General features: G+C 39.0%; 1 protein-coding gene and 1 long non-coding RNA gene across 5 annotated transcripts; both read left to right on the forward strand.

Moving 5' to 3' along the window:
- The first annotated feature begins 4,288 nt into the window (after window positions 1–4,288).
- On the forward strand, window positions 4,289–64,278 carry IFT57 (intraflagellar transport 57). 3 transcript variants are annotated; one of them, XM_060150638.1, is made up of 12 exons: window positions 4,289–4,629; window positions 7,177–7,339; window positions 8,172–8,290; window positions 12,129–12,219; window positions 20,185–20,253; window positions 23,055–23,162; window positions 38,222–38,344; window positions 58,352–58,423; window positions 59,212–59,343; window positions 60,830–60,892; window positions 62,713–62,779; window positions 64,082–64,278. In XM_060150638.1, the coding sequence occupies exons 1-12, from the start codon at window positions 4,424–4,426 to the stop codon at window positions 64,258–64,260; spliced, it is 1,392 nt and encodes a 463-aa protein (XP_060006621.1). In that variant the 5' UTR covers window positions 4,289–4,423; the 3' UTR covers window positions 64,261–64,278. The 3 variants fall into 3 exon arrangements, with proteins under 3 accessions (XP_060006621.1, XP_060006622.1, XP_060006623.1); XM_060150639.1 differs by lacking the exon at window positions 60,830–60,892; XM_060150640.1 differs by lacking the exon at window positions 23,055–23,162 and having other exon boundaries at window positions 4,290–4,629.
- Window positions 64,279–75,942: 11,664 nt separating this feature from the next.
- Window positions 75,943–89,624, forward strand: LOC132520617 (uncharacterized). Of its 2 annotated transcripts, XR_009540583.1 has the most exons (5): window positions 75,943–76,068; window positions 76,167–76,236; window positions 83,278–83,636; window positions 87,032–87,073; window positions 87,645–89,624. It is a non-coding gene; the product is annotated as an uncharacterized LOC132520617 (long non-coding RNA). The 2 variants fall into 2 exon arrangements; XR_009540582.1 differs by lacking the exon at window positions 87,032–87,073.
- The last annotated feature ends 33,199 nt before the right edge of the window (window positions 89,625–122,823 follow it).

The following is a 122,823-nucleotide window of genomic DNA, read 5'->3' on the forward strand; positions in this document are numbered from 1 at the left end:
ATAAATCCAAGCTCAGATCCTTGCAAAATCATAAAACATCACAAAATTGAGCTGAATTCCTGCATGACAAAAATGTCCTCTCCTTGAGATGGTTCATGAGTTTTCTAGGTCACCACAGTCCCTCCCCATAACACACGCATCGCTCAGTCACTCATTTACCTTTACATTCCTGGTTTTTACATAGGCATTAGCTACTTCAACCCATGTCTCTAGAGCAGTGGTTCTCAACCAGAGGGGATATTGTCACCCAGGGGCCAGCTGGCAATGTCTAGAGACATTTTTGGCTGTTACAAGTATGGGTGGGTGCTACTGGCATCTAGTGGGTAGAGGCCAGGGATGCTGTTAAAATCCTACAGTACACAGCATAGCCCCCAACAACAAAGAATTATCTAGCCTAAAATGTCAATAGTGCTAAGGCCAAGAAATCCTGACCTAGAAGAATGCATCTAAAACCCTCCAACACGGCACAGAGGCCTTACAGTGATCTATCATCTTTGTGTATCCTGGAAACTAATCCATAACATTAAATAGGTCACAAGTATCTCCTTTCTTCATGGTTTATGGAGTCCTCATTTGTATTTAATTTCTTAAATTTTGATGAGTTTCTCTTTAAAATTTGTTCTTTATTTCCTTCAAGAAATCCTTTCTTACACTGAGATTAAAGATACTCTATTTTGCTTCCTTCTAACCATCCTACAAGTATTTCACATTTATGTCTTCAATCCATATGGAATTTATGTGCTGGAATTCAGAGATGTAATTTTGTTTCCATATGGATAACCCATAGCATCAACAGCATTTATTGAACAGTTCATCTTTCTCCACTAGTTGGTAACACCAACTTTGTCATATACTGAGTTTCCATGTAAACTCTCACCTGTTTCCAGGCTATTCTCTATTTATTTCTGTGATGCTATTATTTTAAGTTATACTTTTATTAGAGAACTTACTACCTGATATGATTCCTTTCTCTTGCTTCTTTAAATTTACTCTTACACGAATTTCAGTGTAGGCCCTCTTGGAATTATACTTGAAATTGTTTATGGATTAGGTAAAGATAACTGACTTTTCTCATTGATGAATATTGTATCCCTATTTGGATTTTCCATGACTTTAACAATTTCTCTGTAGCCATAATGATAGACTTATTCCTGGGTGCTATATATGGTTTGCTTTTGAGGTTTTTGGTTTTTACATATTTTTTCTTTAGTTTGGATCTTATATATGGCTAACTTGCTGAACTGTCTTAATAGCTTGTCTGTAGATTCTCTTGGATTTTTCACTTAATCATATTACCTGCAACAGTTTTTTCTTCTGCAATACTTACTAATTTTTTGTCTCATTGTACTGGCTCTGATCTCTAGCACAGTTTTGAAGAGTGGATGTCTTCACTTTGTTCTTGACTTTAAAAGGCTTTGCCTCTAATGCTTCACATTTAAACATTTTTTTCTTTCTAGATTTGTGGCCAATACTTTCTATCAGGTTAAGGAAATTTTATTCAGGTAGTGGTTTTCTAAGTTTTTAACACCCCAAATGGGTGGTACTAGACCATTCATAACACAAAGCAGCTTTGTTCTTTAAGTCTGCCCAGTCTTTCTGAAGGACTTCTTATATTAGGAGATGCAGCTGGAAAGCCTTCCTCCATCTTTGAACCTGCCTCCTTTTCACCCCTAGCCTTGCTCAGCATCCCCCAGGAAAATCTATTTAGCTTAAATCACTTTTGATTGGGATGCTCTTTAGTTTTCAGAGATTAATCCATTCACAGAAATATCCTAAGGGCCTTAAAAACTACCTCCTATCATTTCACAGATAGTTTGCAAGAGATAAAAGAGTTAGAAGCCCAGCTATCAATTGTGGTCAACACATAGAGCCAGGGATAAATCTTTAAGATTCTTGAAAGTATACACATGCCTCAACAGTCCATTCTCTTCAAGCTCTTATTTAACTCCTTAGTCAACCAGTGAGCAAGTCCTGCCAAAATACTAACACAACTGTACCCCAAAACTCCTGGGTGGCTGAGGAAGCTGGAAGAGGATTTGAGTGTGTACTCTCACACATGTGAAGGAAACTACCTCCATCAGGCAAAAGACCTCTTGAAGTGTTAAACTGTTATGGATAAACAAAACTTCAGCAAAAATAATCCCTAGGTCTTATAAAAATAAAATGACATTTCAGTGTTCTTTCCCATCTTTTCTTTCTGTGAGAAAATATGCAGTGTTGAACAGTTGGTTTTTCCTTTGTTTCTTTCATTTTTTTCTGTGCCAGTTACTGGGGGACAGTTTATATTTTAATTTCATCTTTTCTTCTTCACACAGTTAAAGGGGAAAATAATTATTCATACTCATACTCATTCATACTCAATTATTCATATTCATTATTCATCTTCATATTCATGCCAGGCTGCATCAGTATTGTACCTGGGAAGGAAATGGGTAGATTCTGGGAAAGGTTTTTTTCTCCCCCCAATCAAAATACATATGTTGTTGGAGGATTTCTCATCAGCCAAAAAACAATGTTTGACTATTTCATTTTGAGTGTTATATATAACTTTCTGAAAATGTCAGAATATCTTATGTAGGCAGCCTGATTTCAAGTGAACATCTCCTTGGTTACAATCAATTTACCTGTAAAGTCTGACACTGTTCTGAGAGTCATCTAAAAAGCCACAGGTTACTTGTGGATTAATCAAGGACCTCAAAGCATATAACTGAGCTTATACTTTTTTTTTTTTCAGTCCTAAAAAGCTATGCATCTATCTTGTTCTCTGAAAGTTATATAGACATACCACAGTACCCTTTACCCACAGGTATGGTGGTTGCTGTTGGTATGTATGGGGGAGAAACACTGTTCTACGGAGGCAAAAAAAAGCAACAGTTCGGCAGTGGTGCAGAATCAAATCCAAATTTTCCACTCGTTTTTATTAAAAGCAGCTGTTAATGACCTGCAGTAGGCAAACGATGTCATTTATCTAAAAAAATTTTCAGTGGTCTTCCCCTTTGGGTTATTTTCTACATAAATCAGTCATTTTACATATTCCTTTTCTTTGGTAAATAGAAAAAGGTATTTGCCTTTCTGGTTTTTCACTTTGATCCTTTATTGGTATCAAAAGCAAGTTAGGTCTAGACATATTAAAATGAGAAGTGTTCTTCTGCCCATTTTTCTAACAAAAAGATACTACAAATAAATTTTAAACTTCAGTTCTGTCAAAAAATGGGCCTCTTCTATGTTCTCTAGTAGCAGATACAGGAGATCAGAGATCAAAAATCACATAAATAAAAACATACATTCAACCTCTTGCCATACATTTTCTTCTCCCAGGAAACCTCCAGCATCCACCACTTACCTCATTTTTTATGTAGCTGGTAGGAAATCTGCTTGATACACAAACTCTTTTTGACAACTGTAAAGCTGTGGTCAATTATGCCCTTTCTTGTATTTTCCAGGTCAACAGCTGCACAGTACAGTAGTTAACACTCTGTCTTTAGCCACACTTAAGAGTTATAGCGCAGGGAAATTCCTTTCAAGATTATCTCCTTTATTTTGTTGATTTTTAACAAGGAACCCCCAAACTTTACACTACGTGTAATGGGCTTGCAACAGATTAAGCAGCAGGATGTGAGTTTAGAGTTCTTATTTCTGAGGTAGAACAAATCGTTGCTCATGCCTCCTTTCTGCTTATCCTCAGCCTTTCTTCTTCCCCACCCCCTCCCAACCAACAACTTTTCCCAGCCCTGGAGTAACAGCGGAGAATTATAATACTTCAAATCTTACAATATATTGTTAAACACAGCATTCCCGAATGAGAGAAAGATTAATGAAAACTCTCGTTGGAAAGCTCCTGAGGTAAGGGGAAACGTATGATATCGACTATCTTTACAACTGTTAAAAACTTTCAGTTTTGAAAAGAAAAGTAAAAAAGATACCAGCAGGTTAGCGTAGCCTTCAATACCGCAGCACGTCTTCCTTTACTCTTTTTAACTGCTACCAGCTGACTCACACTCCGACTCAGGGGCCCTTGGCAACCAACGGCCCAAGCCCCCTAAAGACTGCTAAGGACCACCAAGAGAGCACAGCGGAAACGCCCGCAGACCCTCCTCGGTGTTTAAATTTCAGCGGGAGGAAGCGTGGCCTAACGTGAGTAGGAGACCGCCACGCCCCCACGGGGCGGGGCTGTATCACAGCCACCGTCTCCCTAGAGGCGGGGAAGGGGCGGGGGCAACACTTGACGTCATCCATGGAGCCCTCCCTGGTTGGAGGGAATTTAGAAGAGACTAGGTGGGAAGGAGGCGGAGTCTAGTTTCCCTGGTGATGGGTTGCCCGGCGGTCGCCTGGTAACCGGCCGCGGAGGTCTTGGCTGAGCCAGCGCAGGCCGCGGAGGTCTGTGGGCCGGGGCTGACGCTGGACTCTTTCTGTCTGTTCCGCGATGGCAGCGGCAGTGGTCACGCCGTCGGGTTTGGAGGATGGGGTTTCTCGGTCCCGTGGCGAAGGGGCAGGGGAGGTGGTCGTGGAACGGGGCCCCGGCGCGGCCTACCACATGTTCGTGGTGATGGAGGACCTGGTGGAGAAGCTGAAGTTGCTCCGCTATGAGGAGGATCTCCTCCGGAAAAACAACCTGAAGCCCCCGTCCAGGTGGGTGCCCTAGTCCCCCGAGCGCCTGGATACGGGCTGGGCTCTGGGGAGATGCCTTCCTCCGGCCTTCGGGGGAACGCCAAGCGCGAGTTAGCGAACACTTGCCTCTGTCTTCCTACGCAGGAAAGGGCACTTCACCCCAAACTTGGCGACGGAGGGCCGGACTACTCACGGAGCTTAGACTTCGTATTTTTGTAGGAAGAGTAAAGTTTTGGAACTACAGATAGGATTGGAAGACAGCTTGCCTAGAGCACACACGCAGCTCCATAAAACACAATTTTTTTTTTCGGATTATAAACGTAATAAAACAACCTCATAGAAAACTCAGAAAACACAAGAAAATGTGTAAAAATAGTACTGCAGTCACTCATAATCTCATCCCGAAAGATGAATGCCATTATCAATTTAGATCTATCTCTGGTTTTTGTTTTCCTCTTTGAGAGCCTGTCCCTACAACTTGTAACTGTGGGTACCTGGACCTTGCTGAGCACTTTGTATGCAGTTAGTAAACTTGTTCACTAATTGCTTTGGTTTAAAAGACTTCCGCCTTTGCAGTAACAGTATTCTCGGAAACTGAGAAGTGAAAAAGACAAATGAAATGACAATTATTGGAATTGTCTCTCTCTCATAGAACCCAAAGGCCTGCCCTGTTCTGGTGGGGAATAAGTCCATCATCCTGAAGCCACTGGCATTAGTTACTGAGGGTAGTGGACAGCCAGCACTTTCTCTTCCAGTCAGTGTAGCTTAGTGATAGCCTCATAAATAAGTTTTATAGCTTTCCTTCACATTAGTACTTACTTAATTTTTTGTGTTTATTTTAGATCAAGAATTTGTAGTACTTTCTCTTAAAGGCTACAGCTAGTCTCAAATAATTTCCCTTGACAGTTTGGATCTCATTTCTTGCTCTCTTCCAGTAACTCACATTAGAAGATATGTAGGCTTCATGTAAACTGCCCATATTGCTAAGCCAGTCCATAATAGGAGAAAAGTTAGAGGAAGAATCATTGTTGCTTGATTCATGATAGAAATTGTAGGATTGGAAGTTTTTACTTAAATGAATAGGATAATATAAACAACCAACATCTTCTATGTTAATAAAAATGTGGTTTTTTTCTCCAAGTGTATTTTTCAAACTAAAAGAAAGGCCTTAAGGTTCTATAGATATAATCTGTACACTATTTCCTCAGCAGGTTAGCAGGGTACTTTGAGTCATGGATTTGCATGGAAATATCCTAGTTTAATGGTTCTCAAAGTGCAGTCAACAGACCAACAGAATCAGTATCACCTGGGAACTTATTAGAAGTGCAGTCCCGCAGGCCCTTTCCCGGGTCTAATGTATCAGAAATCCTAGGGGTGGGGCCGGGGCCCAGAAGTCTGTTTTAACAAGCCTTCCAGGTGATTCTGATGCCTGCTAAAGTTTGAGAGCCACTGTCCTAGGTCTACAGTATTTAACAGTATCCATTCCTCTGTCTTGGAGTTGTTAGCAGCTGATACGGAAAAGATGGGTTGTTAGTAGTGGGTGAACATATATTGATACCTACCTGGAAGGACTTCATGGCCTTTTTTTCTTCCCAGCTTTCTGTTATCTTTCAGAACATTTACACTTACCCTGCAGGAAAAAGTTTCGGAAACAGGAAGGAGTAGACTGCTGATTCTTATGAAAAATAGTTATAATATCTATAAATCCAAATGTAAACACAATAGTGATGGCTACACATAAAAGCAAAGTAAGATCTTTGATCAAACTGACGAATGCTGTTGCTAGCAGGTTTTATTCCTGATATGTTTAGGTACAAATCATGTTGACCCTCATAGGGCTATTTTTAGTAGTCCGGGGATTTAACCTAAAGTCAACAAATGTTTGTTAGACTGGGGATGTGATAAAACACAGTGGTTCTTACTCCTGGCTGCACCTTAGAACCACCTAGGAAGCTTTTGAAACATGCCCATACTGGAGCTTCGCTCCCAGAAGTTCTGATTTAATCTGCGAGGGAAGAAGCAATGTTTAGTAAGGTAGCAATAGTTTGACAAGATCCTCAAGTGATTCAATATGCAGCCAAGATGAGAACAACTGTTTAACCTAGAGGATAGGTTAGAATCAGTAAGCAAAGATAACAATGACATTGTAAAAAATGTAAAAATGCATAGTGAATAATCATTAAGGTCTTTTTTTAAACTCTGAGCATCTCTTAATTCCAAATGACCATTTTCTGGAAGTACTCTCTTATTAATTATTCCTGACACATAAATGATTTTGGCCAAAGTTCTACATGCTCGATTTTTTAACATGACCTGCACTTTCTGGATGTAAAGTCTTTGATCTAATATTTTGTGACCAGTAGTAATTGCCCTTATCCTGTTGATTAAAAACTTTAATGTGAGTGTTGTGGTTTACTAGAAACTTCAAAGAGTGAATTATCAATGTGTTTTGTTGTTAAAGCCATTTGGAAAAAAAATCCTTTGGCAATTTTGGATTTAGCTCCTTTAGCTACTATGGACTTGTTTGAAATAGTTCATATTCTACCCTCTCCCCTTCTTTTGAAACAGACACTATTTTGCACTGCCTACCAATCCTGGGGAACAGTTCTACATGTTTTTCACTCTTGCTGCTTGGTTGATTAATAAAGCAGGACACCCCTTTGAGCAGCCTCAAGAATATGATGACCCTAATGCAACAATCTCTAACATATTATCTGAACTTCGATCATTCGTAAGTGTAAACAACTCTCTTCTTTCTGCATGTTCTCAAGTTAGGACATTTTTAATATTGGTAATACAGCCACATAAATGCTAGCCTTTTAGAAGAATTCTCTTTGAATAACTATATACACATGCATATATATGTGTATATATGTATATATATAATTATATCTAGATTTATTTTTCAGGTAAAATCGTCTCAGAATGGTTGATATTATAACATTAATGCCACTTCTAAACATGTTTAGTGTGCACACATTATAGCCCAAAGTAATAATATTTTTCTTAATCTTGATATGTCTCTGAGATAAATTTATGGATACTTAGTTCTCCTTCTAAAAAATGACTAAAAACTAGGAAGCTGGAACACTGTATTTTGAAAGGGAACTTTGATTTAATAGACCATGATAACAGTTGTACTTTTCTGACTTTTCCTGGGGACAAGCAGTAAGAATTTTTGGCACACATGTTATTGATTTTTGACAAGTGAATCACTTCATCCTTCGCATGGTTGTTTAATGATATGATACCAACCTAGTGGTTATACTGAATTTTCACCCTAACAAGATCGATGATTTTTTCTGCTGTCATGAGGTTATTGCCTTTTAATTTGATACTTTTGACAGTAAAACATATTCATTTTCCTTTAGTATTTCTGTACCAATGGATTAAAAAAAAAAGACTAAAGAGATGGATTTCTAAGAAGCAATGTAATTAGTTATTTTAAATCATATTTGAAGAATAGAGAAGTGATACATTTATTCAGCAGTACTTTGCTTAAAATATTTTGACATTTGCAATATAAATAACAAGTTATACCCTGTTTATCTTTTGTATTTCAGGGGAGAACTGCAGATTTTGCTCCTTCAAAATTAAAATCGGGTTATGGAGCACATGTATGCTATGTTCTTGACTGTTTAGCCGAAGAAGCATTAAAATATATTGGTTTCACTTGGAAAAGGTAAAAATTACCCCACCTGGCAACAGTAATTTTATGTGCGGAGCTTTTTGTTCTAAGGGTTCAGAGCTGTTTAGTTGAACTGATAGGAAGTATTTCTTCTTGACTGTTCTAAACTGAAAATGCCACACTTAATTAGAAAACTTAGTATAGACAAAATTGGAATATCTGGTATCTTCAAAACCAGTTTTGATATTGTGCCCCTTCCCAGTTCAGATATATAATTATTAAGGATTTAACTGTAACTGTATATCCTGGTCAATTTAGGACATTTTTTAAAAGTTTCTTTGCATATATTTATTTATACAACCAAAGATAGTATATACATGGGGGTAAATGATAGCTACAGATTTAAGGGAAAAAATGGAAATTAATATAGTATTTTAAGTGGGATTTTCTCCTTTGTTTATAGTGACTGGGCAAGAATAATACTGAAGAAGCCACCTGACACTCTGTTAGACATTGTTCATTGCTTCTTTCTCTGACCTGTGATTTGTTTATATTTCTATTGTTGTATCTATACCATGGTATTAAAGTCATTTGTTTACAGGTCTGGCTTTCTTGCTAGAAATTATGAAATCTTTGTATGTACTCTATGGCAGTTAACATAGCATTTGATATATCATAGATGCTCAATAAATGCTGACCACATGGATAAGGGAATAAAATATTAAGAAACTATCAATTTGTATAGGTTATAATTAGAAAATATATAAATTTGGTCCTTTGGAGATTGGGATTATTGATAGGTTAGAGACTGTGGAAGGCATTATTCAGGTTAAAAACATGAGCAAGCAGTGAATTTGGATTAGAACTACCTTCTTGGAAAGGTGTATATATTGTTTGTATATTTTAATGTATATTCAGTTACATTCTCTCAGGAAAGTTATCTACTCTCTATTAATGAATACTTTTAAAAACGTACTTGGCTTAGGTTATCATCAGGTTGAACCATATGAAATTACCGATATTCATCTATTTTTGAACTAAAAAAAAGTGGTAATTTCATACGCTCCAACCCAAACAGTACCACTTAGTGCAGTGTGAAGAATGAGTACATAATCTACATTACTTCTTTATTAGAGTCCATGAAATGTTATGAGATATCCTGCATTTGGCATTTTTTAAAAATTATTAAATCTATTGCCTAATGAATTCTAAATTCACCAGAAATTATTGGTATCTTAACCACTAAGATAACCAATTGGTATCTTTCCCCCCATGTATATACGGTTCCTATAAATTATACAAATCACAATGCGTGACCAAGAATAAGATATGCTAAGAAACAAAGTACCAAATTAAATAGATAATTTGGTACTTCCTTTGTTTCTTAGCATATCTTATTCTTGGCCATGGATTGTGATTTGTATAATTTATAGGGACCGTATATACATGGGGGGAAAGCAGGCGGAAACATTGAAAATAGGGATTAGAGAATATATCAACTATGTGATATGTAAGTGACGTAGAAGTTACGTGTTTATAGATTCTTATTTTATATATCTAAATATGCTAAAACAAACTAGTAAAAAAAAAAGGAAATTATTCTTTAAGAAGATTGATTTGGTTTGTAGTACTTTACTTCCTTAATATTAAATGTCGATTTTTGTATTTTGTTAACCTGAGGTATGGATTTTTAAAATAACTTTCCAGAAATAAATGCAAATACTTTTTTTTTAAAGATTTATTTATTTTTTTAATTTTATTTATTTTTGCTTCATTGGGTCTTAGTTGCAGCACACGGGATCTTCATTGAGGCATGCAGGATCTTTCTTTGTGGCATGCAGGCTTCTCTTTAGTTGTGGTGTGCGGGTTTTTTCTCTTCACTAGTTGTGGCGCACAGGTTCCAGGGCGTGTGGGCTCTGTAGTTGTGGCACACAGGGTCCAGAGCGCGTGAGCTCTGTAGTTTCCAGCCCACGGGCTCTAGTTAAGGCACGCGAGCTCAGCAGTTGTGGCACACAGGCTTAGTTGCCCTGTGGCATTTGGGATCTTAGTTCCCTGACCAGGGATAGAACCCCCATCCCCTGCATTGGAAGGCAGATTCTTTAGCACTGGACCACCAGGGAAGTCCCCAAATACTTTTGAGTATTTTCAGTATGGGAAATGTGTGTCATTAATCTTGATGGAGAAAAGAGTGCTCAATACTTAGTGTTAGGACCACTGTTTAGATTTTGGAAATAAGAACAAAGCTGGAGTCCTTCTTATTACCTCTATCAAAATAAATTTCAGGACTTCCCTGGTGGCGCAGTGGTTAAGAATCTACCTGCCAGTGCAGGGGACACAGGTTTGAGCCCTGGTCCAGGAAGATCCCACATGCCACGGAACAACTAAGCCCGTGTGCCACAACTACTGAGCCTGCACTCTACAGCCCACAAGCCACAACTACTGAAGCCCACACGCCTAGAGCCTGTGCTCTGCAACAAGAGAAACCACTGCAATGAGAAGTCTGCGCACTGCAACAAAGAGTACCCCTGCTCACCACAACTAGAGAAAGCCTGCGCGCAACAACGAAGACCCAATGCAGCCAAAAATAAATGAATAAATAGATACATTAAAATTTTTTAAAATAAATTTCAGATTGATCAAAGACGTAAATGTGAAAAATGAAACTATAGGAGTGCTGAAAGACCAAAGGGATGTGGGATGTGTCATGTGATGGAAAAGCCTTATGTATATGATGTTAAAGCTAGGACCCATGCAAGAAAATGTTGCTAAGTCTATGTAATAAGAATTGTAACAGTCCTGAATAGCTAAGAGTATAAGAAATAAATAGGAAAAATATTCTTAACACAGTTAAGCAAAGCATTAATTTTCTTAATATACACACAAGGGCAGGGGGCATAAATATGCATTTCACTGAAAAACACACATAACCAATTGAAATATGAAGAGGTATTCAACCGCTCTCATGTGAAAGAAATGCAGTTAAAACAAGAGTGAGGTTTTTTCACTTAGATGATTGGAAAGGATTAAAGTTTGTTTACCATATTGGCAGATGTTTACCATATTGGCGAATGTATGGAAACAGAGTCCCTGTTGTGCGAGTGTAAATTAGGGTAACGTTTTGGAAGCTGGTTTTAACAATATCGAGCAAAACAATAAAATGTACAAAGTTGTCGACCCAGCCCTTATACTTGTACAAATTTATTTTAAATGATATACATAAACGATAAATGTATAAGGATGATCTTTTCAGTATTGTCTAGTAAAGAAACTAGAAACAATGTCAATTTTCAGCCAGAGATTGCTAGTCATATGACTTATGGTTCAGTGGAATACAGTGCAGGTATGTTGGGGGCGGTGAGGAGAAGTTGTACACTTGACCTTTGAACGATGCAGAGCTTAGGGCTGTGGAAAATCCATATATAACTTGTAGTAGGCCTTCCTTATAAGTCATCCCTCCAAATCCGCAGTTCTGCATCTGCAGATTCAATCTACCACAAAACGTGTAGCAGGGTAGTATTTACTATTGAAAAAAATCTCTGTGTAAATAGACCCATGCAATTCAAACCCATGTTGTTCAGGAGTCAACTGTATATATACTTAAGTGTGGTATATTAGTAAGTAAAGAAAGTAGGTTGGCTAACAGTATGCGTGGTATCATCCCATTTATGTACTTGATTCTTCAAATTTGGAGGTAAACATTTTTGCTTCTTTACATAGAAGGTTTCAGGAAGGATACGTGAAACATTTAACAGTGATTCTGGAAAAGGGGGCAGGTGAAAAAGGACCAGAACTGGTGTAGCGGGGGGATCCTTAATATTCACATTATGCCTTTTTGCTCTGCTGAAATGTTTTGTTTTTTACTCTCATCTCATGTTAAGCTTTATTATTTTAGACCAACATACCCAGTGGAAGAATTAGAAGAAGAAACTGTTGCAGAAGATGATGCAGAATTAACATTAAATAAAGTGGATGAAGAATTTGTGGTATGTGTGTTGCGGAACTTTTTGTTCATTTTCACCATTGGATTCATTTCCCTTAATCAGTATCAGTTGTTTAGACCTTTAGTTAAGTTAATACTCATGTTCTGTAATGATTGAGGTCTGAATTTTAGCAGAGGTTCTTCAAATGTAGACAGGAAGTAGTAGACCACTAGTTATATGGGTTAACATTTTATTAACAACCATTCATGATCTTAAATAGGCCATAAATAATAAAGAATTTAGAAGAGAGCAATAGAATTTAGGATTAATACATTCCGCTTCATAAGAACACCATTCATTTCTCAGGAACTCCTTTATGCTTCTAAAATTAGGATGAAGACCACCCTGCAGGAACTTAAAAAATACTTATACATACCAACATTATTTAAATTGTTTGGCAGCATCTGGGCCTATCCGCATACTTAACATTCTATCCATAGTGTGAAATTAAATGTTCACGTCTCTACAACAGACTAGACTAGGAAAATGGTGGAGAAAAAGAACTTTTCCTCAGAACCAGATATGGATTGACCCTGGTGTTTTAGGAAGTGTACATATGATTTGAGATTAAAATGGCAGGGAAAAAAACTTCGTAGTATATTTTACTGTCATAAACCAATTAAATTTTTCAGGTGATTTTTTTGAATCCACAGAAAGTATATTCTGTATTTCAGCTTAAAGTAATTTATTAAGGTACTATATGCTGCAAAGATATTAATCACTGCATTATTTTATAGTGAATGATGAAAATAACCATTAAATAAATTAGACTATATCAGATAGTAGAATATCATATAGCCATTAAAAATTGTTTACAAAGAAGGGCTTCCCTGGTGGCGCAGTGGTTGAGAGCCCACCTGCCGATGCAGGGGACACGGGTTCGTGCCCTGGTCCGGGAAGATCCCACATGCCGTGGAGCGGCTAAGCCCGTGAGCCATGGCCGCTGAGCCTGCGCATCCGGAGCCTGTGCTCCGCAACAGAAGAGGCCACAATAGTGAGAGGCCCGCATACCGCAAAAAAAAAAAAAAAAAAGAAATGTTAGTGACATGAGGATGACAACTTATACTATATGCATAAACTCAACTATATAAAATATGCAGAAAAAAATATTAATATATTAACATTAGTTATATATGGGTAGAGGGATTATGGATGATTATTTTCTATACATCTTTATATCTTCAAAGTTTTTAACATGTATTTTATTAGCAGTAGAAATATTTTAAACCATATGTATTAAAAAGATGACTGCTATTTATAGAAGGAAAAAGACCACTATAAAACAAATCAATTTAAAAGGTATCTTTCTTAATGTGATAAATTTTTAAAGTTAAGGTAAAAATGTAGTCATTCATGTGTTCATTGAGCATCTGTTATGTAGCAGGCACTGGGCAAGAACCTGATGGTGCTGGATGTACAAAAACTCTGAGGCAGGAAGGAGCTTAGCATGACCAAGGAACTGAGAGAAAACCACAGTGGCCGTATCTCCTAAGTGAGCGGGAGGGTGGCTTAAGATTAACTGGGAAGATAGACCAGGTCCAGATCATTTTGGGCGTTTTAAGTTTAGACTTTATACTTTGTGTAATAGATCTTTCCATTCAGTCTCAGAAAATTTTAAGTCCTCACATAGTCCCAGTTGTTCATCTCACTTATTTTACTCGGGTATCTTCCTCATCTTGTCTTCTTAGTTACTGTTTATTAGTTATTAGTTAATAGCTTATCTACAGATACCTGGTCCTAGTGCATCAATATTTAGCTTCAGGGCTTCCCTGGTGGCGCAGTTGTTGAGAGTCCGCCTGCCGATGCAGGGGACACGCGTTCATGCCCCAGTCTGGGAAGATCCCACATGCCGCGGAGCGGCTGGGCCCGTGAGCCATGGCTGCTGAGCCTGTGCGTCCGGACCCTGTGCTCCGCAATGGGAGAGGCCACAACAGTGAGAGGCCCGCGTACCGGGAAAAAAAAAAAAAAAAAAAAATTTAGCTTCAAAGACCTATAACTCAAAACTGCTAGTCAGGGGGAAAAAAGGAAGAAAACCTACTAATCAGAAGGAAAACTCTATGAGGGCAGAAAGCAATTTTGCACATTTTTTGTATCTCCAGTTTATTATGCAGTGCCTGGTGCATTAGTAAGTGTTCATTAAATATTTGACCAAAAATAACCTGTCAGCATATTGCTTGTAACTTTTAGAAATTATAGCTTTTTTTTTTTTTCTGAGCACCATTTAAAGTTCAAAGCAGCATTATTGTTTGTGTAAATTAGAGAAACAAACTAGAAAGCAGCCTCTTCACACATTTCTTGCCAACTGTGAAGTAGAGACCTTCTGCTGTCATAAGATCAAGCTGAAGGCCTTCCTCAGGGGGTTGCCTCTGAGGGTGTCATGTCTGTTGAATTTTTTTCTTTTCTTTCTTCCTTATTGTCATTATATTATCCTAAGGAACCCTCTCTTACCTCTCCCATTCCTCTTGCTAAGGAGAGCTGGATCAGTGCCAAAAAGCCTTTGGCTGGTGGGATAGTACTTCATTTTGTTGCCAGTTTGTGGGGTAGCTCAAGGATGGTAAAGATCATTTCTGACAGAGTAAAGTTAGTCTATAATCAACAAGGAACTCAAAACCTTCAGTTTTAGACTGGCCAAATAAAGATAGGACACATTGGAAAGAAAGAAAGTGAGGAGAGAGAGGGGAGGAGGGAGAGAGAGAGGCAGAGAGGAAGGGAGGGAGGATTGGGATCACGACACAGAATATTTTCAAAGAATATTCTCACAGAATGTTCTCACAGTATATAATCATATCCTTAGTAATTGGCAATAAAAGAATTAAGAGGATACATATTAGGCAAAGAAATGACAGGAAATTGTTGAGTGCCTTCTAAATTACTGAGATTAAAATCCTCTTAATTTATTTTAAAACTATTTTTGAGTCTGTTTATATTCAAATTCCTTTCGAATGCTTTCTTTATAATATTTAGTAACTTAAATCCTTTTTCTAGTACCTACTCCTAAAGCTTTTTGCCTATGAGTGTTCAGGCCACCACAATTCAACAAGTATTTATTGATCACCTATATTAATAGTACTGATTAGGTTATTATAAAAACATTATAAACTTGTCTCTTCTCCCATGGGCACTAAGTCACTGGCATTTCAGTCATTTGCTCTGGTTAAGTAGACCATCACTAGTGCAAACACAGGATAGACTGAGCTGTTTCTCAAAGGTGTGGCTCTGCATGTATGCTTAAGATTTAACATGTAAACAGATCAGTTTTGTCTACACCTCTATGCCCCACTGCCCCATCCCCAAAAATATGAACGTTAGTTGAGTGTATGGAATCTGCATTTATATTGTTTCATGTTTTACTAAAATCTTTCCAGTTCCCCAAAGATTAGCAGAGTTCCCCTATCTTATTTTAGTGGCCCTACTCCCAGAGATTCTACTTTCTGAGTAGCTCTGGGATGGAGCCTTACATTTTCACAGGCTCCCAGGTGATGCTGATGCTGATGCTGCCTGTCTAAGAACCACATTTTGAGAACCACTGTCTTACATACTTCTTTTTTTAAATTTCTTTTATTAATTTTTACTGGAGTATAGTTGCTTTACAACGTTGTGTTACTTTCTTGCTGTACAGCAAAGTGAATCAGTCATACATATACATATATCCACTCTTCTTTAGATTTCCTTCCCATTTAGGTCACCACAGAGCACTGAGTTCCCTGTGCTATACAGTAGGTTCTCATTAGTTATCCATTTTATATATAGCAGTGTATATATGTCAGTCCCAATCTCCCAATTCATCCCACCCCTCCTAACCCCCTTGGTAACCATACGTTTGTTCTCTACGTCTGTGACTCTATTTCTGCCTTGTAAATAAGTTCATCTCTACCATTTTTCTAGATTCCACATATAAGCGATATTATATGATATTTGTTTTTCTCTTTCTGACTCACTTCACTCTGTCTGCCACTCTCTAGGTCCATCCATGCCTCTACAAATGACCCAATTTTGTTCCTTTTTATGGCTGAGTAATGTTCCATTGTATATATGTACCACATCTTCTTTATCCATTCCTCTGATGACTGACATTTAGGTTGCTTCCATGTCTTGGCTATTGTAAATAATGCTGCAATGAACACTGGGGTGTGTGCACCCTTTCGAATTAAGGTTTTCTCCAGATAAATGCCTAGGAGTGGGATTCTGGGTCATACGGAAGCTCTAGTTTTAGCTTTTTAAGGAACCACCGTACTGTTCTCCATAGTAGCTGTACCAATTTACATTCCAGCCAACAGTATAGGAGGGTTCCCTTCTCTCCACACTCTCTCCAGAATTTATTGTTTGTAGATTTTTTGATGATGTCCATTCTGACTGGTGTGAGGTAATACCTCACTGTAGTTTTGATTTGCACTTCTCTAATAATTAGTGATGTTGAGCATCTTTTCATGTGTTTGTTGGCCATCTGTATGTCTTCTTTGGAGAAACATCTATTTAGGTCTTCTGCCCATTTTTTGATTGGGTTGTTTGTTTTTTGATATTGAGCTACATGAGCTGTTTGTATATTTTGGAGAGTAATCCCTTGTCAGTTGCTTCATTTGCAAATATTTTCTCCTATTCTGAGGGTTGTCTTTTCGTTTTGTTTATGGTTTCCTTTGCTGTGCAAAAGCTTGTAAGTTTCATTAGGTCCCATTTGTTTATTTTTGTTTTTATTTTCTTACTCTAGGAGGTAGGTCAAAAAAGATCTTGCTGTGATTTATGTCATAGAGTGTTCTGCCTATGTTTTCCTCTAAGAGTTTTACAGTATCCAGCCTTACATTTAGGTCTCTAATCCATTTTGAGTTTATTTTTGTGTATGGTGTTAAGAAGTGTTCTAATTTCATTTTTTACATGTAGCTGTCCAGTTCTCCCAGCACCATTTATTGAAGAGACTGTCTTTTCTCCACTGTATATTCTTGCCTCCTTTGTCATAGATAGGTGGCCATAGGTGTGTGGGTTTATCTCTAGACTTTCTATCCTGTTCCATTGATCTATATTCCTGTTTTTTGTGCCAGTACCATACTGTCTTGATTACTGTAGCTTTGTAGTATTGTCTGAAGTCACGGAGCCTGATTCCTCCAGCTCTATTTTTCTTTCTAAGATTGCTTTTGCTCTTCGGGGTCTTTTGTGTTTCCATACAAAGTGTAAAAATTTTTTTGTTCTAGTTCTGTGAAAAATGCCCTTGATAATTTGAAAGGGACTGCGTTGAATCTGTAGATTGCTTTGGGTAGTATAGTCATTTTCACAATACTGATTCTTCCAATCCAAGAACATGGTATATCTCTCCATATGTTTGTCTCGTCTTTGATTTCTTTCATCAGTTTTTATAGTTTTATGAGTACAGGTCTTTTGCCTCCTTAGGTAGGTTTATTCCTAGGTATTGTATTCTTTTTGATGCAATGGTAAATGGGATTGTTTCCTTAATCTCTCTTTCTGATCTTTTACCGTTAGTGTATAGGAATTCAAGAGATTTCTGTGTATTAATTTTGTATCCTGCAGCTTTACCCAATTCATTGATGAGCTCTAATAGTTTTATGGTAGCATCTTTAGGATTTTCTATGTATAGTATCGTGTCATCTGCAAACAGTGACAGTTTTACTTCTTCTTTTTCAATTTGGATTCCTTTTATTTCTTTTTCTTCTCTGATTGCCATGGCTAGGACTTTCAAAACTACGTTGAATAATAGTGGCGAGAGTGGGCATCCTTGTCTTGTTCCTGATCTTAGAGGAAATGCTTTCAGCTTTTTTCACCATTGAGTATGATGTTTGCTGTGGGTTTGTTGTATATGGCTTTTATTATGTTGAGGTAGGTTCCCTTTAAGCCCACTTTGTGGAGAGTTTTTATCATAAATGGGGTTGAACTTTGTCAAAAGCTTTTTCTGCATCTATTGAGATGATCATATGGTTTTTATTCTTCAGTTTCTTAATGTGATGTATCATGTTGATTGATTTGCATATGTTGAAGAATCCTTGCATCCCTGGAATAAACACCACTTGATCAGGGTGTATGATCCTTTTAATGTGTTATTGGATTTGGTTTGCTAGTGTTTTGTTGGGGATTTTTGTGTCTATGTTCATCAGTGATATTAGCCTGGAGTTTTCTCTTTTTGTGGTATCTTTGTCTGGTTTTGGTATTAGGGTGATGGTGGTCAAATGAGCTTGGGAGTGTTCTTCCCTCTGTAATTTTTTGGAAGAGTTTCAGAAAGGTGGGTGTTAACTTTTCTCTAAATGTTTGATAGAATTCGCCTGTGAAGCCATCTGGTTCTGGACTTTTGTTTGTTGGAAGATTTTTAATCACAGTTTCAATTTCAGTACTTGTGATTGGTCTGTTCATATTTTTTCCTGGTTCAGTCTTGGAAGGTTTTAGCTTTCTAAGAATTTGTCCATTTCTTCTGGGTTGTCCATTTTATTGGCGTATAGTTGCTTGTAGTCGTCTCCTATGATCCTTTGTATTTCTGTTGTTACTTCTCCTTGTTCATTTCTGATTTTGTTGATTTGAATCCTCTCCCTCTTTTCCTTGATGAGTCTGGCTAAAGGTTTACCAATTTTGTTTACCTTCTCAAAGAACCAGCTTTTAGTTTCATTGATCTTTGCTATTGTTTTCTTTGTCTCTATTTCATTTATTTCTGCTCTGATCTTTATGATTTCTTTCCTTCTACTAACTTTGGGTTTTGTTTTGTCTTCTTTCTCTAGTTGCTTTAGATGTAATGAGAGGTTATTTGAGATTTTTCTTATTTCTTAAGGTAGAATTGTATTGCTGTAAACTTTCCTCTTAGAATTGCTTTGGCTGCATCCCATAAGTTTTGGATTGTCGTGTTTTCATTGTCATTTGTCTCTAGGTATTTTTTGATTTCCTCATTGATTTCTTCAGTGATCCATTGATTATTTAGTAACATATTTTTTAGCCTCCATATGTTTGTGTTTTATACAGTTTTTTTCCTGTAATCGGTTTCTAATCTCATAGTGTTGTGGTCAGAAAAGAAGCTTGATACTTCTAAGTGCTTAAAGATAAGGGTTATCTTTGAAATCTGCCACTGCAGCTTTTGTACAACTCTACATGTGTAAGTGTCCACCAAACAACACCCACTTATTTTTTTTGTTTTTCTGTACAAGACTTCAGGGCCAAGTTCCATTTGCTTTATTACCATGTCTTTAAGCTTTGGATATTCTTGTTAAATTTGTTTCACCCACTATGTCACTTGTCACCACAAAGACATTTGAAGAGAAAGGGGAACTAAAGTTTTGTTGTATATGCTTAGAGAGCCTGCTCAGACTCTGTATTTACTGTATATTGGAGAGGGAATTGATTCTCAAAGGGTCTCTTCTGACCCCATTCCCCATATCAGTTGGGCTAGGAATCAGGACCAGCTTGGAATCTACCTGAACTTTTCTTTTAGATAGTTAATATCTAAGATACAAGTTTAGTATCTTACATGTATATATTTTACATCCTTATATACATTTAATATTTAATATCTTTAAACTTGAGCATATAAAAGATGAGATGTCAAAAATATACGTTAATGTGATTGGTCCCTGGAGTAGGTGAGAGTATTCTATACCTGTCAGCCTCTTATTTTTGTCCATTTTAGTTATGTTACTCAAAATTTCCATTAACTCCTTCCAGTGTCTCTTTATTTCAGATATGCCACTTGGGACTGTTTCTTGTTATGTTTTTATGTTTATTTATCCCCAGTTTCACAGCAGTGGCATCTTTCTCTCTTTTTTCTTTTCTTCAGTGACTCTAAAAGAGGTCCTATTTTTAAATGGCATCATCAAAAAACAGATAACATTATGCCCTACTTTATGCACACTACTAGGCTTTTAAATACCCTTTCCTGCATTAGTCTTTCTATAGAGCTTAGCATATTAAGTATGTGAAATCTGAAAATACCTTTTTTAATTACAACTTTTATAATTATTAACTTTTAAACTCTTTTATTTTTCTAAGGAAGAGGAGACAGACAATGAAGAAAACTTTATTGATCTCAGCGTTTTGAAGGCCCAGACCTATCGCTTGGTAAGTTACGTGGGATACACACAGGACCAACAAGCAGTCAGTACACATATTCTGCTAGAAATTGAAACAAGTAGAAATCATTCTTGGCCATTGCTTTGTGTGTCATTTGAAAAGCAGCTCTCGAAGCTGTTTTTCTATATATACAATATTATAATTATAGCAAATATACAAATCAGAGGGGCAAGTGGGAAAGCCTTCTGTCCATACCATGGAATATCAACTCAGGGCTTCTCATGTAAACTGGAAATAATTGATTTGCCTTATGTTATTTTTTTATTATGGAAAAACATATATATGTTATTTTTTATTATGGAAAAACATATATATATATATGTTATGTATATATAATTCAAGTTATTTTCCATTATAATGGGCAGTATTGAATGGTCTTGATTATAGGAAATACTCAAATGGTAATTCTTTGAAATAAAATGGTTTATATTAAGACTGGTATATGGATAGGTAGTCATATGTTGCTTCAAGTCAGTTTTTGCTCTGTTTTAATTAGGAAATAAATCCAGTCTATAAAAGAGAACCCACTCAATGAGATATTTCAAAAGCACATTTTGGGATTTTTCTGTTTTCCTATATGTATGTTATATTTCAATAAAGTGATATCTATTGCATGCTCAAAAAAGTACGTATGAAACACAGTCTTATTTGTTCCTTATTTAATTATTCTTATCTCAATTCTACCAACAAGTTTGGATCTAGTTTTGGGTTCCTGTCATGAAGACTTCCTTGGCCACCTCACCCCACGCTGATCTCTTCACTTATCATTCACTGCCTTAGTATTGTTAGTCAGCATTAGTCAGTATTATTAATGATATGTGTGCGTTTTCTGCCCAACTTGAGATGTAATATAACATAACACTGTGGCTAATTTGACTGAGTGTGTGAGTTGACTTTGAGACTTTCAGTACTTAACTAGCTGTCTGACCTTTGGCAGGTTTCCAACCTTCTTGTGCCTTATCTTCCTCATCTGTAAAATGAGGATAAAAATATTAGCTTTTATGTAGAGTTTTTAAAGATTAAAAGAGTTACTACATCTAAAGCATTTATAACGATGTCTGGCACATAGAAAGTACTTAAAAGGTGTTGGCAAAAACCAAAACCACACCTTTCCCCCACATTCCTTCTCTCAAATCTGACTTGTACAAGCTCCTTGCTAACACGGATAACTATCATTTTTTATATTCTCCATAGTATAACACAGAATATTCTGAATAAATGCTGCTTAAATGAAAGAATGTATTTTTTGTTGCTCAATTGAAAATTATTTCAGAATAATGTGTTAACATTTAAATCCAAACAGATAAACTCCAGTTGTAACAATACATTTGCACATCACTTTGTAGTTTTCAAAGTACTTTAAAACACGTTTTTTAGTGACCTTGTAAGGCATTTGAGAAGATGTTATTTTCATTTTACAGATACAAAAACTGAAATTTATCACCTTGGGACAGTTTGATCTTTTAAAAAGCTAATAAATTACAGTGGCTTAATTTGAACTCAGTTTCTCCAGACTCCCAATTCTATTGCTTTTTCTCCTTTACCTTAAAACAAGAGTTCAACAGGGTAGATTCCTATCTTAAGCAAGGACACTATGGTGCTTGGTGTTCCTGTATGTGTTGAAGATGTGATGACAGAGTTCTAAAGTATGAAGAAAAAAGCATAAGTAGAGATGCATACACCACCGTTATTCTTAGAAAGAAGCTGATATTTGTACTCTTCATTCTTATGTTGATGGTATAAATAGAGGCCGGTAAAGGCCACCTGTAATTCCCTCTGGGCTAAGTAGTTTGAGTATTAGGAAGGAGCAAAGTGATTTAACTTGCCTTTACCATTACTCTAAGTCCCTATTGGTCCTGATTTCAATTTTTCGCTTCAATTAAGCTGTGTAAGGATGGGTTTTCCCCCTACCTATGACTTTATAATTATCTAGGTATTAGATCCTTTGGACAATGATTATATAACATATACCTTTTTGAACTAAGACTATGTATGGTTTCATTTTCACAAGAGGAAGAAGTCTGAACACCAGGTGTTTGTGGATGGTCAGCCATGAAGTACTAATGAGGCAGAAAACCCTTTCATATTTAAAAAAATCTGGCAAGTTTATGATGTTGCCCACTAAAGCCATCTGCCTGAGACAGCTGTATCTGACTACAGCTTGCGATGGCTCAGGCTGCTCTTTCCCCAAGACAGAATTGCGCTATAGGTTAGTAACACAGATTTAAGATTTTGTGTTTCATGCAGCATGTGGGCTCACAATGCAGAAGAAATATTATTTTACTAAAGTTGATGTGATGAATTCTGCACTAGAGCAAGAATGATGGATACTATCTAGGAAATTGATGTACTAAATGTATACGTGACTGCCAGCCTAGCAATGTGCGGATTACAACAGTCCCCCTCTACCTGTGGTTTTGAAACAATAGGTGTTTCTCCAGTCATTCTCTAATCCTCCCCATTTTATTGTTCTTCACAGACTTTGGCATTGTATTCATCTGATTTGTTTATTGTCTATCTCAACCAGTAGGATGCAAACTCATCTAGAGCAGAAGCTTTTTTAACTGCTTTTGTACCTGTGCCTGGTGTGTAGAAAGTGCTCAGTACTGAATAATGTTGAATGAATACACACGTGAATGAATGCTATTTTATATTTATAGTTTTATGAGAAAGTATAGTTTAATCTTCATAGAGAAAAGAACTCAGCAATAATTGGGTCCTCTTCTATGTACTGTGTAGGATAATACAGGGAGAAATCTACTTATATTCCTTTCTTTCATTAAATAAAGCAAAGTCTAGGCCCTGAAAAGTGTGCCCTTAAGTATCATGGTGACTCAAGAAGCTGGGTGTACATGAGCATTTTCCTGAGATTTGTGGTAAATGGAGCACGAGAAAAGGTAAATGAAAGAGACATATGTTGCAGATTGTGTTCTCTGGAAGTGGACACTGAGACAGAGTTTGGGATGCAAGATGTTCATGGTGAAAGGCCAGGGTGAGAAGTGTTGCCTGCTGGGCCGGTCGCTGGAGGCGGTCTGCCCTGGGAAGGACGTGGCCCCAGGTAAGGTGGCTCTGCAGGTGGGACAGAGCCCGAGGGAGCTGACAGCTGGAAGCCGGCTGCTGGCCACCTTGCCCGCAACTGAGCGCAAGTCCTTCCTTGAAGGGAGACCCTAGAGGTCTAGCTTCCTGACTCCCACTGCATAATTGAAGCCTGTAACCGCTAATTTGAAGAATTTGTGAAGAGATGCTGTGTGCCCATTGACTAAACTTTAAGATGTCTGCCTAATCAGACTGTAACGCAGCAGCAGTATTTCATGAGCACTGAAACCGGTGTTCTAAGAAAATGGCGCTTCCTATCAATCACGAACGCTTATAGTGATTGTTTGGCACTGGTTTGTTGGGAAGCAGGTGTTTTTCAGAATAGTTATTTACTTTGAGGTTTAAAAGTATTTTAAAGCCATTTTTGCTGTGATTTCTTCCTCCAATTCTGTTACCCCATTGTGGTTTGACCAATAATACAGGCATACCTCATCTTGTGGCGCTTCACTTTATTGTGCTTTGCAGATACTGCATTTTTTACAAATTGAAGGTTTGTGGCAACCCTGCATCAAGCAAGTGTACTGGTGCCATTTTTCCAACAGTATTTGCTCACTGTGTCTCTGTGTCACATTTTGATAATTCTCGAAATGTTTCAAATTGTTTTCAAATGTTTCAAAATGTTTTTCATTGTCGTTATATTTGTTACAGCAATTTGTGATCAGTGATCTTTAATGTTACTGCTGCAGCTTGCTAAGGGCTCAGTTGATGGTTAACATTTTTAGTGATAAAATATTTTAAATTAAAGCACATACCTTATGTTTTTAGACATAATGCTATTGCACACTTAGTAGACTACAGTGTATTGTAAATACATCTTTTATATGCACTGGGAAACCAAAAAAATTGCGTGACTTGCTTCTTTATTGTGGTATTTACTTTATTGAGGTGGTCTGGAACCAAACCTGCAATATCTCTGAGGTATGCCTGTACTTTGCAAGATAATAACTTCTGCAATTAGTAAAGGATTGCTTTATTTTTCCAGAGTTTGATTTGCAGGTTAGTTATTGAAATTTTGAATTTTTTCTTAGAAAGAAAAACATATGGATGGATATTAGTCTTTGAAGCTAGCCCACAAAGTTCTACACTCTTTCTTTCCCTCTGATTTCTGAATGGTCTTGAAATCTGAAATTGAGCGGAAGCGTCCCTGCGAGTGGCCGTGGTGGGAGGGACACTGGTGTGGAATTAAAGCTCTGACAGTTGGGCAGAGCCTGTGAGGGTTAGGGGTGCGGTAGAATGTTCAGAGATGTGAGGGGTGGGAGCAGGGAAGGAAGGCTCTGGTGGCAAGGTGTTCGGCAGGTGTTCTGGGTCATTTCTGTTTCAAACTTGAGTATGCTGATTGGAAAGTACCTGTATGTTCATGGTAACTATGCTGTAATTATGAGTGGTCTCTGTAGCTCCCCTCCATTCTGAAGCTCAGTAGAATCACAGCAGTAGTGTTCTGGCAGCATGTTGCAGATGTGTCATTCTTCTCCCCCAGTGGAAAAAAAAAAGATGGGAGGGAAGCTGTGTGCTCTCTGAATTCTATTTTTAAATGCCCATCACTTCATTTCAAAACATTTTTTTCAAACATGCCATAGACACCATTCTTACTTGAGATGCTAAATTTGAGGTTTTAGAAACCAAATCCTGAGTTATACAGCATAAAACCAACTATCTCAAAAGGTTTAAACACAATTGGTTTCTAATTACTTAGCAAAAAATTCATTGTACCAAGAATGAGAGAATTTTTAGCTTAAAAAGCAGAAGCTGTGAGGAAGTAAAAATCTGGGCGTAGAATAAAAATCATCATTTCAGTTTTAGTTTAGGATGTCATTGTGGCAAGGCTGCAATATTGTGATCAAAAGGGGGAGAAGATGGATCTACTTCGATTAATATCTTAAATACTTTACATTTTCCTCATTTTACATATGATTTACACTTTACTCTTCAACAAAATGTCCTTTCTTAATACAGGAAAAAAATACCATTCTACAACACAACGTGCCCCATAGGAGGCCCCTGGTTCTGATTCCTGCTCGAGGAAAATGTTTTTTCTTCTCTTTTCCTGAAACATTTGGGTGTGAGTTCTCCTATCTGGGCTCTGACTGTGGGAAATCTGTCGTTGGTGTTTCACAGAAGAAACAATTAAAACGCCACATGTTCGAGTGTGATGGAACACATTGCTGAGTAAATGCTTTTATTTCTCTGGTAGCTAGCCCGTACCACCCCATCAGTTTTACATCTGGAGGTGAAAAGGAAATGTAGGTTAGAGAAAAATGCTGTACTCCTCACTGCTCAGAGGAGACTCAAACAGCAGTTCTTGCTGGGTGTAAAAGAGACTTTTACTTGATCTTTAGTGTAGCTTTTGAACGCACACTTGAAATAGGAAAGATCCTTATTTTCATTCGTGGTGTTATTGTGAGCCTAGAAAGAAGTAGGAAGCAAGGACTTTTCAAGGTCCCTTCTAGCTCTGAGTCCATACCTTCAAGGTCAATGCTACAGTGGAAAAGCAGCCTTAGATAAAATCCTGACCACATGTCACTAGCCATGTGGCCATACTGATTTATCCTCTCTGTAACTCAGCTTTCTTATCTGTAAGATGGGGACACAATTCAACCAAGGGTTATTTTAAGATTAATAGAACCTGTGCACCACACCTAGCATGGTGCTGGCCTAGAGTATACATTTGATGCATTTCTTATTTTGTATAATTTTTTACCTCTCCTAGAGACTGGAATTAGTTACAAACATTCTTAGGTGCTGTAGGAGAATAGAAAAAGCCCCAGTCTCTCAATACAAATAAATTTCTAGATCACCCTGAGTATTTTTGAATAAAAAGCTTACATAGCATATAAGTTATCAAGAAGGTTGCATTTTGTTGTAAATTAGGAAGCTCTGGTGATAGCATGGCTTTATTTTCATAATCTGTCACGTGAATTATTATTGAAGTCCCACTGGACTCAATCTGCTGTCACGTAGGGTCTCCCCTGCGGAAATGACTAAGGGGAATTTAATGAAAAGTAATACAATGATTTTTTTTTCCAGGAATCATTTGAAAGCCGTCCTTTTATAAACGGGTAGGTTGTATTTCCTAAATCAACACTAACAGCCTATATTTATTATGTAATTCAGTATATTAGATGCATACCCAGAATATGTGCTTTTTTTCAGTCCTCCTCTGCAAACGTACAATCTTTAAATACACCCACCCCCACCCATCCCCCCAATAGTGTTAGTGCTTTGAATATCTGACTAATGATTCATTTTCATCCAGGACATCTAGTTAGTTACTAAGACCTCTGGATGCTGCCTTTGAAATCTCTCTCATCTTCATCTCCCCACCTCCCTTTTCCAAAATAGTTTTCATCTCACTCCTCAGTCTTACTTACCAAAACGTGACTTTAGTCAGATCATTCTGAATTCAGTAACTTTTGATGGCTTTTCATTGCCTTCAGGACAGTTTATACAGATTATAAAGCAATACATTTTTGGTCTGGCTTTCAAAACCCTTAGCAATTTGACAACTGTCCACATAGCCAACTTTATTTTCTTTCACTGGAATAACTTTTCCAGGTTAAGTTAAAGAGGACCTCTCGTAGGTTTTGAAACACCTCAGGAGTATATCTGCTCTCATCCTATCCTCTCTTCCTTTGTCTCTTACCCAAAATGCCTTCCCATCATCTCTCTACCTGACTCTTCAATGTTCAAGGTTCAGCTCAAATTCTGCCTTCTTAGTGATACCTTCCCTTCTCACCCAGCCCCATTTAATCCTATGATCCACAAATGTACAACCCACAAATCTTCATAAAACACAACTGGCATGTTCTTTTATGAGGATTTTTTATCATTTTATTCACTGTCCCTGGAGTAGCACAGCACCTGGTATATAGTAGGTACTAAATAAAGTTTGGTGGGCTAAGTTATTTTACCTTGTTTGTAACTTTACTTTGCCTCCCCTCTGGCTTAAAGGACAAAATTCACATTCCTCAGCCTGTCCTCTAAGGTCTTTCACAATATATTCAATATTTTTTGCTCCCCAGTATTCACCTTTTTAAGCCCCTCGTCTCTCTTCTCGTGTGATCTTCACAAGCTGTGTTCATTCAATATTTCATAATTTGGCTTATGATGCTTTCCTGGCTATATAAACCCTTGGCTTGCCTTTTCTGCCTGTTTACATCCCAAACTTCCTTGTAAAGTTAAACTTAAATCTCACCATCGCCATTAAAACGCACTTCTCTCTCTTATTCAAACTCCTGAAGCATTTACCACCTGTACCAGCTAGTTTTTGGAAGTTAATCAAACATATATTTTTACTTGTTTTTATTGAAAAAAACTTTATTGTTTTTAAAAGGGAAGTATATTCACTGGTTTTTTTTTTTAATGAAAGCACAAAAGAGTACAAAGAAAAAATTAAAAATTTCTTCAAATCTCAGCTCCCGGATATAAACATTATATCCCTTTATGCATAATTGCCCTGAGGTCATGTAAGATGCTAACATTTAATGAATCTGGATGAAAGGTATATGGGAATTCTTTGTGCTACTTGTGTAATTTTTTGTATAAGTCTGAAAAAAATTATACTGACATAAAAATAGATTAATGAAGTAGTGCAGAGTTCATAAAATAATCCACATATACAGTTATATTAGTATATGAAGCAGTGCAAATCAATCAGGAAAACTATTCAATTAAATGATGATAGGATAACAGGCTATTCATTTGGAGAAAAAAGATGGACTCCTCCCTCATATCTTACACCCAAATAAACCTCACATGGATCAACAAATTAAAAAATGATGAGGCACAAGAATATGAGTGGCAAGTGTAATATTCATGGGTTGAAATAGGCATGATAAAGCATGGCAAGGAAACTAAAAACCATAAAGGAAAAATACTAATAAATCTGAACGCATAAAAATTAAAACCTTATATATGGAGGGGTGGGGAACACCATAAAGTTAAAAAACAAGTAATAAACTGGGCGGATATAGTTGTTACCTATATGACAAAGGATTGATAGGCGTACAGTAAGGTGTTTCAGAGCTTGTGCTCTAGGGTAACATTGCCTGGGCCCTGCCACTTACTAATGATGTGACATTGGGAAAATTACCTAACTGCTCTCTACCTCATTTTTCTCATTCAAAAAAAATAGGAATAAGTCTCCTTTGATTCATGGTGTTATTACTGGGCACTTAACCCATATGTAAAAGTATCTAGTACCAAGCGTGGCATGTAATAATGATAATTATAGCTGCTAACATATATTGAGGGCTTACTACGTACCAAGTATTGTGAAAGCCTTTCAAATACATCATTTAATTTAATCACCATATCAACCCTTCCAATGAGGAGAGGGTACTATTATTATTCCCATTTTACAGATGGGAACCCTGAGGTTTAATGACAGCTAGTAAGTGATGAAGGGGGGGTTTGACCAGAGACGGCATTCCTGATTCATCCACTTAACATTTACATCATGCTGTGGTGATTCTCAAGACAACTTAGTTCCCTTTTCCCTGAGTCCTGGGAATATTTACTCTTGACAGTTAAGTGGACTTTCATGTTCCTCTCAGTAAGTATATGAATCGAGTTCTTCAGATGTATTTGAGCACTGATATATCCATGTGGTTACAATCTCAAAAGAAACCTTATAGAAATTTGTTCCATTAAAAAGTTAGACTTATTTCACACTCTACAACAGCAGTCCCCAGCCTTTTTGGCACTAGGGACCAGTTTCATGGAAGACAATTTTTCCACAGACCGGGAGCAGGGGTGGGATGGCTTCGGGATGATTCAAGTGCGTTACATTTATTGTGCACTTTATTTCTATTATTATCACATTGTAATATGTAATGAAATAATTGTACAACTCACCATAATGCAGAATCAGTGGGAGCCCTGAGCTTGTTTTCCTGCAACTGGATGGTCCCATCTGGGGGTGATGGGAGACAGTGACACCCGAGGTGTGTTGCTTATGTCCAGTTTACTCCATGATCTCGTTTTGGTTGCTGTCACTGCAGAAAACCCTGCTTCACAAAGATAGGGTGTTGGAAACGGAAGCAGGCTTTTCAGTGCTTTTGTGGCAATCTCAGGATACTCCACCTTGACTTTAATCCAGAACGTATGGAGATTTGAAGTTGTCTCAAACAAACTTTTAAGGCCACCGTCATTTGCGATCTCAAGCAGTTGATCCTCTTCTAGCATGGACAAAGTCAGTTGCCACTCACTGGTAGGATTTTGATATGAGTTTGCAAGCAATTGATTTATTATAGTGCCTGTGCAGTCAAACCTCTCTGCTAATGATAATCTGTATTTGCAGCCGCTCCTCAGCGCTAGCCTCACAGCCTCAGCTCCACCTCAGATCATTAGGCATTAGATTCTCATAAGGAGTGCGCAACCTAGATCCCTCACATGCGCAGTTCACGGTAGGGTTCACGGTCCTATGAGAATCTAATGCTGCCGATGATCTGACAGGAGGCGGAGCTCAGGTGGTGATGCGAGCAATGAGGAGTGGCTGTAAATACAGATGAAGCTTCACTCACTCACCGGCCGCTCACCTCCTGCTGTGCTGCCTGGTTCCTAACAGGCCACAAATACAGGTGTGCGGCCCGGGGGTTGGGGACCCCTTCTCTTGGTATTGACCAAGTATAGTATTTGAGCACTGGTATATCTATGTGGTTGCCATCTCGAAGGAAAGAAGCCTTTTAGAAATTCATGCCATAAAAAGTTAGACTTATTTTGCATACTCTGCAACACCAAGTATAATGTCTACATTAGTTCCTCCAGACATACTTCCAGGGATACTTTCTTTTGGTTTTATTTTGAGAAAATAAAAAGTCAGAGATGGTTTTATCTTAGCACTTAGTGTACCAATGTAGCTAAAGTAGTTAAAGTAGTAGCAAAGGTAGTTTGATTTATTAAATAGAAATAATATTGGAGATTAAATTGTCATTCAAAAATAATTTCATATTTCCTATTGGAAAATTAAATTTATTTTGTGTTAATTTGGGGAGCTTTCTTTTTACCTTTTTTGATTTGTTGGAGCATAATTTATTCGTCTTGGTTCACATTATAACTTAGAATAAAATTTCTTTTGATAGTCTTAAAATTGAACTTAAGAAAACCTTTTATGAACTTCATGTATTTAAAGATAGAGGCTACCATCTATCTATTTCTTTTGATAGATTAGCCGGGGTTTAATTTGGTTATTCAGAACAAATCTGAAGATACTTCTTTTATGGTATTAAACATTTTTTTCTTCATAGTAATATAGTGTTAAATTATGTAAAACCTAATTTGGAAAGAAAATAATGAACCAAAATCACAATTTGTGCTTCTTTAATCATGAAGAAGAATTGGCTTGTAGGGACATGAAAGGTTTTAACTCTGCCTTAAGTATAGTTTGTTAAAATCATTGGATTTTGATGAACACTCTGGATTGAAATAACTTATCCCTCTATCTAGCTTTATTGATAGATTGTAAGGAAACAGGGACACTAGATATCCTTAGGAGAAACCCTGTTTAATTCATAGTAAGACCGTATATACTATGTTAGCCTTTTGGCCACCTATCATATCTTGAAAAAACAGCAGATGAGGAAAAATGCAAAAAAGGCCTCTGAGCAACCAAAATAAGTATAAACACTTCCATTTAAAAATATTCTATGAAGAGACCTAACCTCACTGCCCCCTGTCCCTGAGTGCCCACTTTTTTCCCCTGTATTCTGACTTTGCCTATGTTCTAACAAGCTTGGTTATTAGGTTTCTAAACCCACAGCAGCCTAGAAGGAGGAAGGGGTGCTACAGGCAAGCAGGGAGACAGCCGCAGGTGATCACTGGCATCTTGATAACAGGAAGCTACAGGAACAGTTTACAGGCAGAATGTGAGCACCTTTAGTTATCTGGGATCATTTAGTGTGGGATCAGTCATATCCAGATTTCTCCGCCCTGAGGGCATCATTGTATTACGGAATAGTACATACAATACGAGACATCAAAAAGATGTAAGGGACTTCCCTGGTGGTCCAGTGGTTAAGACTCCATACTCCCAGTGCAAGGGGCCTGGGTTTGATCCCCGGTCAGGGAACTAGATCCCGCATGCCGCAACTAAGAGCCCGCACACAGCAACGAAGATCCTGCATGCCGCAACTAAGACCCGCTGCAGCCAAATAAACAAATAAATATTTTTAAAAAATTACAGCCAGTAGGGCTTCCCTGGTGGCGCAGTGGTTGGGAGTCTGCCTGCCAATGCAGGGGACGCGGGTTCTTGCCCCGGTCCAGGAGGATCCCACATGTCGCGGAGCAGCTGGGCCCGTGAGCCATGGCTGCTGGGCCTGCGCATCCGGGGCCTGTGCTCCGCGGCGGGAGAGGCTGCAACAGTGAGAGGCCCGCATACCACAAAAAAAAAAAAAAAAAAAAATTACAGCCAGTAAATGTCAGCATTTACCAGTATCCAGAATCCAGTCTGACAGTGGTGTCTGATCTTCCTAAGAGGTAGGGATTTTGGCTTGGTAATTGTAGACGTAAGCACCTCCACTTACTCTCGTTTCATTACTAGTTCGGTGTTGGGATCTTCTAACTCTCCCTCCATCTCCCGTTTTCACCTGGAAGTCTGTGAATCCAGCTTCTGTCCAGGCCCTTATGATCTAGGTCCTCCCAGCAGGCTCCCATCTGAACTTGTGATCTCTCTGTAATGTCTGACATGGGGACTCCATTCCCAAGGAAATGTCTTCTCATTTCCTTGCCTGAGCCTTGAGCTTCACTCTTGGGTCTGCCCATGCAGACATATATGTTCCCTTTACCAGACGAGGTCTCAGTCAGTGATCAAGGGATGTTTTGTAGGGTGGCCATAATTAGTCAAGTTTTAGAAATACTGCCTTACACTATTCCCAGCTTTCTTCTTTATTCCCAATGGGGGGATGTCTTAACCAGAGCCAACTGCCCAATCTGGCTTGGACCCTTGGGATCAAAAAGATCCTGTAGTACCAGGCTTTTGTTGTTATGGACCTAGCAGAGTTGAAATGAGTGGAGTTAACTCTTGCTGACATCAGGAAGTCATAGTCAACATTTCTCTGGCCAGTAACCTGATTAGTCCCTGTTCTCTTACCGGGTTTTCCAGTAACGAGTGTGCAGTACCCATTAGGAATAGCTTCTCCCCAAAGAGATAGTTTTAAGTTCTTTGTTTTAAGATGGCAACTCAACAGGTATACCAAAAACATGACCAGTGCTTCCACTGTATATCACCTGTAACAGTTTTCTGTATTAATACTTAATAGGTCCGTCTCTCTCTGTTAATACATTACTCCCCCTACTGGTAGCCGTGGCCTACCTGTAGCCCCCAGAGTTAAGTAAGAGGTTTTGCACTTTGAAAATGTATCAGGTTTTGTAGTCATACTTAGCCTAGTTGACCAGAACAGCTTTGCAGCACTATGCACGCTATCCAATGCAAAGGGCTTTATATATCCTCACATGATCTCCCTTACTGAAATGCAGGGCCTTCTCTTATTACACCCCATCTTCATAAGACCAACAACAACCAACTATGTATATTTGTGTGTGTGCGTGTGTGTGTGTGTGTGTGTGTGTGTGTGTGTTTAAATACATACACACACAGAGAACACAGTATTTCTTCAGATGCTTAACTATCCCATTAATATTACCTGGGAAAAGGGGAGACTACTTTCTGGAACAGGATTCTGAGCAGGCTAGTAACATTGCATTTTGGGGGCAGGGTTGTATTTCAGGTTCATTTTATTTTTAAAAAAAATTATTTTATTTATTTTTGTCTGCGTTGGGTCTTCTTTGCTGCGCGAGGGCTTTCTCTAGTTGCAGCAAGGAGGGGCTGCTCTTCGTTGTGGTACGCGGGCTTCTCATTGCGGTGTCTTCTCTTGTTGCGGAGCACGGGCTCTAGGCGTGTGGGCTTCAGTAGTTGTGGCAGGCAGGCTCAGTAGTTGTGGCTCGCAGGCTATAGAGCGCAGGCTCAGTAGTTGTGCCACACGGGCTTAGTTGCTCTAGGGCATGTGGGATCTTCCCGGACCAGGGCTCCAACCCGTGTCCCCTGCATCGGCAGGCGGATTCTTAACCACTGCGCCACCAGGGAAGTCCCTCAGGTTCATTTTAGAAACAAACTTCTCAGGACTAAGGTGATGGTGACATGGTTCAGATCAAATGTCTTGGTGGCAAGCTGGGGAAAATCATAGAAGATCCCAGGCCTGTTGTCTGTCAGCTTGGCAATGATGTTTGAGCATTGACCTGGTTGTGAGGAAATAATGATATCGTCATCCTGTCCTTTATCTGGTCCAAAAGTAGAGTGCAAAGAGCTCCATACAGAGCTCTTGATATTAGGCTGTGCAAGGCAGATGGCCCTCACATCAAGTGTCTTGAGTGGTGGATGACCTGTGAAACCAAGTTCCTTGACAAATTTTTTAGTGACCGTGTGGACAGTAATTAGCTTGGAAGGATGCTGTGGGAGAAGACACCACAAATATAAAGTATATTTGAATTGCCTCTCAATCAAAAGAAGAAATAGAAGTGACCAAATAAAAATATTTGGAGCCTATGAAATTAAATTTCACTGAAAAAGAAATAAAAATGATCATTTTACATATGAAGAGGCACCCAACCTCAATGATGGTATGGGGAAAATAAATTACAATGCCAGTATAATAGTTTTTATTTCCATTATATTGAAAACTGAAAGTGCCTTTGTAGCATCTCTTGTCATCCTCAGTGGAAACAAGCCCTTTGATGTACTCTTACAGGGAGTATACATGACTAACATCCCTTTTGAGGCAGTTTGTCTCCCCTTTTGCTTCTTCAGGATCTGGGCTTTAGGGGTTCTGTGGGGCTGATGTTTGTGTGATGACTTTTGGTATTTCCTGTGTTCTTGGGCCTCTGGTCAGTCTCCTTCCGGCACTGATAATTTGATTTCCTGGCCCGCGGTCCCCAGGAAGGTCACGGCTTCGGCCGGAGGGGCCCCTCCAGAGCTGGCGGCGCTGCAGCCGTGGGCGGGGGCGGGGTTGGAGGTCGCTCCACCCTCCCATTGGGCTCTGGGGCGGCTCAGCAGCAGTGGAGGGAAGAGATCCTGAGCCAGGAGTTCCAGCTCCGCATAAACGCGGGCTCCATTCTGGGCGGCGGGGTTGGGGGGTGGGGCCCCTCTGCCCTTAGTCATTCCGGGAGGGAGGTAGGGAGGCAGGGGCTCCCGGGGAGGGAGCTGTACGGAGCGCCAACCTTCCATGTTCGATCCTTGAACTGACCCTGGGTAGTATGCCTCAAGGTTACGTTAGGGGATGCCTTGGACTGTTATCTTCAGCTCTCCCTTTGGCAGTCTTAGGGTCAGTTCTCATCAGTTTCTTTTTCTTAGGACCAATTATTACCCCCACTAACTAGCCTCAGACTCTTCCTAATAGGCTGTAAACTCTTTGCAGGCAGGGATTAAATCCTTCTATCTCTCCATACCAAGCACAGTGCCTGGATTCTTACCTTGAATGTTGTAGGAGCTTAACAAATGGCTTATTGGTAAATTAATTAATTATAAATGAGACTTTGGGATAACCTGTGTCTTATTGAGCTTCTAATTGTTTCTTCAGCAGCATTAACTGGAAAATGCAGTTTCCCAGGAGCCATGCTTTATCTTCGTTAATGTTGTTTCAGAGAGGAACTTTGTCATGATGATGTAAAATTTTGATTAAATGGAAACAGCAGTTTATTTCTCTTTAACTAATAGCTCCACATAAAATACCATTTGTTATTAGAGAAACAATCGGAAAGGAAAGGTTTTCTCAAAGTCTTATAACCAAGGTGTGGTTAAAATGATTTATACTTCATATGTAGGGCTTGCTGTTAATGTATCCACTTATTAGGCATTAGGAAATTCTGAGTGAGGAACAAGGTTATGAAATAGATGTGCAAAGATGGAAGTAGAAAGGGACTGTATAGTTTGAATAAGTTAATGCTGTTCTACCAAGCCTAATGTTCTCTTTTTTTGCCCTTTCTTCATTTAGTAACTAGGCCATTTCCCCCAGTATATTAACTATAGCCTAGGAATGAGTGAAAATTTTTGAGCTGCTACATTAAATCATTTCAGGACATTGGGAGTAGGAATTAGCAAATTATTGCCTGAAGGAACCAAATAATAAGCTAAGAAGGGTAAATGTAACTTACTGAAGTGCCCAATATAAAACCAAACAGTATTATAGCTTATGCACAGGGCTGTCTTGATGTGGTGTTTGATCTCCATGTACTCTACTGTCCGATTCAAACAGAGCCAATACTAACCATTTGCCTTCGTGAAAATTAGAAAAATGTGCCCTTCCTTGAGTAAAAATTTTAAGTATGTTATGCACAGCTTGAACAATCCGATGTTCAGGCCTGAAGAAGGTGGGAATGTGGATGGGTACCCTCTCTGGCTTTGTTTGGTGATTTTGGACTCCACCCTCCTGTAAGGAAGGGAAGAAGGGGGGATGGGATGGAGGGGATGATGGGGTTGGGGAAGAGTGGCTCAAGGATTTAATCAGTAGCACGAGTTTCAATTCACCCAAACAGTGGTTCTGTAAGTCAAACTTATTTTTAAATCAGTGACCAGAACACCTGCGTTCTATTAGGAATCATACAGAACTGCTGCTTAAAGGACGTGCCCCTTTTCGACTCAGTCTGGCTCTGTGCGATTGGGATGTGGGGCTCATAACCCTGGAAGGAGCAAGCCTGTGTATATATCACACACACGCTCCAAATGTCAGCGCTCACATCCCACTGGTAGTGTGTACATCCTCCCACCCCCACGGTCATCCTCATAAGTCTACCCGGTTTTTTATAGAAAATGAGCCAGTCAGAATTGGGCCTCCTAGAGCCAGGGATGGGTACTGGGATGTGCCAGTGAGTGTGCAAGTATATGAACATTAATGAATGTCAGTGTGGAGTTTCATGACTGAGAATTTTCCCTGTGGCTTTAGGTTTCCACTGGGAGACCCAGTATCTCCTCTCATGCCATCACATACATTCTTATATAACTTCACACATGTATGCTTTGTGAATACTGCCACCCGTCCCCAGCTATGATGCTATTGTGCTACCTTGGATTCAGTTTATATAGGTCTATAGCATTATATTAGGTGCTCAAAATAATACAATGTTTCTATATTTAAATGAGCACTTTAATGCTTAAAATAGAATCTTGGACATTTTTCATTTGGAGTTTCCACATTTTACTTTTCTTAAATTAATGCTTGTATTTTTTATACTAACTGAATAAATTCAGACCACATATTGTGAAATGTAGAAGCAAATATTAGTTACCCATTCTCTAATTGCGTGGTTAGAACTGTATAGCCCCCTGAATTTCTGAACAGAAAGCAATATATGCTCCTTTTAAGGCTCTGAGTCTGTTTAGAACTTGCTAATATGAGCTGGGAGGTAGGAGAGAGAGAGGTTTTTTCACATCAGCAGTGACCTAGAGACTCAGTCAGGAGTCAGTTCAAAGCCCCTGAAGACCCCAAGCTCCCCCCAAAATTAAATCCCAATATAAGGTTATTCTTGTACTTAGTGTTATACTGGACAAGAAATATCTTTTAGTGACATAAATTCACAATGAGAATGTAATTTCACCATGAGGTTGTTTATATAGTCTTTTATTTTTAAATGTTGTATTATGGGAAATTGCAAACATATACAGAATTAGAATGAGATAATGAACCCTTATGCAACAGTACCTTGTTTAACAGTTAACCTTTGGTTGATTGTGTTTCCTCTAAAGCCCCTCCCTCCTTTTCTCTTCGCCCCATAGTATTTTAAAGTAAATTTCAGACATTATGTAAATTCACCTGTCAATATTTCAACATTTATCTCTGATTTATAAAGCCTTTTTTTAACGTATCCATCATGCCATTGTCATATCTATAAAATTAATAATAATTCCTTAATATCATCTAATACTCTTCGTATTCAAATTTCCCTAATTGTCTCAAAAACATCTTTTTACAGATAGTTTAAGTTAGAATGCATGTAAGGTTTATACATTGTATTTGGCTGTTTGTATCTCTCAGGTTTCTTTTTTTCTATATTAATAATTTTTTATTTTTTTCTTACTTTTTAAATAATTTTTCAAGGGAGCATAAAAGGAAAAATACTACCAAAATTAATGCATTAAACTTTATCTTTAAATCATTAATTTTTACGTTCTTTATGTTTTCAGATCCATACATACTTAATGCCGAAATGTGGAGGGCTGAGAAAATGGAAAAAAAAAATTTTCCTTTTCTGATTCAAAAACAGGACTGAATTGAGCTTATTACTCAACAGCAGAAAACAAATGCACGAAAGTCGACCTCTACCCTATTTGAGTTCAAATAGGTCTGCATTAAATCACATTTTTAAGCTATATTATGGTTTGACCTAACCAAAATATAACCTTATAAATACAAAATTTGTAAACAATGTGCCCTTTACTTCTGGGATCTTATCTTTTTTGTCTTTCAGATTTTGGGTTTGTATTTCAGTACAGTGAATTCAAACTAAAGCAATGTTTTGTTACCAAACATGTGAGTGTTTGCATCTTTTCTACCATTACCAATTAACATACCTAAATGGCTTATTCATTTGACAGTATTCCCATTGAGTTCACTCTGATATCTCAAAAAAATTATTCTTTGTAAAACTAGTTAAATCACATATTTGCTTCTTTTATAAATACTAACTTTTCTATTCTACCAGGTTGGTGCATCATTTTCTTTCAACATGGATAAGAGGACAGAAAAAAATTTCTTCTGCCGCTGTAATTTTAATACTACCATGCTTGATATAAATTGTGCAGTGCTGCTAAAATGCCTCAAAATTTTACCATTTCTTTTTATAAACTCTCAATCCTGTGATATCTTTCCTTTCTTAGGATATGAACGAGTCTGCCAAACAAGAAGATATTTTGGAATCCACAACAGATGCTGCGGAATGGAATCTAGAAGTGGAACGTGTACTACCACAACTGAAAGTCACGATCAGGACTGACAATAAGGTATAGAAGAGAGAACACATTTTGTTCAGATAAATTTTTATAAGGCCATTTCAGGGTCAAGGGTACTCCCAGTTACAAAAGTGATTTAAGAAGGGATTCAGTTTCCAATGTTTTATTTTAATAGAGATTTAATAAATTGTTGTTGAATGAATAAATAATGTAATATGGCCCACAAAGCAAGGAGTGTATCTTTAAAATGATTTGGAACACATCACATTTCCCTAGGATTAAGGCGTATTTTCTCAATACATTTTGATATATTTTCTTGGCAATCATATTTTGTTTAGGTGAATAGTGAATGAAATTGGAATTCTGTGACTGTATACTAACTGAGTAGAGTTAAAAAATGGTTTAGAACTCTGCTGGTTGACAAAACAGAAGACATCCTGGAAGCTACCTTACATAATCTACTCAGTACACAGGATTAAAAGTTTAATATTAAGAACATAATCAAGAAATCATATGCAATAAAGATTTGGGGATTAGGCCAGATGAACTGGCCCATTTAATCAAGTTTCTGCTTACTTTTTTCCTACAATTTATGAGTAAGAACTTCAGAACAAGCTAATAGGTGACTAGACAATACTACTCTTATTAGTATTATAATAATCTCTATAAAAGGGGCTAGAGAGACATCTAGGTAAAAAAAAATCAAGGATTTTTATCCTTGGAGGCTAGAGACAAGCCCCAGAATTATGGAACAAGGTTCTAGGGAAGCTTGTCACTCTACAAATGTGGTTGTATGTCTGCTCCCCAAAGTAGCAGCTATACAAAGATTGCTGTTTTCAGTGCCTTGGAAGCTAATTCATACTTCAATTGCCTGGATTTGGGCATGTAGAACTGTATCCTAGAGAAGCTAAGAAGTAGCCTAGACTCCTAGGGCAGTCCTAAAATAAGATAAGGACAACAGAGGTCTTCCTGGACTGTGAACAGCTGTGGAACAAGCTTTATCTGGAGTAAGTGGGCAAATCCTACAGCCTGTTTACAATATATTTACCCAATCATTATGGAGGACAGCTATTATTTGAGTACATTGGGGGTAAATTCTCTGTTTATGTATCTCTTATATGTAAATACATATTAATAAGAATTTCTTTCCTGATTTGATCTCTGCTGGAAGTCATAATTTTCAAAAATGGAATTTTTTTGTGAAAATTTAATTTCTGAGTCTTTAGTTTTGTCAGAACAAATTTTCTTCATACAATTAAACATCACTACTATTGTGACTGTAGTTAGAACAACATGTTAAAATAATTGTGTAGTTGGGAACTCTCAAGTACATCTTAGTCCCATGAGGAAGCAAGTTTAATTTGTTTACTTTCAAGATAAGTAAACTCTTGAAATCAAACATCTCACTTAAAATCTAATAGGATCACACGAGTGTGTGTTTTTTTTTTTTAAGAACTGTCATTAATCTCCACATAGTAGAAGTAACTGAATAAAGAAAGAGAGAATATAAATGTAACTGCTAACCTATACAGTTTTATAAACCAATACTGCAGTAGTCAAAATCCTGGATTCTTAAAGAATCAATGTTCTCCTGATTTGGGGAAGAATTAACTAATTCGGAGTTGGACTCTTAGTCTCATGCCATTCATTACCAGCCTTGATCTTATGAGGATATACTGTGTCATTAATTATACAGTCCGTGTTACAGGCAACATTCGAAAATGTCAGATAAAGTTTTGGGGGGGGTGGTATTTTTTCGAATATGTGAATGTCATTTTGAGTTTAGATTTTTGTGGTAAAAATACTGACATAGAGTCCTATTTGATTGCTTTTTCAGAATTCTTCTCTAGATAATTTGGTCCTTGTGTCCAGTGTTTCGTAAACCCTTCTTTCTCCTAAGTATTTCAGCTGTAGCAAATGGGAATTACAGCTTTAGGGTCAATTCTTTATTCAGCTTACTTAAGAAAAATAAAATTATACATTGATTTGAGAAAATAAGGGGCTAATGAATAGAGAAATGTTTTTCATGTCTCAGAAATAAAGTAATCTGGTTATACATGTGGTTTCTCACGGACTCATTATCCTCCTTAATCAGGAAGTGTTGACACCAGAATCATGGTTGATCCCATTCTTCCTCAACTCCTAACTCTACCAAAACCAAACCCTCTCCTTTACTTTTTGACAAAACAATAACCTCTTACTCACTGCAGGCCATTTAGGACCTTTCAAGATTTCAACTTCATGTTTGAGGGGGAAGAAAAGGAATTAATTACTTTCAGATCAATGTGTTTTACTGATCACTGTTACATTAATTTTTAAGTAGCATAGAGATGTAGGAGATAAGTAATATAGGGTCAGCACTATTTAAAACAATGATAAATTTCTTTAAAATTACCTTGTGTTAGAAGTAAAAAAAGTCCCATATTTATTTGGCACCGGATCAAATATTTTGCTTTTTTTTCCTCACAGGTTCATTTTAGTCCTTGTATGCTTCCCAGCAGTGTATTATATTAAAAAAGTAAATCTTCTTTTCCGTTCTTTTTGCATATTATAGTCTGTATGCTTGATGACATCCTGTCATACACCAGTATTTTATTTTGTATATTCTTCATAATGTAATCAGGTTTTTATTGCTAGGCTAGCTTATTCTTGTTTCTGGCACTACTTGTTACTATTACCAGTTCTCAAAGAATGCAAATAAATTTTAATATTAGCTTAAACAAATTACAACTGGGAAAATAAGTATGTTGCCAAAACTACAAATAATACATTCCACAACTGAAGATAAAGGATTTTTGTCATATGCTGGCTTGAATGGACTGTATTAGCAGTTCCCTTTTTAGAGCTGGGTATAGAGAATGCTCCTGGTGATTACTTCTAGAGTAGCTATATACCCATCTCAGATCTGCCTCAATTTGGAATAATGTATCTGAAGACAGTCAGAAGTTTTGCCAAGAGAGTTGATAAATTCAGCCAAATCCTGGGTCATTAACCAGGTCATTAGCCAACCCTAGTTAAGGCCTCAGTTCTGACCAAGTGAGTAAGGCTCAGGCATCAATTCCTTAGAAGGGCAGTCTGAGGACACCTAAACTAGAGTGGATGTCGGTGCCACCTAATAAAATCGTCTACGAGTATAATACATCCTGGACTTTTTGTTCTTTCCTTTCTTTTTTTTTTTACTCTTTATTTCTCTAACTCTTTCCTTTTCTGATTTTTTTAATCTTTTTTTTATTGTTCTTTATTAGACCCCATAGTAGTGCCTACAAGTGTTATATAACTACGCTGGTGGAATTTAAAACTAAGAGCAAACATCTGTGATTATACTCACTAGACTTAAATCTGTAACTGGTCAAGAATTATCCTAATCTCTGAGTCTTTTTAAAACACAATTTTGTTGTTAATTATAAAAATAATACAGAAGTAATATTTCAAGGGGAGAGGAGGCAGGTAGTGTACTGTGAATTAGAAGCTAGGGATTACACATTTAGTCCCACCATCAAATCCTGATTTATTGACCCAGAGTTTCAGAAACTTAGTAGAACTTTGGGAGCTATAAAGACCCAGAGAGGATGGAGCCTATCTCACACACCTTCCCTTGACACCCAAAATTCATATTTCTACCACTTACTAGCTGTGTGATCTAGGGCAAGCTACTATAGCTCTCTGTTCCTCCTTTCCTCATCTGTAAAATGGGACTAATTATATTCCTTACCTCATGGAGGAGTTGTAAAGAAACAAGAACAGTGTCTGACACATAGTTACTGCCTAATAAATGTTAATTATTGTTATGTTACAATATTGTTTTGTAATATTATTGTATTCTATGATAGCTCTCTTAGGTTTGTATCTGTATCGGTATTCAGGAAGAATTTACAAAATTCCTGCCCTAATGCTTCCATCACTTAAGGGAATATTGATAACAATCAGCCTTATATTTTTACCTAGGGTGTAATTGGATTCATATAAGTATCACTTTGGTAAATCTTTCTAATTTTTTCCTTAGTAAAGGTATATATGATATGATGAAAATAATAATAATAAATGATATTTACTAAGTGTTTGCATTGTGCCAAGTGCTGTTCTTAGCACTACGTACATTGACTCATTTAATCCTTTCCACTGCCCTATGATATGCAGGTACCTTTTACTACAGATGAGGAAGCTGAAACACAGAGAAGTTATTTGCCTCTGCCTAGTAAGTGACAGATATGATATTTGAACCTCCAACCCAGGCTCTTACCTATTCAATTAGTGACAATATAGCATACTGGTGAAAAGCACAAATTCTAAACTCAGGACACTTGAGTACTCATCTTGAGTCTAACACTTATTAGCGGTTGGAACCTGTGGGTAGGTTACGCAACCACTCTGTGCCTCAGTTTCCTCATCTGTAAAATGGAATTCATTATAAAGCTTACCTCAACAAAGTTATTAAAAGTATTAAATGAAAAAAAAAAAAGGGGGCTTCCCTGGTGGCGCAGTGGTTGAGAGTCCGCCTGCCGATGCAGGGGACACGGGTTCGTGCCCCAGTCTGGGAAGATCCCACATGCCGTGGAGCGGCTAGACCTGTGAGCCATGGCCACTGAGCCTGCGCGTCCGGAGCCTGTGCTCCGCAATGGGAGAGGCCATAACAGTGGGAGGCCCGTGTACTGAAAAAAAAAAAAAAAAGTATTAAATGAATTAACATATCTAAAGCACTTAGAATGGTGCCAGAAGAATCACTTAATGTATGTTGACCACTATTTCTGTGGGCTTTTATGTATGGTGCTGAGATTTTACCTCTTTTTTTAACATATCATTTCATCATGAGCATTTCCACATATCCTTAAAAATTACAAACCATACCTTTAGATGGCTGTCTGTAGTGCTAGAAGGTTACTGTCAGTCTCCAGCTGAGTGCTTGGTAGGGAGATGGCTTGGCCAAGCTCAGCAGATTGGGGTCAAACCAGGAGCTCTAGGATCTGGGTGGAGAAATGACAGGGCATTGTCCTGCAGGAACTGATGCTTAGGATGTGGGCAAGCCTAAAGACCAGAGGATCTGAGAACACAGACCACTAGCAAGAAATGGATCGGCCAGTGGGTCATTTTAGAGAACAAGTGGTTGTTGAATTTGGAAATCCAGCTGAAAGAGAAAACATGGAGAGCAAGAAGCAGAAATGAAGATTAAATAGAAAATGAAATTTAGAAATCTTGTATACTTACTCATTGCTGCAAGAATGTACTGTCAGACCAGCCTGTAGGTTGTAGCTGCTTTTACCTGTTTTTAACCGTGTGAGGGGCTCTTCCTCAGGGTACTTTATGATAATTATTGAAGGGTAATATTTCCTACTTGATTGAAATATTTTAAATTCCATAATAGTAATTTTTTAAACTTTTAAGTGAGTCAGTTGACAGTTGCTGAGTTGAATAATAAAATGGTTGAAGCTGAGCTGCGAAAGAATTCTGCATGTCCTCTATTTCTAGGGGAATAGAAAGAAAATGTGAATGCATATTCATATAGATTTCACTCTCTGTATTTTTGATTAATTTTGATTGCTAAATAAATAATTAATGCCGTTTCTTGAGGAAAATTATTCTATCTTTTTTAGTTTCTGTTTTACTATTAAAAACAGCAAGCTTTTATTTGGCTTTGTGGAAATAAACAGAAGCCGCCTAAATGAGAACAGGCAGAGGCTATTCAGAGCTTGCCATAGCAAGGGAGTCAGCCATCACTACTTGCGTCGGCAGAGAACTTAAGGCACGCAGGAGAATTTGAAAGACGTGTAGTGGAAAAAAGGGAAGGCTTCAAGTATGTTCATGTGTGACTAGAAATTTGGAGGTGGGCTCACTAGAAGCAGGGCCTCTCATGTGATTGGTTAGGGGAGGATATTTGGCTTCGTCTAATTGGTCCTACATTGGAAATGCGGGGCGGGGCGGGAGAGTGCGGTTTGAGCAAAAATTGGGGAAGCTGACAATTACAAAGTCCTTGCTACAGAAGTCAGTTGCTACAGAGGTTATATTTAGCTTCCTGGACTAGGTGCCACAGATTGTGGGTCAGGATTCTAAATATTTTGGGTAATGATCTAGCTGTTATCTGTTGTCCATTTGTATGTTCAGTTTCTCAACTTCATTCATTGAACCGAGGGAAAGTGTCTTCTTAAAATGGTCACTCTTATTAATCTTTATCAGGAGAATGATTTTTTTCAAGTCAGGGGTTTTTACAAAGAAACTAAGTAATCATTAATAATATTTATTTCTGTTCCCCAGAATTAAAGAAGAGCAGCAAGCGTGAAATCAGTTTTCAATGAAACCTTACATAGGCCCTTTTTTTTCAATTATGCAGTATTTATTCCTAAAAGATTGTATATTGTAATGATTTAATATTAGGTATATAATGCAATGAACAAATGTTCTATCATGCTTTAATGCCCTGTGGATATTGTAATTAGAATTTTGATTAATGACTTAAATAGACTTTTTTCCAAATTATAATTAAATGTTTCCTGCTTTGTTGTTTTAAAAGATAGTTGGCTAGGTACCCCCTTCATTCCACCAAAATGTCTTTAGTAATTATGTAAATCTTCAGGTTCATTACAAGGAATTTAGATAAAGAGATTATTTTTTATTTAAGGCTTAGGAAGTACTACAGCATGTGTGTCTAATTATTTCAAGCCTTTGCTTCACTGAACTGCTTTTTTACATCCTTAACTGTTCTTCAGTGTCCAACTTTCTGAAGGTTGCAGTTGTAAAAAGAACCTTAAACTTAAAATTTCAACTCTAAGCAATTGGATTTCGTTTTAATGTAAATAAACCGTACAGGTGTTGCCTTGGGTAATTCACAGCAGGAAACCTTTTGGGAGTCTTTCTGCTAAGGATGGAATCATGACAATAGTCTTGAGCCCTTGGGCTCTCTAGTCACTGTGAGAGCTAAAACCTAAGAGGGAATAGAGAGGCCTTCATTAATCAGCAGGTGGAATTCCATTTAAATGAACCTGGGAGGACCACAGAATTGCCATATTAGATCTAAGTCTCTTGAAATTGGAAGCCAAATCATGCAGAAATGGACAATGGTAGGCTTCCTCTTTTCACTCTTGTAGACAAATCTGTATCTGGAAGCAATGGAGGGTATTTTCTTTCATTCCGAAGCAGTGGAAGGTCAACTTGCTTTGACCTTCTGCCATCACTGTGTTTGGATGCAGAGTAATAAAATTTAGCTTTCTAAATATTTCTGACCTGTAGGGGTTTATAAATTATTATAGTTTTGGAGTAAAGAGCATTTCCCAAGACTTGTACTCTGGTTGCCGGATAGGCTATATTGATAGGTTTCTTGCAGTCATGACCAAAAAAGTATAATATATTCTGTGGGCTAGGATACAGGAATACCTTTTACATATATGTTCCTCATAAAATGGAATTCTGCCTGTTACTTAAATAACGGAGAAACCACGTTTATAATTCTTACAGATGTTCTGGTAGACAGACCTTTTGTTGAAACATAGTCACACAATTTCTAAAAAATAAGGAACCAAATTTTTAAAAATCAGCTTTTGCAATTACCAGTAACACATGTAAATACAGGTGGCAATAAGTTGGTCTTCATGAGACTCCATGCAGGAGTAATAGCTCCAGTTACTGTCACAAATGTTTGTAATTGTATCCATTGCTGCCAGACAGTAAATGCTTTTTAATATAGTAAGGCCATAAATGTACATGCTGCTGTTGTTTAAACAAAATACAATTTTCAGCAAATTTATCCTTGAAACACCTGCTGTAATCAGAAAGAGGTGAATGCTATCAAAATAAACTGCCTAAATTAACTAGACACACATACATTTTTAGAGCAGCCGGTGTGATTACTCAACTGCCACGTCGTCTCAGAGAATGAGGGGAAGTATTCACTGATGGACTTTTACAGGCAAGCTTTCTTTAAGGGAGACTACACAAAACAGAATACCGTTTTGGATTTTTGTGTTATTTTTAAAATATGGTGTTATTTGGTGGACTTTAAGTTGTATTCTCAAGGTCAACATTTTTTTTTCCTTTGTAGCATGTAGGTCATGGACAGGGTTGTGGGAAAGAATACTATGCTTAAATTATACATTTGAAAATACTGCATAGGGGTGTAGAAAAACCCAGCCATCCTTAAGCAACTGGAAATGATTTTCAGCTGCTTCTGTCCCAGTCTTGTTGAACATTCAGGGTATTCTGTGTTTAAAGTTAGTTGATGATGCCTTCCTTCCTATTTACCCTGAGCATGATAAATGTTTCAGCTGGATCCGTAAAGGTTTCATTTATCACAAGTTGAAATAGGAGAACAAGTGTTTTTGCTTTAGAGATTACCATCATCTCTAACTAAAGAGCATCAACAGTGGTAGATTTTTAAGGAAATAACCAATAAAGACTGCATGTTATGTAAATGCTAAGGAGGAAAGTTACTAATGCCTCACGGTAGATATACCTCAAATAGACATTTGTGATTGAGAGCATTGAGTTAATATACATTGATTATAATTGAAATTTCTAGCCTAAATACATCATTATTACAAAGTATAATTTCATGTTTCCTTTTACTTAATATAAAATATGAATTGAAGCAGAAACCATGTATCGTATGGACCTCCCTATAAAGTGCACTTTTTAATTGCCTTGACTCATTTTTCCAATCAACAGTATTAGAGCGGTTCTCACTATCAGAGTGTTTTATTACAAATTTCTTAATATTTGGACAAATTGTTACCCCCATAGTCTTTTTCCCATTATATGTGATTGTTTCTTTAGGCCAAGGTAGTGACTTAATGTTTCTTAGTTCTTCAGATATGGAGATGACTCCATTTTTTCAGTTTTTGTTTTTTGAGTATCAGTATGAGATCAAAGTTTTGATTAGTAGATTCTCAAAGTTGAGAGGGACTGGCGAGGTCATCTCTTCCAGCTCTCCACCATGGTTCCTTAGCATCCTGTGAAACAGTGACATTCTGAGTCAGCCTAAGGGTGTTCCTGCATTCTCAGAAGGCCCCCAATCTCTGCCTTGCCAAATCTCTTCTCAAGGCTTGCAATGCCTTCTTAAGTCTGGAAAACCTCGCTCGGAAGATTTGTGTGGCCCATAGAAAAGGGGTGTGGATAGAATAAGCATGAATAATAAGTCTGAGTCAACATGTGAAAATGCTTAGTAGCAGATGGTAGTAAAGATAATTTCTGAGCACACATTAGAAATGTAATCATTTTACTAACAAGGTATTTTATGGAGAGATTATGGATCTCCAGTTTCAGTTCAATTACAGGCAGATGTGAGACTCCCAGTGATAGTTATGATAGCCTTTGCTTACTCTCCATGCACACGTATTATTTTTCTCTACAAGAGCAATATCTAGAAAGCAAGAACTTTCCCGAGGAAACATATGTTTCCAGCTTGATTGCCACACCCCCTGCAACAAACACACACATACAGCATACAGCACACGTACATACTGAACTCTTCCTAGGTCATATGTCTAGTTCTTTGAACACTTATGAAGAAAAATCATGCTCTCACACCACAAAGGTGTATACCACAGAAGACTTTAAGCTGCTGACAATTAAAGAAAAATGTCACATTTAAAAATTTAGGAAAGCCACACTCTGCAACTATCCTGCAACCTGATGGGCATTTTTCATTAAGAAAGTAATCTCATGAAAAAGTTACTTAATTTAATGGACAGTCTCTCTCTTTCTCTCTCACACGTACACACACACAAATACACACATAAATGTGAGCAATGATGAAGCTGCAAATTAATCTAACAATTAGAACAGGAAGAAGAGATGGCAAAACTGCTTGTGCAAAGTGGCAAAAGGAGGGAATACAAATAATGTTCTGTCATTAGAGAAAGGAGTGTTCTGGGTAGAGGAGGGAAATATGCTGCTCATATCCTTGCAAAGAGAATGATAAATTATTGACCTGTCCCAAAAATATTTGCTACAGTGAACTTAGACATATGCAACTCCTTCTATCAAGCTGTCTTCTCTGCCTCTTTCATTTAACCTGATTTCTTGCCATCAGATTTCCAGAGAATTTTATCATTCACTGTGGATGGAGTATTAAACGTGTCACAGGAACATCAGTATTCCACAGTGAAATCTTGAGACTGATCACTTTGGGACTGCAGCTCACCCTTGGCCCTACCTCTCTACCACTGCAGCTACAGTTATCATTTTAATAACTAAGTCTGTCTCCCTGTGGTTAAAACAGAGATGAATTGTCCAGATCCCCTTCCAAACAAGGACTTGCCGCCCAGCCGCAGAGAGTGCGGTCAGCAGACAAACTCCAGCTGTCTGCTCCTTCAGTGCAGAGCTGCCTAACTCAAGGTTGTGCCCTTTCAGGGGAGCCCACATCTGGCTTATGTGAGTTGTTTATAGTTTGTGACTTAAATAATGCTGATTTGAAAAGTCTTGAAGTGTCTTTTGGGAAACGTAAGTACACCTTTCTCCTGCAGCTTCTGCTGAGAGTGAAATTGCTAGGTCATAGTATCTGCATATTTGAAGTGGTTATACAGATTTATACTCCTAGCAGTATCTGAAAGTTCCAGTTGCTCCCTGTCTTCATCAACATTTAGTATTGGTTCAGTCGTTTTTATTTTAGTCATCCTGGTAGGTTTGTTGTGATGTCTCACTGTCATTTTAATATGCATTTTCCTGATGACTGATGAAATTGCGCCCCTTTCCATACGTTTATCTGGCAATTGGATATTCTCTTTTGTCTTTTGCTATTGGCTTATCTGCTTTTTCTTTTGATTTATAGAAGTTCTTTATATACTCTGGATATGAGTCCCTTGTCAGATATATGTATTGCAAATATCTACTCTTTAGCTTCCTTTTCACTCTTATTGGTGTATTATGATAAAGGCGGCTTAATTTTAATATACTCAAAATGATCTCTTTTGCGGGGAGTGGAGTATGGCTAATATTTATGTTTTAATCTTTGTTTAAAGAATCTTCGTTTACTCTTTATTTAAGTCTATGTTTAAGAATCTTTGCTTCCCCCGGTGTTATGAACATATTCTCCTGTTTTCCTTTTGATGCTGTATTGTTTCACCTTTTGCAGTGAGATCTACAGTCCATCTAGCATTTATTCTTGTGTACAGTATGAGGGTGTGAGGTAGAACTCAAGATTTATTTGGTTTTCGTATGTATATGCAGCTGACCCAGTTTATTGAAAAGGTTATCCTTTTACCAGTGCTCTGCTTTGTCATAAAAAGAGAACATGCTTGTGAGGGTCTGTATCTGGACATTCTGTTCTATTACATTGGGCTGTTTGTTTCAGTGGTATCTTTTAGATTTTCTTTTCTGTTTATTTGTTGCTGTTATATAAAAATACATTTCTCTGTGTGTGTATATTTGTATACATCTTCAGCAAACTTGCTAAATTCACTTATTCTAACCGTAAGCCTGTAGATTCTTTTGCATTTTCCGTGTATACAATTATATCATCTGCAAATAACATCAATCTCATTTCTTTCTTTACAAGCTTATCCCTTTTATTTCCTTTATCTTGCTTGAAATACCTAGTCTGTGTTGGATATAAGTGACATTAGCAGGGGGAAAGCTTTCAGTATTTCAGTTTTACCATTCAGGATGATGTTAGCTTTATGACTTTCACAAATATCATAAGGTAGATTAAGGAACTTTCCCTTGGTTCCCAGTTTGCTGAGTTATTGTTATGAATGGATGTCAAATTTTTTCAAGTGATTGTTTTTTTTTTCCTTCATCTATTGAGATGACCATTTGACTTATCTCCTCTTTTTTTCTCTCTTGTTATGGTGGATTATAATGGTTGTTTTTTTTTTTTTACTCTCTCCATTTTATTGCTAAACAATCAATATATTTGTTAACAAGCAGTTGACTTTTATGCAATAACATGTATTGTTTGTATGTCAGGCCATAAATGTTATCATTTACAATATAGCAAGGCAAAACCAAAACACAAATAAATGAATTTTTGTTAGAACAAAATATATTAAATATATTCAATAAAAAAGCAAAGTGTTTCCACAAAAAGAACTTTTACTCCCAAATGAGAAAGAAAATTGAAGCATGAAAAAAGCTGAGGAAGGAGAAGGAGGTAGGCTTAAAGCAGACACAGTTTGTCACTGGCTGTGAAAGTTTATGGTGCTGGTTTTTGTATGAACATATGTCTTCAGTTGTCTTCGTGTACTTGGCAGCAATTCCAACAAATGGAAATGCTAGATTGTATGGTAACTTTATCAACTTTTTGAGGAAATACCAAGTGTTTTCCACAGGGGCTGTACCATTTTACATTCCTACCAGCAAAGAATTTAGGATTCCAGTTTCTCCACATCTTTGTTAAAACTTGTTAATTTCCTTTTCCTTTTTTTAAAAAATCACCTTCCTAGTGGATATAAAGTGGTATTTATTTCATTGTGGTTTTAAAACTCTTCCCTGATGACTAATGATGCTGAGTATCTTTTCAAGTACTTGTTAACTATTTGTGTATCTTCCTTGGAAAAAATGTCTGTTTACTCATTTTACTCACTTTTACTCATTTTTTAAATTGGGTTATTTGTCTTTCGTCTTGCGTTATAAGAATTGTTTATATATAATGGGTACTATCCCATTATCAATTATATGATTTGTAAACATTGCTTCCCCTTCTGTGGGTTACCTTTTCACTTTTTTGATGGTTCCCTTTGAGCCAAAGTTTTTAATTCCAGTGAAATTCAACTTATCTGTGTTTTCTTTTGTTGCTTGTGCTTTTGATGTCATAATTAAAAGGCCTTGTCTAATCCAAACTCATGAAGACTTACACCCATTTTTCCTCCCAAGAGTTTTCTAGTTTCAGCTCTTATATTTAGGTCTTTGATTCATTTTGCATTAATTTTTACATTTTGTGTGAAGTACAGGTCCAAATTCATTGTTCTGAATATGGATATCCAGTTGCCTCATGACTATTTGTTGGAAAGACTGTTCTTTTCCCATTGAATGGTCTTGGCCCCCTCGTTGAAAATCAGTTGACCACAGATACGTGGGTTTATAACAGTATTACTCATAATAGCCAAAAGGCAGAAATAACACCGATGTCCATCAATTGATGAATGAATAAAGTAAACATTGTATATCCATACAATGCAATATTATACAGACATGAAATAATATTCAGCTTTAAAAATAAAGGAAATCCTGACTTTTGTGACAACATGGATGAAGCTAGAAGACATTATGCTAAGTGAAATAAACCAGACGCAGAAAGACAAACATTGTATGATCTCTGTTATAAGAGGAATCTGAAATAGTCAAATTCATAGAAGCATGTAGTAGAATGATGGTTGCCAGGGGCTGGGGATAAGGGTAAATGGAGAGAGATGATTAAAGGATACAAAGTTTCCATTATGCAAGATGAATACATTCTGGAGATCTAATGTAAAGCAGTATGAATATGGCTTACAATACTGTATATAATGGTTGATTTTTGAGTATTAAACTAACCTTGCATTTTGGAATAAATGCAACTTAATCATGTTATATTACCTTTTTGTATATTATTGGATTCTATTTCCTGGTATTTTGTTGAGGATTTTTATATCTGTTTACAAAAGATATTAATCTTTAATTTTCTTGTTTTTTAGGTGACTTTATCAGGTTTTAGTGTAATGCTATGCAGTTCTTATAAAACAAGTTGGCAATTGCTCTCCCTTTTTTTCCTGTTCTCTGGTAGAATTCATACAAGGTTGCTGTTATTTCTTTCTTAAATGTTTGAGAAAATTCACTGATAAAGCCATGTAGGTGTGGCTATTTCTTTGTGAGAAAGTTTTTAATTATATATATATGTTTATCCTAAAATGTTTTAAATATATTTTTTCACTATACAGTTGATATATAAATACATTCTTATAAAAATTCAAATATTAAAGATAAAAGTAAAGTCTCCTTTAACCATTGCCCCATTAAAATTTTTAGTTATGGCTTTACTGCATTTCATCAGGGGAATGACATGATATGATATAGTGGTCTTTGCAGGTTTAGGCTCTACCACTGTGTGGGCTTGGGAAGCCTACTTTAAAGTAGCTGCATCTCAATACCCTCATAAAGTTTTTAAGAGAATCGTATGTGATGATGTACGAACAGTGCTGAGCATAGTGCCTGACACTTATGAAGCCTTCCTTGAATGTTAACATGGAAGTTGTTGTTATTAGACTTAAAAAGATATCAAAATGGGTGTGAAGTACATAGGATTTCCTCCCCAGGGTGATCTTGAAAAGGCCTAGAGAAAGTGAATTCAGAGCTGAAACAAAGGCCTAAGAAAATTAAGGCCTAAGATGATTAAGAAAAAAGGCCTAAGATGATTAAGAAAAAAATGGGTTAGGCACCTTTAATGGAGGGAGCCCATAAAAGCCCTTGTAAATATTTTTATATTCATTAAAAGAAAACTGCAAAAGCAGAACAATGAATTAAGATTTCATCACTAATTATTCATAACAGAATTGAGGGAGGAACAGTAAGAATAGAGGAGAAAAGTGGGGTATATGGCAGAAGTTGCATTTTGTGATGGACAGCAATTCAAGGCACGTCAGAGCCTTGGGGCCCTGTGCCTGCCCTTGGGAGAGAGGCAGGGCCCCTGCTGCCAGAGTCAGCTGTGCTCTGGCATGGACTTTTCCTGAGCCCAGGAGAAAACCATCCCAGTACACATGAAGGTGCCTTCCTCAGCTTTTCCGTATCAAGAGTCCTTTGGCACTCTGCCTCTCCACACGTAAAGAAGCTCAAACTTGGGTGAAAAAAAACCTGAGAGTTTGACATTTTACAAGTTGTAAATTAGTGTAACTTATACACAGATAGACGTTCCATTTGCCATGCTTAGCTCATGTTTCAGTCTGTCTTTCCCCTGCAGTTTCAGAGAGGTACTTTAAGCACTGAGCTGGAGATCCAGGCAAAGAAACAAAATGTCTCTGTGTCCGCAAAGGAAACTGTTCAGGTGCTGTTCTGTTGAAGGAAAACCCAGAGATCCATATAGTCTTCCAGTCACCTTAACTTCTGCAAAAAGATCTCATACGTTGTGATTTTACGGTATACTGTGAATCACCATCTGCAGAGATGTCATCACAATTCTCCAGTTTCTGAAAAAGGGAGATATATAATTTGGTGCTAAAGAATTTGGAGCCAGGAGGGGAGTTATAGTTCAACAATACCTTTGCCATCTACCTCACAGGTGACAGAGAGAATTACACATGAGAGTTTGTATGAAAGGATTTTTAAAAATAGAAAGTCTAAAGAAATGATATTCTATATCGTTATTAGTCTTCTCATTTCCATAGAGAGGAAACGTGCTAGATTAGGTGAAAAACTCAACTTCAACAGAGATCAGAAATGATGCTTACTAGACACACACGTAGAGCACTTTGGGATAGGTGACTAGTAACCTCCAGTGGCCCATGTGGTCTCACTTGATATATAACAAAAAGAATTCTTGGTTTACCTTAGATACTCTTTGGTAGTTCATTTTATCATAAAGAAAAGCAGCATATAATATGTGGAAAAAGCACTGGTATGGAGTGCTTTCCGCTTTCCAGACATAAAACTTTGGAAAGGTCATTTAACCTATCTGATTCTTTTTTGTCCCTCTAAATTATGTATATATAGTCAGTTTTTTGGTATAACAAACCACCCCCAAATCACAGTGGTTTACAATAAGAATAGCATACATTTATTCTCACTCAAGATACACATCTGCCAAAGCGTGGCACAGCTGTGGCTCTATTCCAGCTATGTTCCATGTTTCATATTCTCAGACCTAAAGGATAAACCCCTCTGTGGGGCATGCCTATTATCATGGCTGAAAGAAAGGGCAAGAGAGCTGGCGGATGCCTCTTACAGCTTCTGCACAGTCCTGGCATAGGCCATGTCCATCATCATTCTACTGGCCGAAGAGAAGCACATGGCCAAGGCCGGCATCACTGGAGCAGTGAAGTGCAGTCCTCCCACAACCAGCGAGCAAGTCACATAACCCTCTTACAGGGAAGGATAGTGGTGAAAAGGAAGGGATGAGAATATGTACTTAGTGCTCCAAACCTTTGTGAGTCTCAAGTAAGGAAAGATGTTTAAAAGTGCATTGTAACCCAATGGATTCTCTCTTATTTAAGAATAGTTATTATTAACAGTTCCTTTTACTGTTACTTATTTGGAGGATCAAATCCTTACATATCATTAAAACCTATATTCTCCATTCTTACCACAAACGTTTGTAAAGTTTTTAACCATCTCAGTTGCAGTTTTTTAAAAGCTGTGTATTCATGTCTTTAAACTGTTACAAGTACAGTCATTTATGTTCTCTGTTATAACTATATTAAACCCCTTTAGGAAACATCTTGGGCACCCAGAAAGTTTTTGACATTTTTTCCCCGGATGATTAAAAGTGACAAAATTCTCTTATAGGAAATTTGGAAAATGTTGTTAGGATGAGGAAGAAATTAAAAACACCAGTATTCAAATCCCTGTGTTAATACACACATACAGATGTACACAAATATTAATTTTTACTAAATTGGACAGCTAATGAATATACTCTTTGGCAGTGTTTTTCCACATTACTGTATGTTGTTAACATGCATTTTTTCTGACTATGAAATATTTTGGGGAACATGAATTTAACATTTCAATATACAATACTAATGTATTTAATATGCAATCATATAGAATTATAAAATCCAGGAATAAAGCGATCACTTATGAAACCACTACCCAACTTGAGAACTAGACCATTACAACATCCTGGAAGTTACCTATGTGCTGCTCTGCGGCTGCCCCTTCCCACCTTTAGGTAACAACTGTCCCCTGGTTTGTGTACTGTCATTAGCTGCTGCTGCCTCTTCTTCTTCGTGTTTGTGTGTGTGTGTGTGTGCGTGTTTTCACATATGTGTGTATCTCCAAATAGTGTGTATCCTTGAGTTTTACTTTGAGCTTTATAAAAACGGTATCATACCCCATTATTTTTAGGGATGAAATGAACATTACAAAATTAGTTGAAATTGTCCTCTACTGTTAGATAGAGAGTCTTCTGCTGTTTTACACAGAACTTGTACATTGATCTTTGTATGTATCCCCAATTATTTCCTTGGAAATAATTTCTAGAGGTGAAATTGCTGGGTTAAAGGGTAAGAACACTTTTAAAGCTTATATAAAAATAGCTGTACATCAGGAAGTGTGTCCACTTAGAAGATTTTAATGAAACAAACATTCAGATTTGCCTGATGGATAATTATAAATCATTACTAGCTTTCCACTTTGAAAGGCAATAAGAATACAAAGTGTTCCAGTGGCTTATCAAATTAAAAAGTGCAAAACCAAATTCCTTAATAATTCAAACTCCCTGAAATCTACTCTGTTCTTGTCACACTGTGATATTACTATCCTCTCAGTTCCTCAGACTAGAAACCTTACAAACATCTTCTCTCTACTGGCCCACCTCCACTTCAGCCACCCCTCACTTCCCCTTAGTCAATAATCAAGTGCTGCTAGTCTGTGTCTGCAATGTCCCTCGAATCCATCCTTTCCCTTCCATTCTTACAAGCGCTGCTCTAATTAACCCCTGCTAATCTGTCATGTGGACCGTGACACAACCTCCTAACTGGTCTGCTATCTGTCTTCAGTCTCTTGCCTTTCTAATCAGTCCTTCACTCTGTACTTTCCCAAAACACAGACTTGTCTTTAAAACTGAAACCAAAAGTCGTTGATAGCTCTCCATTATCTACAGGATAAAATCCACACTCCTTAATTAAAGCCCTTGATCTAATTCAACCTACCTCTCCAGCTTTGTTTCCTTGTGATTCACCTTCCACACCCCACCCCAAGAACTTTTTGTGTTATATTCTAGCCAGCCTAGGCTGCCTGTTCCCTATATACTTTCCTGTTTTTCTTTGTTCTTGTTACTCCCTCAGCCTAAAATACCCTTACTCTCCCCCTCCTTTCCAGTGTGTTGAAATGCTACTCATGCTTCAAGGTGCCACTGAAATGCCAGCTCCTCCGTGGAGCTTACCATCAACGTAAATTATCATAGTTATACTTCTTAGATGAGTCAGGCATGTTTTCTTCTCTCAAAGTACTTTGAATATCAAAACATGAAAAAAATACATTTTTTACATTTGCTGGATAGAAAATAATGCTGCATAGAAAAAGCAGAACACAAACTATTTTAAACACATCAATTACAATAAATTTTAAAACTATATGTATAGATATATATATATGTGTGTATGTTTATACATTTATATATGTATATATACACACATATACATATATATCGATTGACAGAGACAGAGACCGATAGGAATACTTGAGTTTGGTGTTTATTAAGCTTCTAAAATTCTTTTTGGAATCAGGCAGGATGAGTACTTCTTTAAAAGATTAACATAATGATACTTGTTAGGTTTATTATCTTTCATAAAGATGCTTGCTTGGGCTTAAGCAGGTTTCCATTTTGAAGCTTAACCATATTAGGTCTCGTTGCAGGAGGCCAGCCAGTTGCTTCTCCTTCCTGTTCCAGTGTTCACTGGCTGAGCTGGAGGGGCCTGTTTCCTGGCCGCATCTGTCTAGCCGTAGTCACAGGTGGTGAACAGTCCCCTCAACTGCAAAATGAAGGCATTGCTCTAGATGACTGTTAGACGGATGAGTAGGTGACCTTCAAGGTCCTTTCCACGCTCTGTATTCTGAGATACTTTCCGCTCATGAGACAGAAAAATGCTTAAGGACAAAGGAAAGTGCTGTTTGTTCTCTGCTCTAGCTCTTTCACTGATGTCACGCAGCCAATTCCTCCTTTTATTAACTCTGAACTGCCAAAAGGTACTGCATGGGAATTAGTGCATTTGGCTTCTGATCCAGGTGTACCACCACCTCTGTGGCCTTGGGTGTGCCCCTTTCTGTCACTGGGCCTCTGTTTGCCTATCTCTGCAATGATGAAGGTCAGGCTAGATATTTTTTGAGGTTCTTTGCAGCTGTAATGTAATTGTATAATTGGTATGTGTGAAGTACCCAAGGATTTTTTTACCCTATGGTCACTGGCCCACGTTGCAAAGTTAAGAAGTCAGTAGAATGGGATTATTCACAAAATTGTTTTTCCTTCACTAAATAGTGTAGACAGCAAAGTGGAGCGTCAGGGCATGCAAGCAGATGTGTGTGATTGAGGGATATCCTGGCTCCATCACTTACTCCAACTCACCTTAATATATTTTCTCTTCTGATGAGTATTTCTCAAGTCTTAAAATTGTTACCTTTAGTAATGTAAACCAAAACATTTTGAGGATCTTTTGTAGGAAATTAAAATGTTAGATTAGAGAGTTCAAATATGCACACAGGGCTTCCCTGGTGGCGCAGTGGTTGAGAGTCCGCCTGCCGTTGCAGGGGACACGGGTTTGTGCCCTGGTCAGGGAAGATCCCACATGCTGCGGAGCGGCTGGGCCCGTGAGCCATGGCCACTGAGCCTGCGCGTCCGGAGCCTGTGCTCCGCAACGGGAGAGGCCACAACAGTGAGAGGCCCGCGTACAGCAAAAAAAAAAAAAAAAATTATATATATGCACACAAATTCAGATCGGTCTAGCAGTAGTACAATACATCTGAAATATATGAACTCTAACTATCATTACAGACTTCCTTTCTTAAGAAAGAGATTCCAAAGTCCAAAGAAGCGTCCCACTTTAATTTCAAGGGACAAGCTAATATTTGATATATGTTACTTGATTCCAGAGTTGCTTCTGGCAAACATAATTGTTACTGTTTAAACAGGTATTTTTTTCTAGCAATTAGAATTTTTTTCATTTTGATGGGTAGTCATAACTATTAACCACCAGCAGTGCAGGGATAATTTACATTCAAATTGTGAGACATCACTCAGTGAATACATAAAATAATTTAGATTTATTTAGAACCTTTTATCGTAAAGTGCTCTACACACATTTCTTTACAATCTGATTGCAAGCTATATATAGGACTCTCCTACCTGAAATAGGGCAGCAACCAAAGTAATTAAAATAAAGGATACAACTTCAAAAAAGTAGTGGAAATGTAGTATGTTTTACTTGTTCCTGTATGCTCTTATGCCTATAGGATTGGAGAATCCATGTTGACCAAATGCACCAGCACAAAAGTGGAATTGAATCTGCTCTAAAGGAGACCAAGGTATGTGAATTACTTCAGATGAGTACATGAGTACATTTACTCATCTGTGTAATACCTATTAAGAGAGAACATGAAAGGAAAAAAGACCCAATCCTTGCCCTTGAGGAGTTTCCTGATTGAATGTACCATATTATGTTTCAACAGCCCTAACACTTAAACCAACTAAAGAAAGGTAACTGTATAAAAGCAATATGATATATACCTAGTATATTATTACATACTCTAGATATATAGGTAGGCACATTAGAATCATTTCATCATTCTTTCCCCACTGAATCTCAGGGGATAACAGCATCAGCCCAGCAACGCCTAGAACCTACAGCTTCCCAGGCTTGCTGCCCTGCCAGAAATAGGGACTTTTGGAGAATACCACAAAGAAGCAAAGCTGGAGTAAGAAGTTATGGGTCCCAGCCTAGAGCTATAAGTTTAATGATCTACTTCCAACTGGAATATTCCAGTCATCTTTGAATTGTGCTATAAGAAAATTGTGTTATTCCCTTACCTACTTTGATTGTGGACTTTATATAAAGCACATTCCACTCACATATATTTTAGATTTGCGTAAGGACAAATAAATTGACTAACACTACCAGGTGCTTTTTTATTTTAACATTCTGCAAAGTGTGACTAAAATAATTTTCATTACAGACTTTTTTGTTGCTGAAAATTTCAAACTACTTTTTCATTGGTGGTTGAGAATTTGTGAGATGAATTGAGGGAGATTTAACCCATTTAAAACTACTTTTGAAGAATATATTTGTGAATTCTCTGTCTACTAAAATTTCTAGGGACTTTTGGACAAACTTCATAGTGAAATTAGCAGGACTCTGGAGAAGATTGGCAGCCGAGAAAAGTACATCAACAATCAGCTTGAGCACTTGGTTCAGGAATATCGTGCAGCTCAAGCCCAGCTGAGTGAGGTAACTGAGGAATGATATCCAGGGTTCATTCCAATTAATGACCCTAATCCCTAAACTTGACACAGCACTTTTTTTTTTTTTAAGTTTTTAGCCTCACCCCACTGCATGTGGGATCTGATTTCCCCGACCAGGGATTGAACCCACGCCTCCTGCACTGGAAGGCAGAATCTTAATCACTGGACCTCCAGGGAAGTCCCGACACAGGACCTTTCATTTGAGAATCATGAAATACTTTTCACAAACAGCAGCACATTGATTCTCTGCCCACTTTAGGAAGCAAATACAACTTGTCATCTCCATTTTACATGTGATAGAAATTATCTCCTAGAAGTCTTTAAATGTATTTCTTCATTTGATTTAAGTAAAAGAAGTCATATTGCTGAGAAACATGGCTTAGAACAGGAACAGAGTGTCAGGACACCTGGTTTTGTTTCTAAGTCTGCTGTTAATTTACTGTCTGAGTAGGAGGAAGTGGAATAGTATGCATTTACATGTGTCAGGGAGAAAAGACATCCTTGCCATTGTGGCTTACAACCACATAATAAGCAATATGAAAGCAAGACACGTTCGAAGGCAAGCAGTTTAATTAAATGAGCAAATTTTTTAATCTTTTCAAAGTTTTAGAAATTCTACCAAAATAAAATAAAACCTTCAGCCTTTGAAAGCAGCAGTGCTTTGTTCCAACAGTAGGGATCTAAAGGCTTTCCTTTGGGATTTATGCCCCCTCTTCCCTGATGTTGAGGAAGACTACTAATGTCTTCCTCAACAACTGCGAATGTCAGTTAAGGCATATTTTTTTCTTTCAGCAGACAAGGTTAGAAGGAGAAAGAAATGGAAATAAACTTGAGATACTTCCATACTTTCAGAAGTTCTCAAAGACCAAGCAGAAAGTAACCTTCACTGTTTTATTATTTGTTTAATTAGTTATTCACACATATACACGTCTATTTGCAAATGTTTTTACTTCTAAAATGCTATAAAAAGTCTCTGATTAAAGCCACCCTGTATCTCTCAAACATTGATATTAAATAATTGATTAAGTTCGTTCCCAAGGACATATTCCATATTGTCATACTGTTTGTTAATCCTTATTACTTACTGACTCTGATGCTGTATTATGATTTATTTTTTAGAACATGTTTTCTCTGCATAGCACGCAGATTAGATCGACCAAGAGCCGTTGTCTAAACTGTTTAGGAGTGGCTGAGGACAGTTTTTATTGTGAACCATGCCCCTGTGAGTTACACAATTATTATATGAAGGTTAAGGTAGTTCATCGTTGTATAGTGCTCTTGTTAAATACATGGTGCCTATGAGGGACATAAAATAGCTACCGTTAAAATGTCACTTTTCACAATAGTATTCACAAACAAGGAGGGGCGTTGTCATAAAATGATATGCAAAAATTACAAACACAACGAGGTCATATTTAAGTCATGGGCTTCTGTTTTGAACTTGCCATTAAACAAAATGTTTTCTCCCTCAGGCAAGGGAGCGTTACCAGCAGGGAAACGGTGGAGTAACTGAAAGGACCAGACTCCTGTCTGAGGTACATACTGTGTGCTCCTGCCAGATTCTCACCTGTCAGCGGGGTACCATGGTTCAGAGCCATGAATGGTTTAATCTGCTACTGCCGTGGGTTGTTTCCTCTAGTAATTGCCTCCTGTGGCTCTTAAATCCTTTCCTTCAGGAGAAAATCCCTAAATTGTCTTATCAGTGAATCAATTACCTATTTATATACTACTTGTTTCCACAAAAATGCCTGAAGTTGTTTTACTAAATGTAACATAACACATGCTCATAATATTAGCACATTTATAATCTTCCTTAATCTTTTTTAAAACATAATTGTAATTAATATATAGAAGAGTAGGTAAGGCATTGACTTAAATGTCTTATAATAAATTTTAATGTTAGTCTTTAAGATATAAGATTTGTTTTTAGTGCTTGTTGTTAGTAACTTGTGTGTGATCCTGCGTATTTCTCTGTCCACAAATTGGGAATGGCTTGTAACTCTTTCCCTTCTAAAAACTTATGGAATATTTACATATAGTGTATTTATTTTCATCATCTTGCAGGAGATGTAAGACCTAACATATAACATACTACATGAATTATATTAGTAATACATATATATTATATATTAGATCTTACCCATGTATATTTATATATGTATATTAATAATATATACTCCCATTTTTCACTGAAGAGCTGAGAGGAAAAAAAACCTTACAACAAGGTCAGTAGCCAATATGGGACTAAAGTCCAAGATTATCTTTGGATACAATCAAGTATAATTGTCACAAACTTTTCTGTATAATAGAATTAAGCTTCTTTTATGGAGATTATTTGAAGAGTAAATAGTTATTTTAAAATACTAAAAATATAACTTTAGAAATATTTAGACTCTAACCCCGTGGTGCTTCTAGGCAGATAAAACATTATACAGAAGTAAAGTGCTCACTTATGTTAGGTAAATTAACACTTGAAGGGAGTCCAGGGAACCATTTAGTTCTTTTGGAGTATGTAGTTATCCCCAGTTGTAACATTTCAGGTGCCTGAAAGAAGTTAATTTGCTTTTACTTGGATGAGCACTTTATTCCCAAGGAAGTTTTTACTCACCAGCATGATAAAAATAAAGCCTACTAAGTTACGATTATGGTTTCATTCTAGATCATATCAAAATTTTTCAATTTTTAAAAGATATTTTCTACCTACATTTATGCTAGTTTGGAATTTATAGAGGCTATAGGAGTATAATTTTGAGTATGATATAGAGTACAGATTAGAGCCAATATAACAGCCCAGTGTGCCTCTTGGAGTTCATGGATTAGATAAAGTAAAGCAGTTAGAATATTTTTATATATACCCATATGGTATAAACGTTATTTTTAGTGTCCTGTAGAGGAAAAGGTGGCATATTCTCTTATAAAACTGTAATATTAAAGATACGTAGTAAACGTCTAGAAATTTAAAATCTTTTAAATTTCTGTTTGTGCTGTTTGTGCTGTTTTAGTTAATAACTGATCATTAGAGACTGGCATGGTAGATGCTATGAGATAACTGCAAAGCTTGAGTGCTTGATGCCTAAAAAAACAACTTGATCGTTTTTATTCTATCATGTTACAACCTGAGACAGTCAATAAAAGAATAATTTGGTGAAGTTTAACAATAGGAGCACTCTCAGAAGATAAAAAGCTTTTCATGTCTGCATACTTTATTATTCAAATTATGTCCAGAATACTGCTAATATCTTTGTATCCCTTTATGTATGTATTATATCTGAATTAATTTTTTAATACATCATACAAAAATTTTGAAAGTTTATTAAAATACAGTGCTCATGAAAACTTTTGTTTTCAATGAAAGGTTACAGAAGAGCTAGAAAAGGTAAAACAAGAAATGGAAGAAAAAGGCAGCAGTATGACTGATGGTGGTAAGTACACACTCATTTTAAGAAGAAAATGAGCAAAAGAAGAATATATCTTTAAGAAATCTATTTTTTAAAGAGGTATTAATAAATAGGAAGGCTGCTTTTTAAAATGAATTTGTTTGAAGGGGAGGTACATGGTGCAAAAATGAGGTCTGATAATCAGTATACTGTTTTCCTTATCAATGAACTGAGAAGAGTCATAATTTTTTTTACTACCATTTAGGATTTTTAAAAAAATTCAAACTGTATTAATTCAGAAATAGAGTAGGAGATAGTTAAATATGCACTTTGTTATGCCAGTTTAAAAAAATAATATTTTGTTCTGTTTTCATCAAATGAGCTTCATTATTCCATTTTATGTACAAAAAAAGCACTAAGTGTACGCCCAAACAGCGCAAAGGTGGTGATGTGATGACCTTTTTTTCCCCTCTTCCCTGGGGAAAGGTCAAAGACTGGGCAAGGGTCAAATAGAGAAGAATTAATAATCCTGCAGTAATCATCCTCTGTTGTGAGCTAGTTACTTTGACATGGCCCAGTGGTGATTGCCTAAGGCCCTTCGTTGCTCTAGAAAGATTTTCTAGAGTTCTAACAGAATATACTGAGTGATCTTTCAGAAGGTGATGTATAGGGGGTTTGTAGAATGTTTGAATGAGCCATTAGCTATGTCTTAAAGGTAGTTCTTCCTTCTCTTTTTCTTCCATTGTATCCCCTTTTCCTTTAGATAAATATACTAGCCCCTTAAAAAATATTGAAGACGTTCTTGGGCTTCCCTGGTAGCGCAGTGGTTGAGAGTCCGCCTGCCGATGCAGGGGATATGGGTTCGTGCCCCGGTCCGGGAAGATCCCTCATGCCACAGAGCGGCTAGGCCCGTGAGCCATGGACGCTGAGCCTGTGCGTCCGGAGCCTGTTGCTCCGTAACGGGAGAGGCCATAACAGTGAGAGGCCCGCGTACCGCAAAAAAAAAAAAAAAAAAAAGTGTGTGTGTGTATATATATATATATATATATATATATATATATATATATATATATATAGAAGACATTCTTAAACACACCTTTAGCAACTCTTCCTCTAGAAAAGAAAGGAAGTTCAGCCTCAGTACCTCAAATGCTGCATCATTTCCCCGCCTAGAAATCTCAGGTGTTTAAAATGCCACAGCAAAACTGTGTGAATGTCAGTAAATTGTTGGCTGTGTTTTTAACCCCACTTCTGGCTTAAGACAAAGTGAGGAAAATGTCATACCATTCTGTAATACACTGATACTCCAAATGAACATTTTTATTCCATGTTATTTTCATTCTGCAGCTCCTTTGGTGAAGATTAAACAGAGCTTAACGAAGCTGAAGCAAGAAACTATTCAGATGGACATTAGAATCGGTGTTGTGGAACACACATTACTCCAGTCAAAACTGAAGGAGAAGTCCAACATGACCAGGGACATGCATGCCACAATCATTCCAGAATCTGCAATAGGCTCTTATTAAAACATATCGTTTTTCAGGCTTCTGATTAGTTTTTTTATATCAAATCATATTTCATGTTGCATAGACTTCAAAACACAGTTATTCCTTTAAAAGCATGTTGAACGGGTATTTTTTACATATATACACACATATTGTATGTGTGTATACATACAATGATGATTATGGATGGTCAAAGCCTTTGAATTGAATATAATATTTAATAAAGTAATGAAAAATTCTCACTTTCAAAGAAGCTTTCACTAATCATTACATGTGTTAAAGCCCCCACCTGGTGGCTCACTGTCCTTATGGTTCCGTGCACTTGAGGAAGAGGTACATGATGCAAAATGTGTAGGACCCGTGCTTTCTGCAGGTGCTGCCGCTGCTATCAGCACATGGACCTTTGACATAAGCCTGGCCCCTTCCACTGGATCCACACACAAGTACTTCTGCACCCAGAGGCAGCCAGTGATGGCTGGGGATTCTTTCCAAGAACCCAAACTACCCTTGCCTCAGCTTTATGGTTACCTAAAATTACATTTTTTAAAAAGAAGGCATCAGAAAAATCTTCAGTATCTTTATTAACATTTGAAGTTTATTATTTATCACGAGCATTTCATGACTAAACTGATTTTATATCTTCTATGATCTAAGGCCACCTAATAAAAAATAAACATTTCCGTCATGTTTGGCTTTGCTCCTATAGTGATGAAAATGTATATACATTTCTCAGTTCTACTTTTTTCTATGGTATCAGCTATACTAAGGAATCATGTTGTAGCAGAAGGAGAGACAGCAAGTCATGTCAAGATCAACCTCCTGATGCTGGTGATCTTTACTTACACGTATTACTGAGCAACTTTCTAGTCTGGGATTTCTAAATTGGTGAAATAAGCAATATTAGAGTGACCAACTTGGAACTGGAGGAAACTGGTGAGATGCACTCAAACCACAAGATAGTCCACATTTATCTTTTGAAAAGAAGGGGGAAAGTAAATTTACCTAGTGATAAATTTTGATAAGAATACATATATATACAACAAAAATAATAAAATCCCTTTCTCATTTTTATCTTAATATTTTATCCCCACCCCAATTTCTTTTTTTAGCCATTACTTTCTAGATATATACCCTCACACACACAAATCTTTTTCTTTCCTTCATACTCTCTCTAGTTCAAGACTGAGTTTAGATAAAAGAAAATCAGTGTGTGTAAACTATTACACAAGAGGGTGGCAATCGATACAATGGCAAAGTCAGTTTATTTAATTTGGGATAACAGGCAGTTTGAAAAAGTCCAAAATTTTTCCCTTCCTGTATGGTCAGAGGAAGGGGCAGAATAGAAAGTGTGAAACCTAACCTTTGGACCCACAAACTAACAGTGATTCCCCTGGAACTTATTTGCATAGGTATTGTCAGGGCTGAGTAGTTTTGTGATGAATTCAATCGATGCAGAGAACCCTTCTAGATAAATCAGAGCTCTCCACAAAATGTACTTTTGCTTGGAAGCAAAGTGCACTCTTCGTTTCATGCAAATTCAGTAATCTAAGAACTCTTCCAATAACTACTGTAAGCAACCTATTTTTACTTCCTTTGAAATAACCCAGTTTACTCGGGTTGGGTTGGGGGGCCCTCCTCTCTGTTTCCATAGAGCACTGTGAATAACTCTAATACAGAACTTATTGTACTATATTGTAATTATTTTTTCCTCAGCTGTCTCTAGTAGATTGAGCTGCTTGAGGACAAGGAGAAAGTCTTTTTCATTTCCATATTCCTAGCCAAGTCCTAGCACATAGGGTGTGACTTAGTAAGTGAATGGGTAGATGACTGGAATTATGCAGTTCCAGAATATCTTGTAGCTGCTATTCTACAGCAGGTGAATTTGATGTCTTCAAGTCTATGAGATTTGACACAGTTTCAAGACAGTAATTATAAATGATGGGTCCAGGACTGGAATTGGCAGCATCAGTATGAACTCATAGGTTTTTCATACATATAGATGAATAGAAAATATAAATATTTATAGATACAGATATGCATATACACATATACATGTATTTACTAGTTCTGTCCTCTAAGAGGGTCTAGAAGCAGTGACAGCCCAATAACAATGAGAATACCTAACACATCCTGGTTTCTAAATTTTCTACTTAAAGAAAAAAACCCAACAAACACACCCAGACTTCTTAGAAAAACAACTGATTCCTGGGCTGGGGCAGGGAAAGCACAAGATAAGCCTGGAATACCTTGCTCTGCCAGATAGTAAGGACGTGCTCAGAGAATGATGGGGATATGACTAAAGGACACAGATTGAGGGGTATCCCACCAGCCAATCTGAGATAATTGAGTGTCAAAACAAATAATTATAGTAATAAATTATAACCCACAGAATGAAACAAGAAACCACAAGTCCATACAGATAGAGATAAATGAATCAACAGCAGAAGAGAAGGGTCTTCCTTACAATAGAATGACAGTTAAAGTAAAAGGAATACTGCGTTTAGAAATCACCATCTGGCAACTACCATGCAGGAATATCTCAGAGACACTGCAGGTTCAATTCCAGGCTACCACAATAAAGTGAATATCACAATTAAGTAAGTAACATGAATTTTTCAGTTTCCCATGCATGTAAAAGTTATGTTTACAATATACTGTAGTCTATTAACTGTGCAATAACATTGTCTTTAAAAAACAATGTACATATTTTAATTACAAAATATTGTTAAAAAATGCTAACCATCATGTGAGGTTTAGTGAGTCATAGTCATAGTAGTAGCAACAAAGATCACCAATCATATAATAATATAATAATAATTAATAATAAAGTGAAATATTGCAATAATTACCAAAATGGGACACAGAGAATGAAATGAGCAAATGGAAAAATGGCACCAATATTTCTGGTAATTTGAGCTTGCCTCAATTTACCTCTTTATTTAGGGTGACAGATGCTAAAACTCGTAGGTGAAAGTTTAATGAAAAACTGAATATTTACATAATCTCGAAGCCTATAAGATATTACGTGAAAAGAAAAATTGTAACTTTATGGTAGAGAAACCTGGCAGATATCACTTTAAGTGATCAAAAGTTAACCTTACTAGTAGTGGAACAAATAGCCATCATGTGTCTCTCCTGTAAAGAGCACACATTCTTGAAAATGTATGACTTGAATCTAGTCATGAGGAAACATTAGACAATCCAATGGAGGGACACTGTTCAAAATGGCCTGTGTTCTTCAAAAATGATAGCGTCATGAGCTCAAAGACTGAGGAACTGCTCTAAATTAAAGGAGGTGAAAGAGACATAATTAAATGCAACAAGTGATTCCAGACTGGATCCTGGGCCAGGAAAAAACAAAACAAAACTTTGTTTGTTAGAAAAGGACTTTTTTTTTTTTTGGCTGCATTGGGTCTTTGTTACTACGCACAGTCTTTCTCTAGTTGCGGCGAGCAGAGGCTACTCTTCGTGGCAGTGCGCAGGCTTCTCATCGCAGTGGGCGGGCTACTCATTGTGGTGGCTTCTCTTGTTGCGGAGCACGGGCTCTAGGCGCACGGGCTTCAGTAGTTGTGGCTCACGGGCTCCAGAGCGCAGGCTCAGTAGTTGTGGCACACAGGCTTAGTTGCTCCACGGCATGTGGGAATCTTCCCGGACCCGGGCTCAAACATGTGTCCCCTGAATTGGCAAGCGGATTCTTAACCACTGCACCACCAGGAAAGTCCCAGAAAAGGACATTATTGAGACAGGTAAAATTTAAATAAGGTCTGTAGACTGGATAATAGTATTAAATCAATGTTAATTTTTTGATATTTGTACTGTGGTTATATAAAGGGATATCCTTGTTTTTAGCAATACACACAAGTTTTTGGAGGTAAAGGAGCATCATGTCAGCAACTTGCTCTCAAATGGTTCAGGGAAAAAAATGTACATATACATATGTGTGTGTTTGTATATTCACACACATACAGAGAGAAAGGGAGAATGATTTTTAAAATGTGAACCGTTAACATTTTGGGGAATTTGAGAGAAGAATATATAGAAATCCATTGTACATTTTTTACAACTTTTCTATAAATCTGAAATTATTACAAAATACAAAGGTTAAAAAAAATGATGTTTCTTGGAAATGATATGCTTTATACAGAATTTAGTCCCCCTCTGAATCAAATAGACAATCAACTGTGTAAATCATATAACCTCTCCAATAAAATTATATGGCCTGGTGAACATGTCTTAAGCTTATATAATCATTTACTCATTGACCAAGTAGGAACAATTTTTTGACACCTCTAAGGAAGTTTTTCTCTACTGCCCTCTTAATTTATCTAGGTCAGCATTTCCCATGAGTTTAAACAAAAGCAAAAGTCTCTGTAACCAGTAAATTTGAGACAAGTTTCATTTTCTTCAGGACTTCTCATCTACATTGTGAATCTGCAAGCAACAAATGTAATTCCTTCTCTTTGCAAATATGTAATCACAGACACTTTTCACTCAGAACATGCTTTAAGAATGCAGATTTAATTAAATGGGTATGTGAAAATCAGTATACAAATCTTAGATTATTTTCCAACCTTTTATTAGAACTGGTGGACCTGTGTAGGAATATGAGAAAACATGTAATTCTGATTCAAAACTCTGCTGCGTGGATGGTTAACAAGCATGGGATGGATGCTCTCTGAATGTCAGTAGACTGAGGATTTGGGAAACTTTGTAGAGAACATGGGATTAAATGGCCAAGTGCTTTTCTTCTTAAAACTCTTCTCTGCCAGCCCAAAAGGCTTTTTGTGTTTTCTTTAGTCTTCATTATAACAATGCAATTATAGTAGTTAGAAAGGACCCCTCTACTTTGCGGTCAAATAGCAACCATTGTCAAAGCATTACCTTTTTAAAACTGAGTGTGCCCAACAGCCAGGTCGTAATTCCTAAAACTTTATATTTGAAGAGGTGTAATGGCATTTCAAAGGGTAAAAACAATTTGGGGTTCGCTAGTTGTTGTTGCTGTTGTTTGACAAGTCTTTTTAAAAATACAGGGAAGAGAAGGGCAAGAACCATGCTCATCTTAATATGTTCTAAATAGCAGGTCTCAAGCATTGGATTTCCATAATTGGGGCTGTTGATACAGACATGCAAAGTTCAAACCTGTGATTTGCTGACTTACCATCAGTGCTTTATTTTAGGCCCACCTTGGTCCCCTCCATACTTTGTCCTTGCATTGCTAAGCACTACAAGGACATTTTCCAGTTGACCCTCAGACAGTACCCTAGAGCCCACCTGTTTCTTCTCATCCCCTACTTGAGAAGCTATTGGATAAAGTCTTTGTACATAGCCCCTACTGTATGGGTCAGTAGTTAACAACTAATTACTGCTTTCTTACCTTACACAGCAGTCTCTAGGCTAGAAACGGCTGAAGTTCCTAACTCTAATTGGGAATCAAAATCAAACAGGCAACTTCTAGAAAAATACCCAATTTTTCAGCCCTCTTCTCCCTCAGTTCTTACTTCACAGGTCTCTGGTGGGACCTTAGGTGGTCAGAAATTTTAAAAAGCTCCTCACGTGACTTTTTTTGTTGTTTTTTTGCGGTACGCGGGCCTCTCACCGCTGTGGCCTCTCCTGTTGTGGAGCACAGGCTCCAGACGCGCAGGCTCAGCGGCCATGGCTCACGGGCCCAGCCGCTCCGCGGCATGTGGGATCTTCCCGGACCGGGGCACGAACCCGCGTCCCCTGCATTGGCAGGCGGACTCTCAACCACTGCGCCACCAGGGAAGCCCCCCTTGTGTGACTTTGATGCAGCTAATGGAAGAACTACTTTAAGGAGCTACCACTCTAGAAATGTTTCCTGGCTGCGAGTAAACAGGTAAACCATTTTAGATCTAAAAGGGTCTTTAAAGAGGATCTAAATTATTGTTTTTTAAAGTACGGCCTGTAAACAATCTCAAGATTTGCCCTGCCTGGAATGATTTTTAATAAGTACCCTAGACTATGTAACAAACACTAGAGTTTAAGACATACTAATTTTAAAAGCTGTCACTTAAAAAAACCATAAAACCTAAGCCCCCAAAGGTTAAGTGGCCTGCCCATTTAACAAACCAAGATTAAAAACTTCACGGTTTCCTAAGTGATTCTCAACACGGCTTGAAACAGCTCTGAGGGAACTTCTCGTTCACAGCCCCTGTCACCCATCCTGTCCCATCCACATCCCAACGCAAGATTATACAGTAATATTTCCATTTATATCCAATGACTACTTTTTTCTCTACTCCCTCTATAAAGGCTTTTGCATAGAATACTGCATGGGGAGTCCAGACACTTTGATTCCAATCCCAAGTTTGCTAGTAATTGCCTGCATGACTTTTAGGATGTTACTTCTCCTTAGTGTCAATTTTCTTCTTCTGAAAAGTTAGCAGTAGGACTAGAATATTTTGGATACTTCTAGTCCTAAGACTGCATGATTTTAAAACTTTAACAGGCTCTCCTCCACTGTTTGTAATAACTTGCAATGGTGTACCATCTCCTAAGAGCTGATTGTCAGAGATTCAGAAACTTTGAGAGCATTTGTTAAACTTGGTAGCTTAAAACCAGCCCATAATGGGAGTACTTACACCATAGAAATAGGAAAACACTAAAAAGCAGGGCTTTAAAAAACAAAAAGAAAACAGAACAGAGATCCGGTTTACCAGCACACCGCTGATAATAAGTATTATAACGTTCCATAGACTAGAACCAAATGCAGTGAATATACAACAGAATGTTCCACCATATTTTAAGGTAGATTATTATGGTACTAACTGAATTAGACCAGATTTGCAAATTGTTCTCAAAAATCATTGTCTCCATAAGCCTACTGAGTGTGTCAAATGTGCATCCCCTGCACCATTTTATTGATGTTACTTTACTGCCTTCCTAACTAAACCCAGTTCCTTTTACTGCTTCTCGAATCAGTAGGCTAAAGCAGCCCAAGCATCTTCTTACACGATAGATTCAAAGATCATGCTTGTACAACTAAAAATATGTAGAATGCACAACGAGTTCAATTATTTGGCTGTAAGAAAACAACTAATTCAGTTCACTGCATCATTAATCCATTTAATTGTATAGCAGCTTCCTATTGATAACAGGAAATGTCCCTGACCCAACCATGCTGAGACTGAGGCTGGCCAATTTTCCACAAGCATAAATTTCAGTAAGAATTCTTCATAATACACAGGGACTAAAAATCACAGCCAGAGTTTATTAGATTTTTTTCGTAGTTTCACTGATCTATTGCCCTTGCATATGACCTGGTTTCTTTTACGCTTCCTGGACTTCGTTAGTCATTAAATGTTAGCTTATACTTATGTTCATGACTGGATATTTTATTTCAGATAGATATTGTGACACATTTTAAACCACTTATTCATCTGGTTCTTGGAAACCATTCAGCAGCCCATGAGCTTTACAGAAGGTATTGCTGATCCAGAAGTGTCACCTTCCGTCATATGTCTGACCTATTGGTTTAGGCGATGCTATTTAGTACATTTAAGTAGTACAAATACAACAAAAATTTGATGAATTACTCCTATATTTTGAGCACAATATTAGGTACTGAGGGAAACAAATATGAATAAGACATTATCCTTCCCTCCAAGAGCTCACAGTCTAATGGGAAAGATATGTGCATATAATTAAAATGTTATAATGCTAAGTTTCCTAACAGAGAAATAAACAGCGTTACTGAAGCTAGTTGAAAAAAGTAATTCTAACTTGGAGGAGACAGAGAAGGATTCATAGAGTTGGTCCTTGATGGATGAGTAAGATTCCAGTAGCAAAGAAAAATGGGGAAAAGCCATTCCTGGCAGAAGGAAAGACACAAAGTCATGGGGGTGTGTTACAGTAAGGGATCAGGTGGTTGAGAGGAAGTATTAGAGGAACATTGGGAGAAAGGAAAGGTAAAATCAATACCAGGATACGGAGTCAAGCAGGGAAAGTGGTAAATCAAATATGTATCATGCAATAAACTGTAATAATAGACCTGAATGCAGTGGAACACAATTGAGGAAACATGAATCCACGAGGAAGAAATGAAGTTTCAACCAGGTCTTTCTTCTGGAATTTTGCAAAATGAAAAAGAGGAGAAGCAGTATTCTAAGAAGACTAACGTGAACAAAGGCACAAATATAGTGATTGTCACTCTATATGCCAGCCACTGTGCTGAGCGTCTTATCTATATTACCAGATTTCATTTTGCAACTGAGTGAGGGAGGTATTATTTCCATTTTACAGATATGAAACTGAGCTGCAGAGAAGCTAAAACATGCCCAAGGCCCCACAGTAGTAGACTTGAACCCTTTATGCTATAATACTTTCAATCTGAGAAACGTAAAGATATATGACGTGGGAGGGCAACGGTAAGTCAAGCTGGTTATAGTGTAATACATTTTTTAAATTATGATAATCCTTTATTGAGCAACTACTGTTTTGAAAGGAACTTAATATACGTACAGGCATACCATAGAGATACTGTTGTTCAGCTCCTGACCACTGCAATAAAGTCACACAAATTTTTTATTTCCCAGTGCATATAAAAGTTATGTTTACACTATACTGTAGTCTATTAAGTGTGTAATAACATTATGTCTAAAAAATGTAAATACCTTAATTTAAAAATACTTTATTGCTGAAATATGCTAACCATCATTTGAGCCCTCAAAGAGTCGTCATCTTTTTGCTGGTGGAGGGTCTTGCATCGCTATTGATGCTGCTGACTGATGAGGATGGTGGTTGCTGAACGATAGGGTGGCTGTGGCCAATTTCTTAAAATAAGATGACAGTAAAGTTTGTTGCATCGATTGACACTTCCTTTCACGAATGATTTCTCTGTAGAGAAATCATGATTTCTCAATTCTCTCAAACCCTGCCGCTGCTGTATCAACTAAGTGTATATCATATTCTAAATCCTTTGTTGTCATTTCAACAATCTTCACTAGGAGTAGAGTCCATCTCAAGAAACCACTTTCTCTGCTAATCTATAAGAAGCGACTTCTCATCCGTTCAAGTTTCATCCTGAGATTGCAGCAACTCAGCCACATCTTCAGGCTCCACTTCTATTTCTAGTTCTCTTGCTATTTCCATCACATCTGCAGTTACATCCTCCACTGAAGTCCTGAACACCTCAGAATCATCCATGAGGGTTGGAATCAACTTCTTCCAAACTCCTGTTAATGTAAGTGTTTTGATCTCTTCCCATGAATCTCGAATGTTCTTAATGACATCTAGAATGTTGAATGCTTTCCACAAGGTTTTCATTTTCTTTGCCCAGATTCCATAAGAGAAATCACTATCTAAGGCAGCTATAGTCTTACGAAATGTATTTCTTAAATACTAAGACTTAAAAGTCGAAATGACTCCTTGATCCGTGGGCTGCAGAATGGTTGTTGTGTTAGCAGGCATGAAAACAACATGTATCTAATTGTACATCTCCATCAGAGATCTTGAGTGACTGGGTGCATTGTCAATATCTTAAGGGCCCTAGAATTTTGGGAAAGGTAAATGAGCATTGCCTTCAACTTAAAGTCACCAGCTGCATTAGCCCATAACAGGAGAGTCAGCCCGTCATTTGAACCTTTGAAGGCAGGCATTGACTCCTGAGTCACTATGAAAGTTTTAGCTGGCACCTTCTTCCAATATAAGACTGTTTCATCTATGTTGAAAAATCTGTTGTTTAGTGTAGCCAGCTACCTTCATGAAGTATCTTAGCTGGATCTTCTGGTAACTTACTGCAGCTTCTACACCAGCACTTGCTGCTTCACCTTGGACTTTGATGTTATGGAGGCAGCTTCTTTCCTTAAAACTCATGAACCAGCCTCCACTGGCTTCAAAGGTTTCTTCTGTAGCTTCCTCACCTCTCTCAGCCTTCACAGAATTGAAGAGAGTCAGGGCCTTCCTTGGAATTAGGCTTTGCCTTAAGGGAATGTTATGGCTGGTTTGATCTTCTATCCAGACCACTAAAACTTTCTCCATATCAGCCGTAAGGCTGTTTCTCTTTCTTATCACTCGTGTGTTCACCGGAGTAGCACTTTAATTTCCTTCAAGAACTTTTCCTTTGCATCCACAACTTGGCCAGCTGTTTGGCAAAAGAGGCCAAGCTTTCAGCCTGTCTCAGCTTTTGACATGTTTTCCTCACTAAGCTTGATCATTTCTAGGTTTTGAATTAAAGTGAGAGACGTGCGACTCTTCCTTTCATTTGAACACTTAGAGGTCAATATGGGGCTACTAATTGGCCTAATTTCAATATTACTGTGTCTTAGGGATTAGAGAGGCCCAAGGAGGGGAGTGCTGGGGAACAGCCAGTCAGTGGAGCAGTCAGACACATGCACCATCTATCCATTACGTTTGCCATCTTATATGGGCATGGTTCCTGGTGCCCCAAAACAATTACAATTGTCACATTAAAGATCACTGACCCCAGATCACCATAACAAGTATTATAATAATGAAAAAGTTCAAAATGTTGTGAGAATTACCAGTGCATGACACAGACACGAAGTGAACAAATGCTGTTAGAAGATTAGTGCTGATAGACTTGTTCAACAAAGGGTTGCCACAAAGCTTCAATGTGTAAAAAACACAATATCTGTGAAGCACAGTAACGTGAAGTGCAATAAAACAAGGTATGCCTGTATTAAATTTTCAGAACAGCTTGAAGAAAAACTTTGACCCAAGTCACCCAGTTAGTGGCAAAGCCACACAAAAAGGGCAGAGGGAGCTGAGTGAGGGAGGGAGACAAGACACCAGTCATGACTTTCCAGAGAGGTATCAGTGGAAAATAAGTGAGGAAGTCTTCGTAGCTATGGATGACAACTACACCATTCTAGGCCTTCTGCCACTGACCCTTCTTCCATTTGAACAGAGAGAAGGAACCAGAGGCAGGGTCAGGAGAGAGGCCCTACTTTATCTGAGTCTCGTGGGATTTGAAGCATGTTCAAAACATGCATGTGGATACACTCAAACAGGCAGCTGCTGGGACTGTCAGTCAGTAGTTGGTATGGGAGATGGTGGAGGAACCTGACTTGAAACTAAAATGGAAAATGAGAAAATGGACCAAGCCTCCGTTCCTTGGAGGGGGTCCATATGGCAAAGACTGAGTCTGCTCAGGGATGTCACGATTTAGTCCAGTCTGGAGTCAGGAAGTGGCGATCCTGAGGTTTCAATCCAGGGACATGGGTCAGAGCAGAGTGGATATGATACCAAATGCTAAAGTAGGTAAAGCCAGATTGTGGAGAACGAGTATAAGAGCTGGTCTTCCCAGGCCCTGGGGCTGGTAGGGAAATAGGATTTGGTAGGGATACTGGATGGGTGTCCCCATGCAGTGAACACACCTGGGAGGGGATCCAAAATGCCCAGGACGCCAGAAAACACAAGGCCCTTGGAAACCACTCAGCAGCCCCATTATTTCCAGAGGGTACTGCCGATCCAAGGTGCCCCCTTCAGTCAGATTTCTGACCTCCTGCCTTAGGCAGATGCTCTTTGGTCCTGCTCTCACCGGGATTCTGGAAGGGGCTGGAGTGACTCTGGCCTCACACACACCCATTGCCCGTGAGCAGTTCAGCCCTGCCCATTTAGGTAGGGTTGGGAGCCCTCAGGTAGCTGGGAGCCAGCAAGGCTGCACAGGTCTGGAATTAGGACAGAATCAGGGCTAGAGATGGGAGTCGTTTTTCAGGAGGCTGTACCTCAAACCTGGAGTAGGTAAGATCTTTCAGAAACAGAGACTGGGAAAGGACCAAGGATTGGAAGTGCTTACCCTCAAGGGCTGTCCAGAGGAAGGAAAGTAAGGATTAATCAGATCAGTTAAAGGTAAGTGAGGAGAATGTAGCTTTTAATGTTTCCCTTCTTTCCCTCCTTCCCTTGTTTCCTGTGTATCACTTTTATTTTTCACTGTGATTTCCAATTAGAACAAACGTTCAAAAAGAAAACTCGTTTCATTAGAAAATGAAGGTAATGACACCTCCCTCTGGGGAAGCTGTGAGTATTAAATGGGACCGTGGACATGACTGCATCTTTGGGTGCTCAACGTGTGTTGATTTGCACCACTTCCTACCCTCCCGCTTCCCTGGGGTTATACGCCTCAGCTTATAAATCCCTTGATCTCATCATCAAAATAGAAACAGGTGTGATTATATTAGGTGTGGTTGATTTCTACACACAGGCTTAATAGTGAAAGAAAAGAATCAAGCCTTTGGTTTCCAAATCAGCTTTCACGGTGTATGAAAAGGTGTTCTTTGCTATACCCTTTAATGGGTGAGAAAATTGAAATAATCAACTGAATAGAAGTACCCTATCCAGACTTATAGTTCTAGTCTGTGCCCTGGCAGACACTTTCTTGCCTGTCGCTTAGCATTTGGGAAATTCCAGGGAGTCAAAAGAAACAAGACAATGAGTCATTTGGAAGTACTTATCCTTCCAGTTCTGGAGCAAAGCAGTTCCCCAGAATTACCTTACAGGAGGCCTGTTGCTTAGCTCTTACATTTCAGCTCTTCTATTTCACAAGTGCAACGAAGTTAATCATTGGCCTGTTTACCTTTTCCCCTTATTAGAAGTAGCCAGCGTTTATGATTCTAGGAGTCACCAAGACCACTTCCCAGACCCTCGTTTCCTGTAATACAATGCACAGTGTTTTCGCTTAGAAACCCACACAGCTGTCAAAGCATAGTTCCATTATCTGCCTGTTAACTCTCTTACGGCCGGGGGAACCCCTGATCCTTGACAAATCACACGGGGAATCTAAAACAGTTGTAAAGGAGTCTTTCTCAGCTGCCAGTCCCTAAGAAATTGATGAACGTTTCCGTCATGGCCCAGCAGCCTCTCTTCCCACACCTTGGAGGTTAGGCTGAGTTCCAGAAGGAGAGACCACGATATTGTTGAGTTATAATCATGTCTGCTCCTTGTGCCTGGCACCACTATCTCCTCTCCACCCCTGAGGGTCCAGGGATCCCCAGGAGACCACCCCAGCTTGCCTCACATAATGATCTGTGCATGTATGTATAAGTACATGTATACACACGCCAACATCCAAAACTTAGAATAATGTCACATAGAATTCATTAGACCTCAACTAAAAATCGGAGGATGCCACAACACGAAGCCTGCATCCCACCTGTGACCTCAGATCAAGAGGATCGATACCCTCTGTTGAACCTCAGTCCGTTGCAGTTCTGATTACGAAATATAACGACACTGGATGATAAGAGTTCTTATGTCGGCTGTTTCACTCTTCTACATTACCTGATGAGCCCAGTAGGCATTTGAGTGGAAACGAGTGAATTTTCACTTTCTCCTAGACTCTCATCGCCACCATGGGCACCAGCATCACCAAGCCCTCAGTTAGCTGTCCACTTTCAGGGAAAAAAAAAGGATCAACAGGTTTTTTTCTCCCCCCTTCTCACTGAGTCCCTAGAGCTCTTGCAATGGAGTTGTACCAGGCTCCTAAGGGCATCCAAAGGCCACGAGCCTGTTCCCCGGGCTGGAACGTGGGCTGGCAGGGTTCTGAGTTTGGCATTGGCCCCTTTGACATTTCTTGTCTCTTCAGGGGGCAGAAAACCAACTTGCGTCATAGGCCAGTTCAGTGTGATCTGACTGAAAGGAAGATCTTTTTGTTGTTGCTATCACTGAAGTATTGGTATCCCTATATTTTATATCCATATATGCATATTTTACATATATCCTGTGTACATATTTTATACATATATAGGCCTATGTGATTTTGATATATCACAGTAGAAAACTTAGATATATTACCGGTCTGTAGTTCAGTTGAGGTTGGGAAGCCCTGGCCTGGGGTGTGTGGTCCCTGTTTCCTGACATCTCAGTTTTCTTTCCCATGTGAGGAAGTACCCTGCATAGACGTTAATAGTCATAGTAATCTTTAATGGACCGTATCCTACAAAACAGCCTGTCCATCCATTGTCACTGAGCTTTCCCATTCACTCACAGAGACGCACAGGGCAGGAGTCATTACCCTGATTTGCTGAAAAGGAAACTGAGGCTCCGGTGAAGCGGCTGCTCACAGGCTTTCAGGTGGTTGGGGAGGAGTCGTAGAAAAGCCAATCTCCTGGGCAGGAGCCCAGGGCTCTTTCTGAGACTGATGCCTCCACAGAATCCAGTGAACATCTAAAACATATCTGCTGATTGACTAAACGACCACAGTCTCCGGCAGTTAGTACATAAGAAGATAAAGCCGAATATTAAAAATACACATGCGCTGTACTGAAAGTTCCTAGGTATTGTATTGGAGTGCGAGGCTTAAAGCAGTTGTCAAGGTACTCTACAATGAAAAATGGTCATGGTTGGAATGTGCTTCTTTATCTCACTAACTCTATACCCCAATTTTTATCAAGAACCTCAGGGCTGAAGAGCTCAAACTGCATTTTGAAGCTTATTAATATTCACCACCACACCTTCAATGGGTGCAGGGCATGTATTATTATTTTCATGTTTCCGACGGAAACATGGCAGGGAACAGAAGCATAGCCACGTGTGTCTGGGTTAAGGATTCAGAGACTGTTCTCTTTTAGCACCATCATCCACGTGCAGTTCGGCTCTGCCCTCCCCTGTAAGAAACAACACTGAGATAAACCAAGGGGGATGCTGTCATTTCAGCCTGATGTCCCTGGTGTCACAGTCTGACCAAAATAATAAGATCAAAGCCCCAAGGCTATGATGAAAATAAGAGGCTATGGTGAAGCGAGATCAGCAAAGAACCCTGGGTACTCAATTGTCCTTAGAAAAGAAATAAAAACATAGATGTGTATTATGATACAGTGGCAATTAAGACCTATCTCTCACAGTGAAGACAGCCAGCTTAGCCATCCAAGCAGTGGCCACACAAGAGCTGGGATTTTAGATTCGATTCTGCAGTGATGTTTCAGCCTGATCTTAAACATCCATGTGTCAATTTCACTGCTTCCTATACTCCACTATTTCTCATCCTGCAAATCTCTCTGGTTTTTTTTAAGCAGGCCAAAGACACCTGGCGTTAGCAATGACCACTGAAAAACACATAAGAAATGTCATGCAGGGCAGGTCAGTGGTCCATTTGATCAAGAATTCTGTCACCACTATCTGAGACATTTAAGGGAAGACATGACTTCTTAAAAACTGGTGTTGCACATCTGAAAACTTATCCTACAAATACAAGAATCACACAAGATTATTCATTGCACTGACATTTGTAAAAACAAGAACTTGGGAACTAACTAGGTGGTCATTAGTGAGATTGGTTGAATAAATTATGGCACATCCATACAATGGACTATAACTCAGCTCTAAGAAAAAGGACGGGGGCTTCCCTGGTTGGCGCAGTGGTTGAGAGTCCGCCTGACGATGCAGGGGACGCGGGTTCGTGCCCCGGTCTGGGAAAATCCCACATGCCGCGGAGCGGCTGGGCCCGTGAGCCATGCCCGCTGAGCCTGCGCGTCCGGAGGCTTTGCTCCACAACGGGAGAGGCCACAGCGGTGAGAGGCCCGTGTACCGCAAAAAAAAATAAAATAAAAAAAATAAAGGATGAAGGCCTTTATGTACAAATAAGGAAAGATCTCAAGGACGTATTTTCAAATACACAAAGCAATATGCAAAGAAGCAAGTATGTATAGGATGCTGCTATTCGTTTAACAATTGTGGGGGTAAATATATTTGATCATTTAATATATATTTATTGAACATCTTCGATGTCCCAGGAACTCTTCTGGACTCTGAGGATATGACTGCAAACAAAACAGATTAAACTCTTTGCCTTCAAGGAATTTATTCTTATCTGCCTGTATATGCACTTTAAAAAGTATTTTAAAAGATAAAAGAAAATCCATAATAGTGATTACTTGTTGGGAGAGGCAGGGACTGGGGAGATGTAGAACAGGGGTCAAGAGAGCAAGTTTTCACTGTATGGCCTTTTACATTTACTAAATATTCAAATCAAATCAAATACATATGAAAAAATAAACAAGAAAATCTTAAACACCTTTCTTTATTAATCTGATATGGACTTGCACTCAGTAATTTATCCAAAGCTGTCTTGAACCTCTTTATCAATTTAGCCTACATATTACACCCTGTGAGCAGGGATTCTTCCATATATTTCCTTGTTGAATTAAATAAAATAGCATTCCTTTTGTTTATCCTATAAGCATTTCTTTCTTGGTTGAAAAACAAACACCTTTCATCTAATATGCTGAGATTAAATGAACATATTTATGTGTACTGTCCTCAGACCATTCATTAATCTATAAGCCTAAATGAAATCTCCCCATTCTCTTTGCTTTTTCTCACTGAAGAGTTCTCATTCCTGCTAATAAAATCCTTATTTCCATTCTGTTCATTACATAAATCAGGTTCTGGGCTTGTAATTGAAGTGACTGGGACTTCATTTCTTCCCCCTACTGGAACCATCAGCCACCAGTCTCACCCTTCCCCTGACTACCTTTTACCTTCATTTTCAACCATGAGCTCTTTTCCCTGAGAAAACATCCAAAAATGATCATTATGCAACACAGACATTTTTAAAAACATCCTAGCACTAAATTCATCTCTTCCTGTCCCCCGTCATTCCTCTAACTCCCAGGTTTCTTGTTCCCTTTACACCCTCGTCCATGGAGGACGCTGCGCTGTCTACCCATTGTTGAGTTTCATGTGGTACCATTGTGTGTCTGCCCCTCTTCTTTCACCCATGCGTCTAATTGCCAAACTAAAAGACAGTTCCCCACTCTGATCATCCTCAGCCCTTCTGCAGTGTTTGAAACAGTTTGAAATCATTTATACCTGTCATAGGTCACAGGCTCTTATCATTAAGAGGGTCCTTGACTGCTGGTTGAAGTCCAACATCCCTGGACTCTTACAGAGGTGCCTCTGGCGAGTCCTGTGAGCCCCATTCTCTCCAGTTTAGAGATATTCATGCATCCGCTATAGCAGATGCTGTCAGGCTCTGCCCATGTCCCCTGGGATCCCTTTCTAGGGTGACCAACTAATTGTTTGACTTGCCTGGAACTGAGCAGGTTCCCAAGATGTGGGGCTTTCCATTTTAAATCCAGTCCCTGGCAAACTGGGATGAACGGCTTACCCTCCCTTTTCTAATTTACATCCCCTGCTTCTGTGAGCATCTTCACTCCTGGCACCTGTGTCTCCTTGCTGAAGAGCTGCCCTCAGGCTGCTAACCTCCCCTAACCTCCTCCCCACCCCTCCCAAAGAGCCAGAAGTGTCTGAGAGTTTATCTGTCCCTGGGCCAGCTCTTAACCAATGACTGAAGGGTGAAGGGGGTTAGCTACACCAGTGTTTTTGACCCTGATGGGGTCAATGCTGAGTTAGGACTTTCACTGTCTCCAGTGCTCCTGACAAGACTAGGTCAAACTTACCCTCCGTGGGACTTTGATGCCACATCCTGGCTTAGTTGTCTTCCCTTTGCTGTCCCACTTCCCCATTCACTTCTAGTATTCCTGGGAGTACCTCCTAATAAATCACTTCCTTATCTCAGAGGCTGCTTCTGAGGAATCCAAATATTTTGGTTATCTCTCGCTGTGTAGTAAAACCATCCCAAAATGTAGTGGTTAAAACAACTGTTTTATTCTCTCTCACAATTCAGTGGGTGGACTGTCTCTGGTGCGTGGTTCTTCTATCGCACGTGATGACAGCTGGGGCTGCAGTCATCTGGGCTGGAATGTCCAAGACGCCCTATGCCATGGATCTTCATGTGTCTGAGGCCCCTTGACCGTTCTGCTTGTCACACCTGGGGTCTCTCATGTGGTTGTGGTCAGATGACAGCTGGGCCTAGAGTCACCTGAAGAACCAACTAGAATGCTGTATAGCTGGTCTTCATTCCCTCTCCATGCAGTTCCAAGGCTGCTTCTCTTATATTTGTTTCCTAGGGCTGCTGTAAAAAAAAAAAAGTACCACAAACTGGTGGCTTAAAACAACAGATATGTGGGCTTCCCTGGTGGCACAGTGGTTGAGAGTCCGCCTGCCGATGCAGGGGACACGGGTTCGTGCCCTGGTCCGGGAAGATCCCACATGCCGCGGAGCGGCTGGGCCCGTGAGCCATGGCCGCTGAGCCTGCGCGTCGGGAGCCTGTGCTCCACAGCGGGAGAGGCCACAGCAGTGAGAGGCCCATGTAATGCAAAAACAAAAACAAAAACAAAAGAAACAAACAAAACCAGATATGTATTGTCTCACAGTTCTGGTGGCTAGAAGTCCAAAATCAAGGTGTCAGCAGGGCCACGCTCCTGCAGGCTCTGGGGAAGAATCCCTCTTCACCTCTTTCTAGCTTCTGGCAGTTGCTGTCAGTCCTTGAGGTTCCTTGACTTGCAGCTGTGTCACTAAAATCTCTGCCTCTGTCATCACACGGCCTTTTCCCCTTGTGTATCTGTGTATTTACATGGCCTTCTTATGAGCATACCAGCCACTGGCTTTAGGTTCCGTCTAATCCATATGACCTCATTTTAACTTGATTCCATTTGCAGCGACCCTATTTCCAAATACGGTCTCACTCACAGGTTCTGGTTTGGCACATGGTCTATCCACCTGGTATCTCCATCAGAGTAGCCAGACTTCTTCTAGGCAGCTCAAGGTTCCCAGAAACACAGAAGTAGAAGCTAACAGGGCTTCTTGAGACGTACCAATTATTCACAATGTGCTTGGCACTGTTTTAAACGCTGAGGTTACAGTGAAGAACAAGACAGGCAAGGTGCTTGCAGTCTTACAATCTCCACTGTAGTGGAGAGAACATCATTGACCATTTCCCTTGCCTAGAACTCTTTGAGTTACCATGTTGTGATAATGTGGGAAGAATAATAAACTACATCTGACACCTGGACTTTAGCTGTGCTTTGGGTTCCAGACAGAATAAAAGATAAAGTAGCCCATCCTTGGGCTCAATCGCATAATGTCCCCAGGCCTCCATTTCCTTGTCTACGTAGTGGAAGGTTTGAACCAGACAATCTAACAGTATCCAGCTGAGGTCTCCACTCGACACAACTGCTTTCTTTTGTTCAAACAACGTTCCAACTTCTATCTCCTTCCTAGGCTTTAGAAGTACCTAAAGCTTTGGGGGACGAGTAAGGAGGGAATGAGAACTTATAAAGAGGAAGAAAGAAAATGATCTTCCTGGGCAGTTGAAAACTGCCTCTCCCACTTCACAAGACAGCCCGTCTTCTCGTCCTCTTGCCTTTAAATTGTCACACTTCCCTAACTTATTAATACACATCTGCTCAAATTGTGGTTTCCGTCTCAACTGACCCATTTGGCAGGAGTGACAGGCTGCAAATCGTGATCTGAGCCAACATCATCTGATTTTTTACCGTTGCTATCTCGAGCATACACCTGTCACAGAGAACGCCAGGTGTTAAGCAACAGATGTTCCTGGGATTCACAAAGAAAAACAGGTAACTGCTCCTCTATGCTTCTTAGCATAAAAACACAATAATAGCCATTAATATATTTAATAGAAGGGACCAGAGGATCAGCCCATTGGTGGAATATATGTATCTTGTTCCAAGCAAGTCAGTAGAGCTAAGAATATGGGCTTTTTTTTTTTTTTTTTGAGAATAAGTGTTAACAGTGCTCTGAATAAAAGGTAACTCTATGCCACTGTTGTTTCAAAGTGCAGTACAGGGACCACATGCATCAAAATTACCTGGGCTGCATATTAAAGTGCAGATTTCTGGGCCAGTCTCAGAGATTCAGAGTTAGAAGACCTGGCACTTAATCATTTCCCCAAAGCACACTGAAAATATTGAATCCTATTAGTATCTCATCTTTTCATGCAATTCTCAACACTCCCTGTTCTTTCTTCTAGACTGTTTGGATTCTAGGTCAGACCTTCACAAATTTCCCTCCTGCCGTGCTTCTGGAATGAGCCCAACCATCAGTATTCCCAATGCCATCCTCTCTTCCTTCCATCCCCAGCCCTGCACTCCCCACTTCTGCTGAAGCTGTAGGGACACAAAATCCAAGGGTGGAGCAAAAAATAGAGCCTAAGAATCACCCCAACCAAGGGCCAGCAACAGGCTCTGAGTTGAAGGCAGGGTAGCTGGGAAGCCCAAATTGTTGAAGATGCAGGGAAGTGTAGTGAGTGTGGTGGAAAGGGGGCAGCCAAGCCAGTATCCCAAAGCACCCTGTGGCTGCCACACACCGCAGTGAGGCCAAGTTTCAAGACCCAAGGATGGAAAAGATTAGATCATACCCTTTTGTCATATGTCAGTAAGAAAATTAAAAGGATTATACAATTCAGAGTGTGGTAAGAGGCTTACAACAGAAGAGAGTTTTGAGTCAAAAAATTTTAACTACCTTAAAATTGAATATATTCCCTATCACTCAACAGAGATTTAGTTCTTGCCATTTAATCTGTTGCATTTAAAATGAATTCTGTTGTGTTTTAAAAGTCAACTTGGATTCGTTCAATGAATATTTATCAATGCCTGCAGGGGATACAATGTTCAGCAAAAACTGACTTGGTCTCTGCCCTTAGAGAGTTTATATTCCCACAGGGAAGAGAGTGGTTGAGTAAATAATCACATTAAAAAAAGCATTATTGCAAACAGAGCGAAGTGTTACGACAGTGAGGTTCAGGGTATTATAAAGATATATTACAGGAGTACCTGTCCTAGTCTGGGAAGGTCGGGGGTGGTGCGGCAAGAAGGTGTCCCTGCAGAAGTGACATGTGGTCTAAGAACTGAAGAATGAGCAAGTTAATCAGACTTGGTGGGAAGAGCATTTCAGACAGAGGAAACAGCATTTTTCCTCTGCAGTGGGTTGAAGATGTCCACATGAAAGCAAGCAAGTGGTCCTGAGTACAGAGAACAGAGAGAAGGAGATTCGCATGAGGCTGGAGCTACAGGCAGAGGTCAGACTTTGCAGGGCCTTGCTGGTCCAGCTAAGCAGACAGTTCTTTATCTAAGAACAGCGAGAACCATGTGAAGCAGGGGATGATATGGTCAGTTTGCATTTTAAAAAGTCCTCTTATACTGCAGTGTCAAGAACAGACGAAGAGGGCCAAGGTTGGAAGTGAGAACACCACTCAGGGGTCTATGGAACCAGGTCAGATGAATGATAACCGTGGCTTGGGCAAAGCGGGTGGCAGTGGAGATGGGGAGAAGAAGACTGCTTTGAGACACATTTCGGAGGTATCAGTGACAGGACTTAATAATGGATTTGATACAGGATTAAAGGAGAGGAGAGGGATGAGTCAGGAATTATGCCTAGGTGTCTAGCTCGTACCACTAAATGGAGGACTCTGTCCTTCCCTGATGGAGGGAACACTTAAGAGGACTGGGTTTGGAGGGGAAAATAATTATGTTAACTTTTGGATATGCTTAGCTTGAAGTGTTTCTGAGACATCCGAATGGAGATCTGGAGGAGGGACCTGAAGTTCAGGAGTCATCATGCTTTGATGGTAATTGCACTCGTAAGTGTGGATGAGATCACTTAGAGATTCCATGTAACCCATGCAATACAGAGTGGTGATTGAGGGCAGGGGTCCTGGAGTAAAACTGCCTGGATTTGCAGCCCAGCTCGGTTTCCTCCTAACTGTGCACGCATGAGGAAATGGCGCAAATACTCTAAACCAAATTTTCCTATCTATAAAACAGAGACAATACCAAATTTTCCTATCTATAAAACAGAGACAATAATATTTCCTACCTTATAACACTGTGGGGAATATGAAATGGCATGAGGAATTTAAAACTCTTAGCATGGTTCTCAGAATCTAGTAACTATTTTATAAACCAGTGTAGACTTTCCTTCTTCCACCCAGGGCTAAGCCTTGTGGAAATCCAATGTTTAATGACTGGATACAGAAGGATGAAGAACAACCGCATTACAGTCTGAATCTGTGCTGTCCAAATCCACCCACCAGAGAAACTAGGTCAGCAGCTGTATCTGGAGTCTGCTGGGGTGGGTTATCCCTTTTCAAGCAGATAGAAAGGGAGGCAAGAGTCCTTGAAGGGAACCCAAAATCAAAGGCCTGGTTCAAGGAATAAAAGGAGATAGAGAGTAGGGGACAATAAAGCAGAGTCAGGAACAGGCTGGAAATAGCCCAGGAACAGGTCAGAAATGAAGGAGCGAGAGACTGGGAACTGCCTGCTAACTATGGGATGCCCAGAGCATCTTACTGAAGATAGAGGGACAAGATGGGAGAAGCCACAGGATTTCATACCATTCTTAGGTAGATAGATGCCTGCTGCTCAGAACCACTTACCCCTAAAAATAATTAAAATTGTTCTATACATAAACAATGAAATAATAGAATTTGGTAGCCCTTCTAGTTTAAGAGTGTCCTGTGTTATATAAGTTAAGCCATGACACATTATGAAATTCTGATACTTATATATGATGTTAATATGTTACTTTAAAAAACATTCTCTATAATTTTCAATTACTGTTATTGTTTTGGGATATATCGTACAGGAGGTATTTACTTTATCCAAAACGCAGTTCACAGCCACATTCAAAACGTTCTAAAAATGTTTATCAAGATGATGATGATAATAGTGATATCCTCCATGTCATTATTAATGTTGTCCAGAGATAATAGGATCTGGTCAAATGTGATACCTGTGCTATAAAATATATATATATATATATATATATATATATATATATATAAAAAGTTTGTGTGTGTGTGGAGAGAGAGAGGATCATGCAATGGCAAAAAACTTAATTAAAAATTGAAGCCAAATATATAGCAATCGAATTTGCATTATTAAAGTATTGATATTGGCTGCTGCTCCTAGAAGTCTATTCTCATTATTATGATAGCTTCTGTTTCTCCCATTAGATTGATGAATTGCTGAAGGAAGAAAAAAGTGAATTCGTTTCAGTAAGTGAAAATCATTTCAGTGAGCATGAATTTCTTTTGGTCCAGCCCCAATACGAAAATAGTCACAGGGTGAATATCAAATGGTGTCTAGCTCAGGCTATTTTCAGTCAAAGGCAAACATGCAATGAGGTTCAAAGGAAGAAACATTATTACCTGAAATTTAACAGAGATCTTGGGGAATATTTAAATAGACTCAATCTACTTTTATTTATTTATTTATTTTTTCCGGAGTAGAAATGTTGTTCTGAAAGTTCTTCAGGCTGACATGGTCTGTTTACTTATCGATTGCATGTTCCTCACTATGCCAGCAGCATCCTAGTCCCCGGGATCAGTTTTGAACATAGCTTTTTAGCTTTTTATATTAGGACACTGTAAGGTGTTAAAGGCAGGCAGAAAGTGAAAAGTAGCTCTCTCCCCACACACACCCACAGGCACACCCATTCCTCCACGATATCCTCCCCTCCCATCTCCTTGCTGCCCTGCCTCTCTTCAGGGATGCTCCCGTTCTATTGGAGTTTGGGGGGCGGGGTAAAAATCACTCATCCAATCCTCACCTTCCAATTCCACGCAGTTAAGAACTTGGCAAAAGGAGCAACTGGAGAACCAGAGCACAGCATCAGCTTTACCAGCAGTAAAGCCGGATAGGGTAACACTGTGACGTCCAAGCAGAGGATCAGTTTTCCGATAGGGCCAGAAAACACAGGGCGCTTTGTTAACCTGTGCGGAAGTTCAGCCCGGACCTCCTAGTTCTCTGCTCAGTATCTATACCTGGGGATCCACTGGACCATGACTTATTACCCACCTGCAAGTGGAGAAGCAAGAACAAGTCACTTAGCTGGACCCATCAGTGACAAGCTAACCTCTTGGAGACTTGAGATAGGCACGTGCAGCTCCTAGGAGCACTTGGGTCTAAGAAACCAGGAGAGAAAGAACAGTGACCTATCAACACTTAACTTTGCCCAGTAAGGAAATGTGGCAAGTAGGTGGGGCACTTTCCCTAGTCTCACCAATCAGAAGACCATCTTCCTCCAAGAGAAGAACTGAGGAAGGTGGGAAGGGCAGGGCTATAGAACATTTCCCACCAGGGTCATTGACCATTCTGGAAGCATGTAGAGAAACTGTTATTTTTCATTATTTCTCCAGTGGAAATAATACACCAAAATACTTTTTCCTTTCATATCAAGCACTGGTTATTGATGACCCAGAAATCCCAGGATGGAAAAGAGTTTATTGAGGTCAAGTTTAATTATTCATGTTCACCATTTTGGTGATTATTAACCCTCTTTTCAACTGGCAGCAAAGGATTTCTGGAGATCAGCTAATTCAGTGTCTCTGAAGAAGCTGGTACAGTTTGTTGTAAATGTGTTTTGCTTCACAGACAATAGTGCTGTGATGGAATGGTTTGTCCATGAGTCTGTGAATAAATGAATAAATCACACACCTGTTAAATTGTGTGCTGCACATAATGAAAGGGTTGTGATGTGGGGTTTTTTTTTTAAAACAAAATGTTGCTTCTCTCCATTTGCTGCTCCTAAACAATTTCTCAGTGTAATGTCTTGTGTATCTCCCCTTTTAGTGAAGCTCAAAGTACTTCATGGCGTTCATATTTATGAATTCCAATTCTATTTATTTTCCCCATCAACTTTCAGAGTGGCAAATATAAACACTGCAATTTGGCATATGAGCAAATTAAAATATATCAACATTCTGATCCTGTACTAGGTCATACTGTAAGTCAAATAGGGAGAAGTAGAAGTGGTAGCTCCTGAACCGGTGCCAGGGCATGCCACTCATCTGGGTGCCCTGTGGAAGGTGTGCAGGACCCTGGAGGGACTCCCCTAAGCCTTGGACCCTCAGGCACCTATTCAGGAACATCTACAATGGATGAGATCTCTGCGCCAGGAACATGGCCATTTTGTCCACTGACCCAGGCTAAAGGAAGGAGGAAACCATGAAGATGCTGTGTTTAAAAACTTGTGCATGGATAGCTTCTGAATCTTCAGTTGTATCTTGTAGCTTTAAAGCAATTTCGTCTTCAAGCCTAGGGAAATGTATTCCCTATGAAGGAGGATATTACATCTTTATCTAAGCTAAGCAGTAATTGCAACACTCATTTGGTCCTACTTTGTACATGTTATCTCCCAAGATAGGCAGGGAAAAGAATAAAGGCTTTGGAGCCAGACAATCTGGCTTTGAATTCATGCTCCACATTCTAGTTATTGACCTAGCTACTTAACTTACCTGATTTGTTTATTCATCTTAACATAGGCATTTTTTAGATTCCAAATGGAATAGATTCTAAAAAATACAACTAGTGAATATAACAATAAAAAGAGGCCGACTCACAGATACAGAGAACAAACTAGTGGTTACCAGTGGGGAGAGGGAACAGGAGAGGGGCAACACAGGAGTAGGAGATTAAGAGGTACAAGCTATTAGGTATAAAATAAGCTATAAGAATATATTGTACAACATGAGGAATACAGCCAGTATCTTATAACTATAAATGCAATATAACTTTTAAAAATTGTGACTCACTATACTGTACTCCTGTAACGTATAATATTGTACATCAACTATACTTCAATAAAATTTTTTTAAATAGGCATAAAATTATTATAGAGTAGTGCTGTTGGGGGAATTAAATGAGATTGTGTGTGTGTGTATATAAACAGAACATGTCACATGATTTGTTAGATGTTAAACATGTAGAAGTTAGATGCTTTTACTGTGCTTTGGCTGTTTTATATATTAACTTCTTTATTGGCCCACCTGGTCCACATATACTTATCTATCATAGCATCAGAGAGGTTCTTTAGCGTGAAAGATCGTAATTGCAAAGGGAAGTGAAAGAGACAGAGAGAGAGAGAGAAAGGAAAAAGAAAAAGAAGAATTGAAAATGACTGAAATGCCTTATTACTGAGAGCTACATGCAGTTGACTTAGCCATAGCTGTACTAAAAAACTGTATGTTCCATACAGTGGAGTTCTGATGTAACTCACAATTCCTCCTCACTGAGAACTGAAGAAGACTCCCACGGGCAAGACAAATAGAGTAGTCTCTGGTCTAGGATAAACTTTCCTTTCCTCCTTTTTCAGCCAAGCCTTCCCCGCCTGCTCTGAGAGGCTGCAGTCTAGCTGGCCCCTGTTCTCAATATTTTCTCATTCACTTGCTCCACGTTTGCTTTACTTTGAGAAGAGCTCTTATCACTGTATTGCTAAGGAAGGTCTCATACTCTCCAGAGACTGAATCAGAATGCTAGCCACTATTTACTTGGGATATCATTGAAATACTCCTCTTTTTATTTTTGTTTCCCTCAAAGCTGTTTTCTCTTTTTTATCCGGCCAGAGGAGCCCCCTGCCCTTTTCCGCAGGGGATATGTTTCATGACCTCCCAGTGGATGCCTGAAACCACAGATAGTACCAAACTCTATGTATATTAAGGTTTTTTTCCTATACATAGATACCTATGATAAAGTTTAATTTCTAAATTAGGCAAATAAGAGATTAACAACAACTCATAATAAAATAGAATAATTATAATGATATACTGTACTAAAAGTTAGGTGAATATGGTCTCTCTCTCTCAAAATATCTTATTTTACAGATTTAATACCCTTTCCATCTTAACTAAGCACTTATCACTTAATGTGGTGAATGTGAATTTCTTTTTCCCTCTTCCAATTTTACAAAGAGAAGATTCATTCTTACCATAGATCTTAGCAAACACAGCACATGATTTTTTTTTTTCTTATTAAGTTGAGAACTTTCACCTCTACATTAAATTTGGATAGCACTTTACGGCTTCTCTTTGGCGTATCTGAATTGCCAGCATCACTACTTTGGGGCCATTATTAAGTAAAATAAGGGTTACTTGACAATAAGCAACGTGATACTGTAATAGTTATCTGATAACCTAGGTGACTACCTGGCGGAATACACTGGACAAAGGGATGATTCGCGTCCCGGGAGGGACAGAGCGAGATTTCATCATGCTACTCAGAACAGCGTGCAACTTAAAACTTATGAAATGTTTATTTCTGTAATTTTCCATTTAATCTTTTCTGACCAAGGTTGACTGTGGATAATTGAAATTTCAGCAAGCAAAACAGCAGATAAGGAGGGTCTGCTGTATTCTAGGTCATACTGGGGAGATTTTACTTTCGTTTTTCTTCTCATTCTCTGCTCCTGTTGGTGGAGGGAGTAATTTTCATGTTGGTTTCAACCTGAACAATGAATTCCCTCATTGAGTAAAACGTGGATGCCATGACTTTTTCTGTATAATTTCTGTATATGAACAGTACCTCTGGCTGTAACAGATTAAGACTGCACCCCTTAACTAACCATTTACATCCAATGCTGAGTGGGTTTCTAAAAGCACATAAAGTGATATTGAAATCTGTGTCTGTTGTCTTCAAGTGCCGTTTTCTCAGGTCGGTCAGCAGGGCCTTCTAGCCTCATAAAATAACTAAGTAGGAAGCACAAACAAAAACCATCTGGCCTCGAAAATGCTGCTCTCCTCTCCCCTCACTCTTCTATAGCTTCTGAAATCCTCAGCACTTCATTCATTCTTCAGTCCACAAGTATTTATTGAGGTCCTCCAAGTATTTCATCACAGAACTAGGTGGTGGGAACTCATAGAGCAGTATATGTATATGAATATATATGAGGCTGCAACGTACACAGAACTCACAGTGGGTCCAGAAGGGGGTCAGTTAAACAGTGATCACAGTAATTGGTGCTCAGTGCCATGGCAGGAAAAGTACGCTTTGCTCGGGAGCATTTCTATAACATTTTAACCTGTGGGGATGGAGGGAGACAGGGTATACTTCCTGGAGGAAGTTAAATTTTAACAACCCTATGATGCCAGTCTTTTGAACTAAGTCTTTTGAACTAAGGCATTTGTTTTTACCTTTGTTAAAATGCAAACTACTCGGAAGAAAACTACTTTTACATCATAAGAACTATGGGTATTAGTACCAATTAATGTTCACAAACTGAGGCCCTGAAGAAATAAATATTTGAACTGTTAAATTTTGGATGGTGGCGAAGAGAAATTAAGCCCAGGGCACTGGTAAAAAGAGCAGGGAGCCGCTTCTGTGGTGGATTTTGTGTCTGCAGGAATTCGAGGTGCTTGGGAGGGGATAGGGCTTGGGCTCAAACACTGAAACTAGGTGCAGCTACAGCAATAATTTCCCCTGCATTTAGCTTTGCCTAAAGCCCACTCCACTCTTGAGCTAGTCCTTACAAATCCCCCTCATCAAGGAAAATGCCTCAACTTGGCTTCTAGATAGTGAAAGTGAAGTGTGAGAGGAAAAATATCTTTATAAAATCTAACAATATGTCTAAGGTAGTTGTGATCCAAGACAAGTTTGGCTGGAAAAAATCCATCTTGTTTTCCTATAGGTTATCTCTATGACCCCCTCCTTCTATGTAAATTGTTTATAACTGTGTGATTCTATAACTTAACATAAAAATTGGTCGTTCATTATTTGATTACATTACATGAACATGAGCTGGCATCTCCACTTCCTCATTCCTATAGCATTTCAGAAATGCCAGTGAGTCTCCTCTTTATTATTTAGAAAAACTTTCAGTTAAACATAACTGCAACATAATTTATATTGGTGCTCTGGGATGTAATAAAAATCCTTCACCCTAATCTCAATCTCTGTCCTTTTTTAGTCCAATTCAAAACACTTATCAAATGATTTGCCTTCTTCCATTAAGTAAATAATAGGAACTGTTTCCTTGTGAAAATGAAGAGAGTTTGCAAGTTATTCGCAAATAGGAATTTTGTCTCTATTCCCCTTCCTGCTGTAGGGGATGAATACTCTGCAAACCCGGAACCTTACCTCTCCTGATAGTGGGGTGTGTGTGTGTGTGTGTGTGTGTGTGTGTGTGTGTGTGTGTGTGTATTAAGCAACTTATCTAATTTGTTTATTCATCCAAAAATTGGGCATAACATTATTATAGAGTTGTGCTCTTAGGAGAATTAAGTGAGACTGCATGTGTGTGTACGTGTGTGTGTAAATAAAACATGTACCACCCTCAGATTGAAATAGACATGTAGAAGCTAGATATTTTTACTGGGTTTTAGCCACTTTATATACTAACTTCTTTATTGGTCCACTGGTCCATATATATTGATCTGTAACAGCATCAACAATGTTCTTTAACTTGAAATATCATAAAGACAAAAGAAGGTAAAAGAGACAGAGAGAGAGAGAAGAAAGAGAAAGAAAAAGAAAACAAAAAAGAGAATTGAAGATGACTGAACACATGCTCATATGTTTGAAATAAAGAGGGATTGAGCTTAGAGTTCCCACTTTTGCTGTGGGACAAAGATCTGGCCCTGGTGTCCCACCATGGAAGTGCAGAAATGGGGCATGTTTCATGGAAATGATAACAAAGCTCCGAATAACATTTCACAGTTTCACTTCACTTTATTCCAACAACAAAACTGTGAAGAAAGTAGATTAGTTACAGTCACTCTTCTGCTTGCCGACTTTCAACCTATGGATGTGCACAGATAAAAACAGAACTCTCCTGTGAGAACACACTGCATGGTACCAGCAGTTGATGTTGGAATGTGGGCTGCTGCCTTTTGGACTCTAAAACTGCATTACTTACCATCAGTGCATCTTGCTGTGTTTGTGTTTAAGACACTTTTCCCGAACATTATTAACCACATCGGGTCCAGTAAGTCCAAGAGCACTGAGTGTTAAAAGTCTTTGCAAGATATACAATCACCATGGAAACAGAAGAGATTTTTAAATTTTTAAAGTGGTGAGAAAAGTAGAAATGTTTCATGTTAATATAGAATGTATTATTCAAGAGTAGAAATGATTCTGAAGGACAAAGAGCAAATCATGTAACATATAAAGATGCTGTGCTTGTTGCAATGGATAATGTCGTCCAGAGAAGGGAAGAGGGACACAGTGGAACACTATTTGAGTGTGTGGCTAGACACGGGGTGGGTAGGAGCCTTGGGTTAATTCTAGGCATTGGAGAAGTTTAAGGATTAGCTGATGGGGCCCTACTCCTGAAACTCTTGTCTCTAGCCAAAGAGAAATTCTCTTCCAATCTGCCTTACAGCCACCCAAGTGGGGAGGTGGTAAGATGGTGACTAGCTGCTAAGGGACAGCTCAGGACCCTGGTAGATTCCCAAGGATAGCAGTTATCTGCCTGCATAGACTTCCAGTAGACACAAACAAGGATGATGTGGAGAAAATAGATCATTCAATCATTCAAAAAATATTTATTCAATATTTTGTGTGTGCCAAGCTCTATTGTCTCACTAGGCATTCACGACATAGCACATGTATGAATAAGACTGCTAGCCTTAGTTAAAAGTTTACAGAACTGATTCATGCTCCTATTTCTGGAAATGCACTTGGGACTGCAAGTTTAGTCACTTTGGACTTTCCGACAAATGGATTCACTTGCAACTTGATTGTTGGTAGAGTTTCTGTATTCGTAGCTGGTCTACTGATGAGGAAAATGGGCTTTAGAGAGGTTAAGAGAATTGCCCAAGTAGTCAGAGGTGGAATGAAAATTCAAATCCTGGAGCTGACTTCAAACCAGTTCTGTCTTCCACTGCATCATGATTCTTTAAAATAGCGTTCAATGTATTATCCAAAACTGGACCAAAAACGAATCCCCAAAATTTCCTTCCTCCAGTTCTTGGAAGTAAATGACATACATGACATACAATGCCTAGATTTTCTTTTTTACATATAATGAGAGTTTCTTTCTAATAACCAACAAAGTATGTTGCTAAGGATTACTAAAATATGGTATTGTGATCTAAAATAACACACTATTAGAGTTTACCAAGGACTTAATTCTACATTCTACTAAGAAGATTGAATAGCACCAAAGGATTGTCATCTTTGGCATGTGACCTCCTTAAAGGCATGGAGATAGTTTGGAACTTCTGTAATTTTGAGTAAATATGCTCTACATTTTTAGTGCTGTTATCATGATGGGCGGGAGACTTCAACTTCTGTTGAAGTTACTGTTACCTTTAATTACAATTCATTGCTACTTTAATTTTAGAATTCTTGTTTTAGTTTGCAGTGAGTTGTTGGGTTAATCCTACAGTGAATAATGATGTATCCATAATATTTGGGCTCAAAATTACCTAATGACTTGATTTTAAGCCATAGGTTCTTTGAAGAGTAAAATAAGCATTTATTTTGCTAACGCACATATATGTAGAATCCACCCTCATCCAACAAATGTACTTGTACGTGGCCTTCATTTGCAAAGTGGAAATGAGTAGAATAGTAAACAGTATTTTCCACCTGTGCTCAAGAATGTCTGAGAGTCACTTTAACCGGTAGAATTCAATTGTTACTATCCTCTAGGTGTGTCATTCACAGCTGGTTAGCTGTTTATGAGCTGCTCCCAATCCCTTGTCTCTTTCCACCTTCCACTATCGAGGCTGAAAAACAAAACATGTGCTTTCCCCATTTTTCTTGAAGCTAGAGACAGTCAGTGATCCTGTCTGGCCCATGAGATGTAAATGGAAGTCTTCTAAGGGAGGTTTCATAGAGAGCTCGTTCTTTCCTCATTCTTTGCAGGGCAACCCCACTTCCAAATTCTTCTGGCATTGAAAGCAACATCTGGAACAAAAACAACCATTCTGTAACTATGAGGAAAGCAGCAACAGAAACACAGGGATGCATTGTGAAAACCCTGAACTCATGCTGGCTGTTGCCTATGTACAAATTTCTTACTATGGGAGAAAAAGAAAACCCCTATTCGATAAGGTCAATGAGTGTTGAGTTTTTTGTTAGGATCCAAAAGCATCTCTATTAATACTTATGTATGGGAAAGTAGGAATTTAGGTGCTGACTTTTGTGGATAATTCTTATTTATAACGTTGCTTCTGGGGGGGACAAAGTATTCTGGGTTCAGACTTTTTAAAAAGTTTTAAACGTGTTTTTAAACTAACACAACATTGTAAATTAATTATACTTCAATAAAAATGTTTTTTAAAAAGTATTTGAAACTTAAGTCCCTAACTAATAAACAGGTTCAAGTGTTCATTTTCGTTACATCTCCCTCAACTCTTTGCTCTCCCTAGCACCCACACACACACACATTTGTGCACACACACCTGCTCAAAGACCCACATTTGTCCCTATTACCTAGTGCTGGGTTGATAAATTGGTTTCATCTCAGATGCCAACATTGATAAATTGTCAGTGGCTGTCTGGATCACTATGCTGAGAATAATTTTGAGGCAGACAACACAACTCATGAAGAGGAGTGTTGTGATCAATAGGCCAAGGCCCCATGAATGTGAAAAATGGAGTGGCAGCACCCTATTTTTGTAACAGTTGGCCTGACCCAGTGTATCAGATTTTAATTGCTCAACCTAGTGTAACCCCTTTTCTTCTCTTAACCCTGTAGGCAGGAATTTAGTATTTTCAAACTGAGACATTTAGTCCTTACGCAGGCCATAGTTTACTAGCTAGAAAGTCAAAGTATTCTACGTAAAACAATATCCAGCTAGCGTACCTAAACTGTAATTGTAAAGAAAATGTCATATCTTAACTAACATTCAATATTTGCTGTACTGACCATGGAGGTGCACCGCTTGCCTCTCCCCTTGAGAAAGAACTTGTCACTCAGCTATAAGAAGAGCAGTTAGCTGATAACATCCAGCTGCAGTGCCTGCAGAATCCACCTCAACCTTCACGCCAAGGACACGTGCTTCCTGGGCAGACCCAGACATTGACGAGCAAGGTGAGGGGTCAGAGCCTGGCCATTTCTATCCAACGTGGGGCTCCACTACAGGTAATCTTTGCTCAGGGATGCCCCTCATATTGGTTAAGACTTCATCAGATCTGTAACATGGTCTGAGGCACTCCCAGCTTGAGTCTGCTTCCTTCCACCTCTTCTCTCACAAGGAGGGATGCAAGATCTGCATCCCTGCCCCATCCCGCTCCCTCCTTCTTTATCTTTCGCACGTGGTACTTCCTCTTCCTCCTGCCACACTCCATCAGAGTGTCAGCTTCCTGGAGGACCCAAACTTATACACATACCTACTATAGGTATGGCTACTTACATTTACAAGGCTTTTACATCAAGTGTACAACATTCCAAAAGAGGCAAAGTGCTGTATTGGCTTTGACATCGGAGATATGGATTAAAATCCCAGACACTTACCATCGAATGGCATTAAACTAGTGTCCTTGTCTTTAAAATGAGGTTGCTAGTGGTGATAACTGATGGGACTGTGTGAGGATTGAATGAAATAATATCCATGAAATTGATTTCTAAACTATTAAGCACTGCATACATTTTAGTTATCACTATTATTATTATTCCAAGTAATCTTAAATAGCAACTACCGGCTGATCAATTAACATTCCTTTACAAATATTGATTGTGCCTTTACCAGGACACTAGTGCTGATCTAGGAAATGAGGTAGACAAAGTCCACCTGCTCTGCTGAAGCTTACATTTTCTACGCTAACCAAGTAAATATGAGTTTCATTTTTAAAATACTAGTAAGTTAGCATTAGCTCACTAACAGGGGAGGCCATATCTCTGGCTTGGTTCAAGTGTAATCCCAGTTTGGTCTAGTCCCAGGATTTGTCTTTGTTGATCTTTCCTGCTGAACTGCCTTTTCCTTCTTTTAGTTTCACCATCCTTGATGCTGTGAATCCTGCAGGGGGCTAACAGACTAGAGCGATAGCTTTTTACTGTGCTGTGGGTCAGCTGACCCGCTCCTTGCCTTATACACTTGCTGTTTTTCTCTTTGCCTTTCTCTCCTTGATGACCCTACCCCGCCTTTTCCTGAACATTTGCCACAGCTCACCTCTCTGCCCCCTATTTCTCTGTCTCCACTTTCACATTTCCTTTTTTGCTGTCACCTTCAGTGGGAGCCGCTCTCTCTGTGTCTTCAGATGGCTTTGGTGTTTTGGCAGGAAAGAACAAACTTCCTGGCAGAAATAACAGGAAGACACACTTCTCAGGAAATAATATAATACCTCTGTTTCTAACACTTCTTGGTGCCTGGTAGCCACAGGAATCAACATGTGTCTCTGAGAGGTTTCATCATTTCAGATTAACTCAGGCCTCAACAAGGCAGAAAGAGATGTAGCCGTGCCTTCCAAGCCGTGGTCAGGGCCAGCTGGTGACCATCCACCAAGGGGATGGATGTACAATGTCAAATGTCTGCATCCAAAATATGAATATTGTACCACATTCTGCAGCCATAATTTTTAAATGGGATTTTTAAGTTTTTACCCTAATATCTAGAAGCCAATAGATGGGTGGCTACCAATTTTTTGGACCATACTCTACTGTTATAAATAAATATGTGTACGTATAAACACACACATGCACACATATATATACATATGTGTATTTGTACACACACCTATTTATGTATCTGAAACAAAAGTTTCACAAAATGATACTCACCCTTATCACATACAGAGCTCAAATTGTTCCTTTTCATTTTCATCTAGTCTATCATAATAACTTTTTTAAAATACTGGTCTTGATCTTGGGATTTTAACCTTTTTTTTTTGGTGCCATTTCTACTCAGTGTGGTGAGGCTCATGGATCCCTTCTTGGGCTAATGTTTTTTAATGCATAAAACAAAACTCATAGGATTACAAAGGAAATCAATTATACTGAAATACAGTCTTATGCTTGTGCCTCTGGGGGGAGAGGGGACTGTGTCCGTGGACCCAGGTTAAGAACCCCTGCATGACCAAATTGATCTCACAAACGTCTGCAATGTACAACCTGCGGTACAGAAACTCTGGCTGTAGATAAAGCCTCAGAACACTTTGTAGTAATTAAATATTTCAGATGCTTATTATCCTGTCATGGTTTTACAGCTCTCTTTTCAGTCCCTGTCCCCATGCTTCCCCCTCCAGTGACAGCCCACCTCGCCGCGCATGCACGCACACACGCACACACACACACACACACACACACACACACACACGCAGATCTTAGGTCACGTACTGAAGTGAAACCAGCCCCTAGGCTACTGTGTCTGACCCCTTATCTCCCCATTCCCACTCCCTGACTTCTCCTCCATCCCAGCCCCTCTGGCTGCCATCTCAGAATTATTTCAATGGCTCATTATCTCTGCAGGCCAGTGCTCACAGTAGTGGTTTTCTTGGTTTCCTTCATGGCACTGTGATCTGATAGGTGCATTCTAACCAGAATAATGGTGGAGGCCAGAGCCCTGGACATTTATTTCTCAGGCTTCAGAGAACCCTCTGTGGCAGGTGTTTCCATTTGATAGGTGGCTCTGCCACCACCCACCCCACCGCAAGGCAGCCTCTTGCCTGTCACTCCCAGGCTGCAGCTGAAGCTCTAACTTGGCTCCCCATGGCCATGCAGGGCACACGGCGTCCCTAACCCCAAGCGGCTCAGCGAGGTCCTCTGGGAGGAGCTGTAGTTACGGCCACCCTGAATTGCTCAAGTGCTTTCTTGAATGGTTTGCTGCTGTGGCTCCCCACAAAAGTGTGCGCACTCGCCTGAGGAAAGAAGGAAACAGGAAAAAGAAGAGCCTGTGTTCACTTCCTCTTTGGCCTGCGAACAAGGCAGACTGCTCTAGAATCATTCTATCAGCAGAATTTCCTGGTCCGAAATATGAATGTTTCACCAGACCCAACACTCCGAATTTTAAAAATAGACTTTCTGGGTTTTACCCTAATGTCTGTAGCCTATAGACCAAGGACTACAAAATGGTTCTTTAACCATGTTCTATGATGAGAAATGCAAACATGCAGAATAGGGCCTTGGAGGCATTCAATCCAATGACTTCATGCAGACAGGAGGGCACTGAAGCCCTGAGAGAGGATGGGACTTGCCCAAGGTCACACAGCAGGAAGAAGCAGATTGGGAACTTGAATTCTGCCCTGTTCTCCCGGGGTCTTTCTACCAGGTTTCCATGGTACCTCCTGCTAAGGAGCATTCTACTGTAAAATCTATACCGTGAAAATTAATTTTTAAATTCATGCCTTACTACCTTTCCCTCAAATAGGCATTTAGATGTTGCAAGATCACAAGGGCCTCGTGAAATTACCCAGAAGAATTCTAAAAAAGGCAACTGAAGACAGAAGTCTTTGTTTCAAAATCTTTGTTTTTCATGAACACAACTTTTGTTTTCTCAGATAAAATTAAATATCTCTTTTTTCCTTCCTCGTGTTTTTCTAATTGTGCTTAGGCTTTCCTTTTAAAAATTCTCTGAAATAGTTCTTTCTTTCTATATGTTAGTCACCTTACAATGCACACTTTTTTTTTTTTTTTTGCTGTACGCGGGCCTCTCACTGCTGTGGCCTCTCCCGTTGCGGAGCACAGGCTCCGGACGCGCAGGCTCAGCGGCCATGACAATGCACACTTTTTAGCAAACAAAATTCTAAAACTTGTTTAAACTCTTAGTCCTTTTCCCTTATCCTAATTCGTTTTTCCTACGCTGTTCAATCAATTATATAATTATTTTCTCAGCTTCCAAATAGTTTGCTATTGTATGTGTTGTAGTTCACTTCTGGATGAGAAAACTCTTATTTCACACAATAGTGTTATTGCTTTTATTATTCTTCCTGTCACCGAGGGGGCAAAAGATCAAGAACCAAACAATAAGACTTTTATTTCCAGCCACTGGAGAGCTGTCTTGAAAGTTATTACAGGCCTCTGCTATTGTGTGCTTCCGTCTTGGACATGCTATCCGAGATGCGTAGAATGGCAGCAGCTTTGGTCTCCTAGACCATGGAGTCTAATCCCTTCATTTCACAAAAGAAGAAACTGAGGCAACCAGGTCTTCCCAGGACCACACAGCTAGCTAGAGGCAGATACTGAACCCAACCTCAGGCCTCTGATTCTCGACACACTGTCTTTTCCACTGTCCGATAAGTCTCAGGAATTCCTCCTGATCTCCTCAAGTTCATCCCAAACCAGGATTGTGGTCCATTTGTGTTTATCTCAACAATATGGAGGAAAGAGGATGTTGTGACTCCTGGCTTAACAATAAATTTTAATACTAATTTGCATAATTTTGTTGATTAATTTCAAACTGCTCCAACTCCAACCTTCAATCCATCTTCAGAAGTTCTTCCATCTATCAGAATCTAGAAGCTGTCATCAGGATCCTGCACATGACCTTGTGTTGGCCAGAGGATGGGCTCTGGCATCAAACCCAAGCAGGTTATTAACCTTCCTCTGCCTCAGTTTCCCCATTTGTTAGATAAGGATGCTGATAGCACCTGCTCATGTTGCTGTTTTTGAGGATTAAATGAGATAATGCATGGAAAGGGCTTAATATTCATAACAGCTCAATAAATATTAACAGTTATAAGTATTATTATTTATAAATAATAAATAAATATTATATTTATTTATAAATAATATTTATAAATAAATATTATTATTAAACAGTTATAAATATTAACAGCTACCAATGAGGAAACTATTTGACAGTGTTTTAATAAAAATGTATAAACAAATGTAAAAGAAAAATTGAGTGCATCTTTTTTTTTTTTTTTTTTTTATTTGTGTGTGTGTGTGTGTGTGTTATGCGGGCCTCTCACTGTTGTGGCCTCTCCTGTTGTGGAGCACAGGCTCCGGACACGCAGGCCCAGCGGCCCTGGCCCACTGGCCCAGCCGTTCCGCGGCATGTGGGACCCTCCCAGACCGGGGCACGAACCCGTGTCCCCAGCACCGGCAGGCGGACTCTCAACCACTGCGCCACCAGGGAAACCCCGAGTGCATCTTTAATAGTTGAGGTGCAGTAGAGATCATTGTGGGAATTGGGAAGTCCCAGCACCAGATTCAGCTCTGCCTCTAACTAACTGTGTGGCCAGAGAAAAGCAGGCTCATCTCTCTGAATTTATTAATCAACAAATCTAATTCTAATCTCTAAATGGGAGAAAAGGACTCCCTGAGAAGTATGATTTAATGGACTCAAAGTCTGTCAGAGTAACACCATCTCAAGCCAGAAGAAGGTGTACCTCTGCCAACAAACATCGTCCTCTCTGCAGCAAGGAAGCTGGTTCCTTGGTCCACCTACATGACAGAAGCAATTGCTGGGACATTGCTCTGAAGCACCCTGTCCCCAAAGCAACCCAGAAATAATTCCATCCTTGCCTTTGCGTAAGCCACCTGCCTGAGCTCAAGCCAGAGAAGAGAGCAGATGAACAATGAATGTCACAGCAATTAGTTTTGGCAATTAGGCAGCCAATTAGTTCTGCTGCATGGAGAATGGGAAGAGAAAGTAAATCAGTGCTGAGAGGTGACAGGGAAATATGATTAGGACATCAGTTTCCAGTGACACCCAGGTGGAAAGGCGTGCAGCAGGGGCCCAACCTCCCCTTTCCCATCGCTGCCATGACAAAGAAGGAGGGTGCTTTCCAGAGACCTTGGAAACAGCTTTGTGTGGAAGGAGCTTCCAGCCCACAGTTCTCTTCTGTTTCTCAGGGTCACCTCACACCTCCCAGTGTTGTTCACTCCACGCTGCCAGCGTTCACTTCAAGCTACAGCTCTTGCTGGTTTCTCACCAGGAATTCTGCCCACAATGTTAAATAAATGGAGCAGTAGATTCCTGGGGGTTGTCTTCTCTTAGCTGAAAATGTGTTTGATTTTTGGTTTGTTATTTTTTTTGTTTCACGTTTGCTTATTTGTTTTAATAGCTTTGGTAGTTCTTCTCTAGAACTAATTCCACGTTTTGCTTGGAGTGGGTCAGAGGGAGATTTTGCATAGTTGTATCATATGATGAAGGGGAAAAAAACAGCTTTAAAACCAAAGACCTGGGCTTGGATTCCACCTCTGCTTCTTGCCAGACTCTGAACTTTAGTTTCCTCAACTACAAAAGGGGCATAATAATTCGGTTGCCAGTAAAATGTATGGCATTTTGGTAGCTGTTCTCCAAGGACAAGTTCACTTCACATTTTGGGGGAAAGGGCAAACTTACATTAAAAATTACTTGCTTTTATCTGAAATTTGTATTTAACTGGCATTCTCTATCTTATTTACTAAATCTAATAACCCTAGGTAATAATAATAATACCTAACTCAGAGAGTTACTGTGAAGATTAAGTCAACACTGTATTAAAACCCTTCCCAGTGAGCCTAGTAGGGAAGTTGAGGAAGAACTGAGTTATTTCCTTTTCCCTGCTCTCTGCCATTGTCATCTGAAAGGCTGGACTTGTTCTACTGAACCCACGAGAACAGAGCCATACCAGCAGCCACAAGGTTTGACACAAGACGAGAAAAAAGCCTTAGTAGTGCGTTGCCTCTGGCAAGGGGTTGAAGCTCAGGCTGGAATATGCCTTGAAGAGGAGAATGGAGCGGCAGAGCAGTGGCTGCAGTTGACTCTCAGGTAGGGCCCTTCCTACCCTGAGATTCTGAGCTGGTATTTCCAAGCTGCTTTTCCCATTAATAAGAACCGAAATCAGCTTAGGAGGAGACAGAGTGGAATCAGAAGTGTGGTGGCCCAAACACAACCGCACTTTCTAAACGGTACTTAGGAAAAGTCAGGGATGGACTCTGGTGGCAGACTTCACACTTGGCAGTCCTCAGTTAATGTTCTGAGGACCCAGCTAATCAAAGGCACCTTAAGGGTTTGTGAAGCATGAAGCTTATACAATTACAAGAGCCCTCTTTAAGGAAAAACAATGATGCAGATTTACAAATACAAAATTAGGCATGGAAGTGAAAATTTACTTTGAATGAGAAAATAGATAATGACAAATTTCAGGAGCACTGGAGAATCAAGTCCCTTTCTTCTGAGATCTTTTCAGGCAGTTTACCAGAAATGCTGACATAGAAATTCTTCTGATTGTCACGCGGCTCTTCTCTCCACCTGGAACACTCTTCAGAGCCCAGCAACTCAGGTTCTCACTGGGCCCAGGTAAGTGAGGGGAACTGCAGCTTACGCTTTACTAGGTTCCTGGTGTATCTTCTCCTGCACCCAACTGAATGCTTTTATAACTGTACTTACTACACATGCGATATTGTAAGAGTGCCAATGGAGAACTAAAAACAACTGGGGGGAACTTTCATAATCCCACCATCTTAATCAACTGCCTTTTTCTTCTGTCCATATTCCTTTTTCAGTCCATGCTCATATATACACAACGTGTGTATTTGAAATCATGGTACAGATACAATTTCATATTCTTTTTCCCTTAACATGCCATCATTTCCCTATGGTGCTCCATTGTCTTAATCAATGTGATACTTCCAGGATGTGGAATTATCCACTGTCCGCCATTGTTAGAAATTCATATTATACAAACAAGAATGATGAAGATGGGAATGGAATTTTACCCTGACTATGAACAGTTCTAACATCCAAAAAAAATATTTTAAAGGAAGACCCTTGTAACATTGTAATTCACAGAGGCAAAAATAATCTGTCAATTTAAAAAGAAAAATCAGTCAAACCAATTATTAGGTGTGGGCAGATAAAGAAACTATGAGCAGGTTGGATTTCCACTTTTCAACTAATTTCTTCAGATAAGCAATTGAAAATCCAGTGCGAATGACCCTTCTCAATGTGTTATTGAATAGAATAAATAGAGATTGCCAGGTGACTGGGTGCTACAGGGAACATTTTTTTTGTAAGGGGTATTTCCTAATGGAAAGTGTTTCTACCAAAGTCACACCTTGCCAATTCTAGGGAAATAATTTAATTATGCCATTTAGAATAGAAATTGTTCCACGAAACACTGTGAGGACCCTCTCTCTGAGAAATTCTGAACAAAACATTTCCATAGGCTCAGTAGTTTTGCCTTCCTGGGTGGAAATTAGGAGCTGAACACAATGATTCATAACTTCATGGAACAGTTGCTGTGGGTGGACTCATGTCACTCACATCCCCCTTTACACCCATGGCTACACCTTCTAACCTTTTACTTCTCAACTTCTCAGTGGGGTGCAGCAACCAAACCACCCTTTAGGGGGTTGACTTTTTAAAATTCCAACATAAAAACCTTGGGTAATAAAGAAGTGGCAGAAGAATCAAAAGCTCCTATTCTAAATTCTCTGAGTGTCATAATAGGTGGCAAGATCAGGGTCTGAAATTGTTGCCTCTGTGGTTTGGAACTGTCTCCACAGCCCATCCGATTCATAAGTAACGTGATTACAGCTCATCACAAGTCTCTTGCAGCATTATACCAAAGATGGGTCTAAGCTACTAAAATTATGCCTAAGTCATTTTTAGAATGAACCTGCGCATTAACTGGCATGATTCACTTTATTTGGGGGTTCCTAATATATCAAAGTTTGTTACAAAGGTCCCCTATGAGAATTTAAATCTGTTATCTCTCATGTTCTCATGTGAAGGGCAGGATAGGGGTCTGAGAGCGTCTGAGAACATCTGAGCAGAGGCCAGGTCTCCATTTCAGCTGAAGGATATATATATATATGTGTGTGTATATATATATATATATATATATATATATATATATATATATATATATATATAAAACATCCCCTCAGACTTTATGGCTTTAGTGCCTTGTAATGAAAGGTGAGATTTGGGGGGTAACTACGAAGAAGTGATTTCACCGGGTCTCCTAATGTATTAATCTCCCTTCTGCATCAGTGACTCACCTGATGTCACAGGGATGGCGACGATCAAAGGGTTTCTGCCTGGCAAAGACAAACATGTGTACATTTATTTTTTTTTTTAATTTTATAAAAGCCAATGTCTATGTGAACCAAAAACAGGGACTGACATTCTGACCAGCCAATTTTCTCCCTGACGCTTTTGTAAAATGAAATTTTCTTTGCTTCCTATTTTTATGCGGTCTTCTAGTGTTGCTGGCACGGGTAACAATCACACTTGGCGCTTCTGTCGGGCTTTTCATCCAAAGATTTCAAAGTGCCCCACAACAGGATTTCATCCTCACTGCAGGGCAGGGAGGAAGGTCAGCTCCATTTTGCCTAGTGAGCAGATAGGATGCTGAGAGGTGACGTGACTTATATGCCTGCCCCGCAAAGTTGCAGGGGCAGAACAAAGTGAGAGCCAGTCTTCCCAATCCCTATCTCCATCTGCTGTTCACTTGTCCGAACTGATGGAGCCTCTTTTTCGAAGGGTTGAACATTAGATCCAGCGAGACACATTATGAACAGCTTGTTAAGGGTTTTCCTGTAACGCCACCATGCCAAGGTGACCGACCTCAAGGAGAAACTAGAAGCCCAAATCCAAAGAGGTTGGATTTGTTTTGAGAACTAGTTTTCAGACTTTAAGAACTTGGACAAATAAGCCTAAAAAGTGAGTGCAAATCTCCTGAGTAAAAAATGGCTACCAGATTTCAATACTTGAAAATATCAAAGTATTGGCAAGAAAGTCAAGCAACAAGAATCTTATACTCTGCAGTTGGGAATGTAATTAGTACAACCACACAGGAAAACAATTTAGCAATAGCTTATAAAATTGAATATGAACATACACTTCAGCCCAGCCATTTGATTACTGTGTATATACCTGTATGTATAGGTATATGTATAATATATATAATTCATGAAATGAAATATTATCCAGGGGTGAAGATGAGTGAATCATACACTCGCATAAAAGATGGATAAATCTTATATATAGTACTTAATGGGGGAAAAAAGCGAGACTGAGAAGATAAGTTAAAAGATGAATCTATTTTTGTAAAGCTCAAAAATATGAAAACTAAACATATGGTTAGAGGTACAAACATATACAGGATCAAACGGTTTTTTCAAAAAAAAAACAAGGGGATGATAAAGGCAAAAGCAGGTGGTAGCTACATCTTGGGAAAGACAGGAATCTGAGATTGCGGAGCATATTAGTCAGGGTTCTCCAGAGAAACAGAACCAATCATATACGTATAGGAAGAGATTTATTATAAGGAATTGGCTCATGATATGATGGAAGCTGGGAAGTCCTGTGATCTGCCATCTGCCATCTGCCAGCTGGAGACCCAGGAAAGTCAGTGGTGTAGTTCCAGTCCAAAGGCCTGAGGACCAGGGGAGCCGATGGGGTAAATCCCAGTCCAAGGGGAGGAGAAGACCCATGTCCCAGCTCCACAGGCAGGCAGGAAGCAAAGGGGACACATTTTTCCTTCCTCCACTTTTTTGTTTTATTCAGGCCCTAAACAGATTGGATAATTCCCACCCACACAGAAGAGGGCAATCTACTAAGTCCACCAATTCAAATGCTATCTCATCTAGAAACACCTTCACAGACATACTCGGGTATAATGTTTAATCTGGGCCACCCCAGGGCACAGTCAAGTTGACACACAATAGCCATCACAGGGAGGAACACTGAGTAGTTAGTATGTTTTAGTTCTTAGGTTGGGTGGTTAATTCATGTGATTTTGTTTTACCATTTTTCTTCAAAACTACATATATATTACACATATTCTTTTCAAATATTACAAAATAATTGAAGTCTGATGAGCTGAGTTAAAAAAAATAGACTTTTAAAGGAAAGTGTAGACCTCTCCCAGGTGTTGTATGTGTGCCCATGCATGTGTGCAGAATTTGCTACACTGTCATTAACATCTAAGGTTTTAAGGGTATTTTTAAAAAATAAATTTATTATTTATTTTTGGCTGCACTGGGTCTTCATTGTTGCGCCTGGGCTTTCTCTAGTTGCGACGAGGTGGGGGGCTACTTTTCGTTGCGGTGCATGGGCTTCTCATTGCGGTGGCTTCTCTTGCTGCGGAGCACGGGCTCTAGGCACGCGGGCTTCAGCAGCTGTGACCCACAGGCTTAGTTGCTCCGCGGCATGTGGGATCTTCCCAGACCAGGGCTCAAATCTCTGTCCCCTGCATTGGCAAGCTCATTCTTAACCACTGTGCCACCAGGGAAGTTTTAAGGGTATTTAAAAAACATCTATCTAACGTTTACTCAGGAAAGGTATTTGAAACAAATATGACATAAAAAGAGTTATTATAGTTAGGCTGTAAGGAATTCATATAAACTGAGAAGCAAGATATGAAATACAAAATCTGAGAAACTATATGAACAATTTACAGAAAAGTTCAAATGAGAAAGATATAAAAGAGGTTTAAGCTTTATTAACAAACAAAGAAATGTAGATTGTTTAGAGTAACTTTTTTTAACCTGTAACATTGATGAAGGTTGAAAAAATTCTCAGTGCTGGCAGGAGTTGAGTGGGGCAGGTGTAAACACTGCTGATGTACAACCTTTTCTGGAAGCATTTTGGAGATAGGATTCAGTAGCATTAACTAAGCCCATAACTTTTCACCCAGTTCGGTCCTGGAAACCTTTGCAAGAGAAATCATTAGAAAACCAAAGATGTTCAATGCAACATTACCTTTAACAGAAAAAAATTTAGCCTAAATGCTGAACAATAGGAGAATTGTTAAATAAAGTATAGCACATCCTCAGTGGAAATTATACAACAATTAGCAATGATCTTTTCAAAAAATATTTACTGTTATGGTAGAATGCTCATGCTAAGTGAAAATCAGGACACAGAATTATTTGTACTGCACAATTTAGATTTGTAAAATATACGTATATACACACACACACACACACACACACACACACACACACACACACACACACACAGAAAAATGCATGGAATGTGCCAAAAGGTTTAAATAGTGATCTCTGCATTATGGACTTGTGTGGTTTTTAGTTTCTCTTTTATTTCCTTCCATGGTTTCTAAATTTTCTAGTTTAATAATAAAATATAATATTTTTGAGATAATAGAAAGTATCTGCAATAGAGAAACAGGCATTTCCTGTAGCATAATGGTGTTGGGTCATAAAGTGTCTATTGTAGTGTGATCAACTCACATGTTTCAGCAAAGAAAATATATCACATCCTGGGAACCCTCTCAGCCCAGGCAAAAGCAGGACAGTTGGTCATCCTATTTTTGGCTTAAAAAAAATCACTGGAGTGGAAAGATTTCCCAACTGTGAACTGCAAAAGTAGTCTTGATAATTCCTTGAGTCTTCCTATAGATAGAAGTGGCTATTTTGACCTTGCATTATTTATGAAGGTTTTTAAATAAGTCACATCTTAAAGAGCTTGTTGAAAGCAGAGCAGATTGCATAAATGCTAAATAGGCTGGTTAAGCTACATTATACAAGCTCTGAATGCTTACCCAAATAGGTCAGGTTAACTACCTCTTGTCTCTGGGAAGAGAAGCCTATTTATCTCTCTTTTCATTTTTTTTTGTGCTGTGCACATTCTTTCCTTTGGCAAGAGTGGGAGTGGCAGGTGTATCATGTCACCAGAGGAAAACTGAGCTCCAGGGAGTCAGCTCAGAGGGTGAAGTGTACTCCCAGTTAGGGCTAAAGCCCTCTGGAAGAACAACAGTTAGGGCTAAAGCCCTCTGGAAGGCAGTCTGGTTAGACTGCCTTTACCTGCCTTTCTTACATGATCAGGACAAATCCCCTCCCTTGCTAAATCTACAGGAAGTTTTTCTACATCTTTGCTTAGGAAGCATCTCGAAAATATGATAGAACTAGGATACTGTGTGTGCCAACAGCCATCTCTTGTCACAGAGGAGAGCTCAGGGAGTGGCAGGGCTGTCAGTTGCCTGTGTGTGAGTCATGCCTTTGTACCTTTGGGTGATCAGTTAGCCACTCTCCGTGCCTCAGTGTTCTCACATATAAAATAGGGATGCTAATAGCACCTACCTCATAGTGTTTGAGGATTACATACATTCATAGCTAATAAGAGCTTGGAGCCGTGCTTGGAGATGGGCAAGCATGGGGTTTATTAGAGAATGCTCTTAAAATCCTCAGCTGGTGTAGCTAAAGGAAGGCAGCGGGACTGAGCAGAGTGAGACATTGAACTGTGATGAAATCTTGACAGAGCCTCGGTGGGGACCCTCCAGATCTGTCCTGAGTTGGGGTGAGAGGGCAGTTCGCCTTGAGAGCCCTGCAATCAATCAAATGAGGACCACCCCAAGAAGAGGGCATGACCCTGGTGTGGCAGCCTCGTGTCACCTCTCAGGTCTCCTCCCACAGACCCAGGGCTGGGATCTGAAATCCATCAGGATGCCAAGGCAGGTCTCTTCCTGATCTGATGGCTGATTTTGTCTGGAGAAATCCCAATGGCTTTGCTGAAGTTTTCTTAAATTTCACAGGGTCTAGGATGCTTCCACCCAGCTTTCTGTCCCTCTCTCCTGTACTCAGGATCTGATTCCTTAAAATTTGTGTTGAATTCTGTGATATGCAACTCCAATCCCCCTTTAGGAACAAATTTTAAAGTTAGCTTTAAAAAAAATACTCTTTAGTTTTATTTTTTGAATACATAAAACTATGTGATTTGAAAGCCAACACTTAAAATACTAAACAAACAAACACAAACAAGAAGCATACTTAGATAATTCAGATGTCCACCCCAAAAATGCAGAAAACAGGGTAGAGGAATTGTTCTAGACTAAAAGAGACTAAAGAAACATGGTGACCAGTTGGTTCAGGGGAAAGAAATCTAGCTATAACTAGATACAAAAAAACCAATGTGGCAAAATGCTAGCAACTGTTGATCTAGGTAAAGAACATTCTATTAGTCTTTGAGTCTTTCTGTGGACTTTGATAGTTTTCAAAACTATAAATTCAGGGGAAAAGTAAGAAATCGCTCCGTGCTGAAGTGTCTGGCACTTGGGTTCTTATTTGTTGAGTTGGCCAAAAAGTTCGTTCGGGTTTTTCTGTAACACCTAACTTTTTGGCCAACCCAATATCTAAAAAGATGTTAAAACAAAAGATGAACAACATGGCCTGAAGGGGAACGAATAAGTCAAACACTAAAAACACACCCTAATTTCTTATAAGTCAAGCAGGAATTAGTAGAGGGAGATCTCTGGGTTTTAATATAAAACACTCTTTAATTCTCAATGAAATTTTAGAGGAATTAAATGCATGATGTGTGAGCACTTAGAAAGGACACGACCATTAGGAGACTACATATGTTATGAAGAATAAGTCATGCAAAATACACCTTTCCCAGTGGGGAACATCAAAGATACAATTTAATTGCAATAAAGTATTTGAAAAAGTCAATCATATTGGTATCATGATTAACATGGAAAAATATAAACTGGGTTATCAGCTAAGCTTTCCTTCCCATTCTTCATTCCTTTATCCCTTCACTCATTCATTCAGTATTAACCATGTGTTCAGCACTGTGGTAGACAAACACCCTATTAGAATGAATGAACACATTACTGTTAACTCAGGCTTAAAGAAATTTCTAAATATGTTTCTAAAGTGTAGCCTAGGACCCAAAGCATCAGAATCACATGTGGTGCTTGTTAGAAATGCACATGTGAAGTCCCATCCCATACTTACTGAATCAAAATTTCCATAAATGAGACTTGGTCATCTGCATGTTTAACAAATGTTCCAGATAATTCTTTTGTACATTAACATTTGAGAGCCACTCTAAAGTTCTCTGCCCTCTTTCCTAAAACCCTAAACATATTAATCAGTAAGTTAGGTGAATTCCAATATAAATTTTGTCTATCAAATTAATAGATGACTGAAAGTGGGAGGAAAAACGGATAAACCATTTTAAAGAATCAAACTTGAAAAAGACCTTGACAAAGGAGAAAGGTGGAATGCAATTAACGATATACAATTTAATAGGGTTAAATGTTAAGTTCTGCATCTGAGTTCAAAGAATCAACTACTTAAATACAAGGTAGAAAAGCTCTGGATTGACAGCAGTTCACTTGAAAAAGATTTAAAGTTCAATGAGAGTCAAAAATATGGTATTATTTTTAAAAAATGAATACAAATTTTAGGATACATTAATAGAAACTGAAATTAAGGAAGGGGGGAGGGTTGCACCCATCATATTTTGCACTGGCAGAGCACATCAATTTCAAAATATTTAAATACCTATGTTTTAAAAAGTCATTGTCAAACTAGAGTTTGTCCAAGGGAAGGTGACTAGGTAGTAAACTGTCTTAAACCCACATCATATGAAGACTCAATTAAGAAATAGAATATGTTTCACATAGAAAAGGGAAAATTTACTTCTTCATGATAGCTGACTTTGTAGGGTTGAAAGGCTATCAGCTGAGGAAAGAATTGATTTTTTTTGTATGGTTCTACAGGAAAAACCTGGGAACATTGGGGCAAACTTATAGGAAAGTTATTTTTGGTATAATGTAAGAAAGAATTATCTAAGAGTTGGAGGGCTCTGTATATGGTATTATCTGTTCCCTTTAGAGATAGTGAGTTCCAGAAGTAGGTTAAAATGTCTGTCAGAGACATTGTGGAGAGGATTCCAATTAATCACTCAATCAACAAAGGGAGGCCTTGCTCGGACCAATAGTGATGGTGGGCTGGGAACTGAGTATGGTCAACTCAATGTTCTGTAACTGAGATACAAAAAAAAAAAAAAAAAGTAACAAAAAGAAAAATAAATAAGAAAGAATACCTGCATTACCTATGTGGTCCTTTCAAACAAAGTTTTTGTTCTTTAAATTTCTATATAATTTTATCCAGATTTCTGGTCTCAATGAAAGGGTTTTAGATCTTTATCTTGTTATATCAGCTGTGCCTCATTCTAAAGGAATCCATTTCTGACATCTTTTAGAGGGGCTGTTTTGGAGAAGGCAAGAGTGAGAGTGTCCATGACACACTTCCACAGTCTCCTGCAGAGGAAACCTGACCCAGGTGAATCCTTCAACTGATGTGATTTTAATCCTTAAGCTGTGGTACTCCTCTGACACAACAACAGCCAACCTCCCCAGAAGTGGGAACTGAACTCAAGGGCAAACAACATGTAGGCTGGCTGGTGCTCTATGAGGCAGCTTGGCACAAAATCTATGTCAAAATAGGGATAATGGTGATTAAATGAAGGAATTACTTTCCCTCTTTGGAGAGTTTTACACGTAATACGCAAATTGGTTTGAGCATTTGAAAGATGGAGCAGAAGAAAAGATACCCAGAAAGAGAGTCGGCTGGAAAGGATATGAAAGACTACTGGATATACTAAAATTATTAGAAGGCAAATGCAATAAGAAAGAAGAAAGCAAAAGATATATAAAGGAATGGAGAGCATGGTTGGCTGGTGGCAGTAAGAACTGTCAAAGCAGTCATATAGACCCTAGATGGAGTTATCTTAAGGGCAGACGATGAAGCATTCACCTGCTGAGGTGATGTCAAGATAATTCATTTTCTAGAGCCATCCTGGAATTTTTTTTTTTTTAGCTTGCTTTGTTCTTTGAACAACATTCCAATTTCCAGCATTTTGTTGTGCAGTTCTTGCTATTGTCCTTGTTTCTATGTAAATCCTATACAATACTTCTCTGACCTTTCCACTTAACTAAAGAAAAGAAAATCCTGTGTACTACTAGCAGTCTGGGACACAGCCCAAGCAGCTTATCACAAGTTCAACATTTCTTTGCAGTCTCTCGTTATTTTTATCTTTAAAATTTCATGAGAAATTTGCATTCTCCTCAAGAGATCTGTACTGGTTTTTATATAAAAATAATGTTTAATCCATTAATTTAAATTAACAACTTAAGGAGATGTGCCACAATTTTTTTCAGTTGCTTTCCGTAAACTCCTGGCCAGCAACTCATGTAATCCTCGGAGGTGTGGTGACCTCAGTTTGAGAAACATGGTTGTATGATAAACTAACACTACTTGTGGTTATCTGAGTGACTGTTCCCTGAAGATTCTAACAGATGCTTTTAGGGAATATTTTTCTATTTTTTTAGAGTTGACAGTGAAAGTTTACAATTTACTAATTGAGCTGTCTTGCTAAGGATATTAGTTTGCATCTGGGTTTGGTTTGGTTTGGTTTTTGTTTTATTTACTTATTTATTTTATTGAAGTATAGTTGATTTACAAGGTTTCAGGTGTACAGCAAAGTGATTCAGTTATATATATATATATATATGTGTGTGTGTGTGTGTTTGTGTATATATATATATACACACATACACACACACACACACATATATATATTCTTTTTCAGATTGTTTTCCATTATAGGTTATTAGAAGATATTGAATATAGTTCCCTGTGCTATAAAGTAGGTTCTTGTTGGTTATCTATTTTATATATAGTTGTGTGTATCTGTTAATCAAATGCTTTTAGAGATATATTAATGTGTGTGTGTGTGTGTGTGTGTGTAAGCCAAAACCCCAGAACCTCTTCTGAATCACAAAAGCCAGGACAGGCAGCACTGCAGATGTTTTAAATACTTGTTAATTTATAATAAAATTAACCACAGCCTATAGAAAAATGGAATTTTAAAGTTTAAACCCAAAAATGTTTATTTGTAGACATTTTTATATCTTCCTATATATTAAAAGTAACTATATTTTGTTGTCTTTCTTTAGTCAGTGTTGTTTTCCCCACGTTACAGTAGCCCTGAAGAAAGTCCATCTTCTTTCACGTAAACCTTACTGAAGAAATAATAGGAAGAAAAAAGGAGAGAAAGCTGTGGAATGAGAAACACAAAGAGAATCAAAGATAAGATTAGACCTAAAACTTGGTCAAGGTGTAGAGTTGCATGCAGAGTAATTTTTCTATTACATTTTCTTTAAAAATTGATTATGTTAAAAATTAAGTGTTTTATATGCTAAAATATCATTGGCAGTTATTACATGTTATTTATTAAAACCCTAATAAGAATTATATTTTTAAATTAAATATTGACTCCCAATAAACTAAACTTAATAAGTAAGCCTAATATTAATGGTGAAGGATTACAGAAGAGAAAGACAATCGTTAAAAGTTTCATACATAAATAATGCGTTCAAAGATTATGATTTTCCAAGCCACTTTTTTTTTCCCATTACTAGTGTTTACATTCTCTAGAAACTGGTTTGTTCTTCCCAGGCACTATTACGTCCAGTGACATTTACTGAGAACCCACCAGGGACTGTACACACCAGTTTAGTTCAAAAGCCCTTACTGGACAGTAATATCTGCCGGACACAGTGAGGCAAGAACACTAAGACTGGCCCTGCCTCCAGAAGCTCACAGCCTGGAGACAGGGAGGGATGTGTAAACACATCATTACAGTGAAGCGTGATGCGTGCAAGAGGGGAATGTGTACAGGGCATCAAGGCAGGAGGCTCAGAAGAATCTCCACAGACATGAGGGGCCCTAGGTAGGATTTTGACAGCTGAATATCAGAGAGGAGGATTCCAAGCAGAAGTACGCAGTGTGTGCAGAGATGTAAAGCAACATGGGGTGTTAGAGGAACAGCGATTATTTCAGTGTAACTGGGAGAGGTTAGAGGAAATGAATCACAGCTTGAGTAAGAAAGGAAATGGGATCAAAGCTAGATTTGTAATTTCTTCTCTCTGTGTGACCTTAGGCAAATTACCTGACCTCTGTGAGCTTGTTTCGTCGTTTACAAAATTTATTCTTAGAGTCATTGTGAAAATCAAATGAGATAAGGCAATTTAAGGTTACGGGCAAGGACTGGTCCTGAGCACTCAAAGAAGACTAGTTGCTCATGGCGTTTGTGGAGTTTGGTACAATTAAACACAAGAAGGGGGATACCAGGCCCATGACCATACAGGACCACCTCAAATTCCCTGCCATGCCAATGTCTGTAAACTGGCGACAGCACAAAGACAGAACTTTGGTGTGTGCGTGTGTGTGTGTGTGTGTGTGTGTGTGCATGCGTGTGTGTTGAGACACACAGAGAGAGAGAGAGAGAGAGACACGAAGAGACAGAGATCAACCCTGGGAAGCAGGAATTCATGCCACCTGTGTCTTCTGCTCTCTGACACCTACCAGATGATTATACTTCATCCACTTTCATAATAAAATAAGTGTGTTAGTACTGCCCCTTTTCTTCTCATCCTAACACCTGTCCTGGACAACCATGGAGCTTGTAGGAATCGTACATGTTCCTCCCCCACTCCTTCAGAAATCCACTAGAGTATGGCAAAAGAACACCCGTATGTTTGATGCCCATTAGAGTGAAATACAATACACTTCTTTAAAAACCACTTGATTGAGGGTTTTTTTAAAATTATTATTACAATAATCTTTTTATTTAATTTATTTATTTTTGGCTGCGCTGGTCTTCTCTGCTGCGCACTGGCTTTCTCTAGTTGCGGCGAGCAGGGGCTTCTCTTGTTGCGGAGCACAGGCTCTAGGCGTGCGGGCTTCAGTAGTTGTGGCACACGGGCTCAGTAGTTGTGGCATACGGGCTTAGTCGCTCCGCAGCATGTGGGATCTTCCCGGACCAGGGCTCCAACTGTGTCCGTCCCCTGCATTAGCAGGCAGATTCTTAACCACTGCACCACCAGGGAAGTCCTTGATTGAGGTTTGATTGATATACAAAAAGCTGTAGGTAGTTTGTGTATACCACTTTATGAGTTGGAGATACGTATATATCCATGAAACCATCACCACAATCTATGCCATAGATATATTCATCACCTCTAAAAGTTTCCTCCTGCCCTCTCGCTTATTATTTTTAATTTTTTGTAATAACATGTAACAGCTACCATATTAGCAAATTTTTAAGTATATAATACAGTATTGTAAACTGTAAGCATTTTGTTGTACAGTGGATCTCTAGGACTTGTTTATCTTGTATAACTGAAACTTTGCCCTTAGACGACACCTCCCCATTTCTGTCTTCCCTCAGCACCAGCAACCACCCTTTTACTCTCTGCTCTATCAGTTTGACTTTTTTAGATTCCTCATATAAATGGTATCATGCATTATTTGTCCTTCTGGGTCTGGCTTATTTCACTTAGCATAATGTCCTCCTGGTTCATCCATATTGTCACAAATGGCAGGATTCTCTTCTTTTTAAAGGCTGAAAAATATTCCATTGTGTGTATATACCACATTTTCTTTATCTTTTCATCTGTTGGTGGACATTTAAGTTGTACCCATCCCTTGGCTATTGTGAATAATGCTGCAATGAACATGGGAGTGCAGGATCTCTCTGAGACCCTGATCTTAATTCCTTTGAGAATATACCCAGAAGTGGGATTGCTGGATCATATAATATTTTATTTTATATATATATATATATATATATATATATATATATATATTTGCGGTATGCGGGCCTCTCACTGCCGTGGCCTCTCCCGTTGCGGAGCACAGGCTCCGGACGCACAGGCTCAGTGGCCATGGCTCACGGGCCCAGCCGCTCCGCGGCATGTGGAATCTTCCCAGACCGGGGCACGAACCCATGTCCCCTGCATCGGCAGGCGGACTCTCAACCACTGGGCCACCAGGGAAGCCCTATTTTTAATTTTTTGAGGAAACTCCAAACCTTAATTTCCATAGTGGTTGCACAAATTTACATTCCCACCATGTACAGGGTTCTTTTTCTCCACAATATGCTCAATAAAAGTCCTCACATCAAAGCCCAACCGGACATCTTTCTAGTTTTTCATAGGATATAGGCGCTGGGAATTCATTTATCTGAAAATCAATTTCCTTAAACATTGCCCCCAAGCTTGTATGCCCTCCTCTGCTCCCAGTGCTGGTCAATAATAGCATCATCATACAACTAGAGCCCATGCTAGAAGCTTGCAAGTCATTCTTCATCCTTCCTGTCCTTTACCACCCACATTCAGTCAATCACCAAGTCCTAGTAAATCTAACTCCAAATCATCAAGCTTGTGTTCTTCCTTCCACTTCTGCTGTGGCTTCCTCAGGTCAGGTCCTTATTATTTCTATGTTCTCACGAGACTTAATTGCAAAAGCCTTCTCACTGGACTTCATACATCCAGAAGGGCCGTCCCACATGGTGGCAGAGATGTAACATTACACATTTCTGCTTAATATCCTTTCAGGGCACATTATTGTCTACAAAAGGAAGTCAAAATAGAGTGGCCATGGTCCTCCCTGTTCTGACCCTGCCTCCTTCTTTAAGTTATCTCCCACCATACAACCCTTCGCATTTTGTGCTCTGATTATACCAAGTTCCTGGTAAAACTCTTCCAAGACTTCATACCTTCACACCTGCAATCTCCTCTCCTTTGCTACTCAGAGTGTGGTCCATGGACCAGCAGCATCAGCATCACCCAGGAGCTTATTACTGAAACAGAATCCACATTTTAACAAAATCTCCAGGCGATTCTTATTCACATTTTAGAGTACTGCCTAGAATGCTTTTTCCACCTGCTTTGCCCATCTCACTGGTTCTCACCTTAGAACCCGTTTTTAATATATTTTTAAAAAGTAACCTGCTTTTTACTATCTTGCAACAAATGTCATGGGTAACATATAACTCATAATTTTAAAAAATCCAAAATAATACTTTAACTATAATAGGAAAAAATGCAAGTAGTACAGAATAAAATATGTGTTTCTGTATGTAAATGCTTGGGCACAACTACACTCAAAGACATAACAAATGTTTGCCTAGAACCACTGGGGATTGAGAGATACAAATGGACCAATTCAGGTGTATTGTATCGGCAAAACAAATACCATGATCAATGAGACAGTCAGTGATGTGACTTTTCAGGATGGTGATTGACTCTTGACAAAATTCCAAAAAGAACAGAATGCAATCTTTGACTCATAGAGAGTCATATTCCTGGAAATGCAATTTTTATTAAAACCGTGCGAAGTGTACTTTGTGTTTATATATGACATGAGTTGGATTTTAGGCTCAGATAATTATAACCAAATTTTCACCCAGATAAATGTCTGGCAGGACACTCAAACATCACGTTGGCTGCAGGACTGTTCTTTGCAATATAGGACCAAACCATGTATAGCAGGACATCTAGAATCTCTGGCCTTCATCCACTAAATGCCTCCCATCAGTGACCACAAGTAACACCCCCTAAGATTCTCAAACTCCTGGAAGGAGCAATACCTGTCCTGCTGAGAACGGCTGGTCAGCTTAATCCAGTCTAGACCTTCCTTCAAGCCTCGATCATCCTCACCACAGTCCCCCTCTCCAACCCTGGTGCTCCCTGGCTTTTTCCTTCCGTGGTCCTTAGCTCTCCTGAATATAGTTCTGGTCCAAGCCCTTGTAGTGCAGGAGGGCAGGTGTGCAGGGCAGGAATGTCTATCAGTCACCTTCATACCTGCCCAAGGAATCACACAATCTGAAACTGAATAAATGTTCAACAAAGGTTGATGAATAAATGACTTTAAAACAAACAAAAATAAATAAATAAAAAGAACAACTCTAAGAGCATGTAGATCGGAGATTAGACAACAACTGAGTGTTTTCTAATTTATCGACTTTACCCTGACATGATAAAAATAATACACTTCTCGGAGACGAGGGGAAGATGGTGGAAGAGTAAGACGCGGAGATCACCTTCCTCCCCACAGATAACCAGAAATACATCTACAGGTGGAACAACTCCTACAGTACACCTACTGAACGCTGGCAGAAGACCTCAGACCTCCAAAACGCAAGAAACTCCCCACGTACCCGGGTAGGGTAAAAGAAAAAAGAATAAACAGAGACAAAAGGATAGGGACGGTACCTGCACCAGTGGGAGGGAGCTGTGAAGGAGGAAAGTTGTCCACACACTAGGAAGCCCCTTCGCGGTCGGAGACTGTGGGTGGTGGAGGGGGAAAGCTTCGGAGCCAGGAGGAGAGCACAGCAACAGGGGTGCGGAGGGCAAAGCGGGGAGATTCCCGCACAGAGGACCAGGACCGACCGGCACTCACCAGCCCAAGAGGCTTGTCTGCTCAACAGCTGGGGCGGGCGGGGCTGGGAACTGAGGCTCGGGCTTCAGTTGGAGCGCAGGGAGAGGACTGGGGTTGGCGGCGTGAACACAGCCTGCAGGGGATTAGTGCACCACGGCTAGCCGGGAGGGAGTCCAGGGAAAAGTCTGGACCTGCCGAAGAGGCAAGAGACTTCTTCTTCCCTCTTTGTTTCCTGGTGCGCGAGGAGAGGGGATTAAGAGCGCTGCTTAAAGGAGATCCAGAGACGGGCACAAGCCGCGGCTAACAACGCGGACCCCAGAGACGGGCATGAGACGCTAAGGCTGCTGCTGCCGCCACCGAGGGGCCTGTGTGCGAGCACAGGTCACTATCCACACCCCCCTTCCGGGGAGCTTGTGCAGCCCGCCACTGCCAGGGTCCCGGGACCCAGGGACAACTTCCCCGGGAGAACGCACGGCGCGCCTCAGGCTGGTGCAACGTCACGCCGGCCTCTGCCGCCGCAGGCTCGCCCCGCACTCCGTGCCCCTCCCTGCCCCAGGCCTGAGTGCACCAGAGCCCCCGAATCAGCGGCTCCTTTAACCCCGTCCTGTCTGAGCGAAGGACAGACGCCCTCCAGCGACCTACACGCAGAGGCGGGGCCAAATCCAAAGCTCAGCCCCAGGAGCTGTGAGAACAAAGAAGAGAAAGGGAAATCTCTCCCAACAGCCTCAGAAGCAGCGCATTAAAGCTCCACAATCAACTTGATGTACCCTGCATCTGTGGAATACATGAACAGAAAACGAATCATCCCAAATTGAGGAGGTGGACTTTGAGAGCAAGATTTATGATTTTTCCCCCTTTTCCTCTTTTTGTGAGTGTGTACGTGTATGCTTCTGTGTGAGATTTTGTCTGTATAGCTTTCCTTCCACCATTTGTCCAGGGTTCTATCCATCCATTTTTTTCTTAATAATTATTTTTTATTTTAATAACTTTATTTTATTTTATATTACTTTATTTTATTTTCTTTCTTTCTTTCCTTCCTTCCTTCCTCCCTCCCTCCCTCCCTCCCTCCTTTCTTTCTTTCTTTCTTTCTTTCTTTCTTTCTTTCTTTCTTTCTTTCTTTCTTTCTTTCTTTCATTCTTTCTCTCTTATTGTTCTCCCTTTTATTCTGAGCCATGTGGATGAAAGGCTCTTAGTGTTGCAGCCAGGAGTCAGTGCTGTGCCTCTGAGGTGGGAGGGCCAACTTCAGGACACTGGTCCACAAGAGACCTCCCAGTTCCACATAATATCAAACGGCAAAAATCTCCCAGAGATCTCCATCTCAACACCAGTGCCCAGCTTCACTCAACGACCAGCAAGCTACAGTGCTGGACACCCTATGCCAAACAACTAGCAGGTCAGGAACACAACCCCACCCATTAGCAGAGAGGCTGCCTAAAATCATAATAAGTCCACAGACACCCCAAAACACACCACCAGATGTGAACCTGCCCACCAGAAGGACAAGATCCAGCCTCATCCACCAGAACACAGGCACTACTCCCCTCCACCAGGAAGCCTACACAACCCACTAAACCAACTTTAGCCACTGGGGACAGACACCAAAAACAATGGGAACTATGAACCTGCAGCCTGCAAAAAGGAGACCCCAAACACAGTAAGATAAGCAAAATGAGAAGACAGAAAAACACACAGCAGATGAAGGAGCAAGATAAAAACCCACCAGACCTAACAAATGAAGAGGAAATAGGCAGTCTACCTGAAAAAGAATTCAGAAAAATGATAGTAAAGATGAGCCAAAATCTTGGATATAGAATAGACAAAGTGCAAGAAACATTTAACAAGGACCTAGAAGAACTAAAGATGAGACAAGCAACGATGAACAACACAATAAATGAAATTAAAAATGCTCCAGATGGGATCAATACCAGAAAAACTGAGGCAGAAGAACGGATAAGTGACCTGGAAGATAAAATAGTAGAAATAACTACTGCAGAGCAGAATAAAGAAAAAAGAATGAAAAGAAATGAGGACAGTCTCAGAGACCTCTGGGACAACATTAAACACACCAACATTCAAATTATAGGGGTTCCAGAAGAAGAAGAGAAAAAGAAAGGGACTGAGAAAATATTTGAGAGATTATAGTTGAAAACTTCCCTAATATGGGAAAGGAAATAGTTAATCAAGTCCAGGAAGCACAGAGAGTCCCATACAGGATAAATCCAAGGAGAAACATGCCAAGACACATGTTAATCAAATTGCCAAAATTAAATACAAAGAAAACATATTAAAAGCAGCAAGGGAAAAACAACAAATAACACACAAGTGAATCCCCATAAGGTTAACAGCTGATCTTTCAGCAGAAACTCTGCAAGCCAGAAGGGACTGGCGGGACATATTTAAAGTGATGAAGGAGAAAAACCTGCAACCAAGATTACTCTACCCAGCAAGGATCTCATTCAGATTTGATGGAGAAATTAAAACCTTTACATACAAGCAAAAGCTGAGAGAGTTCAACACCACCAAACCAACTTTACAACAAATGCTAAAGTAACTTCTCTAGGCAAGAAACAGAAGATAAAGAAAAGACCTACAATAACGAACACAAAACAATTAAGAAAATGGGAATAGGAACATACATATTGATAATTACCATAAATGTGAATGGACTAAATGCTCCCACCAAAAGACACAGATTGGCTGAATGGATGCAAAAACAAGACCCATATATATGCTGTCTACAAGAGACCCACTTCAGACCTAGAGACACATACATACTGAAAGTAAGGGGTTGGAAAAAGATATTTCATGCAAATGGAAACCAAAAGAATGCTGGAGTAGCAATTCTCATATCAGACAAAATAGGCTTTAAAATAAAGACTATTAGAAGAGACAAAGAAGGACACTACATAATGATCAAGGGATCGATCCAAGAAGAAGATATAACAATTGTAAATATTTATGCACCCAACATAGGAGCACTTCAGTATATAAGGCAAATACTAACAGCCATATAAGGGGAAATTGACAGTAACACATTCATAGTAGGGGACTTTAACACCCCACTTTCACCAATGGACAGATCATCCAAAATGAAAATAAATAAGGAAACACAAGCTTGAAATTAAACAAGATGGACTTAATTGATATTTATAGGACATTCCATCCAAAAAC

This window comes from Lagenorhynchus albirostris, chromosome 5 (assembly GCF_949774975.1).
Source record: "Lagenorhynchus albirostris chromosome 5, mLagAlb1.1, whole genome shotgun sequence".
In the NCBI taxonomy this organism is placed as follows: domain Eukaryota; kingdom Metazoa; phylum Chordata; class Mammalia; order Artiodactyla; family Delphinidae; genus Lagenorhynchus; species Lagenorhynchus albirostris.

What these genes read in the sequence shown, in the direction of transcription:
- IFT57 (XM_060150638.1), top strand. Translation starts at nt 4,424, where the DNA reads ATGGCAGCGGCAGTGGTCACGCCGTCGGGTTTGGAGGATGGGGTTTCT. An exon ending in TAAATGGAGCACGAGAAAAG is followed by an intron (nt 23,163 to 38,221) that starts GTAAATGAAAGA and finishes TTCCTTTCTTAG; the next exon opens with GATATGAACGAGTCTGCCAA. An exon ending in CTCAAGCCCAGCTGAGTGAG is followed by an intron (nt 59,344 to 60,829) that starts GTAACTGAGGAA and finishes TTTCTCCCTCAG; the next exon opens with GCAAGGGAGCGTTACCAGCA.